Consider the following 144,179-nt stretch of genomic DNA (forward strand, 5'->3'; position numbering starts at 1 on the left):
TATTGGATTTGTTAGGTCACCTTTCAAACCACACCAGCCACACCTACCGAGGACGAGACAGGGTGTTAGTAGATTCGGATGAAGGTGGATGTGAGTGGATTTAAACTAGTTTATAGTGGATGTAAGTGGATATAAACCTTTGACTATTACTGTGTATATCTTAGCTATAGTACACGTGTAACGGTGCAGTGGGAGTGAACGCCGTTATCGGGAACAGCCTGAATTGTTACGGGAAGCATTGGAAGACGCACTGCTCGCTCGCAGTTCGCTCGATTCACGACGGATTTAACCTCATATTTTCATCCGATACCCGACATAAGTTCGCATACAGCTGACCAGTAGCAGGGACCGCTGTACTGACCGATACAGGAGTCTATCGTGAGTTTCTGAAAGGCGGTAGACCAGGTAAGTTGAATTTGGTGTTTCACCTCACAAGTGTAATGTGAATCACACGCACTACACACTAGCTGTCTATGTCTATGTACACTGTTTCTATGCGTACAATATGAGAAACTCTACACGCATTTTACTAATCGTTTCGATATTTAGGTCATCGTTTAAATAAATACCGAATACTTTACCCTGCCTCACCGGGTGTTTTAGAGTTCACATTTTATACCTGGTTTCTAACAGTTGAACTTCAAATATTTTTTCAACATCAGACATAAGTTAATCCTTTGATTTGAATAATTATCCGGATTAGGGCTAGTTGCTGGTCTAAAATCTTAAACGCTATCATACCGGCATGTAGGGGCTTCAATTGCTCAGCTATGAATGATTCAAGTCAGGAATGAATCTTTTGTGGCAACTTTCTCCAGAAAGTTTTTAAAAATTACAAACATAAAGGGTTGTAAATCAGTTTGATTTTTCATGAACAGTCCCTTTGTAATGTGATATGTTCAGGTGTTTATTGAGAATATCTTTTCGTGTGAATATAAAGGAATGGTTTTAGTTGGAACTCGTTGTGGTCAGACACACTACATACAGCATAGTGAACTCATTCAGTAGGCCTACACTGCATAGATTATATACATCGCAGGTTTTTGTAAAGACGACCCAAGACATAGTTTATAATCTGTCTAATGTCTATAATAAAGACATAGTTTATAATCTTATTCATTCTAAATGTGTCAAAAGTTTTGAATAAACAGGATATGTTTAATTATCGACTAGGCGTATGATACTAAGGGCTGTCAGTTCTATTGAAAAATTAGATGCATTTAGGTTGAAATTAGCAATGAAAATTTGTTCAAAACTTCACCGTTTTATAAACAAAAGTTTTAGGGAGAATATTCTAAGGTCATCACTCCCCCTGGATCTGCCATTGTTACTAAAGTCATCTCTATTTTTTAGTCCCAATCTATATTTCTTAACTAAGTGTAAGCCATTATTTGGATAAGTTGTCACATTACTGAAGTCATCTCTATTTTTGAGTCTCAATTTGTGTTTCTAATTCAATTTACTAAGTGTGTAAGTCATCATTTGGATAAGTCGTCACATTACTGAAGTCATCTCTATTTTTGAGTCTCAATTTGTATTTCTAATTCAATTTACTAAGTGTGTAAGTCATCATTTGGATAAGTCGTCACATTTCTGAAGTCATCTCTATTTTTGAGTCTCAATTTGTATTTCTAATTCAATTTACTAAGTGTAAGTCATCATTTAGATAAGTTTCACTGTAGTTCTTGTTTTTGTAAAGACAAGGAGAGACAATGATTTGAGTAAATGATTTCTTTCAAGAACTCAAGAGTTCCCTGAATGACAGTATTCATTGGTAAAACGTATATAATCAAACAATAGTTCTCGTGAAAGTAAATTCTAGATTTTAGGTCAAAAAGCAGCAATTGAGATTTGATAATGGGGAGAGGGGTCGACTTCACTTTGAATTGAACAAATATAATTAACCCAGATAATACAAGTACGTATTATCAATAACTGTTCTTTGATTCTTTAAAGCTTATCTCTGTTACTTATCAAATAGATCTTATCCTATATATTTTGTGTGTGCGTGAATTTTTTTTCCAAAAAATCAGTTTTCAGTTGTAAACAAACTCTGGAATATATAGTAAGTGAATAGAATAAAATTGGCTTAGTTTCAAATGTCATTTGCGTAGTTATGTTATGGCTCAGGTTTAGAACATTTAAGTTCTTGTCAATCTCACAACATAAGACCAGTCTTAAGATTTACCGTAAGACCACTATCGGACTTTGTAAGTCACGACTGTCCAGTTGTTATTTCAAGTATTGTCTAACTCATATCTCAAGAAGTGAACAGTAATTTTTGATAATATGTGATGGTTGTTAGGTTACAGAATTTCACTTAATTTGGCACAGTCTCAAAAGTTGTTATATCAAATTACCCGGTATTGTCAATGACTATGACATGTCTAAATTCAGATCAAAAGGGAATTAATTTAGGACACGGTATGATGATCACCGGCCGTGATTGAACCACCAGGTCCCAGACTCCCAGTTGCCAGGTCTGCACCTACTTCAGGGACCGTAAAGAAAAAATTGAAAAATTGATATTAATTTCATATGGAATAAGTCATTCTGTCTGAAATGCTGCCTGTATTATTAGACATGGCATCATTCTCTTGTTTCAATCGATAAAAGGAGAATCTTATTTACGCTGACTGTGGCATGTGAGTAGTCCGTACACCTGGGAAGAGATCAGTCTCTTATTCTCGCTCGCTATCTTGTCCAGGTCGCCATGGAAACTGGTATTAACTCTCGCGGATCTGTCGTTGTCGACGGCGACGCAGTGAGAGAGCAGACGTATGAAGGTGTTGAAGATGAGTTGAGGAGGAAACTGAGGCAGACGGCAACGCGGGGGGGGGGGGGAGGCTGCTGTTTAACCTGGCTGGATCAGAGACAGGTTCCATAATCGAGACCTAATTCTGAAATTGGTCTTAAATCTTTAGATTGTGTTAGACTTGTCTTTATTGTAAGCCATGTCTATAGAATCGAACGGAGGACTTAGATTTAAGTCTAACTTCACTTGATCGACAGTCATTCGGAACAGTTATATGTTTTAAGGTGATTCAGAGACTAAGTCTGAGTCCTGGGCCCGGTTGCACAATCTTAAATCTTGAGACTGGTCTTAAGATTGGCTATAGAACTAAGTTGGTTTTAGACTGGTCTTAAATCTAAGCCATAACTATGCAACCAGCCCCTGGGGCAGTTTGGCCGGTTTCATAGTCATGACTCAAGTCAAAAAGTGGTCTTGTTAGATCGGTTTTAGACTAGTCTTAAATGGAAGCTCTGCGTAGTGCAAGTTTTCCTATGAATGCATACCGTAATGTTTCTATTGACAAAGTTGATGAGGATTTCCACCGGTCTTATATCATATCACTCTCTAAATACCGGTAATTGTTTTTAGTGAGAAGGCGGAAAGCAAATAAAATGTTTAAAAATAAAAACAAACAGACTATTGAATGAAGTGTCGAATATGTTGAATTAATCATGTTTTTTTTACCGGAGCTGTCCTATTTTTATTATCACCGCACAAAAAAACTGATTCCAGGTACTAGATTTTTCAGGTAAAATTTGCTACAACGCGTGGTTTTGTTTGTACCGGTAGTCGTCGATGTCACGTGTGAATTAGAAACCAGTTATACACACGCACATATAGACCTAATGATTACTGAATAATGAATAGGTTTTAAAACGAAATGTATTTCTATTAGAATTCAATTGAACAACGTTGAACCTAAATTGAAGGAAATAAAGATATGATGTATTAATGATTGAAACATGTCTTATATTAAAAACGGCATGTCGGGACGTATGCACGGGTGGTACGTACGGGACGTATGGACGGGTGGTACGTCAGGGACGTACACTCTGGTTTATACAGCCATGCTATAAACTTAGGGAAATATTTAATTAAACTGTTAAACATTTGATGAAACACTCCCTGAGTCTGTTGTGTAACGATGATATAAAATCCCTGCACACTAAGAAGTAAATAAGAGTCTGAAATGTTTCCTTTGAGCTTGTGTCATTTATTCAACGTTTTCACTATATCCTACATCTTCAGAAATACTGTAATAATAAAAAAACTATTATCCGTTTAAACAAAGAGATTTTATGAAGATGTGATTCAAACTAGGAGGTAATATGCATGATTAAACTTATCATATCTAACATCAGTCGCTCGGTTGTAGATATATATCTCTATTATTTGTTAACACAGTATTTGGTTGTGCTTAGTAGATTCTAAATAGAACAGGGGTTCCCAGGAGTCCGGTGACTCTCAAAGCTGAAACTTTGTGGTTTAGAGTCTTTATATTTATGCAAGCAAGAGAGTCTATGAGTTAATAACATTTCGAAGGAAAAAGGACAAGCACCTTCCGTATAAAGGCACCCTATCCCACACCTCGCCCCTCCCCTTACTATTGTAAGACAGTTAACCGACTTTAAAGAATGAAATTGGTTTAGTTTGGTCGCAATATTCAAATAACAGTCGTATGTGACTGTGCAAAAACCTGTCAAACGGTAAATAATCAAATTTCCTAGAATCGAATTCATATCAGACACTGAAACAGATAGCAGATAAGAATATCTTGTAATTGACTTATTATTTCGATAAAGTAAAGAAGATTTCGAGACTAAAAATGTGTGTTGAGGATTATTGTGGGTTTGGCAATTGTCCACGCTGGTGCAGTGCTGCGTAATGTCTCATTCATTCAGCTCAGATCGGAACTATCCAGCGCCGAGTACTGACATACACAACACTCTCTCGGATTATTATAGTTTACTCATTGATCATAACGCTTTATTCTGCTTAAAAGGTAAAATAATGATATGAAAATTTAAACTTTCTAAACAAATCTATTTTCATATTGATGATTTTCAGCAGATCATTGACTTGAGTCATGAGTAAATTGATCGCAATTTTTGTTTTAAATCTTTTCTCTATTTAATAAACATAAAGCGCAAAGATTATTACACTTAAAATATTACGCTTTATAACAAAATGCTTCGTAACTTTTTTCATAAACTTTAAAGTTTTCAATGATTTCCATTTGTTTCGGTGAAGCAAGAAGGAATTTGTCAACACATTTAGATGATCGAGCTTAAAAATGTTGCGCTACATAAGAAAATGATTCATTACTTTTTTCATGTTAAGAGTTTTTGAAAAACGATATATCAAAGCAAGAAATCAACAGTATTTTGTATTTTGTAAATACGAATCACCCGGGCACCACCTTTGTTTTACAAACTATTTTCTTTACGCCTGTTTTGTGTTGGAGATTTTCAATTATTTCACTTTATTGATGTCTGAAATCTCAAAGAAATGTCAGGAGCTAAGATTTCAGTTGTGGGATTTTTATAAAGTTTTTTTAGTTTACTTATATCAAGTGTCAAAGATTTTTATCGATTTCACTTAATTTGATAATAATAATAATAATAGTAATGAAAATAATTTATTATCTAAAAATCTCAAAGAAATATTTCTGAAATGTAATGTTTTAGTTGCGAAAGCTTCGATCTCAAATCTCTTTACAAAATATGTATATATTTCCTAAAAAGGGAGTTCATCATGCACCTGTATTTAAACACACTCACATTGTATATATATATATATATATATATATATTTTCAGTGATGATATCGCAACAATGGCGAAGTTAGCATCTGTTTATCTATTGTTATTACTGGGACCGTTACCGTGGATACTGTGTGATCAGCAGCATCAACTCGGCGGTCAAACGATTGGTTCCGACGGTCAACCGCGACCGAGAACCATCGAGGAAGAGGAACAATACTTTTTGAAGTTGATCTTCGAGAAATACGGCCACGGCGGAAAAATCAGCTTCGAGGGATTCGAACATTTACTGGAGAGTTTAGGACTGGCGCGATTACTGATCGACGATCACGATATTCACGATCATAAACAGGACGGACGATTTAAAGAGTTTCATCCGACTCATTCTCATTCCTCGCAACTTAATAAAACCGCCGACGATAACAATACCGTTACCACGACTACTGATAATAACGATCATCACGATCACCACGACGACGATCATGATCATAAAACTACTCCGATCGTTGATCACAACAACGATGATCATGATCATAAAACTCCGATAGTTGATCACCACGACGAATCGCGACACGAGGATGATCACGATCATAAAACTACTCCGATCGTAGATCACCACGACGACAAATCGCGACACGTTGATGATCACGATCACGCGGGTAATCACGAGATGGATAAGCCTGTCGCGGCGCCGGACTTAAACTCGGACCCGGTGCGAGTTAAAGACGATTCAAAACGCGAAAATGAGAATGAAAACGAAGATGAAACGTTAGAGGAATCGAGTATTGTGGAGCCGTCATCGTCGTCGGCGGCGACCAACGATTCCGATCGCTCGGAAACGACGTCGCATAAAAAACGACATCGAGATCATCGGAAAAATAAGAGCAAAAATAAGAAAAAAAAGAAAAAGAAGAAAAAAACGACGACGACGCAGAAGAAGAAAACGGACTTAAAATCGGAACAGACGCCGAATAGTGATCGTAACAGGCACAAGAGGGCACTTCCGCTAGAACAACCTAAAATGGTAAGTGTGAATTTAGAAGCTATAAACTGGTGCTGAGACGGTCCCCGGTTAATTGCTGCAGCGTAATGATTATGAGATGTCCCCGTGTAATTAATGATTAATGTGTTTGATAAGTGAAGTTTGACCCTCTCTCTCCTCCGACCCGTCGCCTGACGACCCCTTGAGAGCGGTTTATACAATTATAAAGTGATGCGTAATTTGAGTAATTAGTGGAATTAGTTCTGAATGCGGGGGAGGCTCGTATCCCTCCCCCTCCCATAGGGGGAGCTGTATACCACTCATCCCCTCCCATAGGGGGAGCTGTATACCACTCATCCCCCCGTCCCATAGGGGGAGCTGAATACCACTCATCCCCTCCCATAGGGGGAGCTGTATACCACTCATCCCCCGTCCCACAGGGGGAGCTGAATACCACTCATCCCCTTCCACAGGGGGAGCTGAATACCACTCATCCCCTCCACAGGGGAGCTATACACCACTCACCCGTTCTCCCCATCCACAGGGAGGACTGTAGGGACTCTCACTGTCTTCCCCTCATTCCTCTCTCTCTCTCTCACTCAACTCTCATCCTGTTTGATATTTCCTTTCTCAGAATTAGCGAATATCAAATTCTTGGAATGAAAAACAAAGTTAAAATCAGTGGTTTTATTTGAAGTGTTAGAGCTCCTACTGTGAATAGCTTCCACCCCTCAGTAAATAGTAACGTGATCCGATCGGTTTAGGTTACTTCGACAGACCACCGAGGTTTTTAAGAGGTTTTTAAGAGGTATATCTAGTTGTAAGGAGGTTAAGAGTCGTATTGAATTGTATTATTTTATCAGTAGAGATTAGATGTTTAATGAGGTGTGTATAAGAATCATTCAGAGATTACCCTTATTCAACTCATATTACTACTAGATACTTCACTTCTGAAAATAAGCTCACCTGTTATAGGACTCTCGCTATATCACGTGTATATCGTTAGGACTCTCGCTATATCACGTGTATATCGTTAGGACTCTCGCTATATCACGTGTATATCGTTAGGACTCTCGCTATATCACGTGTATATCGTTAGGACTCTCGCTATATCACGTGTATATCGTTAGGACTCTCGCTATATCACGTGTATATCGTTAGGACTCTCGCTATATCGTATATATGTCATTTAGGGCTCTTGATATATCATGTGTAGGTTTTGAATTATTCATCATTCGTAGAATTTGTGAAATTATGGATAGATTTTAACTGAATCTGACAAGAAATCTGAAATAGTGCCACCTGGTATTTGAAATGCAGGAAATGTATTTGTTTTTATCAATGATAGTGATACATACGGGTGTGTAGGTGATGGGGGGAGGGGGAGTGGGGTGCAGCTGATATTGATATATTTATAATTATGTTTTCTGTCCAGGGGTTTGAGAACCGAAACAAGTGACTGAGAAACTCAATCACTAAAACCTCTCCCTAAGATATAGTTCACTAAGTTCATTGATATCGAGTTGATATTTATTATTTATCGTCCATTTATTTAGGAATATTTTCTTTTTTCAATATCAGGATTGAATGAAGGCTGATATTTCATTTTGATGTTAGAATTGAACCTATTAATAATATATTGAAACTAGCTGTGACTGGTGTAAGCAGCGCCTGTGAGACCAGTGTATTATCAGTTACCTGAAATATAACTGTGATCTCATCTCTCTCTCACTCACTCTCTCTCACTCACTCTCACTCACTCACTCTCTCCCTCCCTCTCTCTCTCTCTCTCTCCCTCCCTCTCTCTCTCTCTCTCACTCACTTTTTCTATATCTCTTGATAATCTAAAAATCAATAGAGAATTCTCGAAATCACGTCAGCATTGACAACAGTAAAGTCGTTACCACGGCGACACTTCTAGTATTGTTGATTGAATCTGGTGGGAATGACTGCCGTAGGTGGGGGGGATGTTAGAGGGATGACAAGGGAGAGGGAGGACGTCTGGTATGGTGAGGACGTAATTTGTTCTGTGAATTGCGAATCAGTGCCAGCCCGTTGAATTATCTAGTCTGGTTCTCAATGAGGGATTTTTTTGTTCAGTTTTTTTTGTGGTTGCCTTGTATTAACAACTTGCTTAGGAAATGTTATTGACTATGAATGAAAGGACTGTGATATATAATGCGAGCCCGACAGACGGCCCGACCGACCGCCCGACTGACAGACGGCCCGCCCGACCGCATGATTGAGTTCTATGTAAAACTATGTTCATTTTCACCTTTCCACAAAAGAACAATTTAACCAGAAAATTAGCGCTAGATTAGAATGAGAACTATTATCAGTGTATTCAGGAATCTCTGTCTAACGCTGTTTATTGTGCTGGAATTCATTTGTGAATATTAACTACCTGGAACTAAAGCAACTTTAAACACAACACCCTGTTTGACTGTTTAAATACCGGTAGTTCTAGTGACATTTCATACTTCATACACCAGTTTAGATTGTGGATAATATATTCAGTAGATTCATGAGGGCATAGACTTATTGGCTCTTGAGTGCTTCACAACGTGGTTATAACTATGGGGCTATAGACCCAGGGCTTACTGTTAGAAACTGCGGTACTAGGCCCAGGGTATCAGGACTGGGCTCACTATTAGAAACTGCGGTACTAGGCCCGGGGTATCGGGACTGGGCTCACTGTTAGAAACTGCGGTACTAGGCCCAGGGTATCGGGACTGCGCTCACTGTTAGAAACTGCGGTACTAGGCCCAGGGTATCAGGACTGGGCTCACTGTTAGAAACTGCGGTCCTAGGCCCAGGGTATCAGGACTGGGCTCACTGTTAGAAACTGCGGTACTAGGCCCAGGGTATCAGGACTGGGCTCACTGTTAGAAACTGCGATACTAGGCCCAGGGTATCAGGACTGGGCTCACTGTTAGAAACTGCGGTACTAGGCCCAGGGTATCGGGACTGGGCTCACTGTTAGAAACTGCGGTACTAGGCCCAGGGTATCGGGACTGGGCTCACTGTTAGAAACTGCGGTACTAGGCCCAGGGTATCAGGACTGCGCTCACTGTTAGAAACTGCGGTACTAGGCCCAGGGTATCAGGACTGGGCTCACTGTTAGAAACTGCGGTCCTAGGCCCAGAGTATCAGGACTGCGCTCACTGTTAGAAACTGCGGTACTAGGCCCAGGGTATCGGGACTGGGCTCACTGTTAGAAACTGCGGTACTAGGCCCAGGGTATCGGGACTGGGCTCACTGTTAGAAACTGCGGTACTAGGCCCAGGGTATCGGGACTGGGCTCACTGTTAGAAACTGCGGTCCTAGGCCCAGGGTATCGGGACTGGGCTCACTGTTAGAAACTGCGGTACTAGGCCCAGGGTATCGGGACTGGGCTCACTGTTAGAAACTGCGGTACTAGGCCCAGGGTATCGGGACTGGGCTCACTGTTAGAAACTGCGGTACTAGGCCCAGGGTATCGGGACTGGGCTCACTGTTAGAAACTGCGGTACTAGGCCCAGGGTATCGGGACTGGGCTCACTGTTAGAAACTGCGGTACTAGGCCCAGGGTATCGGGACTGGGCTCACTGTTAGAAACTGCGGTACTAGGCCCAGGGTATCGGGACTGGGCTCACTGTTAGAAACTGCGGTACTAGGCCCAGGGTATCGGGACTGGGCTCACTGTTAGAAACTGCGGTACTAGGCCCAGGGTATCGGGACTGGGCTCACTGTTAGAAACTGCGGTACTAGGCCCAGGGTATCGGGACTGGGCTCACTGTTAGAAACTGCGGTACTAGGCCCAGGGTATCGGGACTGGGCTCACTGTTAGAAACTGCGGTACTAGGCCCAGGGTATCGGGACTGGGCTCACTGTTAGAAACTGCGGTACTAGGCCCAGGGTATCGGGACTGGGCTCACTGTTAGAAACTGCGATACTAGGCCCAGGGTATCGGGACTGGGCTCACTGTTAGAAACTGCGGTACTAGGCCCAGGGTATTGGGACTGGGCTCACTGTTAGAAACTGCGGTACTAGGCCCAGGGTATCGGGACTGGGCTCACTGTTAGAAACTGCGGTACTAGGCCCAGGGTATTGGGACTGGGCTCACTATTAGAAACTGCGGTACTAGGCCCAGGGTATCGGGACTGGGCTCACTGTTAGAAACTGCGGTACTAGGCCCAGGGTATCAGGACTGCGCTCACTGTTAGAAACTGCGGTACTAGGCCCAGGGTATCAGGACTGGGCTCACTGTTAGAAACTGCGGTACTAGGCCCAGGGTATCAGGACTGGGCTCACTGTTAGAAACTGCGGTACTAGGCCCAGGGTATCGGGACTAGGCTCACTGTTAGAAACTGCGATACTAGGCCCAGGGTATCAGGACTGGGCTCACTGTTAGAAACTGCGGTACTAGGCCCATGGTATCAGGACTGGGCTCACTGTTAGAAATTGCGGTACTAGGCCCAGGGTATCGGGACTGGGCTCACTGTTAGAAACTGCGATACTAGGCCCAGGGTATCGGGACTGGGCTCACTGTTAGAAACTGCGGTACTAGGCCCAGGGTATCAGGACTGGGCTCACTGTTAGATACTGCGGTACTAGGCCCAATTGAGAATGCAGTCAGGCAGCGACGTACAGTCAGGGGAAGGCGCACACTAGCAAACGGCGGTGAAGAAATTAGTCACGCTGCGTTGTTCATTTGGCGGCAAATGTTAGAAATTTGACGTGGTTGCCGTCGACGACGGTGATTGATTCACTGATGAATTATTCATGAACCAGTTGAGAATATTAGCCAATAAATCTGCTCTATCTATCACAGTCTACGCATACTAATCACCGGCCGCCGCCACCGATACAGTCCGTTTATACTATAAACATTGATCACTTTTTATTTCACTGCTAGACAACTATTAACATTATGTGTGAATTTATTTCTAAACGGAGTATAGTATAGTTTGACTATTGATTTCATTGATAATAATATATCATGTCTGATGTACTTTTAACTTGTCCTCCTTCCCCTTATCATCTTTCCTCCTGTCTCCTTCCTCCGTCGTTCTCCCTTTCCCTTTCCTCTCTCCCACTTCTCTCTTTTCTCTTTTTCTCCCTATTTTCCTGTCTCTCTCCTCTCTCCTTGTTCTCCTCTCTCCCTCATCTCTCCCTCCTCTCTCCCTCCTCTCTCCCTCATCTCTCCTCTGAGATAATATAAATCATGTCTGATGTACTTTTAACTTGCCCCATCCCCCTTATCCTCTCCCTTTCCTCTATCTCTCCTCTCTCTCCTCTCCCCCTCTCAGCACTCTCCCCCTCTCAGCACTCTCCCCCTCTCAGCTCCCCCTCTCCCTTATCTCCCCCTCTCCCCTCTCCCTTATCTCCCCCTCTCAGTTTTCTCCCCCTCCCCTCTCCTCTCAACTCTCTCCCTCTCTTAGGTCTCTCTCAGCTCTCCCGCTCCCCTCTCTCTCCCCCTCCCCTCTCTCCCCCTTCTCTCTCTCTCTGAGATACCTTTCCGTGCTTGAAACACTAAATTCTTTGCGACAAAACAAATAATACGATAGAGAGAGTAGCGTGTCTCCGTAGCAACGAGTAATTCTCTCTCGGGATTCTGCGGAACAATATCGTGACGGCGACGACGACCGACCCGACACTTCTGACAAAAACACATGATATTTTGATCACGTTTATTGTAGCAGTGAATGGAAGGTCCCTCGAGCCTCCACTGCTGCTGCTGCTGCTGCTGCTGCCGCTGCTGCCGCTGCTGCTGCCGCTGCTGCTGCTGCCGATGCCGATGCTGCTGCTGCAGCCGATGCTGTCAGTCATTATGTGGCATCGTTAGGAATTTCAAATACGTTTGAAATATGAATTCTATTGAGAATATCAAAACGTGAAAATTCTCTTCGATATATCGGTCATTAGTAAAAATGGGTTCAGTTAAACGTACTTTGGTTCTGTAAAATCCACAATTACCTATCGGAGGGTTCGTATATATATTTCCGATGAATATGTTCTGATACTAAGAGATTATTTACGGAAATACTATGAGACGTTTTCAAAATTTAGGTTGTGGGTTTTGGTACTTGTAAACCGCTGGAGTTGGACCCAGGGCATTTGTTAACTACTGCAGTCGTGTCCAAAAGTGGTCTTAAATTTCAAGACTGGTCTTAAGTTGTTAGATTGGCTATAGAACTAAGTTGGTCTTAGACGGGTCTTAAGTCTAAGCCATGACTATGCAACCGGCCCCTGGAGTTTGTACAGGGCATTTGTAAACTACTGGAGGTATATGGAACTTGTACTGGAGATATAATACCCGATCCCTCAGTACTCTGAGGAGTTAATGTCAGATCATGAGATAAGAATACTAATCATGTTTTTTACTGTGACTGTCAAATAGTTAACACAATCACATTAATGTGTCTGCGCTGCTGCTGCTGCTGCTGCTGCTGCTGCTGCTGCTGCTGCTGCTGCTGCTGCTGCTGCTGCTGCTGCTGCTGCTGCTGCTGCTGCTGCTGCTGCTGCTGCTGCTGCTGCTGCTGCTGCTGCTGCTGCTGCTGCTGCTGCTGCTGCTGCTGCTGCTGCTGCTGCTGCTGCTGCTGCTGCTGCTGCTGCTGCTGCTGCTGCTGCTGCTGCTGCTGCTGCTGCTGCTGCTGCTGCTGCTGCTGCTGCTGCTGCTGCTGCTGCTGCTGCTGCTGCTGCTGCTGCTGCTGCTGCTGCTGCTGCTGCTGCTGCTGCTGCTGCTGCTGCTGCTGCTGCTGCTGCTGCTGCTGCTGCTGCTGCTGCTGCTCATGGATGCTGTAATCCTCTTACAGACATTACATCTCATTGTCTCATCAGTTGTAAGAGCACATTTTACTAAATAGTAGCTTCATTACCCGTTTAATTAACTTCTATTGATCATTAGTATCGATAAAGCTGAACTAATTGAACTTCAATTGCGGCTTTCGTGACTGTGAAATTATTTCACCTTTAATTTTATTTTGATTGTTGATTATCAATAGAATTTGAGTAGTTTGTTATGAGATTTCACAAATTTTCACGTAGGGAAAATGGAATAGGCTTAGTTTCTGAGAATTCTCACAATAAACGTTTACATAGATGATTGAAACCTGTAAATCATTTGAAAAATGTCCCCCCCCCCACAAATGATGAGAAACTAAGAGATTAGTGACGTTTATACTCATTTCTATCAGACATCAATAATAATAAATAGCCATTTTCAAAACTAAGAGAGTAGTGACCTGTTTAGACTCAATTCTATGAGACATTTTCAAAAACTAAGAGAGTAGTGACGTTTAGACTCAATTCTATGAGACATTTTCAAAAACTAAGAGAGTAGTGACGTTTAGACTCAATTCGATGAACCATTTTCAAAAACTAAGGGAGTAGTGACGTTTAGACTCAATTCTATGAGACATTTTCAAAAACTAAGAGAGTAGTGACGTTTAGACTCAATTCTTTGAGACATTTTCAGAAACTAAGAGAGTAGTGACGTTTAGACTCAATTCTATGAGACATTTTCAGGAAGGCTCCTTCAATTCAGTGTAAACGTCACAACTGTATATATTAGATATGTATAATGCAGGGTTGTTTATGTTTTATTTCATGCGGTGCTGATATAATAATAATATGTCATTAATAGGTGACACATATTTAAATATGTGCGGTTATTGTTGATAGTGTCAAACGATATAGAAAGAGAGTTCTATTGCTTGGAAAAATACCAGTAGAACTAGCAGCGGACGGTCGCCGGGTCGAGCTGTGCGTGAGTGATCACACATTCCACATAACCCGTCCGTCCGTCCGTCGTGTGCAGACAACTTCATAAACTGTGCGCAAACTTCAACTTGTTTTCGATGTTTTTAAAGAAGCCAATTAGATATCAATAGAAGAGAATTAACCGTGAATATAGTCGTAATGAGTTTGATTCAAGTTCGAGGACAATAGTCTGAATGAGGTTACGACACGGAACAACTCCCAGTGCAAACATAGACCCCCTTTATTTCTAACCGGGGTTAGACAAATAGATCTGATATTTATGTTTTCTCAAAGGCAAAAATCTAATTTTGATTAGCTGAAATATTCGGTCAATTTCAGCTAATCATCACGTGTATATTGTTTGTGTCGTCGGAGGTCGTATACTATGTTTGTAGATTCTGTATTTAAGTCAGGATCTTATTATCTCAGGGATCTATTAGTTGAAACATGTTTTCCCCGACCCGGCGAGGGCGGATCTGGACGAAAGCACCAGCAGCGTGGCCGAGTTCTTCTTGCAATTTTCGCTTGCCCTTTCGAAAAACAGATGGAATTTTCACAGGGAACTGTTTACGATAATTCCGATGACAATCCTGAAAATTCTGATAATAATTCTGATAGTACTGATGATAATTCTGATAATAATCCTATCGATAATTTCGATGATAATTCTAATGATAATTGTAAATGATAATGAATGTTTTGCAGGGTTTTGATGCAAGTGCCGAGGTATGTTTAAACACACCTCTCTCTCTCTTTCTCTTTCTCTATTTGTCCGTGTATTTATTGTGTTTAAGTCAGTTGTTTCTGCAGCCTTTAGTCACCGTGTTCATTCATTCGTTCGTTTGTTCGCTAAGAAGTTGCTGATTATTTTGTGAATTAGCTTAGATTTTGTTAGTATCTTTGTTGTGTTCTTATTGACCCCCACCTCCCTGCTCCTACCTCCCCACGCCTCCAGTAGTTCTCAGCCCGGGGGGATCAGTCACTGTAGAAATTATTTTTTTATGTTTGCATGATGGATATTTCCGATAGGTTCCTCAGATCCCCTTGAACCCCCCCCCCCTCACTTCATTAGCTCCTACCCCCACCTCTCAGTAAAAAACGTTTTTTTTAGTTCCTTTCTAGTCAGTAGATGTGTAGATTGATGGGGGGAGGGGAAGGGGAGGGGGATGAACTCCCCTTCTCCTGTTCTCTCAATACGCCCACTCCCACTGTCTTTGTTTTGGCTGATGTTAGATTATTTAATGCTGTACTGCAGTAATCTATAGTTATCAATGACAAATAACATTGTAGATAATATGTATGTAATTGTGACAGTGTTATGAATATGAGTGGAATGTGAGAGTGTTTATTGCTGCTGTAGCTGTAGCTGTTAGTTCTATAAACAGTTGTGTCTTAATTCAACTGATTTATAGCTATTATATACATTCATTCTCTTCGTGAATGTCATTTCACTCATTTATCAACATTTTTCTAAAGTCTAAAGTCATAGGTTAAAATCACACAGTGTATCCATGTGTTGTACTGATAAATACAGCTGGCTAGTCTCCAGGTCACATGACCTAGAGCTCGGGCTTTGATTGGCTGTGATATCACATGTTAGGGCTATGAATATTGATAGACCATCCACTGGTCACATGACCTAGGGTTGGTGACTAGTGCCCAGGTCACATGACCTAGAAGTAAGGTTCTAATTGGTTGTGGCCTAGAGCAGGCTGGTACACCTATATTCCAGCAGGGTGGCCGCTGACCTTGAAATAGGTTCTGGAGGGATTCAAATATATCATGAAAACTCTGGAAATTTGATAAATTTCCCCTAAATCCTGAAAACCTCAGGGAATTTGGATAAGGCTATTGTAGTAAAGGAGCTTATGTTCTGAATGTTGGTCACATATTTCTTCATAAATACGTGATTTGTGAGAAATGAATAAATTGTAAGAATTTAGACCAAAAAAATTCTCCATCCACCTTCTAAATACTGTTGTGATTTTTCAAAACGGGGGCTTAAAGCTTCACACAAAATTAGTGACCCTTATTATTAGTTTGATAAGTTTAAATAGTCAGATAGGCTTAAATATCAACTGTGTGGGTAGTTATTATAGCATTGTGTTAATCGGAAAATATTGAGCCAATTTCTGGAAACAATTTACATATTGTTTACATGTCCATTTATTCATGGTTTTATATTTAATCTAATTAAGACAAGCCGCGCCGCAAAGAATGATTTCATCGATAACCGAATTCTGATTTATTATGACATAAAAATCATGTGTCGATCCATTTAAACTATCGACAACAGAACGTTGGAAATGTTAGAAATTTAATGATCTGCCTTTAATAAATGAGGGCTCCACCCTTACATTATACCCCTGTACATACACTGTATGTACACTGTATAGTGTACACCTGTGTGTGTGTGTACAGTGTATTGATTGTCATTTATAAAGCACAGTTTCACATATTGTGTTCGTTTCCCATGTCATATATACATATATATATATATATATATATATATATATATATATATATATTAACCCTGTGTTTGTCAGTACGCAGCATGCTGGCTTCATGTGTATGTATGTTACTGAGAATGTTCACTGCTGTTGCTTCATCAAGATTTCGTTCATACGTTTTTTTGTGCCTATAAATCGAATCATAGCTTTCAATAATAGATATCTTAGGGTTACCCCTAGAACAGCGTGAATATCTGGAGGTAACTAGTTACTGTATGCAGAGGTAACTGGTTGCTGTATCTGACGATAACTGGACACTGTATCTGGGGGTAATGGGTTACTGTATCTGAAGATAACTGGCTACTGTATCTGAAGATAACTGGTTACTGTATCTGAAGATAACTGGCTACTGTATCTGAAGATAACTGGCTACTATATCTGAAGATAACTGGCTACTGTATCTGAAGATAACTGGTTACTGTATCTGAAGATAACTGGTTACTGTATCTAAAGATAATTGGTTACTGTATCTGAAGATAACTGGTTACTGTATCTGAAGATAACTGGTTACTGTATCTAAAGATAATTGGTTACTGTATCTAAAGATAATTGGTTACTGTATCTGAAGATAACTGGTTACTGTATCTAAAGATAATTGGTTACTGTATCTAAAGATAATTGGTTACTGTATCTGAAGATAACTGGTTACTGTATCTGAAGATAACTGGTTACTGTATCTAAAGATAATTGGTTACTGTATCTGAAGATAATTGGTTACTGTATCTGAAGATAATTGGTTACTGTATCTGAAGATAACTGGTTACTGTATCTGAAGATAACTGGTTACTGTATCTGAAGATAACTGGTTACTGTATCTGAAGATAACTGGTTACCGTATCCGGAGGTAATCATTATGTCACTGATTATTCCAGCAATTGCCACTTCCTGTCAGTAACAGACAGGGAGGTTAATAGAATCTCAGCTCCCGTGTCGCGCCACGGTGCCGCAGGCTGTCTGATAATCCAATCCTCGTATCGTTATCGGTTACCAGAACCGCTGTGACAACAATGACAATACAGGACGGCTGTGAGCGGTGAAATCACAGCTATTACTATGACAACAGTCTTATCAGCTGTGATAACGACATCAAACACCGACAACAATCAGTCTCGACGCGTCGCTATAGGAATTGTGAATTTTGATAGTTAGAATAAACGTAGATATTTTTGTATATTTTCAGTGTTTGACTCCTCTGCAGTTACTATCAGCGTATCATCTGAAATTTCAAAAAGGTCTCAGTCAATACGAGTTTCTGAAACTGTGTCCAGCTATCGTATATCAACTCGATATTCACGTGTGCAATGAAAGGTATTACTATCAGGTATGTATCAAATCCATTAATGATATCTCTGATATATCACATCCCCCCCTTCTCTCTCGAGATTTCGACTCCATCACCGATGATTATTCCTGTAGTAACTCTCATCTCATTGTTTATTCAAATCGAGATAAATCTCACAGAATTGTTGCCGCTAATATTCGTTGTGTTTTTATTTTTAAGGATTGTTTTCATCAGAAACAAATCGAACATTTGAAATTATTTCACAAACATCGAAATTCAAGTCAGTCGTCGGATCATCACAATCATAACCATGGCGACGATGATGACGATGACGGGCATCATGGGAAACCGATTGCTGTACCGTTTGATATTTCTAAAATCCCGGCTCGAGGTTTGTGCATCGATTCGATTAGTTCGTATTTCTGCCCGTAGATGTCACCGGTAATCGCATGTTTTCTATTTATAGTTTGGGGATTTGCGTCGCTAGCCGTAACAGTGATCAGTCTTGTCGGGTTGCTAGGCGTCGCAATTGTGCCGATTATGCAGAAAGTTTTCTACAATCATCTGATAATGTTCTTGGTGGCGCTAGCGGTCGGCTCGTTAACCGGGGACGCCATGTTACATCTATTACCTCATGTAAGTTATAATTTAACTATCTTTAACTGTTTTCGTGCTGACCCTAAAGTGTTGATGTAATTTGAAAATGTTCTTTAAATTCCAGCCCAGTTTGTTGAAATACAGGCATACCACTATTATTTGTGTACACCGCGGTGCGGTGTAGGTGCGGTGTATCATTATTTTCCAATATTCCGCTGTTTGACGGGTGGTGCCATCTTTCAATGTAGAATAAAAACTATTAACATCGATACACCGCGATGCGGTGTACTAACAAACTACATCTCTGATTAATACATTGCACTGCGGTGTAGATTCACTGAAAGGGTTAGGAAAAATGAAACTCAGATTCGCGGCCTAGTTTAACAGTTGTCAGTTGAAATTTGACTCTTAGATTTAAACTAATTCGAAACAAACTTAAGTCAAACTTTAACAAAGAACTGTAAAACCGAGTTTTATGATAACATTCAAGCTTAAGACAGCCTCCCGTTAAATAAAATGATAAATATGATTTTATCTTTACACCACGCAGGCGATCGCGACTGCGTCTGAAAATCACAGCCACGATTCAGAAGGTGAAGGTCATAGTAAGGACGGCGTATATAAAGGATTAGTCGTTCTGTCGGGAATTTATTTCTTCTTCCTCGCCGAGAGATTTATGAATATAATATCTGATAAAAGACGCAGGAAAAAAACAACAAAGGTTTGTACCAAAAAAACAGGCCTCACTTCGAAAACTGTCACCCTCAGTTCTCAAACTGTCACCCTCACTTCGAAAACTGGACCCAGTTTCCTGACTAAGTTAAGTTATGTCTAACTAAATTTCCCGCAATTTTTTCAGTTTTCAAACTATTTCAAAATTTCTAATTTAAGTATGATTTTTAAGTTAAAATTAGTTCATTTACCAATTTTTTCCAATGTTAGCTGAAGACTTTGGAACTGGGTCCAGTAACTGTGGAACAGGGTCTAGAACTTTTAGAACTGGGTTCAGAATTGTGGAACTGGGTACAGTTATTTAGGAACAGGGTCCAAAATTGTCGAACTGGATCTTAATCTTTTTTAGTAGATTCACTTTGGAATCATAACGCTTGAGAAGAGTCTCCCGATATTTAAACAATAATAGCAGAATCATCATTTCGATTTTAAACAGATTCTTCGAAATCAACGATGAAATGAATATTTTACCTGATTATAGTGAAACACAGTTTTTAAAATGTGTTTTTTTTTTTTCAGAAACGTAAAATTCGCGTCAAAGATCGAAACGGAATCGGAAAGAAACTCTCAGAATACGGATCTGAATTACAATCCAGCGAGAACGTCGTCATGGTTCTTAATCCATCTAAAGGTACGTTTGAACCCCTCGTAAACCCGGTCTGGATTTAACACCTGATTCGAGCGATTCAATCATAATCTTCGTTTCTGCGTTTTGATAGAACAAAATCACGACGAACTTCATCCGATCACCGAGGAACACGAACTAGACGATCACCATCACCACGACAACCATCATCATCACCACGACAACGACGTCGAGAGCCATCATCACCATCACCACGGCGATGGTAGTGTGAATAACTTGAAAGGTCACGGTCACAGTCACCACGGAGGAGAGATCCCGACGTCTATCGCGTCTGTTGCGTATATGGTTATAATGGGAGATGGTTTACACAATTTCAGCGATGGTTTAGCAATAGGAGCAGCGTTTGCTAACGGTATTACCGGTGGACTCAGTACGTCTATAGCAGTATTCTGTCATGAGCTTCCACATGAATTAGGTTCGTATACATCCCCTCCTCGCCTCCTCGCAACCCCCTGAGTTCACACGGGCTGCTGTTGCCCGTCTAGAGAACTACCCCTCTCGCCATCGCCCTCTCTGGGAATACCGTAAACTATCAATCTGGACTCTGAGTTTCAGAGTTACCAGTTAAACTTTTCAGTGCTGATTAGTTAATTCCCGAAAGTAATTGAAATAATTCAGGGCATCTACACCGCAGTGCAGTGTATCAGTGTGGACAGGTTTTGCCATATTTCAATAGTGATAAAAACTATCTACTTATAACATCGCAGTGGGGTGAACTAGCAAATTCCATCAGGGATTTATACACCGCACTGCAGTGTATAGGCAATCAATAAATTACGACTTGACTCCAGGGGCTAGTTGCACAGTCGTGACTTAAGTCAAAAAGTGGTCTTAAATCTTGAGACTGGTCTTAAGTTGTTAGATTAGCTATAGAACTAAGTTGGTCTTAGACCAGTCTTAAATCTAAGCCGTGACTATGCAACCGGCCCCAGAATCGTAAACACTGGAACTTACTCGGAGTCGCAACTGTTGAACTGGATCGTGTAGCCTCGACCTTGTACCCTTCAAATATCCAATACTCTTTACCCATTCTTCCAATACATTTCACATAATATCTCTACATTGTATATGATGTTGCAGGTGATTTTGCGATGTTATTGAAAGCAGGGATGACAGTAAAACAAGCGTTATTCTACAATATAGTATCATCGGTTCTATGTTTTGTTGGTATGATTATCGGTATAGCGGTCGGTAATATCAGCACCGCTAGTTTGTGGATATTTGCTATAGCTGGAGGAATGTTTGTATATATTGCACTTGTTGATATGGTAAGTTTTAAACGGGATGGGGTTCCCTCGGAAAAATACCCATATACTACTATACCCAGCATCAGGGCTCCCTTGGAAAATACCCTTATACTACTATACCCAGCATCAGGGCCTCCCCCTTGAAAATACCCATATACTACTATACCCAGCATCAGGGCCTCCCCCTGGAAAATACCCAAATACTACTATACCCAGCATCAGGGCTCCCCCTGGAAAATACCCTTATACTACTATACCCAGCATCAGGGCTCCCCCTGGAAAATACCCATATACTACTATACCCAGCATCAGGGCTCCCCCTGGAAAATACCCAAATACTACTATACCCAGCATCAGGGCTCCCCCTGGAAAATACCCTTATACTACTATACCCAGCATCAGGGCTCCCCCTGGAAAATACCCAAATACTACTATACCCAGCATCAGGGCCTCCCCCTGGAAAATACCCATATACTACTATACCCAGCATCGGGGCCTCCCCCTGGAAAATACCCAAATACTACTATACCCAGCATCAGGGCCTCCCCCTGGAAAATACCCATATACTACTATACCCAGCATCAGGGCTCCCCCTGGAAAATACCCATATACTACTATACCCAGCATCAGGGCTCCCCCTGGAAAATACCCATATACTACTATACCCAGCATCAGGGCCTCCCCCTGGAAAATACCCATATACTACTATACCCAGCATCAGGGCCTCCCCCTGGAAAATACCCATATACTACTATACCCAGCATCAGGGCCTCCCCCTGGAAAATACCCAAATACTACTATACCCAGCATCAGGGCCTCCCCCTGGAAAATACCCATATACTACTATACCCAGCATCAGGGCTCCCCCTGGAAAATACCCATATACTACTATACCCAGCATCAGGGCTTCCCCCCACAAATCTAATTCACTCATTTCTCTGATGAAGCTTCTACACGTTTGTATCGAGAGCTCATGAATTCTAATATAATCAGGTCACATTTTTACCTGTTTATGTTTTTACATCTATTCATCTAGATTTACGTAAAACCGGATACATATAATTGATTTGAGAGCTATTTTCATTGAAATATCATTTGATACATCAATGATATCGTATCAAGATATTCTATTTGATATCTGAGTAAATCAAGTAAATTATCATTTGTTTTTGTATTTTTTCAGCTGTATAGTTTATAGGGATATCATTTGTTTGATATATTTTATTGAGATATCATTTCGAGATATTTAATTATTGATATATCTAGTGAATCGATATTTTATATTTTCAGCTTCCAGAGATCTCATTAACGGAACACGGTGACCACGGTAACCTCGGTCATCTGTTGATACAGAGTATCGGGATACTGCTCGGTACCGGTATCATGTTACTCATAGCTCTATACGAGGATCAGATACGAGTTGTAGTCGAGGAACCTTGACAATCGTATCCGTAACTATAACAACAACTCAACAATCGCAGCAATGACAACGACTCCGCGTACCTCGCGTGTTACCGTAGTAACAATTTCCTTTTCGTATTCGGAGCTGGCGTGTTGCCAAAAATAGTGCGAATTGCTCAACTTTTACCCAAAAAGAGAAGAAAAGAGTAGAGATAGGAGAGAGGAGAGAGAGGAGGAGAGAGAGGATTGTAAATTACTCGTCATCCACACTCAGCAAGCATATCACACACTCACATACAACAAACAGAGTAAAATCAAAGAATCGATGAAAGATGTACATATCAAATATCGCATCATTCCTTAACGTTTACTGGAAATACAGAGATATCAGATACACATCATTGATATATCCCTATCGGATACACGTCATTGATATATCCCTATCAGATACACGTCATTGATATATCCCTATCGGATACACGTCATTGATATATCCCTATCAGATACACGTCATTGATATATCCCTATCGGATACACGTCATTGATATATCCCTATCGGATACACGTCATTGATATATCCCTATCAGATACATGTCATTGATATATCCCTATCGGATACACATCATTGATATATCCCTATCGGATACACATCATTGATATATCCCTATCGGATACACATCATTGATATATCCCTATCGGATACACATCATTGATATATCCCTATCAGATACACATCATTGATATATCCCTATCAGATACACATCATTGATATATCCCTATCGGATACACGTCATTGATATATCCCTATCGGATACACATGATTGATATATCCCTATCAGATACACATCATTGATATATCCCTATCAGATACACATGATTGATATATCCCTATCAGATACACATCATTGATATATCCCTATCAGATACACGTCATTGATATATCCCTATCAGATACACGTCATTGATATATCCCTATCGGATACACGTCATTGATATATCCCTATCAGATACACGTCATTGATATATCCCTATCGGATACACGTCATTGATATATCCCTATCGGATACACGTCATTGAAAGTTACTTCAAGATAGGATGGATGTGGCTGATAAACCGATGTATTCTTAGTGATTGAGGTAATAAATATTGATGATATCTCAAAGTTTATTCATCTGAAAGTTTAGAGATTTATGTAAATCTCATCTTCAGGGAAACAGTAAATATGTAACGGTTGTTATTCATTATAGCAAGGGATGTTGAGATTCAATGATAGAACAAAAGATATCTGATTGTGAGATCTCATCGAGATATCTTTGATCTAAATCTCAGATCAGATATTCAGAAATACTATATGAGATATCAGAATTTATAATTGAATATTTGTGATATTTTTTTATGTTAAACTATTTTTCGTGGTCATCATATTGTCTTCCATTCTTTAAATGTATAAATGAATTAATTAATTCCTGTTATTAATTCTTTATTCTTTTTGATTCTGATTATGAAAGTTTTATTATTAGTTTTTAGTCGATCGATTAATTTGAAATGATTTTGTCGTTATGATTTGTAGAAAATCTATATCGGCAGGGATTCGAACTTGATGGTGTTGTGAGGCAGCCATGGCATGGAATGCGAGTGCATGTATGACTTAGCCTTTGCACCCGTGCAACTGGGACTAATCTCGCTGGTCTTCCTACTATGACAGTCTCAGAATTCCATCAGTTTCAAATCCCTGGCAAAGGAGGATGATATCGTGTTCGCTGCTACATCGCAGCGCCACCTAATTGGATTTCAAGGAACTATATTCATTGTACTCTCAAGTGCCACCTGCTGGGATTTCAATAAACCGTTGTATTTTATAGAATCTATCACTGGCTCATTACTGATTATAACGATTCTGCATTCAACATTTATTAATGGAAAGAGATTTGAGCGGGTGGGTGGAAGGTGATATTCCCCCTCATTGGGTGAAATATCTCTTATCTGAAAATACCTAATGACTGATCAGAAGTGCTTTAAATGCCTTTCTTTCAATGTTTGTGAAATTGAATATCAATTCAGGTATCGAGAGAGATTGTATACTCATACTCAGATAGATACATTTAATTAGTTAATGCAATATTTTGTTTGTATAATGCAGATATTTCTTTAAATTCATGTAACACTTGTTTATTTAACGTAACTGTGATAAGTGATGTATTCCGGTAATATCTTCTCTGTTCATGGACACATAATCAAAATATTTCAAATGTAACAATCTTGGTTATGGTGTAACAACCTTGGTAATGGTGTAACAACCTTGGTTATGGCGTAACAACCTTGGTTATGATGTTACAATCTTGGTTACGGCGTAACAACTTTGGTTACTATGTTACAATCTTGGTTATAGTGTAACTATCTTGGTTACAGTGTAACAATCTTATGATGTAACAATCTTAGTTACAATGTAACAATTAATCACATGTCTGTAAGATCAATGAGATACCTTACATTTCGAACAACTTATAGAATAGAAAATAGAAAATTTTGGTCTTAAATGAATCTCTCAGAATTTTCTGTAGTAATGATTCCTTCTCTGTTGGTGACAGCATCCGATTATTTCTTAGAACATGGTTGATAATGATGAAATATAATGTAACTTGTATTTGGATGGGGGGGGGGGGTTATAGAGGTAGTTATTGGGAGGTCAGTTGGGAGGGCGGTTTCACCTCACTCATTACGTGCTTATGTTTTGCTAGTTATAATGTGTTTTCTAGTATTTTGTTGTGTAATATCAATGCATTTAGTTTCTATATACAATAATGTTAATGATAACCAGAGAATAAACAACCGGGTTTTCTACTTAACTTCAATTATTATTAGATATATATATATATATTAATATTAATATTAATATTGTATTTTTTGATTGTAAATATTAACGTGTGTATCGTGTAAATGTTTGTGTCCGATTGGATGAATTTAAAACGTTTTAAATGAAAATCTTCGCAAATATTAGAATATTATCTCCAGATATTTTCGAGACTTTCATGACTCAATTCGTTTTTGTGAAATAGTAATGTTTGAAAATGATTTGATTGTTTATTGCTCAGCCTGCGAAATGCTCATAATAGAAAAAAAACAGCCTCGATTTATTTTGTGATTCAATTTAATTGTAGCGTTTATTTTTTACATTGTAACCATTTCTAAACAGTAGTTACAACTAAATGAATTAGTTACAATGTATTATGAAATCCCACATTAAGAATACTTGAAATGTCTCTTTGGAAATGTCTCTTTGAGCTAATATTTAATTAAACTTTTCAACTATATCCTAATAATCATTTTCAGGGATACTGATGTTGTCCTCATTATAACCATTGATGAAACATTCTGAGTTTGTGTTGTGAAGATAATATAAAATTCCTGCATACTAAGAGTTTATACGAGAAATATTTCCATGAACTCAATGTTTATTCCATGTTTCGACTTAAACCCGATAGTCATCTTCAGGAATACTGACCAGACTAAATTATGTTTTTTTCGAATAGACCACCGTTTCATGGACAATTATCCGACTTAATTTTTCTTTCTTACTGTGCAGAGATTTTATTATATAGTTTCAAACAGAAACTCAAGAGTTTTTCACTTACAATTCAACCAATAGTTCGAAATGTAATTAATATTGATAACTAATTGGTTTATTTCGTGTAAATATTGTGAAAATTGAAACAAGTTTTAATTAATGTTGATATATCAATACATATCAATATATAGATATATTTTACTGGCATAATTTCAGATATATCGAAAATCAATAATACACGAGCATAATTCAAATCAATAATATCAGTGCTTCCAGTGTATTGGTCGTCATATCAACAACGATCGTCATTGTTAATTCAGGTCCAGTAGTAGATTATAACAACGCCTACCACCGGGTGGCGTTAGCGTAGTAATTGATTGTCAAATGTCAAATTCTAGTCGAAAAACATGTGATAACAAAAAATGAAAATGAATGATTATGTAAGAAAGTATAATTTGCGATGACAAAATTGGTATATTGTGTATAAAGGAATGATAATTGTAGTGTTTGATAGTGTTGTAAGTGTTTCCCAACCCCCCGGTTCCAGCCACCCCCCTGATCGAGTCGACCCCCTTTTCTCTTTTCAATTTGCTCCTTGTATATACAATACGTAACATTGACAGTAATAATGTATCATTGTAATCTAATGAACTGATAAAAATCGTGTCATATTTGCATAATATAAAGTTATATATAGTACTGACTCTGTGGGGTGTGTCGTGGGGTGAAGGTCAACATGGGGTTTGGAGAACTTTAGGGGATCTGAATAGACTAGGGGTAGGGCGAGTGAGGGATTGACAAGACAAATAGGGTTACGGGGTATCAAGGTTATAGGGAGTAAGTAGGGCTATATGGGGATTGTACCTGGGCATGATGGGTTAGTAATGGGGTTCTATGGGGTTCCCAGGTTAAAGGCCTGGGATTTAAATATATATTGTATATATTGATAGGTGCTATTCAACCAGTGAATAAACAATGAATAAATGAAAACGAATTTCTTCTTCTTGTTTTTGAATTTTCTTATGAAGTAATCGTGAATAATTGTCGTTGGTGGTTTTAGACTTTATCAAAGAATTTTAGGTATTTGAAAGAAAATCTATATTACTCGCGTGCCATAGTTAGATGCAATATCACACTCCGTCAAGTGCTGCCCCTTTACAAATCGTTAGCGGTGAATCTGAGAACTAAATTTGTACTCGCATGCCACAACAGGAATATCGAACTATTTCAGTTTTCGACCGTCGGATGCTGCCCCTATATTAACGATTAGTGGCAAAACTGTGAACTAACTTATAGCTCGCGTGCCGCAGTAGAATCATACCGAGTTCATTTAAATCTTGACCGTTTGGTGCTGCCGCTACGATAATAAGTAGTGGTGAATCTGTGAACTAACTACTTGCGTGCCACAGTTGGAATATCGAGATAAGCTCGTTATGCAGCTGTGACGCAGAATCTAGTTTCAGATCAAACATTGAATAAAAAAGCCACTAAATCATAGTTTAATGACACTGGGTGATTCGTGGGTATCAAAATATATATGCCATGAATTATATTGAATACGGTTTAGTAGTTGGATTTCTGGTGACGGTAGTTACTTCAAGCTGTTACGCGCGCTTAAAGTAATCCCAATTAAAACGTATTTAAGTTAAATAGTCTATAGTTTTCGTACATGCACCGCAGGGGACTGAGTGATATCTGCTGACATACAGCACCCCCAGGACGTTCTTCTTTAGTGTTCTTACAGTATTTGACTACAAGGGACAGTACACAGAAACCCCGGATCTAACTTAAGTTACCTCACGGTACTAGCCGTTCCATAGTCAAGACCAAAGGTGGTCTTGAATCTTAAGACTGGTCTTAAGCTGTTAGATCAGCTATAGGACTAAGTTGGTTTTAGAACGGTCTTAAGTCTATGCCCTGACTATGGAACCAGCCCCTGGAGCCCACGACGTAACTCATGTTACCCCGAAGCAGTAAACTACCCACAGTAGCTCTAGACGAACTTATACAGCTCCTCAGTATCCTAGTGGCGCGTTGTCATAGTATCATTACATCCAGGTTTCCTAAGCTACCTTTTAGTGCAACAAGTCACTGACAGTCGCCAGGCCGACCTACGCCCGGATACAGAGCCTGGGTAAGATTCATAGAACTGGGCCCCTCGCTGAAGATTTGTAAATAGAAAAATGATTCTTTTTTCTCATTCTTCCAGTTATAAAAACAATCACATCGAATAGTCCAGCCGGATTTTAGGCCTATATCAATGCGGGAAATTTTGATAATGTTTTTTCATAGTGATTTATGTAATTTTTCATAAATAATTCAGGAATCATTACATCAACATGTGACAAGACTTATATACAATACAAACACTAAACAGCTCTTTGCCACTGAGCCGCGCGCGCGCACGTCATAATGCCAGATGTTTAAAATCGATAATTTACCGATCCGATATTCTCTATATAGAAACTCTGTTCTTCATAAACGGCTTTAGTTCGAATGAAAATTTGATTGGTTTTTCTGCAGTTGTTACTGTGTGCATGTTGTTGTTGTTTTGTGAGGTCCGCGCGTGACACTTCGTCATCAGCACTGTGATACTCTGGTGATACTCTGGTGATACTCTGGTGATACTCTGGTGATACTCTGGTGATACTCTGTGAGACTCTGTGAGACTCTGGTGATACTCTGGTGATACTCTGGTGATACTCTGTGAGACTCTGTGAGACTCTGTGATACTCTGGTGATACTCTGGTGATACTCTGTGAGACTCTGTGATACTCCGTGATACTCTGTGATACTCTATGAGATACGTATATGACTGAATCAGCACAGTTTGATTTCAGGTTAGTAGTTCTATAGGTAGTTTAAGATGTAGTGTGGTTTGAAAGGGTTAGGTTGAGGGCGGTAATTTGAGGAGGGAGGGGGGGTGTAGTTTGAAAGGGGTAGTTTGAGACTCAATTTCAGCTGAGTAAGCCATCGGGTTAAAGTAAGTACCGGTCTATAAATCTCGTCCCATGAAAATCAACTTGGAATTGAACTCAGTTCAGTAAATTCTGACACCCCTGATTTGCATATCTAATGCAAAGCAGACCTGAAAATTGAACTTGAAATTGAACTCTAAAACTCTCTAAAATTAGATTTCACTGTTACATAGGTAAAAATATAGGGGGTCTATGGCGAAGGGGTTCGTGATTAGACCGACAAAATACCAATTTAGTAAATTCTGACTCTCCTAATTTGCATATCTTATGCAAATAAGTTCTGAAAATCAACTTGAAATTGAAGCTGTGTATTCGGTTTCACTGTTACAAACACACATCAATGTGTCATATTGATTGTTTATTTAACGTGTCACTGGTTTCTCTCTCTCTCTCTCTCTCTCTCTCTCTCTCTCTCTCTCTCTCTCTCTCTCTCTCATTTCCCGCGCTCACCAGAATGACAGATGGTAAAATATGGATGAACAAAGGATACGATATATTCAAAGATGTGAAAGGTTTAAAAGCTTTCGAGGATTTACAGAAAATACAATTCAAAGTAAGCGCAAAACCTTCTTAAGTATAAACGCTCCATTTTTATATTGTTTTACTGTGTAGTAACGTGTGCAGGCCCTCTTCCATACATGGCTTGGTATTTACGGATTGAAACGTATTCATACGTCACAACAATCCTGCAATCCATGTATGGAGTGTTGACGTACCTACACACGTCACAATAACCTAGAAATATCTTTTGCACTCATCGGAGCTCATGGCCGCACTATATTAGTCCTACGTAGACACATACGTCACTTCCAGACTTATTCATTTACATTACTTCTATTTATTGTTTATGTATGACGTTCGCATCGCAAAGTTTTCAGGTTTTCATTCTTGTATTTCGTTGTAGAAAGCCGGATGTGGCGGTGGGTCTGTCGGGTTGTGTTTGGAAACGTTTAAATTTAAAACTATTTTCGGCGTCGCTGCCCATAAACAAGGACTGAGACCGAGCCACCCGACAGGAGTTGGAGGTCTGGGATTCGCTGAAATTTTAGAGAACGATCAAATTCCAGAAAATGATTTTTTTATACCCGGTAGAAGGTGAGTACATAGACCCTAAAATGTCCAAAAAACATAATTTTACTTGTTTGGTTAATGGGGGTCGAAATCTTACTCTTGGTCAAAAGACATTCGAACCTAGAGTATTTAACTAAAAGCAACTGCGGTACTGGGTCCTGAAGCCCTCACTCACCAGCGACTCGAATATGATAGCATCTCTCCTCGTCTAAATACCAGTCGTTGTTAGGGTTCCCTACAACGTCTGACGCCAAACTGTCATAAAAAGGTTAACTCCTGTTTATTGCAATGGAACAACTGATTTTAGTGTCAAATCAAACCTTTGTACTCAAATAGATTAAATAGTTACTCCCTGTATTTTGGCGATGTCGTCACGTTCCTATCCCTATTGAGCTTGACTCAACCGTAACCGTTGCCGAAATCGCTTCATTCACAGATTGATTTAACATAGAACATTTTCATTGAAGCCTCGCTATAGTATTGCCACGTGTAGTTCTGCGTAAGGAATCGCTGTTCTTCCCGAGATATCCTCAACATATGTAGTATTTTGTCGGTGTTGATACCAAAATGATGTTACCACATCTTTTCAAGAGACACAGTGAATCAGGTTCGAACCCCGCTAACGCTTTGAATTCTCATAGTTTCACTAGAAGAATCAGCTCTGCGCGAAATGACCTCAAATTCACGATATATATGAAAAAATTAACAGCACTATTTGCGATCATTAAAACACCCCCGATAAGGTGCGTCAAATGATTTATTTGAGTTGGTAAATACTTCATTTTGTCAGTCGCATAGCTAAACAAGTTGATTACAGTATTTGGTGCGTTAAACACGAAAAAGGCTACGATTATGCAAATTAGATTGCGTACGCATCTTCGTTGCTGTTCGGAAATGTTCGTCTTCGTGAACTGGACATCTCGTCTGACAAACTGAATAGCGATAAGAACTGTAGAAAATATAAAACCAATCCAAGGAATTATTGTCATCATTGAGAAATTATAAATTGCAAGTATTTGCTCAATAATTCTTGAAAAGGTTTTCAACTGGCAGTTTTTTAAGCCATGCCCAATTGTTCTAATGTGGAAAGTAACACCCAAAGCAGCTTCCGTTACGGCGTAGTATAGAAAAATTGACGAAACAAGATTCCGGCGTCGAGCCCGGGTCACCAGTCTCCCGATGCGCAAAGGAACCAGTACCGCTATACTGCGCTCCACGGCAAAACACAACAGAATCCACGTAGAGATTTCAATACTGATATTGATGAGCACCATTCCCAGTTTACACGTGACTTCATTAACGGCGTAGAACACGTAGCGGCCATGAGCCTCGGTGCCGGCCACTATATGAATTCGTTCCAGACACTTCAACGAAAAAGTGACGACAAAACTCGTATCAGAAAAAGCTAGCGGTATCAGATACTGGAAGGTGCACGCGTCTATCGTACGACGCAGACGGAACAAAACGACTACAGACAGTAAACCCCCCGTAACACCGGTCACCATCCAGAAATAGATGTAAATATTAAACGCATACCAAACTGCGTTCTGCCACGCACCGGAACGTAGAAACGCGTAACTAACCGTAACGGTGTCGTCTGTTGAGTTTGTCATCGGTGACATCATCCTATCTCAATTTGATATTTGTTAATGGCCATTTGGTATTCATGTATTTACTACACTTTGATCTTAGCCAATAGGCCGAGAAGCCTATTGGCTAAGTTGGTGAAACACTCACACACTGTCAGTCCATTAAAAGCTCTCAATTCTAAATACTTTTAAAACCAAAGCAAACTAGAATGAGCTGTTAATGCGTATTTAGGACCAAATCGTAAAGTCAGGAATGATTCGAACGTTAAGATGAATTTACACCAAAGTTATTGATCTATTTCATTTAGAAATACACTGTAGCAAATTTGAAATGTGAAAACTTCAAGCAACAAAATAAAGATGCGTTAATTTCACCAGTCAACAGAGGCTTGTAATTAATTAACAATTTGCTCAAACGACGCCTAGTGAGATATTCCCAGTACCGGTAGTTGCAATTCAAATGCAAAATCTTTCTCCCGTGCCCAAATTTAGGTCGGGTCTGGTCCGACTTTTTGGTCGGGCCAAATTTAGCCTATGACCAATGATATACTTATTATCTACAAGTATTGTGGTTATTTACAGATTTCGAGTTCGAATTCGTCACGGTAATTTCAACCTCGATGACGACGCTGGTTTAGACGGACGATCAGCATCCATTAAGTTTATCGATGCGGAAGATGGAGGTCCATTGGATCTGGTAATGAATACCGGTCATATCAATTTCTTCCACAATCTCGTATCGTTCGGCGAATTCACCGAATCGTTCATACTCGATAATATCAACGGATTTAGAGATTGGCTTTTCAAATATCCGATCAAGTAAGTTCTCTTTTTCAAATTCATCCCTGTTTTGAGAACTTGCTTTGATATATCATTTATAGTTTATCATCTAAACGAGTCCAAATAGCAGGCGAGTCTTGAGAACAGATTTCACAAAAAAAAATATTCAATGAATTTATATTTATAAGTGAGATTACATCGTAATTATCAACTGCAGTAGGAATGCCTATCTCTATCGGATTTCGACCGTCAAGTGCTGCCCCTATATAAATCATTAACGGCGAATCTGTGAACTAACTTGTTTTAGAATAAGTTTTTTCCACTCATGAACCTGTTTATATTCATCAAACTATTTCATGTTCCTGTAGCACAGAGGAAACCTCAGTCTAGGGACCAGTTAATCAGCAAACAATACGTAGGTCCTCTTTATATTCTAGTATCTACACCGTAATCGAATTGATGAGACGAGCCCCGGATTCCTATTGTAATATGACGTATTATTGCCACGCAACGGAAATATTCTACGCCAAAGATGGAAAACGGCGATACGCGAGGTTCCGTTTGGTGCCGCGTGATGGCGTTGCTGACCAAGATTCCGGATTGCCCGATGAGCAGGATCAAAGGGAACTGTGGTAAGTGAGGGATAACGGAAAATACTGAAGTACAAAATATTTGAGTTGAATTTCGACGAAAAATGAAGTTTTCATTGAAAAAGTTTTTTACTTCATTTTCAACGAAGAGAAATGTTATTTTCGGTGATTTTAATTTCGTCAAGGAAAAGAGGCAGACGCGAAAATATCGATCTTCCGAAAAACTATCTGCGTCAAGAATTTAAAACGAGGCTCCGTTCCGGTCAGACTGCCAACTATGTCCTACAAATACAGCTCCACCTGGTGACGGATACTGACACCCATGAGATATTCAACTCGAGCGTCGCCTGGAATGAGAAGACCCATCCGTGGTTATCGGCAGTAGCCGTTACTATAACAACCGCCATGGCAGACGACGCCATGGAACGGACGAAAACTAATCTACGTCATCACCCGAAAATGTTGGCCTTTCCGGAAGCGAGAAATCAGTACGATTACAACTCGCTGGCGCATGCGCGGATAAAAGTCTACCCGGTGTCGCAGGCGGTGAGATTGCGGCGGCTGGCTCCGACAACTGAACCGCAAACTGAGTATGTAATAGTGGTAAAAACGAGTAATAAAGAGAAGGCGGGAACCGATGGAAGCATCTATATCACTCTTATCGGTAAGATATCATAATCGATCTTTGTCACTCATTATTTTTGATTACCTAGTTGATCCTGTTTACTCTAGTTATAGTGTCATTCTGCCTATAAATATTGTTAGTGTTTTCTCCATTTACTCATTTACCCGATGAAGCTACTACGATGCACTAGCGAAAGTTCGTACTTAGAATAAGTCTCCTTAACCTTCAAAGTATGCCTTAACGTTAAAACTTCCTGGGGCCAGTTGCACAGTCGCGACTTAAGTCCAAAAGTGTCTTAAATCTTAACACTGGTCTTAAATTGTTGGATTGGCTATAGAACTAAGTTGGTCTTAGACTGGTCTTAAGTCTAAGCCATGACTATGCAACCGGCCCCCTGTGGCAGTTGCATAGTCATGGCTTAAGACTTAAGACCAGTCTAAGCTCAGTCTTGAGATACTTAAGACCACTATTCGACTCGGGAATTAGCGACTGATTCCTGCAGGTATAAAATCAGTTTATCATTTTCTATCTATTTCTGTTAATCAGGCTCGTTGTCCTCGACTCAACCGATTCTACTCGATCACGAGTTAAAAGATGATTTCCAGCGCGACTCGTTATTGGCCTATGAAGTTTACAGCGTGGACGTCGGAGAGATTCTTGCTATAAAGGTTTTTGTACAGTGTTTTTTTTTTATTTCCCTTAATCAGTCGTCAGATTAAATATGAATCATGAATGCTTCATTCTCTCTGATAAGAAATAATTAATAAACAAATACAATTTGAAAAATAATTTAAACACGATTTAATCGTAATTTGCTACTAACCTCTATTTTAATCTAATTCAGTAGATTCCGCCTGATAGCGGTACGTCAGGTCTATTCGCTAAACCGATAGAATAATGGAACTAATTCCTGTCCCCACTGTTTATCAGTGTGAAAAAAAAATCCGAATATTTGCACCAGAATTTTTTGTCTGTACCGGCGGTAAAATCGTTATTTTGGTCGAGTCCACTGTGTATTCATTTTAATTGCATTCGGTTCTTCATTTCGAATTAATGATATTTCAAAACTCAAAAACTCTCAACGAACGTAAGCCTCATACATTGCGATACTATAGGTGCTACCAAAACATGTGTCATCACAGCTCCAGACAGCAGTAGCATTCAGAGTTGGTCAGGGGCAGTGGTTGACAGTAAATCACGAGTATTCAAAGGTTTTTCTTAGAGTGAATAATTTTTCATATTTTTCTCTGTTTTTCAGATGGAATTAAAGACCGGTTTTAAAGATTATGTTTGTTTAGATTATGTTCTAGTGTTTCATACAGAGATGAAATATCACACTGAATTCCCGTGTTATATGTGGTTGAAAGATGTACTGTATTTACCTAGAGGACATGGTACGTGGATCGACGCACGAGGCGAGCTGAGCCAACTCTCAAAATTATGTTACTCAATTCCATTATAAAATGTGAATTAGCTCTGTTGAATTCAGTACCGTAGTTTCTTCTATTGAATAAAATTCCAAATCATAACTGACGATTTATAGCTGCTATTGTTTGAATACATAGAAAGATCAACTTATCTGTGTCTGACACAACTCATTAGTTGAATTTGACACTACAGTAAAACAGTTAAAGTTAGTTCATTTTCAATTAGTTGCTTTTTAGAATACAATTTCTAAGCTTCCAACTGGCTGTTTATATTCGCGAAATGGTGGGGGGGGGGACAACTATCCCTTAAAATCGGGTCACAGGTAATAGTTGGTTCCAAATCTGATAACTGTTGTTCAATGTTTAAGCAAATTGTGACACATGGTTCGCGGGTTAAAACTTTGAAGAGTGTTAAAAATATGGTTCGTTGTTTTGGGCAAAACTTGATAACTTTCCGTGTAAATTTTAATTTATTCATTTTCTATCTATCCTTGTTTTTAGCGTCGATATCTGAAGATGAAAATTCGTTTCTGAGAGAAAATCGAAAAATAGAAATCGCTGAGCGACGATCGAGGTTTGATTGGAGAGAGAGGGATGGATTACCTAGCGGTTTATCAGTGATCGATCAGTTACCCATAGAAACCCAGCATCCGCACATCGATACCAGCTGTAACCACGTTAAACCCTTTTCAAACGATATCTCAATCGATACAGAATTGAGATATCAATTCTGTGAGAATCTCAAAAACGATGTTGAGTTCGGACGCGATTTCGTAAACGGCGGTAACATGTATAACTTGAAGAGATGCAGTAGTATGCCTCCTTGTCTATCGGCAGTCGATATATCACAAACACTTGATATTCAAATCCAAGATGAAATGAAGGTACAATTACAGAAATTAAAATTACAGAAAATACAATTACAGAAATTACAATTACCGAAATTACAATTACATAAAGTTTGACTGGGTTTCTTATAAACAGTAAATACGTAATAACCTATACTAAATGACGACCTAATCATTCTCAATAAACTTCAACGATTCAGCAAAATTATGATTTGTTACCATAGTTACGACCTTCCGACTCTCCTCAATCAATTCAGTAAAATTATGATTGTTTTCTCTGCTGCGTATAATGATCTAAATTGAATAACAGAATCATGTTTATTCGTGAAGAATGAAATGTTTTGTGTAACTATTCTCCGACAGGCTGGCAGAATCTACCTGGCGCAATACCCGCAGTTGAGGGCGCTGTTAGAAGGAACCAGTACAGATAAATACGTCTCATCTCCGGTCGCCTTATTCCACGTGACATCCGACAAAACCGTTCTTCCGATCGCGATCCGACTTTATCCGGAAAACGGCGAAGATAATCCAATATGGCTGCCGACTGACGATCCCGTTGATTGGTGGAACGCGAAACTCTGGTTGAAATGTGCCGACATTCAACAACAGATTCTCGACGTTCATCTGTTCAGATCTCATTTCGTTGTTGAACCTTTCCTTGTCGCCTGTTACCGGAACCTATCGTCTGCCAATCCCGTTTATAAATTGATTACGTCATACACACGTGGTCTATTGGCGCGTAATCTGATTGGCTGGTCGCAGGCGGAACGGCGACATCCGGGTCCCGTATCTTACTTGTCTAATTTAGCGTTCAAATTCGACGCGAACGATTTATTTTTGAAGAAGGTACTGGCTAAAAACGGTTTGGCGGATTCGGACAAGTTGCCGGACTATCGACTGAGAGAAGATGGAAGTCGTATGTGGGATACGATCGAGGAATTCGTACAGAATATCGTCAACGCATCGTACACAGACGATCAACAGTTGATCGACGATCGGGAGCTTGAGAATTGGATCAACGATGTAAAATTGAACGGATTTCCGAAAGGTTCGATTTCTGAGGTGATTCCAGATAAATTCACAAGTCTTCAACTATTAGTCGAATGGTTAACGATGATTGTGTTCACGGCTACTTGTGTTCATTGTCGCAGTAAAATCACAAAACAAACCGATTGTGCCGGGTAAGCTTAACATATACCAGGGACGGCCAGTCAGAGCTTACACTTTAAGACCAGTTTAAGCTCATTTTGGTTCTATAACCAATCTAACAACTTAAGATCAGTCTAACCTCATTTTTGTTCTATAGCTAACAAATAAAGACCAGTCTAAGACCACCTGGTTTCTAGAGGGCTCAGCCGTGACTTAAATCCAGTAGCCTTGAATCTTATAAGATTAGTCTTAAGTCGTAGGAGAACGGTCTTAAATGTGAGACATAACTGTGAAGCTGGTTCCTGGCACGGATTTAGGCGGTATTTCCGAGTTCTGGACCCAGCCTTCAACTGAGGCTACTCCTGACATTTTTACGTTGGTGGCACACGAGTTTTAATTGCATGTGTAATTTCAGCGCTGTTTTGGACTGGTTGCCGTTTATGCGTCAGTCTCCTCCCACTGCGAAAGGAACGACAACACCGGAAGACATCTACAATGCGTTACCAATAGCAACCGATAGTTTAGTGAAACGTGTGACTGAACCGAGCAGCAAACACGAGAAAAAGGTGAATATTAGCTCGAAATCATAAGGTGGTTTGGAAAGACTGGTCCAGTATTTGAGGGTAAAACTTTTGCTAGAAATATTTTGTGAAAGATTTTTATGTTTCGGCGATACGTTTTGTTTTGCCGCGTGACCATTCTCAAGACCACAGTTTCGGTACAAGTTTGCGTGGGCGATTTGCGTTGCGAGACCATTTATGATGAAAATCAGTTTCTTTAAGTGAATAAGGTCCTTGGGTCCAGATTCACCAAAAGTTTAAGATTTTGAAAACGTGAAATTGCACATAAAGCAACTAAACCAAAGATTTTGGTTTAACCTTGGAATTTGGACCTGACGAAATTGATTATATTTCAGGTGAAATTGGCTCAGTTCCTGCCGTGTTCATTCACTGACGAATGTTACAAAAAAATCATTCATAAATTACGCGACAATTTGACAGATCTACCCGACTTCAAATGGTCGTATTGTTGTTAGTGTTGTCGCTCGGGGCGACGGTCGACCATGGTGGCACACGAGGTCAAGGTCAAATCTCGAATTCAATCTGTTCTATATACGTTACAAAAATAAGGCCTGGTGAATTCACGAATATGTACGGGTGCCTCCCCCTAGTGTTGAACAAACATGTTAATTTCTAATGCATTTCCTCATGTGGGTTTAGAATTTAACCAGTGATAAAATAGTTTACCTGAAATCTAATACGTCTGACTCATTTTCAAACTTAATATTATCATTTTATCTTGATTCTAAATGCGGAAATGTTTCATCAATCGTCAAAATATCTTGAGAATCCGCAAGAAATATTGTTAAACTTTATTCGTGAAGATGACTATTAGGATATCGGCTAAACGTTGGAATAAACTACACTAGCTCAAGGAAACCTTTCCAGATTTCATATCATTTTTTTTGTTATTTTTGATCTAGAAATAGGGATTGGTCCTGTCATTTATTTGATTTGTAGATTTCGTTTGATTTGTTGTGGGATTATCGTCAGCACGGATGATAGTGTTTTATCAATCGGGTTATAATGCTGTATCAGAATTTTGTTATTTGATTCAAAAGATTTCATTTCTCTATTCATATCGTCTGTTAACAGTTTACAAATTCTTATTCTCTTCGGTAATAAAATGTTCTAAGAACTCGTTGAAAAAAAATCATTTGTGTCTCTTTGTATTGTAATATTCGTCGTCGTTTGAGTCATCGCTTGCCACAGTCGCAATCCATTTTTTACCGTCGAGTGCTGCCCTCCTGTAAATCAACAGCGGCAAATCTGTGAACTAATTCATACCTCGCTAGCCACGGTTAGATACCGATTTTAGATCATAATGTTGACCGTCAAGTGCTGCCAATCATTGGCGGTGAATATGTGAACTAATAGATTACTCGCATGCCACAGTAAGACACAGCTAGAGTGTAGGAAATAAATTACTGCCAGGTATCTCAGAATTCAGAGGGTTCTCAGAATCGATCTCCAGGCACTGTTCTCTCACGATTCTAAGAAAATAAGAATTTCAGCGAGACCTTGACAGAATAATTCTGTCAAGTTCCTGTCGTGTAAATGAAGGACAACTCATGAACAAGACCACTGTAATGATTCGCAAAATTTAGAATCAAAAGAAATAAGAAAATTGATGCGACTTTTAAGATTTATCATAATAGATATTCATCATGTTTGCACCAACAAATATCAAGGAATGTCTTTCAATGATTTTTTGAGCTGAAATTTCAGGGAGTTTTCAAGATATTTGTCGATATTTCTAATGCGTTGTTGGCTGAAAGCACTCTAATCTATATATCTGACTGAGCTTATTTCAAAATCAGATCATTTGAAATAAGTTAATTCTCAAATTGAATATTTTCTCCACGCAACTGCGGAGAGCTGGATTTTCTCCTATACCCAACAATCATTGAATCGCGATAGGAAGTTTGTAAAAGTCGTTAGTTATTTCCTAGAAACCGATGCGGCCTGTCTTTGTTACGTCGAATTGTAAAGAATGAACGGAACGCGTTTTGAAAGTTTTTTTTTTCAAATAGTCGAAAAGTAATTCAATTTCTTGGAAAAGTCATTGAGCAAAGTTTCTTTGATTATTTTCGCGGAAAACCTAACCGACCGTACGACAATCCAACCCTCCCCTACTACACTTCCACAGTTCTCGGTTTAGTGGACCCAGTCCCGCTTTCCCAGACTCCACTTCCACAGTTCTCGGTTCAGTGGACCCAGTCCCACTGTCCCAGACTCCATTTGCACAGTTCTCGGTTTAGTGGACCCAGTCCCACTTTCCCAGACTCCACTTCCACAGTTCTCGGTTCAGTGGACCCAGTCCCACTGTCCCAGACTCCATTTCCACAGTTCTCGGTTTAGTGGACCCAGTCCCACTTTCCCAGACTCCACATCCACAGTTCTCGGGTCAGTGGACCCAGTCCCACTGTCCCGGACTCCACTTCCACAGTTCTCGGTTCAGTGGACCCAGTCCCACTGTCCCGGACTCCACTTCCACAGTTCGCGGCTCAGTGGACCCAGTCCTACTGTCCCAGACTCCACTTCCACAGTTCTCGGTTCAGTGGACCCAGTCCCACTGTCCCAGACTCCACTTCCACAGTTCTCGGTTCAGTGGACCCAGTCCCACTGTCCCGGACTCCACTTCCACAGTTCGCGGCTCAGTGGACCCAGTCCCACTGTCCCGGACTCCACTTCCACAGTTCGCGGTTCAGTGGACCCAGTCCCACTGTCCCAGACTCCACTTCCACAGTTCGCGGTTCAGTGGACCCAGTCCTACTGTCCCAGACTCCATTTCCACAGTTCTCGGTTCAGTGGACCCAGTCCCACTGTCCCCAGACTCCGCTTCCACAGGAAAATGCCCTTTCTCTTGAAATAGAACTGTCCATCAAAACAGCTCGGTACGGACCTGATAATTCACTATGCGGCCTGGAATTTATTTAGGAAGAAAAGAAAAGACTCATAAATTGCATGAATGAAATTCATTCCAAGAAGTCAATTGCTGTTTCAGTCATAAATTACCGTCATTGAAATCAACTTGGAGTTTTTTTTACGATTGGGAACATTCGTGTTTTGGGCGGCACTAACAGCGGTCGGGCTCAGTGTGTACGACGCGTACACACCGCTTAGATCTGTGTTGACTTCATTCTTTCTAACACGGGTCAATAGACAAACCTACCGTCTCCCTATCTAAACAAGCGAGTTTCTTTTTGCGTGTGTAAAATCGAGTTGATTTCACTTGACGGAATGTTCGAAGCTCGTCAGTATAGTTCGCAGCTGTGGTCTGTATGTAAGAGTAATGCAGCTCTGTTAACGGCCGGATTAAACAGTGGTCGCGTCATGTTGTTAGTTAAAATAGGTAAATTAAGTACGGTGATTAAAACTAAGGCAGGAATTGTAATGATATCGCCGTGGACGGCTTTACTATTACCAGTAGTACCTATTATGATTGTGGCTACAGTTGCTTATATCAGAAAGGTGAGATGTGAATTCGTCTGAGAATGCTTGCATTCAGATCATAACCATTGATGCTTAAACAATCGTTGCTGTAAAGATAATATAAAATCCCTGCACACTAAGAATAAAAAGAGTTTGAAATGTTTCATTGAGCTAGTGTAGTTTATTCAATGTTTCAACTATATCCTAATAGTCATCTTCAGGAATACTGTATTCCTTGAGCTAGTGTTGTTTATTCAACGTTTTGACTTTATCCTAATAGTCATCTTCAGGAATACTGTATTCCTTGAGCTAGTGTAGTTTATTCAACGTTTCGACTTTATCCTAATAGTCATCTTCAGGAATACTGTATTCCTTGAGCTAGTGTAGTTTATTCAACGTTTTGACTTTATCCTAATAGTCATCTTCAGGAATACTGTATTCCTTGAGCTAGTGTAGTTTATTCAACGTTTCGACTTTATCCTAATAGTCATCTTCAGGAATACTGTATTCCTTGAGCTAGTGTAGTTTATTCAACGTTTCGACTTTATCCTAATAGTCATCTTCAGGAATACTGTATTCCTTGAGCTAGTGTAGTTTATTCAACGTTTCGACTTTATCCTAATAGCCATCTTCAGGAATACTGTATTCCTTGAGCTAGTGTAGTTTATTCAACGTTTCAACTTTATCCTAATAGTCATCTTCAGGAATACTGTATTCCTTGAGCTAGTGTAGTTTATTCAACGTTTCGACTTTATCCTAATAGTCATCTTCAGGAATACTGTATTCCTTGAGCTAGTGTAGTTTATTCAACGTTTCTACTTTATCCTAATAGTCATCTTCAGGAATACTGTATCCTTGGCCTAGAAGTTTATTCAACGTTTCGACTATATCCTAATAGTCATCTTCAGAAATACTGTATTCCTTGAGCTAGTGTAGTTTATTCAACGTTTCGACTTTATCCTAATAGCCATCTTCAGGAATACTGTATTCCTTGAGCTAGTGTAGTTTATTCAACGTTTCGACTTTATCCTAATAGTCATCTTCAGGAATACTGATGTTGTCCTCATTATAACCTTGATTATTAAAAATCAGAGTCCGTGATTTTATATAATCTCACAACATGGACTCAGGGTGTTTCATCAATGGTTATAATGAGGACAACATCAGTATTCCTGAAGATGGCTATTGGGATAAATTACTAGTTCATGGAAACATTTCGAAGCTAGTAATTCTACTCAATATCCTAAATGTCATCTTAAGGAATATATAGTATTTTCCCGACCATTAAGAAGCAGTCAAAACGTAAAACAATAAAATCTCTTTATTCTAGTCAAAGAAACTGAAACCATTGACAGGACTTTCGCCGACTCATTCACAAAAAGGAAACATCCCTGAGATAAAAGCGGCCCGAAGTTTCCATGCATTCCTGGCTGATCTGCACGATAATTACGGCCCTGTGGCCACGTTCTGGTACGGCAGGCGTAAATGTTGCAGTATCAATTCGCCTGAACATTATCAGCAAATAGAGACTTTATTCGACAGACCAGGTGCGTGCTACTATCTCCTAGTAATCCTCCCCACCCCTTACACCAGAGCACAGCTGTACTGCACGAAAGTGGTCTGAACTCATAAACTTGATAAAGTTGTTAGATTCCTTATAGAACAAATATAAGCTTACATGGTCTTAAATTGTTAGATTGGAAATAGAACCAATATGTGCTTAGAGATTGAACTTGATTTGTTAGATTTGTTTACTAACATAACTTAGACCGGTCTTTAATTGTTATATTGCCGATAGACCTAAAATGAGCTCAAACTGAATTAAATTTGTTGTATTAGCTATAGAACTAAAATGGCACCTCAGAATTATACATGCTAATGGAAGAACGAGTGTTGGGCCGGTTTTATAGACTGGTATTTATTCAAACCTTAGGGCTGACTCAATTCATTTCCTATTTCCTATAACCCCAAGGGTAAAGTTGATACCAGTCTATAGAATCAACCCCTGGGCAATATTTCAATATTATCAATTATTCTTTTTGAGATAATTTCAATTTGTTAAATCTTTCATCGACAGTAACACTGTTCCGGTACAGTGATATTCTATATGGCGAACAGTCGGTTATGTTTACTAACGGAACGGACGGTAGGCGGCGCCACAAGTTGTATGCTAATGCGTTTAGCCATCGCGCGGTGGCGCCACTGTACCAAACACTGCAGCAGGTGAGAGATCAGTAAAAAGTTATAGCTATCAGTCCAATAATTTTTTAATGAATATATATATATTGATATTATATCAAATTTTTTTTGTTTCATAGTTGGCAGACGATGTCGCTGACGCCTGGGAGAAACTGCCCCCTGGTGATAAGATTCCCGTCATGGCGACAATGTTCGATTACGTCATACGATGTGTGACGCAATCGATTTTCGGGGACGCCTTTAAAGACGAAGCTAAGATTAACAAACTCGTGGAATCCTACGATTACGTAAGTATCTTATATTTCAACATTATTGCACTGTAGAATATCGAGAATTAATCATTTTAACCATCTCGCTAGGCTGGGATTCGAACCTGATGGCATCGGGACATATGCAAATTTATGCTAATTCCGTGCGGTAGTAGAGTTTCGATGTTATCAGGTTCGAGTCCCGGTCTAGGCAAGATGCTGGTTCGAAGGGTTTCGATTTTTTTAAGGTAAGAAACAATATGGAAAAGGTGTCGCTAGGAGGCGGAGATGCGGAGCAGATGGAGAAAGGTCTGAAAAATTTAAATAATGGAACATTTTAATTGTCACTTATGAAATCATAGGCTCGCAATAGAAACGTTTTACATCAATTCAACATAGCAAAAATTGATATCAGATATCAGATATTTCTTTTCTTATGTCATCGTTTTTAGTTGCTAAGGAGATTGTTGCTATTTTGGATGATGTAATAAAAATGCGTCGCCATAGAAACGACGATGATTCCGATAATTACGTGTTGTTTATCGAGGTATTGTTGGGTGCCGGATTGAAGGATGACGTTTTACGCGATGACGCTAGGACGTTTTTATCGAACGCTTTGGATAAAACAACCAGCGGTAAGCGATATTGCAATATCACATCTCAACCCTCCTTCATTGAGATATACTCGTTCCAGCTATTGTGATGATGAATTGAATCACAAAATGCATTATAATTAATTGTTTAAAAAATGACATGGTCGTCATTTTAGTTACTAATTATAATTTTACAGTTTACAGAATCATTGAAGCTATAGATTTTAGATTTATTAAGACTAGTCTTCTTTGTTCTGTATTGCGAATCTTAAAATTTTAGACCATTTTAAGCTCATTTGTATTTTATAACCGAAAAAAATTATTTTCAAACCAGTATTACGAATAGTTTAGATTTACGGTAAGGTGTGGCGTTGACAGTGATCCCTGATTTGGTTTTTGTTGTATCTGTAGCTGCGGCGTGGGTTTTGTACTATTTAGCTGAGAATCCGTCTGTACAGGAAAAATGTTACGCGGAAATAGACACAGTGTTAGCAGCTGATGAGATTTTACAGACGACCCACATCGGCCAATTGAGGTAAATTCCTACTAATACAGAGTCTTCTTGCTTTAGACATTATATTTCATTTTCCAGAAATAAGTTATTGAAAAGACAAAATGATATATAGTTTTACGACGTCGATTGTAACGAATTTCAATTTTGAAAATAATGATAATAATAAATATAGCTGCAAAGCAGCGATATCGGGTTTCTGCGTTGCTGGTTTAAATGTCGCACTGGGGAAGCGTACAGAGAATTTATCGAAATAATTCAAATCAGTTATTATTGATATGATATTTACAGATATTTAAGGCAGGTGATGTGTGAAGCGCTCAGATGTTCATCCATCGTATCGTTTACGGCAAGATTCAATCCGTATTCTGATACTACTATAGGACAGTACAGTATTCCTAAAGGGGTAAATAAATATCTATGCTCAGAATACACCAGAAAATTGTATCATTGGTTTCAAGTTCAACTAAATTCATGGCTTCAATTTCTAAATTCTTAAATTCAGGTTGTCAATGAGGACAACTATTCAATTTTAAGAATCTGGGGCCGATTACAAAGTCAGACCAGTTTAAGACAATCTAATTACTATAGTCAATCTAGCGACTTAAGATTCAAGACCACTTTCGAACTTAAGTCTCAATTATGGAACTTGCCCCAGGGCACAGTCATGACTTAAACCCTTAAATGGTCGTTAATCTTAAGGCGGGTCTTATAGAGGTCTTAGATTAAAGCCTTTGTTGCAACTGGTCCTGGGCCCTGATCTGAGCTGTTGGTGTCAAATCATTGTTCCTTGTTTTCAGATGCCGATCGTTTCAGCTATCGGGTCGACCAATCAGAACGAGGAATTATTCCCGAACCCGAAACAGTAAGTAAGAACCGTCACGTGACTTTGATCGCACTTCCGGGCCTGTCTAAGCTCATGCTGGTGAATCGGAGCAGTCTTCAGTTTTAAGACAATTTTAATCTTAGTTTTGACTGCGGGACAGTTCCACAGTAGATCCACAGTAGGATTAAGACTCACTAGCAGAAGTCAATTCATTTTGAATAACTCTGAGTCAATCTAAACTCACGACTGTGTAAACTGAATCCGGCCGTTACTAATAAACCTATTCCCAACTCACTGTTTGATTTTCTCAAATATAAGATAAACATGTATATATTTTATCAATGATTCCCTTTTTCAGATTTGACCCCGCGCGATTCGACCCTGAACACGTCACACTTAACGGTCACCATTGTTTCGAACCTTTCGGATTCGCCGGCAACCGGAAGTGCCCGGGATTTAGATTCGCGCACGCGCAAATATTCACGTTGCTCGTGACGTTGTTGCAGAGATTCCGATTGAGACTGGTTCCCGGCCAGAACGTGCGCAAACGATACGGAATCGTAACCAGTCCAAACAAGGAATTTTACATTACTGTTGAAAAACGATTATAGAATCAAAGCTTCAAAGCAGGAATAACGGGTTTTCTGCGCTACTGGTGTCGATGTACTGAAAAATGCAGTGAATGGAGTTCCATTAATTTAGCGTCATTGTGGAGGATGAACAACTTTTTTTAACGTATTTTTAACTTTTTAAAGTTGAAATCACAAAGATCAAATTCTTTCCAGCAAAGTATAAGTTTCAAGGCTAATCACTTTTTCAATATCGGAATTTCAATGTCTGTGATTTACGATTGTGGTTTGTCCTGCATTTGGACGCAGCAATTGATGACAAACAGTAAATTCTTTTCGAGACGAAAAAAACGAACAGATACTCCGTGACCAGCACCTTCAAGAAACCGTGTCTGCCATAAATACTTATCCGATATACACACTAACTTTAGGCAATGTAAAAATGATATTAGGCTAGAGAAGAATATAATAGAACTTGATGATGACTTAGTAACTAGTTTATTTGAATTTATGATCGGGTCCTATATTCTACCTGTGAAGAAATTTTCAAACCTTCATCGAGACAGAGTTGATAGAATTGTAATACTTTAGGTGATGAATCTCATTTCCTGTTTGACTGTACCTTACTTAATGAACCCCGCAAAAACTATTTGAATTTTAATACCTTTAATAATAAATACTGATTCAGAGTGGTCCAGATGCTGATTTGAGGATGTACAGGGTTGTGCCGGGTTCGAACCCAGTAATTACTCTTACAGGACATTGAAATCGACGTGATGCCATTTTACACCGTCCGGTGCTGCCGCTATGCTCAACATTAGCGGATTTTTCATGCACTAACGTCAATCGACTCTGGCAATCAAGGAGAGTCTACTGCCAGAGTCAGTTCGTGTTAGTTTATGCAAAATCCGCTAATGTCGATCATAGCGGCAGCACCGTACAGCACTGTTTACTGACACCAATTCAGAGCGGTATCATCTTCACCAGTCATGGGATTCGAACCCACTACGCTAAAGCTGTTCCTCGGACTGGTGGAAGCGATGATGGAGCGGTACTGATACTAAATTGCTGTAAACTAAGGTAATTTTTCGCGTAGCAACGGTAAGTTCATAATGCCACTGCTGTAACTCGTCACCAGCAACAACAAGACACCAATCAATCCATTCAGATATCCTCCGATTTTTCCAGACACACGGAATTCCCTCTTGATTTTGTAATAACCGTTGAATATCTTGTTTTCACTGTGAAGGAAAACTAAAATAAGACTAAACAAAATTCCAAGTGACAGAAACTTTTTTACTGTATATATTTTACTAAATGCTTTTCAACAAAATTGTTTCCAATTTTTGACAAAGAATGAATATTATCTGTATTTCACACATAGTAGCTGTAGTCTTTTTTTTGTAAATTCTAATTATAATTTCGTACAATCACCTCACAATCAAACAATCAATTGTTACTTCATATTATCATCGTAATATTGATTCAGTAAAATGTGCTTAGGTTGGATCTAACCCTTAAACTCCAGAGACACCTACACCACCTGGGGCTGCAGGTGTTCAAGAGTTGTTGAGAGATAACCAGTTGATGTAGTGACTTAGTGACAATTCAAATTGCATTGTAACAACGGTATTTAACCACCAGTTACCTCTAACTAACAACTGCTGCCCCGGTTCAGAGGTAACTGAATACCTCAAGAGATAACTGTTTAACTCAGAGATAACTGTTTAACTCAGAGATAACTGTTTAACTCAGAGATAACTGTTTAACTCAAGAGATAACTGTTTAACTCAAGAGATAACCGTTATAAGTCATAGATCCAACTCGAGCAGAGTGTACTGCATTCACTACACTGGGAAGAGGTTTGAATGATCGCGTCAGGAGTTCAGGAGTTCAGGAGGGCAACAGCAAATAAAACAAAGATCTTACATAGAAATTGGTATCGTTACAACAATGCTTTAGTGTGTGTCATATATATATATACATAAATATATATATATATATTTACAGAATGATTAAAAAAAAATTGTTAGACTTTGCGCACCTCTCTAACAACACTCCTCTGTTTAACCTCAAAGCGGTCTTCAGCGGTTCAGATAATTTCTTAAAACTCAGTATTTGATCAAAACCCAATCTACACTTGTTCATATGAATTCAGTTTTTAAATTATTCGCACTTTTTAGCTTCATTCGTCATTGTTACATTGTTATCACTTGTCGGGGATCGTTTTTCTGAAATATTTCAAACCGATCCGATGATATCTAATTATTATAATATAAAGCCGTTATTCCTCGTCTGATATTTACACTATATACACTGCACATTGTAGCATACACTAATACAGGGATCATCCATTTATCACATAGGTACAATATATCTATATTACACATTAGTTTTACCCCCCCCCCCCCTTGAACACTATGTACATGATACAAACCCTTTGTATACCTTCCACCCCCTTATACAATAATGGACAATCCCTATTTATTTCACAAACCCATTATCATGAATAATAGATTTTTTTAACGATAGCAAGGTTTTTAACTTTTTTTGGATTGAGAGATTTTTTAAAACCTCGCTTTAATAATAGCAATAATAATAATAATATTTTTAAGAAGTTGCGGTGTTCTATGTACAAAGACCGAGATACAAGCGCGCACTATGACACCACCACGCCACTTAGTATTCATAAGAATTAACATTTTTGTGGATGAACATGTGTCTGGAATTATACAACACACGCTTAAACCTAACTGAGGTCGCGCACGAGATCCGACCCGATCATCGGATCGTAAGGAAACCGACAGCCAGTCGTGAATTTTCAGTCAGGAAACTTTTGCGACATCAGCGTTCTACAGACCGGATCAGATCTTAGTGCAACCTTAACTTCAATCAGGGATCATTCATTTATTACGAACATATTAGGGTAGGGGGAGAGGGTCAGTGCAATTGTGTACTGTAATGCTTTATGTATAATAGGTTGAAAAATTCAAATTTTATGCGTACGTAATAATGAATGATCCCCAAGATAACGCCATTAATCCGAAATAATTTGTCTTCATTCCATAAAACGATTTCTTAATTCAAAAATATACTGAATCGATTGTAAAACATGTCACTGCTCTATCAAACCGTGCTTCATAAATGTACATTGAATCAATTGTAAAACATGTAAAAACATGTATGTGATCTATGAAATCAGACACAGAATCGTGAGGTTCCGTTACTAGAGGTAGCTATACACGGCACGGTTAACACTAATAACAGTTCATACAACGGACTGTATTCGGTATAAATAATAATAATAATCATATCGTTTTTTCTTCTGTTCGTTTGTTCATTCGGAGGTTCTCCGAAGAAAAAAATAATAATAATCATAATAAACCCCAATCATTTCGAAAAAACAATAATAAAGACATTACGATAAAATAATAATAATAATAATAATCAAAATTACAATTGTAATAAAGCACGAACCTATTGATAGGTTAAACACTACCAAAGGGTAAATCCCCCTTCCCCTAACAGTAACAGGGTTTCAGTATTGCGCAAGGGCAGAGGGATTCAGAAGACCCCGTTTCCCAAGGGAGGGTATTCAGAATTCCCTGTTTCCCAAGGGAGGGGATTCAGAAACCCCTGTTTCCCGGGGGGAGGGGGATTGATTAGTATTTGTAGTAAACACACTTCAGAAATAGTTGAAATCAGTTTCATCTTCGGTGAAGTCTCATCACTAGATTACCACCGCTACCAGCAGCAGCAGCAGCAGCTGCCGTACCTGCAGTAACTGTGTATTCATCATTCTGCTCATCTTCTCTTTCATCTAATATCGTCCACTCAGGGTCGTAAGGATCGTCAGTAACCGATGATGTTGATGATGTTGAAGGTAACGGTGATCCCGGGTTACTGCTCGCCGGTGTCCCTAATTTCAATTTATCCATCGTTCTCGTCGTCATGACTACCGGCATCACGTCGTCATCGGTAACCGATTTCATTTTCGTCAACTCGTCCTCCGATATCGGGAAAGTTCTAGGTTGCCACGGTAACACTTCCTCTTCGTAGAATTCGTCGTCGTTATCGGCGGCGATGAATATGGATTGTTGTCGTCCCTCGCTGGAGACGGAGCGATCGCGTCTCGGAGCTGGAGGAATCAGACCGGAGAATGAACTGCTCCGGCGACGAGTATCGTCTTTAAAAGTGAATCCGATAGACGGAGTTTGTGGTGGCGGAGGAGACGCGACCGCGGCCGGCGTCTCAACGAAACAATCGGGCGATAACGGATCGGGGGTCGCCGTGCCGCTGTCCGTACGTGAACTACGCGCTCGCCGCAGCAAGTTCGTTTTGTACGTCATGAATCGGCGTTTCTCTTGTATTTCACAACGTAGGTGGCGCTCCGCGAACTCGATATCCGACAAATTCTCGATCTATAGAAAAATATAGAAGATATCGCGTTAAATTACAACCAGAGAAAAAAGGAATCAGGGCTTAGGCTTAAGACCAGTCTAAGACCAACTTAGTTCTATAGCTAATCTAACAACTTAAGACCGATCTTAAGATTTAAGACCACTTTTGGACTTAAGTCTCGACTATGGAACCGGCCCCAGGGTTCCAAAGTCCCTCAAGATATCCTCAGTGAGGGCTGTTTTTTTTAAGAGGTTCCTCGCACCAAAATTCAAATTCCCTGATTTTCTAGATGAGGGTCAGTTATTTCTCCGATCTATAAGAAGAAACCTTTGGAACTAGCTATAAACCGTAATGCGGACTTGTTTTTGGATACTTACGTCCTCGGTTTCCTCGATGAGTTTTTTGACGATTATTTGAGGCGTTGGTGGATTATGATTTTGAGGTTTCGGTTCGTCGTTATCAGACGTATGAACTGATTGTATCAGATTCACTTCGTCCGATGACGGTTCATCGCGTGTCAAATCTCTCCATCTAGAAATATAAATCATATTCAAATGTTACAATTCATTCATCATTTTTACATGTTGCAGACCAGCTTAGAGGCAAAAGTGAATCGAAGAAGTCGGTCGCAAGTTGATAATTTCTTTTTTAATTAGACCAGTCAAAGACCTGTATCATCTACCCAATCGCCAAATCCCATAATTCCCCAAATTTCTTAAAACTTCGATTTCAAATTTGCAATTCCACATAAGCTATTCCCAGAAATTCTACATTTTCCAAAACTCCTGGGCCCGGTTTTATAGTCTGGTATTAACTTTAACCTAGGGGCTTACTCTATTGAAATGCATCAAGTTGACCCCCGGGTTAAAATTGATGCCAGTCTATAAAACCGTGCCCAGAGTTTTACAGGATTTTGGTGAAATTTTAATTACAATCTTTTTTTAGCTTATTATCTATATTGTCACATCTGAATGTGGCTATTCTTCTGATATCTTAGGGTAAGATATCGATATATGTGATCATAGATTGATATAGCTGATTATAGATTATTTATATATCTGATCATAAATTATTTATATATCTGACCCTATAATATTGATATATCTGATAGTAACATTATCACAATATCTGAAGACAGTAAAATGGTGAATAAAACATTGATTTAGTTAGATAGTGAAATATTTGAGATGACGATATCGATGTATCTAAATGAATTGATATACTGAGATTGATTTATGAAACTTACTTCGGCGTTACGATTTCTTTATATTCTAGTTTAGTAACTCTAGTTGCCGCGGCGATGCTGTACGGTATAACGATATTGTTGATGTCGTAATCGCTCTCTAGGCGGCGCTTACGCATTAAATCTTTCATTTCACGCAGCATTCCGTGCGGACAGCTCTGAGACATACCGCCGCCGCCACCAGGGGGCGGTGTATCTCGAGGACTGGTTAATGTAGAACTAGACGGTGTACGTTCACGGTCGAATCGGTTGTAAGGGAATGAGAGACTGCTTCGACGTTTCTTCAGAGCTATAAATATACAATCACAACTTCAGTAATTCATCAACTTCACACGTTAAATCTGACTGTCTCGACCCTACACCCCTCTCAGTCGGACCCTGCGTCCCCCTCAGCCTGAACCCTTCTCAGCCTGGACCCAGAACCCCTCTCAGCCTAGACCCAGAACCCCTCTCAGCCTGGACCCAACAACCCTCTCAGCCTGAACCCCTCTCAGCCTGGACCCAACACATACGTACTCTCATCCCCCAACTCAGATATCTGATACTTCATCCCCAATCTACACCATTTGTTGATCCTGGGCTCAGTCATGGCCCAAGTGCAAAATTGATCTTAGATTTTTAGACTAGTCTCAAGTTGTTTGATTGACAATCAATTTTGATTAAATATAACTTAGGTCTTAGATCTGTGTGGCCCCAGTCTGTTCAAGGATGCAGATTTTTGTACTCGAGTGGTTCCAGTTAGCTGATTGACACAGTCTCATTTCTGTAAGATGTTCAGAACGCAGTATATAATATCTACCTGCGAGACGCGCTGCACGTTTTTTGCGTATCTCAGATCGAGATAGTTGAGATTTCTCTATTTTAGGCGATGATAACGGTCGGCCGCGTTTCCTCACTTTCCCGTCTTTATTATACTTTGTTCTGTATTTATGAGTAAGTAATGACGCAGCTGATCTCGCCGATAGTTTACCCTTAGACGTCTGGTGGTTCTTCATTTTATCATTACCGTCCGGTAATTTGTGTTTCCTACAATTGTAAATCAGTTTAATTCTTGATTCAGTTGCCGTCTCCGGATATCTCTGATTTTTCTACAACATGACAGTTATTTTGACATTAAAAAAATAACTATATTATTAAAATACAGTGGAACCTTAAACTCTGTTCTTTATAACTGATAGTTTTCTATACTAGTGAAACCATGTTACCACAAACTCCTGGGCCCGATTCCATAGTCAAGACTTACGACCTAAAGTGGTCTTAAATCTTAAGACTGGTCTTAAGTTGTTAGATTGGCTATAGAACTAAGTTGGTTTTAGACTGGTCTTAAGTCTAAGCCCTCACTATGGAACCAGCCCCTGGAGTCCGATAGTTCATTACATTCAGTGGCAAGTTAATAAAGATGTCATATTTGGGATGAAATTTTAGTAGTGACTTGTGGATAAAAGTGATTCTCAAGGGAACTCGCTGAATCAAGTTGCCCTTTGCAAATGCAACATGTGAAATCTAAATGAATTTTCCAAATATTTCCCCGATGTTAGGAAAATTTCCCAAATATTTCCAAACTGGGAATCATTGTTTCAAAATTCCCAAGATTTCCCCGAATTCCCTGTTCAGTGGGGGAACCATGTAATGAAGTTTTAAATTACCTGTATTTTCGTTTTGGACAGTTAATTTTGATAGCGGCGCCAGCCGCGGCTGATTTCGAGATGGAATTGTGTCGGTTTTGCCATTGACCAGTTTTCATCAATGATTCCAAGTGAACACGCAACGGAATATCTAAAAACAAATTTGTCGATTAATTATCATCAGCTCGAAGGAAACTTTTCAGATTCGGGTCATTCATTTATTACGTACACATTAGGGGAGGGGGGAGGGGGGAGGGGTCAGTGCTATTACGTACTGCATTGCTTTATGTATATGAAAAAATGGCCGATTTTTAGTACAGAGAGAAGGGAGGGGGAGTTGAACAAGCTCTGCTCACTTAGGAAGACCATTTATTTATTACGTACGCATTAGGGGAGGGGGAGGGGTCAGTGCAATTGCGTACTGTAATGCTTAATGTATATCAAAAAATGGCCGATTTCAAATTCAAATTCTATGCGTACGTAATAAATGAATAATCCGAATTCCACTTTTCTCTTTGAATTAGCGTCGGGAGACAATGTTCTAATTCTGTGAAACAGGATTTCTGATGCCTGAACACATTTTATATTAATCCAAAATCTCTTGATTAATGAGAATTTAAGGAATCAAGTCACATGAAAAAACTTCAAACGTACCTTGAGGGAATGATAGCACACGATGGAAGGAATTATCAAGCAGCGAAACTTTCTCCGCGATCGACATTGTTTCTGTATCCATAGCGACGGTATTATTATAACGTCCGCCGCACATGACGCACGGTGCCGACAGCGGCGGGTAACAATGACATTTCACCGTTGACAACCGCGCCGATTTCACGTTCATCTCGTGTAAACCGAACGTCCGCAATAATTTACGTTTGCGATAATTAGAAATCGGACGACATCTAGCTGCCTGTTGCCACGACGACGATGAATCCATTGTTGTCTGTTCGGGATGAGTCGTAACCAGTCCGTTAACCTGATGATGATGATGGGAGTGGTTACTGATTTTCGGACTATTTACAGGTGTCAGTAACGCCGGTAACGAATGGATCTGTTTCGACTGGTTATCTATATTGTTTAATATCGTTGCTAGGTGACACGGAGATGAGTCGGTCGGGTCGGTCTCCGTGCCCGCTGCTCTACCGGTCAGCGAGGTCAGTATCTGCGACGCCGACGGCCGCACCTGGTCCCCTAGCGTTATTGCGCCTTTAGAACTGCGGATATGTCGGTATATATCGGTTTGTTGACGAATAAGATATTCGAGATCGGATACTTGCGCTTGTAACCAAGTCCAACGAGCAGCGACGCTCGATCTCTGCTGTTCCCATTTATATTCAGCTCTATTAGACCTAAATTATAAAACAAATCACTCAAATACAATATCAAATACAGTAAACTTAGTTGGGACTGCTGTAAATATTTCACCGAGTTGAGAATCAGGGAACTCGGTAGCGTTTTGGGACTGCTGGAAATATTTCACCGAGTTGACAATGAGGGAACTAGATAGATTTAACTCAAATTCAAACACGCCAACACTTCGGTCTTCTGCATCAGATTTAATAACTGACAGTATTGTTGTCGTAGTTATCGTACCCTTCCCGGAAGGCATCGTGTTACGAATTAATATCATAACGAACTAATTAATTAAACATCCTTTCATTGTGATGCATTCATATATACAGCACAGTCACTCAGTCAGAACAGGCTGTATGACGAATACTGAATGTCGAGTATATAGTCAACTATTGATTGAACTTTATTCATATATAACACTGTACACTGTACGTGATCAACTGTTCTACTTTCAATACTGAGTGATATATGTCTGAAAACTAGATTTCATTAATATACGTATTATAGCAATAAAGGCTCCTGGGGGGGGGGGGGGAAGGGGGGTTTGTATTAAATAACTTATTCAATTTATTCCGCTTATATTTCAAACGCAAAATCGTAAATTCTGGTCTAAATATGGAAACTATTTCATTGTCAAAACAATAAAGGCATAAAATGGGACATAGTCGTAAAATATAAATATTTAAAATATTTTCCAACCCTGCACTACTTGTGGTTCCCCCCTCGCGCATAAGGAGACAGTTAACTGCGTTATTCGTAAGGCTTCGCAGATGTTACGATCAATAATCTAGGAACGCAGTATAATTCATTACGATCAACTGTTCAATATCGTCAAACAGTTGCGAAAAGACCCCAGCGATGTTTTTTAAGGGGGTATTTTAAGGGGGACTTACTCGACCCGTTTCTCAACCCAACTCGAATCGCACACTAACAGACAGCAGTGTTCTAGAACAGTCTGATGTTATATAAGTACAATGATATTCTAATGACCTTCAGCATTAGTACGCTAAGTATTGCGAGTGAATAGTAATACACTGTATAGTACAAACTCTAATAGTGCAGCTGGAACTGTCTCAATTCTTATCTGCTACTAATTCCATTCACTACAAGGCCTTTCTAACAGTAACTGTGGCTCCTTGAGGTCATTTATCAAGTAGGCTACACACTTAAGCAGATGGTTGGTTCCATAGTCGAGACTTACGTCCAAAAGTGGTCTTAAATCTTAAGACTGGTCTTAAGCTGTAAGATCAGCTATAGAACTCAGATAGTCTTAGACTGGTCTTAAGTCTAAGCCATGACTATGGAACCGGCCACTGTTGCTTAGTCATGGCTTAGACTTAAGACCAGTCAAAGACCAACTTAGTTCTATAGCCAATCTAACAAGTTAAGACTGATCTTAAGATTTAAGACCACTTTTGGACATAAGTCACGACTGTGCAACTGACCGATGAGGATTAAGTATAAACTAACCTATGAAGGGGGGAGGGGTGAAAATTGGCCACTTTTGACAAGAAAAGGTTTCAAGGTGCAAGAAAGACAATGAGTGCGACGCCCCCTATTAACACACGCTGATACTTACAACGAGCGATATTTCAACTGTTCGTTTTCAGCCGTGAATCTGGAGGGGATTTCCCCACTGGCGGCGGCCATGACGGGTGAATCATTGATTGAATCCTCGTCACAACTCTCTCCGCCTGAACTACTCTCGGTCGCGTCCGAATCAAATCTCGTCTCTACGCATGAGATTTTACGTTCCAGATGAAACGCTTTACGATCGATCTCCGTACGAGTCGCCGCGTCCAGATGGATAACACTATTAGGCGGCGTCGACGGACCGGTACCGGCGAGACGTTGTTTTAAAGAGATCGCGCGGACTGCGGCAGAATTCGTCGTACGGACCGCGGCGGGCGTAGAAGTCTGTAGTTTACGAACTAAATTCACGAGCGAAGCAGTCGACATGTTTTTAATATCGTCGCTATGCAACAATTCCGCTTTCAGCTCCGGTAAACGCTCGTTGTTGATAGATGTCGCCACCGTCGTTTCTAAGTTTCTCATTTGATCGTGAACGAACGCAGTCATCTGATTGGTCGAATGATCGTGAACGCGACACGCTTGTAACCGGCGTAAACGTCTCAGTAAATATTGCGATCGTTTTTCCTGTTGTTTCTGACGTCGCGTCACTTCGCCTAAACGATCCTCCTGCGGCGAGCGAGGACGAGACGCCGGCGGAGGTATACGCACCGCGCGTACGCCCGAACGCTCGGTATCCACGGTAACGCGAGAACCGCCGGCGACGTCGTCGTCGGCCGCGGCGGGAATCGAACCGGAATCGCATGGATTACGATTCGAACCGTCCGATTCACTTTCCTCGTCGTCGAGTCCCGTCGTCTGTTCGAGGTTGACGACCATTTTGTTTTCCGTATCGTGATTCGCTTCCGTTTTTTCTTCCGGCAATTTTGACGTTTGGTTTCGATGTTGATTCATACTATCGGCGTACTCACCAGGGGGCGTTGTTTGTTCGTCACCGGCGACGACCACAGCGTCCGGGAATTTCCGCACCGATTCAATATTCAACAGCGACAGCGGAGATTTCAACAATTGACCCGCGTGGTCGCTATGACGATGATGTAAAAATCCGTTGTTACGCGATAAAGAAAGTAATGTAGTTTTTGACAGCGTGCAGAGCTTTTGCATCGGAAAACACGATGTCAGCGAACGATCGTCTAGCTCACCGGTCGACTGCGCCGGGGTCGACTGAGCTGCGATCCTCTGAGAATGAGTAGCGGCCTCCGTAAGTGCTGGAGCCATATTGGCCCGACAACATAGCCTCAATGGCAAAGGAGTGTACATAAATTCTGTGTTTCACAAATTTTGATCGTTGAGAACATTATAACTCGATCCTGTTCGGGGTTGAGCCCTGCAGGTGCTGCTGGCTCACTGCCCAAAACTCTTCTCACCGCTGTCCGATCAAACTGTCTGAAAATCCAATAATTACACATCAATCAACTATTCAAGACTTAAAGCGACAAACTGTTAATTAGGGTGTTGTTAATTGGTCATAATTAGACTCGGGGTCGGGTTTAATTGTAAAGGGTCACAGGTCAAAATCGTCAAAACAAATCGTTGTTTTACACAACACAACAGCGTTTACACTTCAACTATAACACGTGATTCTTTCTGTGATGAATCGGAATGAACTTTTAACCGATCTTACAGTTTATAAAACGACCATACATCATAACAACCCTAGTTAAATATAGATCGGGTCCGTACCGGCGAAATACACCCTTCAGATAACCCGGACAGAGTTCGACAGTCGGAGAAATACGCCCCATAAATGAAATACACCGACTCGATACACATACAACATGAGCTCATCATTAATACCACGTGATTACAGACTGAGAGAGGCCACGTCTAGACTATGAATACAGTCAACATTTCAAACGCATATTTACCCCTTTATTCTCGAAGCAAAGCGCCCGAAATTGTAGCGTCGCAAACTTCACGAATAGCGATCGCCCTTGCTTTAGGTTTTAGATCCATCGGTGGGCTAATAATCCGTAAATATAGCGCTGAAACGGCAGTCAAATCGACGGCGTCATTTCTGACACAAACACATAGAATTGCGTCAATACTCGATATCCCCCTCTACGAACTATTGCCTGATTGGTCGAACGCGCTCGGCTTCTAGTCGATCAGTTCAGCGGACACCGCCCCGCTCGAATTCCAGGTTATTCCTACGCGATTAAGCATTAAACCATCGACAGATTTCGCAGAAATCGGGATCTTATTAACGACGTTTAAAACCTTGTTTTATGAAAATGTAATTGTGACTTTTGCCCGCGGCGATTCACGAACGCGGACGCTTCGATTGATCAATGCGAGGAGGGAGGGTACTCGCTCATCGAATGCGTCGAACTAATTCGTCGGCTTATAATTATGACAGTATATGTAACATATTTCCTCTTTGTTAAATATTTCCCAAAGGACGATTAACCGTTTTTGTTCTCGTAGATATTCAAATTCACCTGTTGGTGCGGACATATATTCAAAATTCTCAATAATTGGTGAAAATATGACAAAGAAAATGAAATTGATAAAATCTTTCGATATTAAAATTATAATAGTTTTATAAATAATCTTGGAAATTCTTATTTCATCATTTCGTTTGAATCTAAAATGATGAAATGATTCAGATGAAAAAAAACTAAAAGAAAAACTATCGACAATATCTTCGACCACGCCCAGTGTCGCGCGCACCGAGCCTTGGAGACGGTGGATTCAAATTAATTAAAACGGCGTGAATTTCCGTTATTTGTGGTGATGATCGAACAGCTATAGCCTAGATACCACTTAGATTTGACTCAGAGTTAAAATCAGTAGATAACTTTAGCGGGAATCTGGCATTTCATTTTCAACTGGGATTCGCGCACTTCAGCGAGGAGAATAACAAAACTCAAAGACTAAATAGCCTTCCAGAACCGTCATTTGAATTTAGGGGGGGGGGGGGCAAAGAAATAACAACGATATTTGCAAAAGGGCGCTTAATTTTCCAACATTTGTACGCCCTGTTTCAAAAAATCAATTATTAAGATGTCTCATCAAGCTTGCAGCTAGTAGATTTTTTCAAGACAATTTAGAAGGTTGCTGAATTATTGGAAAGCATTTCGCTCGAGTACCTACACCTAATCACGGACGTTTAAACCACATTGTCCATGACCTGATGAGTAGTGAAAGCTGCGTACTTCGAATAAATTAAGTTAACCTTACAATCTATAAGCTTCACGTGTTTAAGCCAGTGAAAGTTTAAGGATAGACCCACTGCGCGCCTGTAGGGCCGGATTATAAATCTATCACAATAGCGTTAAATCGATGTATTTATTTCTAGTTTAGATAGTATTGTTTTTCTAAGGTAATTTTCGGTAATTGGTCGAAACACGCGAAAACCTATATAGCGGATTTCAGTGTGAGAGAGTATGTACACAGAACCAGTACTAGCCCTGAGAGTTGATCATACCTATATATGTGTGCCTTATCGTCGTATTTAGATGGGAATTCATGATGTCTGGCTACTAAATGGTAAGGATATACATATTGAATGTGTCTTTTTGCATTGGCTAAATCGTTAATGTAATGTAAAATTCCACAATTGTTGAAAGACTAAAATGTTTATTTAAACATACCAGAAATATTTCGGGTGGTTCATCAACGATCTTCTTTCGTAGACTTTTTAGACCGAAGAATGGGCCCGAGAAGGGTTGAGGTATTTTTTAGTATTTCTAGATAGATTTTTTTTCGACAGTGTTTCAATAATTTACAAAGTAATTCTTTCATCGCGGTGGATATTGTGATTTATTGATAAATCATGAATTGTTCGGAAATTCTCTGAACACTTGAAATGTAACAACGGCGGCCTCGATCGCGAAGCGAAGCGCAAACATTTACCAAAACTTCGGCAAATATAAACATTAAATCGAGGAATAGTATACTAAAATCAACACCACGAAATTGTATAATCTCTGAAACCCCTAAGTTATCTATGTCGGTACGTGTCCACACTACAGCCCGAGTGTCCACACTACAGCCCGAGTGTCCACACTACAGCCCGAGTGTCATACCAGCTGAAATTCTGAAATGTAAAAGGATTAAATACTTTCTGACGACAGACGCCAATCAGGTAAAACAGTTTCATCTCAGAAAATATCATAAACGTGAATCGAATTATTCAATGATCCTGAATAAGGGATTGTCCCTAATTATTTATTTGATTGGTAGATTTCGGTTGATTTTTGTTTTGATTCGGTGTCCCTTACAAACCAACCACACCTGCAGGGAGCGAAACAGGGCTGGTTTGATTTTGAAATCGGAAATCGAAGTATATATTGTCGGTGGTCGAAATTACAGATTTTTTTGTTTAAATCAAATTATTTCCATTAAACTTATATGACCAATCCCTCTCCGTCTGCCGGGGAGCATGTTCAATGCAGGCAGGGAGGGAGGCTCCGTGTGCCAGGAGGGAGGCTCCGTGTGCCAGGAGGGAGGCTTTCTCAGACTGGGAAATATCTTTATCAACGCCGCACTTAATCAACGCATGTCGCGACTCGCAACTCATGTATTTGAAGTGTGTGTTTAATCTTATCTGTTAACATGTGCCACGTCGGGTCATTGGACCAATTGCACAGATAGTGTCGGGGGGGGGGGGGGGGTGACAATATCTGGTGGTGGTTATTGAGTGATCGGTGTCTTCGGTATTTGTCGAAACGTCGAATAAATCATTAACAAATGTTTCAGACTCTTAATCTATTTAATTGTCGGATTCTATCGAATCTGCTACAAGGAAGGACTCGGAGTGTTTCATTACTGGTTATTTAGCAAAATAATTTTATTCATCTCGGGTGGGGGGGGGGGGCTGATTTTCGAATTATGCGCCCAAAAAATTCCATATGCAATATCGGTGCCTTTTATCTTCGCAGATGGATGGCTACCCGATGAGTTGTTTGATGGATCTGTGCTTCATGCAACAACAAACTAGAAATATGTTTCATCAGTCGTATTCGAATCCGGATTTAGGGAACGAAAGCACGCTTACGCCACCTATATCGCTAGATGAACGACCCGGCGCAGACGGCTGGGATAGTGACGATTCCGATGTCACGAAGGTCAAACTGGAATCGAATACGCCGTCCTATACGCGAGCGGCGCGGGCTGTAGAGGCCTTCTTACAACTGTGGCCCCCAGCAGCGCCGACACCGGTCTCCAGATCGCATAGCGCTCACGCAATCCAGTCCCGTGACTGTCAGCCATTGCTACTGAATCCCAGACCACACAGTAGCGGTAACCTCAATCCACGGGCATCGGGCAGGTATACCGTCACAGGACCTGCTCAGCAAATTACAGAACAATTCTTATGTAAACAATCCAGCCTCCCGTGGCAGAATGGCAGCGCCGCTGCCGAAGATCTGGATCGTACCACCGAGCAGAGACGGAGCGCGTTCGTGCGGGTCCCAGCGCGTAGCCGGCGAAACGATAAACCCAGCAGCAGCGGCAACGCCACGCGCGGCCCAACCTCGGGCCCAGCCCAACGCAACAAGGGGAACCCGCTCACCACCTTCGAAGCCGGTCCTGGTAAACAGGGGCTTCCTAGGGTAATGATAACGGCGCCTGTCGCTGCTGGCGAGGATAGCGGTAAAACCGGCGCGGTGAAATCAGCACCGACAGTGAGAAAACCGTTCGTCACGCCGAGTGAAGACGCAAATATTAGTGAAGATTCAGAACATCAGGTATAATTCATTTTTATTTCTGCACCTTCCTCGACTCTTTATCACTGCTGCTTAGCTATAAGCAGTGGCACAAGGCCCTATTAACTTTTGCCCGTGCCTTGTGCCGGACCCGTGATTCAAGCATTAAATAATCTTATTTTTATGAGGCTGCAGTGAGTTTGCCGTGTACCTCATGTCAGCAATTCACAGAATAAATTATTACCTGCACAGCCTGAGATGTGCAGCCTTTGATGAATTCCATATATGAAATTCTCTCATTTTTTAAAGAATAGTTAATCGTCGGATTCCGGCCCGCTAACTTCCGTCATTTCAGTCATTTACAATTCAATAGTTTTTCGCTTTAAGATTTATCTTGCTAAACATGGCGTAACACTATCTAACGCTTTACATCCGCATTGCCGAGAATCCTCGCTCTTGAACGGATACTCGAGCACGCATAATACAACCGTTAGACACTAGGCGCCGTATTGAGCACTCTGACGCTAATACTTACTTGAACACAAACCTCTTGACGAAATATCAGCTTCATAGGTGGCGCTCCTAACGCGGAAGTAAATCTAGCTGTCAAAATTAATTTTTTCTCGCTTAAAAAATGTTTTCGCCGTAAAAACCCTCGTGGTTTGAGAGTTGGATTATAAAAAGTTCTTCGGAGGAGATACGTTTACAACTGTTTAAGTGTTCAGGCGTTTGGTCTGACCACCAAAAATATCAAAGATTCTATTTGAGAATAAAAAAAGAATCGATTTGAATCGTCGACTTCATCTCTGATCCACTCTTGACTGAGTCTCCGTGTGCGTGTTTGTCAGTTTGTGTGGATCCTACAGTCACACTGATCTCAATAATACTTTAAACTAATGGATGTGCAGGTAGGATTCGCTCTAATTAATTATTCATATCAATTTGAAATGAATTGGAAACTATTCGAGCTATCACAATGAATTCTGTTGATGATATATAGATTAGACTCTTTTAGGTTTTTGTATTTTGTTATTTTATTGATCATAAATCAATAATGCGTACCTTGTTAGATATTTTATTATTAGATGGATTTTGTTTATGGTCTGGATACATGTGATGTGCCAAGGCCCAAGGGCTAGTAATATTCGAACACGGGGTCCGAACTAAAAAGAAAGGGCATTTCTTGGATCAGCCACTCTGAAGGAGGCTACAAGTGGGTTCTAACATCAGGGTTCGATCTGTTTGAAAAATTCCATCAGAAAAGATGCATTTTCCGAGAGATTGAGTGTAAAATCTATAGAGAAACGTTCAACTTCAACGAGAAGGCCAAAGTACCCTAGAACCCCCTCTTAGATTCACCCGTAATTTAGACCTAACTTCTAAGATACACTCATGAGTTGAAACCCTTAGATTCGGATCAGTTTCCGGACACATTTTACCCTCATCAAAAAACCATAAGTTTTTTTTAACACCCTCAACCCGCTACGCGCCAGGTAGGGCATAATAAGCGGGTTTGATATCTCTTTTCCCAATGGGGGAGAGACCAGAGAAGAACCTTCGACCAAAAAACTCTGTCGCCACCAGGGTTTGAACCCATAAACCCTTGATTGACGAGACCAGTGACCGGCGGCTTAAACCAACTCGGCCACTGCGCCTCTCGAAACCATAAGTGTTAATGGTTTGAACGGTAGTAGGTCCACCCCCAACAATCACCCTTATTCACTCTCTAGTAATGTAGAAAAAATGCGCCCTAAAAAAGCATTCAAATTTTTATGGGTAAACAGGATATTTAAGAATTGTTAAGAATTTTTTAGATCCGGGGCTGACTACTCCTGAGCTAATAGGCTATAGTCGTTAGAATGTAGAATGCATTTTTGGTATTGATTGAAATAAAAACAGTTATTCCTGGTCTATTCATTACCTGTATACAATAGTCTCAATGTACAGCCAGGGCTCTGTATGAAATTCAAGACACTCTCTTGTTTATTCAACTATTCAACTATTATTATCAACTGATTTATAGTAATCTTCGTAAAATACCTTTGGAGATTGAAATATAAACAATAATAACTACAGCGGAATTGAGTTGTTTTGATTTGATAAATTAAGCAGATTTCACGGTCTGTCGATTACTAGTTTCACTAATATCACCGTATAAACAATCTCTCAATATTGTGTAGTTTTTGTTGGATTCTTTGCAACAAGTTTTATGATTGTGAAACGGTGATTTTTGTATTTATTGAAAACATAAAAGTCACCAGAATTATATGTTTCAAGTATCAACTGAACCTTTCAGCATCCAGTATCCTGAAAAGGTTTTACTATCAAATCATTTCTAATATCTTCCTTAATTCTCTCTATCAGAAATTGATTAAGGAGTTTATCTGTTTGTTTTGAGGAGCTGGTTAATGGGCTAGTATTCAAATTGGTCCTAGGGCCAGTTGGCGGTAAATATAGGCCCATTAGCTAAAATTACGCAAGCAAAAATTCCAATTCAGCAACCAGCATCACGTGAGGTTTTACTATCAAATCGATTTAATTCTCTCTATCAGAAATTGATTAGGGAGTTAATCCTGTGTGTGGAGCTGGTTTTTGGGCTGTGTTCAAATTGGTCCTGGGGCCAATTGCCGGTGAATGTTGGTTAAAATTCTTCAGCTAGAATTACTTGAGATATAAATTCCATTTCTTCAAAGTAAGCAAATATCCCTCATTGATTTATGAATTGAATGAAGGATCATTCATTTTCTACTGTTTTAGGATAGAAATATCGAGTATCCAGATTCATTACACATTTCTAGTTGATTATTGAAACCCCTGATGGCCTTCATTCTGTTATTATTAGACCCTGCGTCAGAGAGGATCAGTATGGAAACTCCAGTGATATGTCGCTGTGTTCTCGGGAGACGAGGCCATTTACATCTTGTAACATATTTCTATTTCTGTCAGTGATTCATCTGTCTGGTGATTATAATCAATAATACTTGTCGCTTAGTAACCATTCATTCATTCAGTCTTTATTTCGTTTTTGGTAAAATAAACAACATAGATATTCAAATGTTCAAATATTCATGTCTGGATTCATGTCTAGAACTACATTATTCATGTTTATTTTGCATATTTTTTTTAGAAAAAAATGATAGTGCATGACAAAATGTACAGGTTTTGAACATATTTCCCCAGTCAGAAGCACATGTAGCCGATACCTCCAGTCTGAGCTGCATTCAGACAATCGCTAGTTAGTCCACTCTAATTAGGCCCCTACCAGGAATGGACCAATTTGGAACAGACCAACTTAGTAAGATAAAATCCCACTATTTAAAGATTAAAGAATTTAAAAACCAGAATTTATTTATTAAATCTAAAATATATAAAAGACACGACGTTTCGATCTCACCCTAGAGATCATCGTCAGGTGTGAGATTAAGATTAAAAACGGGGGGGGGGGGGGGGGGTATATATACAGAGGTGGACAGGTTAATTGAGTAAATTGGTGAGTGAGTAAATAATTAGTGTTTGGCAAGGCATGAAGTAATATACTTAGAAAGAAGGGAATTATGTGGAGAAAAGGCATTATTAACTTAGTGCATTCACTGCTAGATGTAATTAATACTGTGATGGACTGGTAATTGAAGCATAATTTCTAGAAATGGTCCGTTGTAAAATTATGTAGAATGATCTGTCTTAACTTTGACCGTTTGGTCTGGTCTAAATTGGAATAGACCAAAAAAAGTTTTTTGAGTAAATTGATTCATTATTTTGATTGATTGATTTTTCCAGTGATTGAATATTTAAATCTCGTTCTGAATTGCGATGAAGACAAGTTTTAATCAGATAAATAGACGTAACAGTGAATTCTCCACTGGTTGGACGGTAATTTTAAGATTCCGCTATTCAGCCTGTATTGCTGCTGCTGCTGCCGCTGCCGCTGCTGATGCCACTACCTCTGCTGTTGCTGCTGCTGCTGCTGCTGCTGCTGCCGCTGCTGCTGCTGCTTGTGTTAAGATTAAAACCCACGAAAGATTGAAAAATGAAATTATTTAATCAATGATTAAAATCAAAATTTAAAAGACACAATATTTCAGGCTCCCTAGGGACCATCGTCAGAAGAGAGAATCCGAAATTTGATTTTAATTCTTGATAAATACGTTTTGGACAATAACCCGGTTCTCGTGTGTTTTCAAATCTAAATTTAATTTTTTTTCAAATTTTGCTTTTAAATTTGTACATATTGTAGGTTTCATGTGTATGGATAAATTTCATTATTTATGGGTTTTAATCTTATTATTTTCTCTACGCGTCTGAGTGTCCAGCGAGGCTTTGCTACAATTGCTTGTCTTTTTATGCAGTTTTTCATCACTTGCTTTTCATCGCTATCAAAGATAGATTTTATTGAATATAATGAATTCACATCGATAAGATGTGGATGATTTTTCACTCGCTGATCAGTGTGTGTTGGCATGTCAATTTATGGTTATATATTTACTGTGTTTTATATCAAAGATTTAGATGATCATAGACCCCATCCTGACTCTATGTAATAGATAGAAGATAATCCCTTTTTCTTGCGTAGCTTGAAGACAAATAAAGGTCTGTGAGATCAAGTCCTCCGTGGTTTAGATATGAGTCTTAAGTGTTCACAGCCTTGGACATGTAAAGATAATATGCCGTTGAAATTAAAGATATATATTTATTGTCGCTTTGCTCTTTTCACCGGAACTGAAATTACTAAATAAACACCTCTCAATTTTATGTAGGGTGCTTTGTAATTTAGTTTTAAGAATGCTTCCAGTTTTCTAGTGTAAACACTTAATGAATCAATTGACTGATTTGAATGCTGCTTGTCTCACTTATTCTCCACATTTCAAAAAAAGTTTTACGGCACTTGTCTTCAGTGTAGATGCATGCTTAAAAGTAGGGGTTCGGCAAGAAGTGATGAATTAATGATTACTAGCTTTAAGGCTTAGCTTTTTTCGCAAAGTTATTATATTTTTGGAAAATTTCACGGGAGTATTCTATCACACCGATGAATTCTTGAAGTCCAAAAATAGTCGAATGACTGTCCACAGATTTGCTAGACAAGTAAGATGGTCTTATTAACCTTGACTAAGCCGCTGGCCCTTTTGAGTTTTATATCTGGGCCACTGTCATAAATAGTATGTATGTATAAGCAAGCATAACGTATGCCTGATAAAAAACTAATAAAACTGTTATCTTAGTCATGTATTACATATAGCACTAACCTATGTATATTATGGTATACAGTTGTACCGGAACTTAGGCCCCTATGACGTGTCATTACTGAAACCTTGACCTTAATCTTCGAAAAAACATCAAAACTTATCAGACGCAAATTTAATCATAAAAACTCTGTTCAAGTCGTCTCATTACTCAAAAATGTTTAATCTGTAAAAAAAGGAAAAGATAGTTCTTTATAGGTTTAATAACTAGTTTATTTATGATGCGAGCTTTTGCTACTAATGCAGTAACTTCATGGGTTCTAGACTCATTTACCCGATGAAGCCATAACTATATTAGTAGCTAAAACTTGCACTCTAAGTACTATTTGATTCTACGTTTGACTAATTCCACACCAGGGCCTGGTTTCTTAGACTGAGTATCAAAGTTATCCGTATAGGTAAATCCTCAATCTGGGTAACAACCATTGAAGTAATAATGAGAAACCATGGATATAACTGACATATTTCAAAATATTCCTTTGAACCATTTTGCTTTCACATCTATGAAACCCAGTCTTGGTTAACACAGGTCCTCTACAAAAAACTGTTTTCAAAAATTTTGCCCGACATTTTAAACGTCCATCTTACAGGAATATTTCATTTGATTACTGATAAAAAAGTGTTGATGACATTTTTGTTTGATTATTTTTTACAGCAACAGTTACAAGCCTATGTAGCATGGACGAATTCACAGTTAAAACGATTGAGTTCGGGATCCTATCGAGTCGTCGATGATCTTAGACATGATTTACAAGATGGAGTTACGTTAGTTCAATTAGTAGAGGTACTATGTAAGTATCCTGATAACATTGCCGACAAAAATCAAATCATCTTAATGAATTGTTATTTAACCCTTTCAGTGCTGACTAATCAATACCCTAAAGTGCTGGAGATAATTTGAAAATTTTTAGAAATTCCACCCTAGTGTGTTGAATAACGGGAATACCACTATAGTGCGTCTACACCGCGGCGCGGTGTATCGTTAGTTACTAATATTTCACTATGTTTGACACGTGCTGCCATTTTTCAAGAGAGATAATTACTAATGACTTATTACATCAATACACCGCAGTGTGGTGTACTAGCAAAATCCATCACTGATTTATACACTGCACTGCGGTGTAAACGCACTGTAAACTAACTTTAAGGAGCAAAACCCATGGTTGATGATTTAACAGTTTATTCTGACAATTTCTTTGACTAGAAAAAATTTTGAAACTATCAGCGTAAACTGTTGAACCATCAACTGTCGGTTTTGCTCGTAAGGTATGAAGTTATTTATGTAATGTTGCTGTATGTTGTTTGTATTTGAAGCTGGTGAACAGTTAGAAGGTGTTTGTAGAACTCCACACGCCCTCACTCAGATGAAACAGAATGTGGAAAAAGTGTTAGAATTTATGTCTAATAATCAAATTAGAATGCATCATACAACAGCGAAAGGTTTGTGTTAAAACTACAAAGTTCCATGGTTCCCTGAGTTTGACTCAGAATCGTTTTCAATGCTTTCACGCTTGAGTTATATCTTAATCAACGAATCCTGGATCCACATCCACAGTGATGACATTTAAAAAATTTTTTTTCCTAGATTCTAAAAACTCTGACCAAATTTCTTCAATTTAGCTACGGTTATCAAAACGTTTTGAATTTCAAGAAATTTATTTTTTCGGATTTTATGAATTTTCAAATATTTCACTCATTTTCCTATTTGTTTAAATGAGAAAATTTTGTAAAAAAGTAAATATTGTGTTTTTTCTGACTATTATTGTAGATATCGTTGAGGGCAATCTGAAATCGATAATGAGATTAATTCTAGCTTTAGCCGTTCATTATAAACCGAGCAGCGTAAAACTATCAGCGCAAAAACAGATGCAACGAGCTGGAGCTAAACAATCAACAGGGACTACTCAGGTTAGTCATACTAGTGCTTAACTATTAACAATGACTTCTCAGGTTAGTCATATTACTACTTAACTATTAACAATGACTTCTCAGGTTAGTCATACTACAACAGGGACTACTCCACAAATGCAAACATTCTAGGGGCTGATTAAGGGAAAAAGTAGTCCCTGTAGGCAGGTATGATATCTGAGAGGATGAGGTCAAATTTGCAGGTTTTAATGATCTCTGTCTTGATGATAAGGACATTTCAGTGGGAAAGGAAGGGACCAGATGCTGTTAACAACCCCTTTGTCTCCCCGGCCATTCTCCTCATGAACATCAATAGAATTTTACTAAACATTTTGAATGAAGATGAAAGAACAAAAAATTGTTTTTTTTTATTTCAGGGTTTACAGAACGCTGCAGTAGCAATAGCTGAAGCCAAACGTGAAGCGGTTACTAGTAATATTCATAAACTACATAAACCAGTAGAATATCAACAACATGTTGTTTCTAATAGGTACGTTTACAACTAACAAACTACACGCGTGCTCGTCTCGGAGCTTAGATATGTATCCAAATTGAGAGTGATATCAGAATTCAGATTTCAACTTGGGAGCGATATCAGAATTCAGATTTCAACTTGAGAGTGATATCAGAATTCAGATTTCAACTTGAGAGTGATATCAGAATTCAGATTTCAACTTGAGAGGGATATCAGAATTCAGATTTCAACTTGAGAGTGATATCAGAATTCAGATTTCAACTTGAGAGTGATATCAGAATTCAGATTTCAACTTGAGAGCGATATCAGAATTCAGATTTCAACTTGAGAGCGATATCAGAATTCAGATTTCAACTTGAGAGTGATATCAGAATTCAGATTTCAACTTGAGAGCGATATCAGAATTCAGATTTCAACTTGAGAGCGATATCAGAATTCAGATTTCAACTTGAGAGCGATATCAGAATTCAGATTTCAACTTGAGAGCGATATCAGAATTCAGATTTCAACTTGAGAGCGATATCAGAATTCAGATTTCAACTTGAGAGTGATATCAGAATTCAGATTTCAACTTGAGAGTGATATCAGAATTCAGATTTCAACTTGAGAGCGATATCAGAATTCAGATTTCAACTTGAGAGCGATATCAGAATTCAGATTTCAACTTGAGAGTGATATCAGAATTCAGATTTCAACTTGAGAGTGATATCAGAATTCAGATTTCAACTTGAGAGTGATATCAGAATTCAGATTTCAACTTGAGAGTGATATCAGAATTCAGATTTCAACTTGAGAGTGATATCAGAATTCAGATTTCAACTTGGGAGCGATATCAGAATTCAGATTTCAACTTGAAAGTGATGATATCAGAGTTACGATTTTTCAAAACGATTACTTGTTAAACAATGTTTGAACTGTTAGTTTCCATTGACAAAATTCAATTGAAGAAAAACCCACCATCACGAAATAAAACTGAGGGAGAAAAATCAAAGCTGTTTTGAAAATATCTCAAAGAATTGAATTTGATTCATCGAATCATTAAACTCTTTGAAAAGTTTTTAAAGGTTTTTCTCTTCAAGAGAAATCTCATGCTGTACAAGCAGACATGTTACATGCACATGTGTGAAAACTACATGTACATGTTGGTTGAAGAAATCACCTATAAATATGAATAGAATTATCTTCATAATTTTCAGGCCACAAGACAGAGAACATCGATTCAGTTATTTCAAACCACCACCGATCACTACAGCGGTCGTAAATAACACCAGGTTCGAAGAGTCATCAGATCACGCCAGTAGTTGTAATAGTCCGTTGGGAAGTATCTCAGTTAGTCCGACATCCAGTATTAGAGTATCTAGTCCAACGAGTAGCGAAGACATACAAACAACTAGTAAATCATCGTCATCACAACCTAAACAACAACGAGGTAGAAATTATCTTAAACATTACATTTCAACTCAACCTCCCCTCCCTTTCTGTTCCCCCCTCCATTACTCTCCCTCCCTCCCTCTCCCCTCCCTATTTATTCCCTCGCCCCCTCCCTCCCTCCCTTTCTGTTCCCCTCCCTCCCATCCTCTCCGGCCCTCTACCCTTCCACCATGTACACAATCTAAAGTAGGCAATTTTTTTCCCTCTCCCTCCCTCTCTCTGTACCCCTTCCCCCTCCCCTCCCTTCCTCTCCGGCGCTCTCCCATGTGTGCATACCTATCAATGCCCCTGTAGTACAATCCCTCTCCTTTATCCCCTCTTTCCCTCTATATTCTCTCTCCTCTCTCCTCTCTTCTCATTTCCTCTCTCTCTCTCTCTCTGATATGGAATAAGAGAGAGTTAGTTCACTCTTACTGTGATTGTTTTTAACACTTGGTAAATCTCTGTCAGATCAATGAAAGTATGAATGAATTTAGTTTATAGCGAGATTCACTGTAGTTCACACGTGGACTGTATCGCTCATATCACCACAGTTCAATAGTTCGCCATTTTGATTTCCCAGATTGATGATCGTTTTGTGAAATGGTTTGTGGATTTTTCTGTTCGTTGTGTTTTGTAGCCGATAATTCTCCAGACGTCGACGAATCGGAATCAATTGAAATTTACAATCAACTTCTCTCGCAACACAACGACATCGAAATCGATATCTCGGATACTAAACAAACTCTCATCTCATTACAACAACTTGTAAGTATTACACATCACAAGGGTTAGTTGCACTGTAAAGGCTTAAATTTAGGGCCAGTCTAAACACTTTTTGGTTCTATAGCCAATCTAACAACTTAAGACCAGTCTAAACTCATTTTAGTTCTATAACCAATCTAACAACTTGAAACCCGTCTAAGCTCGTTTTGGTTCTATAACCAATCTAACAACTTAAGACCAGTCTAAGCTCATTTTGGTTCTGTAACCAATCTAACAACTTAAGACCAGTCTAAGCTCATTTTGGTTCTATAACCAATCTAACAACTTGAAACCAGTCTAAGCTCATTTTGGTTCTATGACCTATCTAACAACTTAAGACCAGTCTTACGATTTAAAACCACATTTGGATTTAGGTCATAATTGGCTCCTGAATCCATGAGTCTATGATTCAGGACCCAGTTCCATAGTTCTGGACCACATTGTGAAATTAGGTCGAGTTCTATAGTTCAAGTTGGTTTAGATTTTGTCTTTGGTCTCAAGATACAGCAATCACTGAAACTTAATTCATAACAGACCGTCCTCGCTTACCAGGGCTCGTTTTCTGAGCTGATCAGTTGTATTATGTTGTATTGTAGTTGTTGCACGATCAGCCACCAGATGGCGCGGAGGAAGCTCCGATATTCGAAGGATCGTCTGCCGAGGAACAAATCGTACGTGATTATAAAATCCGTCTGCCGTCGTCTGTCAACAACAATGTAAACCGTTATTTTTAAAATGTCATTCATTATATTGATTTTAAAGGTTATATTCAAGAGTAAATTACAATTAACGGAACAACAATTACACGAGTGTCACAACGAATTATCAAAAGTAAGGAGCGAATGTATGCAACTACAAGGTACTAAAGTAAGTAGCCCATATTGCACTAACATTATTAGTCATTTCTAGTCACTTTGATTCGGGACCCAGTTTAGTTTGAAATGTACATTTGTGCCATATTTTATTAGTTATGATTGGTGCTATAGTGACAAATTTAATTCATTTCCAGAGCCAACAATTCATTCAAAACCAACTGTTCCTGATTTTCAGTATTTGTGACTATTTTAAACGAGAAATACTGATTTAATTTGTTCGATACATTTGCAGAAATATGAAAGGGTCTTCCTGTTGATTACTGATTAATTTGCACAGAAGTATGAAAGATGTTACTGTGGTTCTTACTGTTGATTACTGATTAATTTGAACAGAAATATGAAACATGTTACTGAGGGTCTTTCTGTTGATTACTGATTGATTTGAACATTTTCTCTCATATTATCAATGAAATGTTACGGAAAAAAATTCAATTTGTTACTGATAGCAGTTTTCAGAGGTTGGCAGCCAATGTTTTGAATCTATAGAGTATAATTTCAACTCTCCTAGAGCCGTATTTATACAAAGGATTGTGGATGTGAACTGAGGTCGACTGTTGGCATCATAACTTATAATATCTTGTTTTGATTTTTTAGACCGGTCTCCAGCAACGTCTAACCGAACAAGAAAATGCATTTTTACAAATGAAAGCTGAATTTCTGCATAAAGAGATCACGCATCAGAACATAGACAGTGAGAAGGTAAATGAAATAACCCTAAATTGGGGTCAGGGTTGGGGGGGATTGGGGTCAGGGTGGGGGGGATTGGGGTCAGGGTGGGGGGATTGGGGTTAGGGTGGGGGGGATTGGGGTTAGGGTGGGGGGGGGATTGGGGTCAGGGTTGGAGGGGGGGATACCGAGCAGTGAGCATCACAGGTTCTAAAACAGGCTTCCTAAAGATCAGGGAAAATCTGGAAATTCTGACTCTTCTTAGAAATCATGGAAAATTCAGTAACCTCTTGATAAGAAACAGCCCTCACTGAGGATATCTTATAATTTAATCAGAGAATTTGACTGTTTTGGTGTCTTGTTGTTCTTGCTGGTGACGAGTGACACAAGGAACCTCTTGATAAGAAACACTGAGGATCTTGTAATTCAATTAGGGAGTTTATGGTCAAGGGTCCTGGACCCAGTTCCACAGTTGTGAGTTTAGAGTTAACTCTGAGTTAAAATTAGTTCATTTTCAATGAGTTAACTCAGGTTCAAATCTTAACTCTGAACTGTGGAACCGGACCCCGGAAATAGAGAAATATCAAGGTGTGTTTACAAGTGCTCAAGTTTATTTTTTGTCTGCTCTTTTGTTTTTTAGAGTGAATTTCAGAAACGTTTGAATGAAAAAGACAATCAACTTAAAGATCTAAGAGTAAGTATTCAACTGCACTCTCTAGATCCTCAATGTTAGTTACAAAAAATAAATCTGAAAATATTCAATTTCCTGCAGAAGTTGATCATATTTTAATTCCTTAAAAGCGTTTCACATTGTCAAAATATCAAAGTTCTCCTACATAATTTAGAAAATAATTTAGAAATTATCTATCAATCAATTAGAATATTTGAGCTGCCTCTTAAGAAGATATTTAAGGGTGATTATAATTTTCACAATATTTTTGATCGATTTTTCAGAAAGAATCGACGCATAAAGATCGCACAATAAAACAACTGAAGGTTTGTTAGTTTTAAACGCGGATTTCTCACACTGAATTCTCCATTATTTCTGTTACTGACGCGTGATATTTATTTCTAGGAGGAATTAGAACATCAAAGAGAAGAACGAGATGCGTCGGTGCAAGCGCTCAGAACTCATATACAAACACTCAGTGAAAAACTACAGAAAGTTGGTGAAACTGAGGTAGAGTAGGAGTTAACTTTTCTGAGATCAGTTGCTCAAAAATATGATCTGCATGAGTTATGTAGTAACAAACCCTTGTTTCAGTTCCACAGTTCTGAACCCTGGATTCAGTTCCACAGTTCTGAACCCTGGATTCAGTTCCACAGTTCTGAACCCTGGATTCAGTTCCACAGTTCTGAACCCTGGATTCAGTTCCACAGTTCTGAACCCTGGATTCAGTTCCACAGTTCTGAACCCTTGTTTCAGTTCCACAGTTCTAAATCCTGGATTCAGTTCCACAGTTCTAAATCCTGGATTCAGTTCCACAGTTCTGAACCCTGGATTCAGTTTCACAGTTCTAAATCCTGGATTCAGTTCCACAGTTCTGAACCCTGGATTCAGTTCCACAGTTCTGAACCCTGGATTCAGTTTCACAGTTCTGAACCCTGGATTCAGTTTCACAGTTCTGAACCCTGGATTCAGTTCTGCCATTCTGACCTAATTCAACTCCAGTGATAAACTTAGCTGAAAGAACTGATGAACTGAGTCCTGTTGTTAATATAGGAGATTAGATTCTCTGATATTCTAATTTTTGCTGTGTTCAAATTGAAGGCTGCCCTATCGGCTCGCGTGGCGTCTCAGGATCGTAAAATGGCTCGATTAGAAGGCAAAATGAAACAAGAAACTCAGTCTAATTATCAGGGAACGTCTCCAAATAATGTAAGTACAGTGAGAGGACCATCCCCTAATGAAACATCTTGCAGTAGATCCAGTTAAATCCTAATTTATTAGGATTTTTATTTACGGTTAATTTGTTTAAAATGTAACCATTAATGAAAACATTCTGAGTCCATGCTGCGATGATAATATCATAATGTTTCCTTGAGCTAGTGTAGTTTATTTCTACGTGACTATATCCAAATATTCATCTTCAGGAATATTTGATAGCAGTTTGGAGCTGACTATTGGGATATAGTTGAAACGTTGAGTACTAGCTTAAGTAACCATTTTGTATTAAGCTTGTTTGACCGAATCACTATTTGTTTGACTGTATCGCAATAAGACATGAAAGTAGAAACATTGAGTTGTATTTATTATGATAGAACTGTATTCAGGATTTCACCGCTGGTCGAACGGAACAAATAGAAGTTTTACAAGATTCAATCCGTCAACTGCGTTATAATCTACCGCACGATGAACGCAACCAGGTGGCGCTAGATACTCTAGAACATACTCTATCTAATATACTGACTAGATACAGCCATATACAGTCTACACAATCTAAACAAGTAAGTTTTAGAAATACCCTCCCAGTAATTCAGGATCCAGTTCTACAGTTCCACTGTTCAGGGTCCAGTTCCACAGTTCTGGATCCAGTTCCACAGTTCTGAACCAAGTTCCACAGTTCTGGATCCAGTTCCACAGTTCTGAACCCAGTTCCACAGTTCTGAATCCAGTTCCACAGTTCAAGGACTCAGTTCCACAGTTCTGAACACAGTTCCACAGTTCTGGATCCAGTTCCACAGTTCTAAACCCAGTTCCACAGTTCTGAACCCAGTTCCACAGTTCTGAACTCAGTTCCACAGTTCTGGCTCTAGTTCGAAAGCTTTGAATTGTTAATAGTTTTAATATAAGGTAAAACGACTGTTTAACTGGGTTCTGAGTTTCGTCTATATAACTTTCAGTTCAAATAACATTATTGTTACATTATTGATTTTTAGAATAACAGTGGTGACGCCCTCTATAGTAGTAGTAGTGTACTAGATGGAAGGTCGTCGTCTGCAGCTGCGTCTGTGATGTCATCGATGATGTTCGATTACGATCGTTTAGATAATGGGAATAACACGTTAGATCACAATTCCACTAAAATACTCTATTTCTCTGATCACACTGTTACACCATTCATGTGTACAATACCTAAACGGTAAGACTAATCCCACTCTCCACTCCGTATTCTCCACTCCCCCACTCCCCCTCCCTACTCCCCCCCTCGCTGCTGGCAATGTATCCCACCCTGAATTAGCCATTCATGTGTACTGTACCTAAACATTAAGATTGATCCCACTCTCCACTCCTCACTCTCCACTCCATACTCTCCACTCTCCCCTCTCACTGCTGGCAATGTATCCCACCCTGAATTAGCCAATACTCCACTCTGGCAGATCTGGGGGCAAAGCCTTCATCCAGTTGAGCGGTCTTCCGCAAAGTGCTGATGAAAAACTAACCTACTAAATGATTGAAATATTTTATATTTCCAATGTAATTCTCTGACCAGAAATTCCACAGGTATTACATGAAAACGCATCTCAATTTGGTGCCCGCTCGGATCAGTTGCACTTCTCGAAATCAACCTACGGGCCCTCACTTAAAATACGGGTACTATGTCTATCCCCAGGCTCCTATACCTGAATTATGTATTTTGATGTATCTTTTACAGATTAGGTTTGGTAACATTGAAAGATTTCAAACAAATCTACGACAGACAAGGAAATTTTAGATATCATTTCAAATCGTTGGATCCAGAATTTGGAACCGTTAAAGAAGAGGTAATTAATTAACATAAATTAACATAAATTATAGACCATCCAATTATTCAATCCTTGAATAAAGAAGAGGTAATTAATTAACATAAATTATAGACCATCCAATTATTCAATCATTGAATAAAAAAGAGGTAATTAATTAACATAAATTATAGACCATCCAATTACTCAATCATTAAATAAAGAAGAGGTAATTAATTAACATAAATTATAGACCATCCAATTACTCAATCATTAAATAAAGAAGAGGTAATTAATTAACATAAATTATAGACCATCCAATTACTCAATCATTAAATAAAGAAGAGGTAATTAATTAACATAAATTATAGACCATCCAATTACTCAATCATTAAATAAAGAAGAGGTAATTAATTAACATAAATTATAGACCATCCAATTACTCAATCATTAAATAAAGAAGAGGTAATTAATTAACATAAATTATAGACCATCCAATTATTCAATCATTAAATAAAGAAGAGGTAATTAATTAACATAAATTATAGACCATCCAATTATTCAATCATTAAATAAAGAAGAGGTAATTAATTAACATAAATTATAGACCATCCAATTATTCAATCATTGAATAAAAAAGAGGTAATTAATTAACATAAATTATAGACCATCCAATTACTCAATCATTAAATAAAGAAGAGGTAATTAATTAACATAAATTATAGACCATCCAATTATTCAATCATTAAATTAACATAAATTATAAACATCCGATTACTCTCACATTAGTTCAGGATTTAGAAGTTATTGATATATTTTTATAGATCAGCAATGATGATGATATTTTGCCCGGTTGGGAAGGTAAAATCGTCGCGTGGATTGAAGAGGATCACGGTTAGCCGACGGTGACCTGTAACTGATGACATTGTTGTGATATGTTTAAACCGATGCTGTGTTATGCAGCTAGTTCGCTTTGCTCTGAATTCATTCCTATTCAAGAAACTGCGTTAACGCGATGAGTTTGAGAGTTGAGTTTGAGAGAGTTCATGTCAGCTCTACTAGTAGTTAACATGACTGATAGAGATACTGATATTAATCTCAGTATTACAAAGTTATTGATCAAAAGCCACAGTTCATGATAAACAGTTTATTTTGATAGTTTCTTTCCTTTTCTTTGATGATGAAGTTTTACACTCAAAACTATCAGAATAAACTGTTAAATCATCAACTGTAGATTTTGCTCGATCTACTAAGAAGAGTTTGCGAGTTTTCTAACGAGATTTTCGTCAGTTCTCTAGGAGTTTAAGACGAGTTTTCTTGGATGTCTGATGTGCCAAATATAATGTACTTACAGTCTACATGCAAAAAACATAAACATAATATTGCAAGGCGTTGTTGCGCAATGCTTGTGGATTTATTGATCGATGTTATATCGAATTGATTAAACGTAAAATCCTTCCTCGTTCTAAATAATTCATTCCAATGTAAATAATATTCACTGAATATCAATATGTCTCGATGTTTTTGTTTTGAACTGTTATTGATCGCTGTATGATTCTATAATTGAGATTTTAACTTAAAAAATTCTTGTTCGCTAGGTGTAAATATGTGGAGAATGTGTGGGGGTGAGAGAGGGGGAGGAGGGGGTGACAGAGGGGAAGGAGGGGGCTTTGAGATTGAGGGAGGGATGAAAGGGGGCTTTTTAAATCAATTTATTTTTTTAGTTTATTCATGAATGCCTTGATTGTATGAATTTAGTTTTACCGGTTTAAAATATCATCAATCTGTTCAGAGTTTGGGTTTAAGTAAAATGCGCATGTCTTTTTATTGTTTCAACTTGAAAATTATTTTTATCATATATAAATATGATGATTGTATTGAGGCTGTATTTGCAAAAAGATTTTTGTTTTCGAATAAATGTTTAATACAATGTATTTAACAGTGTGGTTGTTCCTTTTTGTTACCGCTAGGGGGATCTGACCTTGTATAGCTGCTGCCCCCTACTGGCATCTATAGAAACAAGAATGACTTGTATATCCGGCTGCTGATCCGGGTAGCGATGGCGAGTACTGCTTAGATATGAATATATTTATTGTAACTATTGCCATGCACCGCAGCCATGGATCACTTGAGGGCGCAGTCTTGGGGGGGGGGGGTCCACCGCCGCCCCCAGAGAGATGTTTGAATATAATACACATTACATGAATGTGTTTTCATTCCATGGCCCAGCGACAACAGAAATACTCTAAACCAATCCCCCATTCGACAAAAAGATGATCGGATTCCTTGGTCACTTTAAATCACCGGTGTAGACTCGTCAGCATGTTGCGCGTTCTCAACACGTGCAGTGCATCAGCGAAACTGTCATCATTGGAAAGATTAATATGGGAGATGCGTAAAATAATTCTAACATATAGCCACACACTGACGTGGAGAACAACTAATAAGTTTAAAACCCACTACACGACGATGATCTCGAGTGAGAGTTCGACGTTGTGTACGTACTTTGATTTTAATTCTTAATGATTAAAATTCGCCTTCAATCTCTTAAATTCTGAATATAGTCGGTTTTAAACTTATAATTTGAACAAATATAATTGGACATCGATACAACGACACGTGTTGGAACATGACACTGAAAGTTGTTGCACAAAATCACGGTAATGACACTCTGGGAAGCTCGTTTTAGAATCTAGAACATTTTAATGATGGATCAGATGTCGCTTGTCACAAATAATTGGTGGTTGAAAAATGTTGAATTCTAGAATTGCTGGAGGAAAGCAAATGATACAAATCATAAACGTTAGTTTAATCTCTCCACACTGAGTAGGGAAGGAATTCCGTTCGTTGCATTTTGGTGAAGATTGCATCGTGATGTTGTAGTCCGGTAGAATGGAACAGCGACTGAGAGCGTGGTTTATAGCGTCGCTGATCGTCTGTCAAGTTCGCATCGCACACGCTGATCGCGCGGACTCAACCGAGGAATCGTCTGTGATGGTTACTTCGTCTTGTAACAATACTTGGTACCCGGTCGATTCTAAGTCCGGTTACATCGTTTCACCGAATTATCCGTTGTTAACGCGCGGTGTTGACTGTGGTTGGTTCATCAACTGCTCTTTACCGGGAACTTTTCACGTCCAAGTTTACTTCAATATTGAGCCGTCAATATTCTGTAGTGATAACTACCTTCTCGTCGGTGAGTCCGATAACAGATTCTGCGGCGATGGAAAACATGAAATCAGTCGCAAAGATTCGATCTCGTTGATGTTTAGGACTAAGGTCGATGGTGCGCGGGATAGTCGAGTTTATATCATATATCGCCATGAACGAAGCCGATTGAAAATTAGTCACAAATGCAGCAATTATTATGTCCAATTGACTAAATTGCCAACATCGTGGGGATACAAATACAACATAGGCCTGCTAAGGAATTGCCGGCTGTTCTTGGAATGGGTCGGGATGCCAGATGATTTTGGTTTTAATTTGACTTTCACGGAAGTAGATTTCAGGGAACGCTCAATTTCGGTGACGGCAGCTAAAATCTACGACGGATGGAACAGCAGCAGTGAACCTATAGGTCTTATACGAGAACAAACCGGACATCCACCTTCATCATTCTATACTAAAACGAATAAAGCCATTTTATCTTCGACAAATCCTCAACAGTATCTTCGATCAGTGCTGTTAATTCAGATGTATAAAATATCAGATTGGAACGTCTCTAATCCGTTAATTCAAATCTCTAATAATCAGTCTGGAGTGCTCATTCCTGATGACAACAGTTTACACGTAATAACTCGATCAAAACACTTACACTGCTGGTCTATCACAGTGCAAGTGTTACAGTACGTCGTCTTCAACTGGACACGTGATCTCAGCACATCCGGTGATGTCATTGGTATATATAAACTAGAAGGGTTACGCGTTGTAGGAACTGATATTTTACTCGGTTACAACCACCTGGAATCACTGAGTGTCAAATCTGAAGGCTTTCTCGTCGTACTGTGCGTTCTTTTAAGAGATGAAGTTATTATGTCGATCGTAGAAATATTTTACAAAGTAAATTCGCTATCGATAGATGATTTGGATGTTTCCAAATCGACGGTAAGTATTTCATAAGTTATCAAAAGATTTCAGATAGTTATTTCCATGAATTAAATTGCGTTAAAAGAATTGACTTCTATGATCAAAATGAAAATAGAATTTCTAATATAGGTAGCTATAACGTAGGTTATAAATGTTGAATTTCTAAAAGCTATGCTCCAATTCAAACTGTTGTTGATATTCATACTTACAAATAAATACAACGAGACAAGTAGTACTTTATAAGTGTAACTAGTTTAGCACGAACTTGCGCTACTATAGCTTCATCAGGCGAATGAGTGAATGAGATGTGACGTGTTTGACAGAGAGTGAGCACAAACCTGAACACAGACACTATAGTAGCAGCTTCATCGGGAAAATGAGTCGAGTTCATGTAGAAACAATGCAGTATTTCAAAGGGCATTCCGTCCTGTGTTTCTCCAATGAATTTACTCATTCGCCTGATCAAGCTACCCTATATTAGTAACGAAAGCTCGTGCGTCTAATAAACTAGTCACACCTATAAATTACTATCCATCTCGTTGTTTCTATTCTACACCCGGTTAACACCAGGCTACTTTAAGAATGTATTTCAATATGAATGTTTATAATGTGATAATTGACGATGGAATTATTACAGATCCAGATCCCCAATGAATGCAGGTACTCATACGCACTATTGCCGTTGCTGAATAGAAAAACGTTCACGTATCGGGTGACTACACATCGGTTGAAATGGCGAGTGGATATCACCGAAAAACAATTCGAACTTACCGTCTTATCAGGAAACTGTGAGCGAGCTGGATTTTACATATACGACGGTGGTAATTTCACAGCTAGACGTTACGGTCCGTATTGTCCAGGTTTGAACAGATACGACCGCAACATCGTCAGTCTGATTACATCAGGTGGACCGGTTACTGTGTTAGCATACGCTTATAACTGGGACGGTCAGTTAACAATCCATAAGAAACTTTCGCAATGTATCATGTTTCAACCTACTGACTGTGACGGGTATGTTTTGAAGGAGGGAGAAAGTCAGATCAATATGACGTCACACTGTGTCGTGATAACACCTGAAAACCGGCGCCTTCCTTTGAGAAAAATTTATATATTATCAGAACACGAATATCAAATTGCCGAATGTCTCCCGGAACATGTAACCTATTTATCGTGCAATATGGATATCAGAGCGAGCCTTATCAAAGGTGATACAATCAAGAGAAATTTAGTATTAAACGAGGTTACATTAAAAAGTTCTTATTCATTTTTGGGTAATCCCCTAATACTGAAACTGAGACAAAAGTGCCTGGAAGTTAAAAAGAAGCCTGACAGGGCAAACGACTTGTGTGGACTGATACAGTCACCGAACTACCCGGCACCCGCGGGTTCCACTGTTCAGACTAAATACTATGCGGTTTATTATAAATATGATTATAGACGATTTCGTTACTACAGATTCATGATAAAATACTTTGAACCGATTGAATGCGTTAAAAGATCCCGACTTGATAAAGATCCAGTCTTGTTCGTAGAACGTATGAAAGATGTCGAACACACTCTAACAATCTGTGGACGTCACTCGGGGCATACGCTTTTTAGTCTTTCGAGTTATGAACATAATTTCCGAGTGAAAGACAGAATCCCAACGTTTCAAATACAATATGTTCTTGAGGAATCGTTACCAATAAAAGAGTCCGACAATGAGTGTGAAGTTGCTTTTCTAGATTCGGGAATTTCCTGCATAAAATATATCAGAGATAAACGTCTGAATTGGGAGAACGCTGAATTGTATTGTAGACAGAAGTACGCGGGGCATCTACTCAGTATCAACTCAGAACAGGAGATGATTTCTATTAAAACATTATTCGCTACGAAACTACTTCTTGATGCATATTCACAGGAAGCGCTTATAATGATGATTGGATTGAAACTACAGGTAAATTATATCAAATAAGGATGTAAAATGCAGGTTTCGTTATATATGATATAAATCGACGACACATTACCTACACTTTCAAAATTCTGGACCCAGCTCCGCAGATGTGAGTTAAGATTTGGTTCAGAGTTTACACATTGAAAATGAACTGATTTTAAATCAGAGCTTACTCACAACTGTGGAACTGATCTGAGAATTTATAACTAAGGATCCCATGATTTTCGATATCACGATTTCACAATATTGTTTGTACTTATTATATTATGTTCTATTCTAGTTGAAAACTGGTAATTATTTATGGTCTGACGGGAAACCGATGAGTTATACAGAGTGGTATATACCTACAAATAACGACACGATACCAGAAGTTATTCAAGGATTGATATCTCCTTTAAGAAAACAACCAGTGAGTAACGTTAATATGCCGTGTACGGCGATGATACTGAATAATCCACGAGGATCAGCGAACTGGATTAGATTTCCCTGCGGAATCGAAGAGGTTCACACGAGTTTCATTTGTGAATCGGAAATAGTTGACAATAAAACTCGAAGGAAACTAGAAGTTGAGACATCAAATTCTACAAATCAAGACAAACTTTTTCCACGGGAAACTGCATTTAAAACCACAAGTTTCGATGACTCGAGTTGTACGATTGGTTGGGTAAGCATGAATAAACGATGCATTCAAATATTGACGGACTGGAACAAACATCGCTCATTAGATATAGATAGTGCGACAGAAATGTGTCGTGGCATCCGTGGTGAAATAGGCGCAATAGTAAGTCACACTGATATAGAAATTATAAACTTAATACAAACATTTCACTATCAACATCAATATGGCTCAATACTGGCGATGGCTGCTAATGGTGGACTGCTGGTTATAAATCCAATAATCACTAGAGATGAAATTACTCATGTTCAATCAGTTAAATGGACGATTAATCGGTTTGAAAATGTAACAGATACAGCGCATTCTGTTTTGTGTTCTTACAATGTAACTGGTGAAGAGTTAGCTTCTATAAGCGGTTGTAAATCGTGGCAGTTTAAATGTAACGATCAAAGATGTATCAGCGACCATCGCGTATGTGACACCAGAAATGACTGTCAACACGGTGAAGATGAACTTAATTGCTCGGACATCAATTTACATAGTCAGTTTCACTGCTCTGATGGTCAGGTTATATCAATCAGTGGTTTCTGTGATTTCATTCAGGACTGCGTGGATGGTTCTGATGAGAACTCGTGTTTTCATTCCGCATGTTTGTCCGAACAATTTCGCTGTAGCAGTGGTCAATGTGTGAGTAGGTTTAAAAGATGTGACGGAGTTACGAATTGTAAGGACGGCTCCGATGAGAAGGAATGCGCCGCTGAACTGTGTCAGGGATTTCTGTGTAACAGTGGAGACTGTATCAGTGTTCAGTTGTATCAGGATGGTGTCGTGGATTGCAGTGGAAGCCTAGAAGAGGATGAGTTAGTAACTATTGTTACAGTGAATCCTATGGTTCTTTGCAACGATGGAAACCAATGTTCGACTAACTTCACAAATCTCTGCATAGAATCTGATGAACAAAGGTGTTCTTTCGATTCTCCTCATTGTTATTCAAGACGTCACAGATGTATTCTAGAAAGAATGACGAATGGTTACCCAGTTTGTAGAAATCTTGAGCATGTATTGAGATGTGAAGAATTTGAATGTCCAGCTGGTACTGTGAAATGTCCAGCATCGTACTGTATACCAATCGGGCAGGTGTGCGATGGTCAATCAGATTGCCCTAATTCAGAAGATGAGCAAAACTGCGAGACATTTTCATGTCCAGGAATGTTTAAATGTGGTCAGGAAAATCGATGTATTCCACAATCCGAAGTTTGTGATGGTGTCGTAAATTGTAAACATACAATCGATGACGAGGCTTTCTGTAACGTCGCGTGTCCTAGAGGCTGTCAATGTCAAGGTCATCGGATTGATTGTGGAAATACTGGTTTATCAAATATAACTCGACTTTTCTCGGCATCAACTCGAGTTTTAATTTTGTCCGATAACCACATTTTCGTGGATAAGTTGACGTTTGTTTCATACGGCTATCTGCGTATCCTCAACATCTCCTCAAATGAATTAACTTTTATTCTACCAGAGTCGTTCAAAAATCTGCATAATCTACATACATTAGACCTTACACATAACAATATAACATTATTATCCGCGGATACATTCAACGGTTTGCATAGATTAAAAGAGTTATTCATAACTGAAAATCCAATTCGTTACTTGCAACCAGACAGTTTCCGAGGTTTGAGGTCACTCGAAATGTTGGATCTTCATGGACTTCTGATATTGATGCTTTCTAAACATGTTTTTATGGGTTTATCTTCATTACAAACGTTGAATATCAGCAGTAACAGAATCAACTATATTTCACTTTACGCATTTTCTGGCTTAACTTCACTTGTAAGTCTTGATATGATGCACAATTATAAAGTTATTTCTGCCAACAGAAATCTTTTCGACAATCTGACATCGTTGGTCTCCCTGGCATCCGATGCTTACAAATTTTGCTGCATGGCTCCGAATGTTGACCAGTGCCTTCCCGAAGCTGATCAATTTTCCTCCTGTTCTGATCTGATGGGTAACACAGTCCTCAGAGCTATCATCTGGGTGATCGCTTCATTCAGTTTTTTCGCTAACGGAATCGTCATTTCTCTTCGTGTTCGAGCGATTCGATTCTCCTCCTCAAATCCATCCTCAGACATCATCATCATCAATGTTGCTGTGTGTGATTTTATGATGTCTATATATTTGTTTCTGATCGCTGGAACCGATTACATTTATAAAGGTAACTACTTTCTCCATTCTGAATCATGGACGGACAGTTTGTTTTGTCGTCTTGCTGGAATCGTGGTGTCTATTTCTTGCGAAGGATCATTGACATTTTTGCTCGTCATGACGCGTCATAGATTTTCAAACATTGTTAATCCATTTTCTGGAAGTCCAATAACATCTCCGAGACATGTGTCCGTTATATGCTGTCTATGTTGGATTTACTTGTGCACTATTGCTACACTACCTCTTGTCCCTCTCCCTTATTTTGGACGTAACTTCTACGGAACTACAGGAGTTTGTTTACCTATGAATTTAATTTCAATTGATGTCAATGCCTGGCAATATTCATTCGTGATTTTTGCTGTATTTAACTCAGTCCTACTTGGTACAATAATGGCAACTTACGCGCAAATGTACAGACTCGTTTCTGGAAGCAGGTCCGGTTCGGGCAGAGCTGATCCGACCGAACTGATTTTAGCACGCAGGAGTTTGGTGATAAATCTTTGTAATCTATTTTGCTGGATGCCGTTAATTACCGTTCAGGTTTGCGCAGTTTTCCGGGTAGAAATACCGAATCAAGTGGCGGCTTGGCTGGCGGTACTGTTCCTACCGATCAACTCGTCACTGAATCCCCTGCTTTACACAATACTGACTATCGATATGAAATCCATACTAGCTAAAACTAAACGCAGGCAACATAGGAAATAATGAATGAATATCTTCATCTTTTAATTAATTAATTTTTTATTAGGTTCAACTGTTAGAGGTATATGAAGAGCTTGAAATCACTGGTTATTTTTGAGTGAATTTCTGCAGCGGATTTTCATACAGAAATATTCACGAATTTCTCGTCCCAGTAAAAGATATATGTAGAAATTTATCACATAGTTCCACATTTGAATTTGATTGAAAATGTCGAACAGAAATTCACTCTGTTCTGGTGGGATTGGTAACAATGAATTAATAGTGTTTGGAAGTGTAAATATTGCAAATGCGAGTGAGACTGTAACGAGCATTATTGTTGTACGTTTTGATTTCGTAGTTTTCTGATCGGACGATACCATTTTTGAACTTCTGAATAACTGAATTATTATAATTACGTTTGATGTTAGGATCAAAGATAAAGGCAGAACGAAAACGTGAATGACGAATAAGGCAAAATATATTCTTTGGTCAGATAATTCGTAGAAACACCCAAAAGACTGGTCAGTAAAATGTATCGAAAAAATAGGGCTTAGATATAGAATCAGTACATTAACTGCAATAATTATGAATATAACAAATCTAGCGAATTTCGGGGTGCATATCAAACGAGATGTGAACGGGAAGAGAACAACTGCCGCACGTTCTAGAGATATCGCTACTATTAACCACGAACTATTCCAGCCGGAAAGTGCTATTGCAAATTCATAGATTTGACAACTGATCAGTGAATTCATCAGGTATATTGGACCATCTTTAACGTGCAAGAGAACAAACTGTAAAGCAGGCATCAGAGTATAATTGATGTGATACATCGAATCGCTGAGAGATAAAACTATCAGATAGTTAGCGTAAGATAAACTGCGGAATCTACGACTTATCATTATCAGGAAAGTAGCCGAATTTCCAAACACTCCAAACAAGAACAATGTAGGCAGAATGACCAGTGACACTGTGAGATAAATTCCAGATCTGTTCACTACGGACATTAGAGCGATGTAACTGCTGTACGTTCGACCAATTGGCATCTGAGTAGAATTCATGATTTACGATAACGACCTGTTTTAGGTGTGAACTGACTCTATATCAATAGAATGATGCAAATTAAAGCCATCTCATATTTATCAGAGCTCATTGTTCGCATCAAATGAAAAATCAATTCTTAGAAAGAATTTATACAGATTTTGTGAAATTTTGATATCTATGTAAATATGAACGTAACTAAATTAGACGTCAATATTCGTTGTACAACAATTCATTGTAAATGTTGAAATATGTTACAGTTGAAAATCTGAACAGGGTGGAAAATGTTTGCACAATATCAATTCGTTCTGCGAGGACAGAATGAAATCACAATGAATGTCATACCTGTAAGCAGGACAATAACACACCCGTGGCTCGATGGGGTTGAACAATGATGATTTCATATAGCATCCGTACTTCTCTGAATCAGTGTCACTTATTACTGGGTTCGAACCTGGGACACCCCTGTACATCATCTATTCAGCATCAGGACCACTCTGAATCAGTGTCAGTAATTACTGGGTTCGAACCTGGGACACCACTGTACATCTTCTATACAGCATCAGGGCCACTCTGAATCAGTGTCAGTAATTGCTGGATTCGAACCCGGGACACCCCTGTTCATCCTCTATTCAGCATCAGTACCACTGCTGAATCGCTCTGAATCTGTGTACATTCTGATGGGACATTCGTTTATCATCACATTTGAGAATACGCATCGATTTGGAAAATCCTGAAAACGGCGTCAATCTCAGTGTGTAATTGGGAAATTTCCCATCGGATGAGCCACTATTTAGTTCATAAAAATTCCGCTGCCGTTTTTTTGTAGCGGCAGCACCGAACGGTTGAGACATATTGCACTTGTTCAATTCTACTGTGGCATGTGAGGAACACTAATAAGTCGAATTCGACCCCATCTATCAAAACTTAATGTTTGAAATAAATAATTTTATCAACGCAATGCCTTTATTTTTTATTGATATGATTTTAAAATCAAATGTCAAGCCATTTTTTGTAGAACTCTTTCCTCAGCGAATGTATTAGTATTCGGTAAAGCGGCAGCGTAGTGATGAGTCACATGCCACAGGAAGAATTTAAAGCAAATTAAATTTTATTTTCAGATGATTTACAAAAATTTAATAATCGATATTTCACTAAGACACTACTTAAGTAACCTGTTATCGATCAGATGAACAGCTCTCGCAACTAGAATGCTCACCACAGGTCACCCAATGTGACCAAAAATAGATCAATCGTTTCAAAGATAACTTAACGGTTGGTGCCGCACAGTCACCAGTGTGTAGTACGGTGGTTGAGTGGTTAGAGTTCTAGCCTATTCGGCATTAGGTACAGAGTTCGGAGCCGGGACTATCGTCGATTTTTTAACAAAAAATGTGCTGAACGTTATTCGTTATTTCATAAAATTATTAATAATTTTAATATAATCGTCATTTCAATATATTTGATAAATGATTTTTGCCCTTAATGATTACTCCTTCTAATGGACCGCCTGCTGTGCACTAAAGTCTCACGACGATCCAATATTAAAAACCGTTAGACCGTTAATTCAAACTTTTGAATAACGTCACAGTTTCAAATCGATATATGAATAAGTACAACGTTGATTGAAAATTCTATCGAAAGCAGACGGGGAATAGAATGCGCATGAAACAGTAGTTGATTTATCGGCGCTGTCCGTCTGCTCCAACGCTTCAAACTGTCAAAAAATGCGGAACAAAAGAATACATTAATCATCACCTAGTAACCGAATAAAACAACAGTGATCATCGTAATGTATCGCACGTTTCTCCACCAGTAGGTTTCCATGGTAACCGTAGCTGCTCAGTGATGCTGATGAGGCTGGAGAGGGATGCTATGTACTAACTGGGTTTATCACGACTGATCATACTGTGTGTTTCTTTGTTATTGGTTTTTTCTAATTCCGGTGGTTGTGGATGGCAAACACTTCCGACATGGCTTAATGTCATTCTGTTTCTGAAGGTGAGAACCGCGCGCAACAGACTGTGGATGCTGCTGCACTTAGTCTCTTGTGGTAACAATGATAACCGCCTCGCCCGGATAAACCGAGGCTTGGCCAGACGGCGAGGAGCACCAATATCCACCCAAAACAGCAGTGTAACAGGCCCCACAGAATGCCTAGGTCTCAGTTCTTCCACAGTTAGAGTTGGAGTTAACTCGGAACTCAGGATCCAGTTCCAGAGCTGTGAGTTAGAGAGAGAGAGGGAGAGGTGAGAGGGAGTGAGAGGAGGGAGACAAGGAGAGAAATCGTGAGAGAAAAAAGAGAGGTAGAGAGAGACAGAGGGAGAGAGGAGATGGGGAGAGAGGGGAGGGGAGGGGAGGGGGAGAGGGAGAGGTGGGAGACAAGGAGAGAAATGGGGAGAGACAAAAAAGAGAGGGAGACAGAGGGAGAGAGGAGAGGGAGGGAGAGAGGAGACGGAGAGAAAGGGAGGGAGAGAGGAGAGAGGAAAGTGAAAAGAGAGATAGAATGACTTCTGTGTAGGGGTTCATCAGTAAATCTAAACTGATCATTACTGCACTGTGTCTGGCGCCACTTCTAAGTGCTTCTCCTTATCATTTTACAATTAAGTCTCAGATATAAAAGTGGTTTCTCAAATTTAGCCGTCTTTCAGATGGTCACTTGATCTCAGACAGATTAATGTTAATGAAACGTGACGCGACACTGTCGACGATCCGCGGGCGGTTGGGATTTGTTAAGGCGTCCTCGATTAGTTTTAGACCGATTTTTGCCTCCAGAAATAACGACCGAATAATATTCTAATGATTACACTGAGCGATGGCCTATTTGAATTGAAAGGTTCTTAGGCTTACTATATCAAATATAGACCCCCAAAATACCATTTAGGGATCTTAGGTTTAGTGACACCTATATGATATACTAAGCCTAAAAACCACAAACCTAAGACCTTCAGATATCTCGTGACACCCTGAGTGATGATATGCTTTTGAGTACGGTACCGTGGGCCTACGCTAGCTGGGCTCGTCACTCGTCAATTGAATCTGAGATGAAAAATATCGGAAATGGAATGATTTAAAATCTAAATTCAAACTTGATTGATTTTATTGGAATTTGGTCAGCAGCGTCTCGCCGTAAATTGGGATTCGAACTCTCCAGGACACAGATTCGACCTAATAAGTCCATAGGTGACTTAGAATAAGTAGCTAACCTCAATCGATTGCCGCAGTAGGCTTTTTTTTATTCCTAGGTGTATTTAGACAGTGAACTCGTTTCCTAGGACAGAAAAGGTTTCCGACCTACCCTCACTACCCGGGGTCCCCTAATTCACCCCAGTCCTGCTAATTGACCACATCTACTATCCCCGGTTGCCAGGGTACAGCTCTCATACATATATCAGATTAACTGATAATTCAAGCTAATCTCACATTCTGAAACTGATATTAGTGAGATTTTTAAAAATCACCATGGCAACACTATTAAAAAAACCGTACATCAATCATTAACAGTTCTTTTCATTTCAGTGATAAAATCTGTTGCTGCTGCTGCAGCTGCTGCAGCTACTGCACCTACTGCTGCTGCTGCTGCTACTGCAGCTACTGCAGCTACTGCTGCTGCTGCTGGTTCTAATGCCAGTTTGTAGTGATCAATTACTTTTACATAATGCAGTATTAAGTGTAATGAAATTCAAAGATGCTCTGGTTACAAGCATGCTTCAGTTTCTGATCGGACCATGCCATCTCTCTTTTTATGACTGGATGCATTTTTAGAAACTTTACGGCATTAATTTGAATGAATAGATAGTTTACGGTAAACAGTTCAGCGGCTGTGATTAATACAAGTCTCAAGTCACCGTCTATTGTTAACTTTATTGCTACTTATAATTTACGAATCATCGACACGCGAGACATAAGCATACCAGAAACAGCGATGTGTCGGTGCAGAGAATACAGTACCCCACCAGGAGAACCCAGCCTTTAGTCGTCGGACCACAGGAAAACTGCGGGCAGAAATTGGTCTTCAGTCTTCGAACTGCTGGAGTTGTTTTCAGTGAAAGTATACACACAGAAAGTGAGCCAATCAGACTGTCGCCACCCGCCACACACTAAACTGTATAACTATTAGTCTAGTATTGAATATCACCACATGGGGGCGCTTTCTCGTAAGTTGTGGGGGTGTGGATTAATTAACCGAGATTAGAATTAAGTGCCGGAGTAAATATGGAGTAAATATGGATTATTCATCGTCGAGTCAATAAAGTATGAATCATTTAATAATTAAAAATGTACTCGCATTTCATAGAGAGTAACAATGAGTGGTTGCTAAGGTTGCCTGTATGCTGGTTGCTAGGTATAAGTGGCTGTTATATAGCGGATATACTCTCTCATGTTCTCGTGTAGCGTAAGAGTGACACTTCAATTGATCAGCATTCAACAAAAAACCTGCGCCATAAAAAACAAGATTCCGATCGTGGCGTAGAGCTTCACCACAAACATGTCATTCCTCTTTTACACAACATAAATACATTTCACAATTATTTACTTCGATTTAAGCAAAAAAATCTGTAAACTCGACCGCCGATCACACAACTATATCTGCACTTCGATTTCCAGTTTCAAAATCAAAGGAAATCTACCAATTAAACAAATAACACGGTCAATCCGTATACCTAAAACACTCAAACTGCATTCGAAATTTATATCTGAAAATTATTTTATTATTATCATTTATTTATTGTATACAAAATGTTGCTTTTTCAAATGAACGAATGAAATTCAAGGTTAAATTAAATTAAATCAACACAATGTAAGACAAATACTAGAAAACAAAATATCAAAATTGCGACATAATTTACGAGTGAAAATTCATTATCGATATCATATTTTTCCTATTATCATTATTTCTACATTTCTATAATGACATAAAGTTTAAGCATCAATGAATTAAATACATTTTGAGAAGAAAATTTTTTAAATCCTAATTCATTTTTTTTACACAAAGTTGACATGAATATAAAAAATTAATTTAATTACATTTTCATTATTAGTATCTAATTATAATTATGATAATGATGCATAGACTGAAAAACTGGGTTTAGCTGAAAAAGTCATAATTTATCGAAACATTTGTACACAGGTTTTTGTTTTTTAAATATTAGTAACAAACATGACACAGAAATCTGTGGTAGGCTTTAGTTTGACACATTGAAATCATGATTACAGATACTAAATGTTAGTTTATGTTATATTGTAACATCAAGAGAATATTTTTACACTTTGTTTTGAACATTATTTGAGAATTTGATGAATCCAGTTCCATGGGGGTGAATCCAGTTCCACAGTTGTGAATCTAGTTCCACAGTTCTGGGTTCCACTATTTTGAACCCCTTTCCATAATGACATTCAGTTAAGTTCAATTCGACAGAGTTGTAAATTCTAACAGAGCTGTCGGTTCAACGGTGAGTTCATTTCAAAATACAAATTTACTGTTAAGTGAAATTCTACCCCAGGGGACGGTTCCATAGTCATGGCTTAGACTTAAGACCAGTCTAAGTCCAACTCAGTTATATAGATAATCTAACAACTTAAGACCGGTCTTAAGATGTAAGATCACTTTTGGACTTAAGTCTCGACTATGGAACCGGCCCCAGAACTGTGGAACTGAATTGCGATTGAACCGGTAAACGTTAGTCCCGACCTGTTCATTCCACTTCAGATGGTCTATTGTAAACTCAGCTAATGACCTCAGCGGTAAACAGTACGATAAAATATACATATGCAGATATATATCTATATATATATATATATATTTATATTCATAATGTACAACATTCAGCAGTCAATTATAATTATAATCAATAAAGTGAAGAAAGGACGTAGTAGTAGTTGGATAATAAAGGGTTAATATGTACACTGATATATACACAACCGGGTGGCCCGTAACCCGGTCACCCTCGGGGCGCCCGTAACCCGGTTACCCTCGGGGCTCCCTGTTACCCGGTCACCCTCGGAGCGCCCCGTTCATAACCGGAACAACCTCACTGAATCATAAACAGCTCCGGATTACTCCAGCTAATTCAACGGGTAATATATCCGTGATCCATGGGAGGGGAGGGTTATAATATCGTCATCCAATTATTTAGGTAAATGCTTTTTGATGAATTGCAAACATCTGGGGGCAGAGGTTGAAACTTAGTTGAAATTTGCAGCAGCCCGTTCTTATTGGACAACAATGGACTAAAACACCTATTGATGCGTATCCAAGGATACACGATCTTCATCCAAAAAAATGATCACTGAGTGACCATTTAAAAACAGCCAAACACTCTCTGAGTCCGGGTTGTAAAGATAATATAAAATCCCTGCACACTAAGAATAAAAACAGTTAGAAATGTTTCTTTGAGCTAGTGTAGTTTATTCAACGTTTCGACTAAATCCTAATAGTCATCTTCAGGAATACTGTATTCCTTGAGCTAGTGTAGTTTATTCAACGTTTCGACTTTATCCTAATAGTCATCTTCAGGAGTACTGTATTCCCTGAGCTAATGTTGAATAAACTACACTAGCTCAAGGAATACAGTATTCCTGAAGATGACTATTAGGATAAAGTCGAAACATTGAATAAACTACACTAGCTCAAGGAATACAGTATTCCTGAAGGTGACTATTAGGATAAAGTCGAAACATTGAATAAACTACACTAGCTCAAGGAATACAGTATTCCTGAAGATGACTATTAGGATATAGTCGAAACGTTGAATAAACTACACTAGCTCAAGGAATACAGTATTCCTAAAGATGACTATTAGGATAAAGTCGAAACGTTGAATAAACTACACTAGCTCAAGGAATACAGTATTCCTAAAGATGACTATTAGGATATAGTCGAAACGTTGAATGAACATTAGCTCAAGGACTATTTGTAGAAACAAATTACGAGCTCATTGAAACATCTCTGGCGACTGTATTTTTTTATTCTCAGCTGCGACAGGAGGGATTTTATACGATGATCGTTGACTCGAGATGTATGTGTCATATATAGAGAGAGAGTGAGTGAGAGAGAGAGAGAGAGAGAGAGAGAGAGAGAGAGAGAGAGAGAGAGAGAGAGAGAGAGAGAGAGAGAGAGAGAGAGAGAGAGAGAGAGAGTGAGAGAGAGAGTGAGAGAGAGAGAGAGAGAGAGAGTGAGTGAGAGACTGGTGGTGAATGAGGTGTAAACACTAAAATGACTCATTCTCTTGCTGCTCTTACCACTCGATACACAGATACACGATACACAGTTACTGGATACAGGTGAATGTATTGATCCGATACACGATACACCTGGTAGTGTCATCGCAGACGGCAATGACACATTCATCAACAATTCCACCTGAAATCCTCCGTTCACCCAACTATTGATCCATTCAAATAATGAAATTGTTTTTCCTGTTGAATACAGATAGCCGGGCTGGTATCAACTCCTTAAAGACCTCCCCCTCCCCTCCCTCCCTCCCCTCCTCCCTGTATGGGGCATTCTATCACACATATTTATTGGTACCATACAAAGCCTGAATAGACATATGTATATATACACACACATTAAATACATTTCATAGATAGAAAACTTATTTACAAATAAATCCTTGAGATTATATAGAACTTAAGTGAACTTTAGCTCCCTCGGCATCAGAGAGCTTAAACACTCCCCCTACGACCCCCTCCCTCCCTCCCCAGGAGATTTATACTCCCCGTTCCTCCCTAGCAGAGATTCCTACAGATTCCCCTTCTACAGTGACACACACAGCAGACCCAGCCCTCCCGACCATGAATTTCCCTGCCCGAAATCCACCCTGCCTGACTCCACCCTGCCAGACTCCACCCTGCCTGACTCCACCCTGCCTGACTCCACCCTGCCAGACTCCACCCTGCCCGACACCCTGCCAGACTCCACCCTGCCCGGCACCCTGCCTGATATTCTACTGATTGTTGATATTGTTTCTCAATGATATGAACCGACAAACAACGACTATCATTATCATTATTATATATCGATATCGATGAAATAGCACATGAGATATAATAGTGTTTTTGATATATCGAGAAACATGGAAGGCATTCTTATAAACGACAAGTTACTCTGAATTTTGGTAGAAATATAGAATTAATTTGTTTAACTGAGTTGTTTTTAATGTGAAGCGAGAAGAGAAGCCATTATTGTTTATTACACTAGATATGTTTATATATATATATATACAGACCATGACTAAACCATCTCTGCTGATCCGTGACTGAACCATTTCTGCTGAACCAACTGAACTGACCAAGCAAAAGAGAACAGCGCGCTATTGTTTTTTTTCCTAGGTTGTAATGATACATAGAGACAACAGTTAACAACAATAACTCCCGGTGACCTCCAGTACGGGGAGGACCCGTGTGACACCGATGTAGGGAGTACTCCCGCGTAATTCCGGTTCTAGTACAGCGGATAATTCCACCAGTATGGGGAAAACTCCACAACTCTGATAAGGATAGGACTACAGCGATGTGACTCCATTATGGGGAGAACTCGGCCCGCGTGAGGTACTCCAGTCTCATACGGGGGTCGATGTGACTCCGTTATGGGGAGGACTCCCGCGTCAGGTACTCCAGTCTCATACAGGGGTCGATGTGACTCCGTTATGGGGAGGTCTCGGCCCGTGTGAGATACTCCAGTCTCATACGGAAGTTTCCGAATTTAATCGTAACACAAATTTGTTCGTTTTCGGATCGATGACCTCCTCGGTGAGACTATAATGCGGTATCTTACGTAACGTGCACAGTAGCGCCACCTCTCCTTGACGCAGTTGAAAAATGCAGCCGTCCTCGACGGCACGACTGAGTAAAGTATCGCAGATTAAAACCCACGGTTGAGTTCGCCTGTATTCGCGATCGCTCAGGATTACCGGACCTTGGGTAATGTATTTCTCGAGGAAAGCTTTCGGCGACATATCGTAACTAATACACGTCGCTAGGTGTTGCATTATTGACTCCATCGTGTAACGAGGCTGTTGCCGTGTGATACGTAGGTATTTTTGTAACGCACGAGCCATGGATGGGAAAATAGACTGAGCAGCTTCCTGCGGGTCCATCGGTATAGCAGGACCTGAAAATATAAAACAACATTCTTAATTACATCAGTTTGATTATTACATGTTAGGAGAGGAACAGAACAGAGGGGGAGTAGGGGGGGGGGGGGGCAGAACAGAGGGGAGGGGACAGAACAGAGGGGGAGTAGTGGGATGGGAGGGGACAGAACAGAGGGGAGTAGGGGGGGCAGACCAGAGGGGAGTAGGGTGAGGGGCAGAACAGAGGGGGAGTAGTGGGAGGGGAGGGGACAGAACAGAGGGGAGGGGATAGAACAGAGGGGGAGTAGTGGGAGGGGAGGGGACAGAACAGATGGGGAGTAGGGGGGGGGGCAGACCAGAGGGGAGTGGAGGACATATCCATTGTAACAATTTAAGAACAGTCTCTCATTTTTGGCTCAGTAACTGGTCTAAGCTTGTTTTAGTGCTATAACCGAATTAAGTCTTGATCAAGGAACTGGGCCCGGATCATAAAATCTAAAAAATCCTAACTCCCGCATGGCCATCTGGGACCTTTGACCAACTGGGATGAAAACGAACACGTTCTGTTCGACGGTGTTTACTGTTACTGGCTCCTACTGCAAACTAGATGTGGTTTATGGATTAAAGGGTTAAAACACTTCATACAAATAGTGAATATTCATTCACTGGATGAAGAATGTGTTGAAATAAAAACTGAGTCAAGTGAAAATCGATTTAATGTTCATTTAAACAAATAGCATTTCATAGCGAACAAGAGCAGAGGTATAAAACACAGTATCAGGTGAGCTTCATGGAATGTCATAGAGAATACTCCATCAACACTACCAACACTACCCTGCCATAGGGGAAATAATGATTGTTCATCCTAGCAAAATGCAGGGCAGTATTAGCAGGTACCCCTCAACCGACCACTGAGCGGCGCCACTCACGGCTGTACCAATCGTCTCCACTTTGAACTAACAGGATGAACTACACATGGATTGATGAGAGACCAGTGAAAGACTGACTGACTGCTACCACTTGGATTCAAACACATGAATCCTGGATTGATGAGAGACCAGTGAAAGACTGACTGACTGCTACCACTTGGATTCAAACACATAAACCCTGGATTGACTTATTGTGTGATGGTTGACGAAGATCTGTCCATCATTAGTAAAACACTGTTTTCTAATTCAATGTTTGGTCTACGCTCACAGTGTCCTCTGCTGCCGAGCTCTGAATCAGTTCATCATTGAATAATCAATGCTACTTTTAATTGCTGCAGATTCTGATTGGACAATAATTAAACTAATCATTTACAAGAGAAGCAACACATCCCCTGAACCCCTCAGAGAGTTTGCCACATCTCCCCGCGATGTTCAGCATGACTCATAATGAAATCAACAAGCCGATATTCAACAGCGGCGGCGGCAGCAGCAGCAGCAGCAGCAGCAGCAGCAGTGCCAGAAGCAATCTCTCTTAGACAAGTTTTAAAGTTCAACATGTTGAAGATGTTTCATAGAATTGAATCCTCATTAGACACAAATTCAAACTGTGAAATACATGAGCAGCTTTTGAAAAAAATCCACCCTCGATGAATTCCGACTACTTAATCAGAGAATAGATCGACCTCGCGAGACTCTTCATTTTGGTCCAAATACCGTGGATGAATGCCAACAACTACTTAAGATTTCTAAATCACATTGCTGTAGCACACATGGGTGAAATCTATTTATATTCCACCGGGAGAGCAGAGTTTCTGAGATCTGTTCTCAATCTCTCTCTCAGAAATATCTCAGGTAAATTCCACACTTTATAGAGATAAAATCAACCACAGAAACATCAGTGGAACACTGTGAATTACTGAGAATCTATAAACCACAGGTAGCTGTTACACCTCACACTAACCCTTACATCACAGGTAGCTGTTACACCTCACACTAACCCTGACACCACAGGTAGCTGTTACACCTCACACTAACCCTTATACCACAGGTAGCAGTTACACCTCATACTAACCCTGACACCACAGGTAGCAGTTACACCTCATACTAACCCTGACATACAAAGATCACTGGAATCTCCATCGAGAAATCTTTAACCCATGATGTGTATGCGTGTAGATCTTTAGAGCTTTTCACAATTTTCTTATTAATCGTTTATTAGTTATTCATTCTAACCAACATATAACTAGGTCATGGATCTATGATATATGACCTTGGCATGTAACTAGGTCATGGATCTATGATGTATGACCTAGGCATAAGTTTAAATGCTTAATTATCAAAAAATATCTTTGAAATTTTGGAAGTGGGGGGTTAGGAGAGATGGTGGCAGGGGTGTTAGGGAGGATGGGGACAGGGGGCATTAGGGAGGATGGGGACAGGGGGCGTTAGGGAGGATGGGGACAGGGGGCGTTAGGGAGGATGGGGACAGGGGGCGTTAGGAGAGATGGTGGCAGGGGTGTTAGGGAGGATGGGGACAGGGGGCATTAGGGAGGATGGGGACAGGGGGCGTTAGGAGAGATGGTGGCAGGGGTGTTAGGGAGGATGGGGACAGGGGGCATTAGGGAGGATGGGGACAGGGGGCATTAGGGAGGATGGGGACAGGGGGCGTTAGGAGAGATGGTGGCAGGGGTGTAAGGGAGGATGGGGACAGGGGGCATTAGGGAGGATGGTGGCTGGGGCGTTAGGGAGGATGGGGACAGGGGGCGTTAGGGAGGATGGGGACAGGGGGCGTTAGGGAGGATGGGGACAGGGGGCGTTAGGGAGGATGGGGACAGGGGGCGTTAGGGAGGATGGGGACAGGGGGCGTTAGGGAGGATGGGGACAGGGGGCGTTAGGGAGGATGGGGACATGAGGTGTTAGGGAGGTATTTTAAAATCTCAATATATTTTTACCTTTCATAGAATCGTCAGTGAAACGTTTAATATGAGTAAAAGCTTCTTCGGCCGCCGTTAAAAGTCTCGCTTTACGTTTCTTCACACGTCTGCGATATTCCTCCTCCTCGTAGAATCGATCGTTATGACTACTGTCTCGTTTACGAGCGGCGGCCGCGAATATCGCTCGACTCGTTCTCTGAGGTTGAGCCGCCGGTTGACCGGTAACGCCGTCTACGTCGTAGATTTTAAATCCGGTCATGTTTTTGTTGGCGTTACGTCTCGGCGCCGCGTCCAAATACGGATTATACGCGTCGAAATCCATGAAGTATTTTTCTAAGCACCAAACGGCCGCGCGTTGTATCGACAGCTGACCGATGTTATAATATCGCGTTTCTCCGTCCGGTGACCGCACGACCTTGACGCAGTATTGCGGTTGAAGTTGCCGGATTTCGATGAGAATTATCGCGAGATAATGAATAAATAAAAGAGCGTCGACGAGACTGACGCTGAACAGCAGGATGCTGTGATAGTCGCGAACTTTCTTATCGAAAATACGCACGCCATAAAATAACCAGAACGCAAACGTCAACAGAAACACGAGAAACAACAATAGAGCGCGGAAAATAAATATACGCGGCATCGTCGCCTTCGGGCGTCGGAAGAATACCGCTCCGGTACCGATTAATAATATCAATAGTTTAAACGCGAAACTGATCAATAATCCTTCGCATTTCGGGCCGCATTCGTCCTGTTTCCAACCGTTTATTTCTAATTTCGGCATTATGACCATCGCTACGGGCGACAGGAACGCGACGGTCGATAGGACCGCGGCGAGGATCGTACCCGCGTATCGCATACAATCGAAATCTACGCTTTCTTCCATATCTTTAGTCATACGAGTCATATCCTCGACGGAGAACCCGGTCTCGCTGGTCGCCCCGGTGATAGCCGTCGTATTGTCGCCCCAGTTATCGTCCTGCGGTAGAATCTGAACCTCGATTCGTTCCTCGTCACGACGAGGTATCTCATCGCCACCAGGGGGCAGCGGCGGTCGATTCATCTGTTCTCGACTGCCCGAGTGCCGACTACGCCGATGATGACGATGACCCATGTGACCGCTACCATGACTACGATACGAGCGCTCGGATCGACCGTCGCTGTATCCCGACCTCACTGACTCCACATCCATTACTCCTGATTATAACTTACTCCTCCTGTCGGTTAATCCTTGATTATCATCTTCATCATCTAAAAATATAAAATATAGATATTGAATTTAAACATGTCTTCTGAATTGTATAAGGTTATTGATTAACTTTCTGGAGATATGACTGCACCATTACACCCATCCCCCTCCCCTATTCTCCTTCCCACTCCCTTTGTACTCCCTCAACCCTCCCTATATACTCAGTCACCCCTTCCTATATACTCAGTCACCCCGGCCCTAGCCATGTAATCAGTCTTCCATACCTATGTACTGAGTCACCCCTACCCATGTACTCAGTTACCCCTCATCAGGAATTATATCAGATAATTCGGTTTATAACTCAAGCAAACATAGGTTTTATAACTATCAAACACTTGAGAAGAGACAAGAGATATAGAGAGTGGAGAGAGAGGGAGAGAGGGGAGAGGAGAGTGGGGGAGGGGAGAGAGTGGGGAAGGGAGAGAGGTGGTTCAGCAATTCATGTCTCTCATGTAACAATGTTGTAATTATCGCTATAAAACATTGATGTCCGATGTTTCATTAATGTGTGAAATGTGATAATAAAACAGTGATCCTATAAAACAGAGGTCCGTCGCTTACAGCTGTCGTCATAGAACAACCGAACAGTCGAGCTGCAGTTTTTCTATATCAAATACTCATTTATGTTATCGGTAAGAAAACAGTGCCTGCTGCAGTAAGACTTATCAACCGCAGTAAGACTGATCACCCGCAGTAACACTGATCAACCGCCGAGAAGAACGTGATATATCAAATTATTGATCAACGACAGAAATTCAATTCTCACAACGGGAAAAAACAAGGAACAAATCAATAACAGCTAAAACACAGTTACACAACCAGTACGAGAGATAATCCACGGATCTGAAAATCCATGAGATAATCCTCAGCAGATCTGATAATCCATGAGATAATCCATAGAATAGATAATGTATGTAAGAGATAATCTAAACACACAAATCATGTTAATAGGAGATTTATAAAACACTTTTACGCACAGTTAGGAAGAGAGAGGAATACAGATGAGAAGGGCTTCAACGGCTCTGAACAGAGATACTCATCATACCTCACCTCAACTCACTGGTTCTCAGAAATCATATCAATACAGTGGTAGATTATCAATATCTGTAGCTCACACCCAGCACTCACAGACCCTCACTTGGAGGAAGCAACAACAGATGACAGTACTTTAACACAGGTACAATATGAGGGGCTTAGACCGGTCGTGAACAGATCCTGAACAAAATAATGTACACCTCACCTCACCTCACCTCAACACACCTCACCTCACCTCATCTCAACACACCTCACAGATTGATTCTCAGAAATCAAACTGCCCAATAGAGAGGTAAATATCTGTATCTCAACCCTCACCTCACCACTCAAGCCGATAACTGCATGCAACAGATGACAATCAGTCAGTATCAGTCAGAGAGTTCCGATGAAAGCTGGAGATCATCAGATTCTGTCTTTTCCGGTGTCTAGAGACAACACAGTAGATTCTACTCACGTTCCTCTCTCTCTCCTCTCTCTCCTCTCTCCTCTCTCCTCTCTCCTGACTGACTGTTGAATAATTCAATCTTCCACTAGTGACATTTCTACTTAAATAGAAATGACAACACGCAGGCTGATCTACTGAGGATTGTGGGGGGGGGGGAGGACTCCTGGTGTTGACAATAGACACAAACTTGATAGACAGATAAATAATAGTCAATAATGAGCACTAATTAATCCGTAAATAAACATTATTAATTAATTACAGCTTGTAATTAAATCATTATAAACACCATGAGTCAATGTAAACATGTATGTCATATGGGGCTACAGGGGTTCAATATACACAATATAAATCCATACTAATCCATCACCTGTTAATCCTCAATAATCCTATATCATTTATCTATAAGTGCCCACAATTATTATTGTAGATATTCCATTAAAATGCCTTCCAGGTTGGTTCTTATTGCGCAAGTTGATTCATTTATATTGAATCCGAGCCGATTTTCAGGGTATCCGAACCCCAACATGCTTACAATTTCAACCATTCGTCCGTAGCCAAAATGTTGCTTTTAATCAAGATCTATCTTAATCAAGGTCTTTAACTGAAGCAGAATCGTCGGATTTCTTTCGCATTTATCTTACACGTCAGATATTGTTATGTATCTTCTCCAAATTCTGATAGAATAAATAACCAGCCAAGTAGTTTTCGATATTTAAGGCAAAACTATTTATTTGACGCACACGAGCTGACTGGGAGTTACTGATAAAATTTTAGTAATTAGTATTAAGCACAGAGGGAAATTATGACGGAGCACTGACTGCGAGCACTGACTGCAGTAACATTTTGGAAACAACAACTTTCTAACGTTTCAATCTCATTGAGATTATTTAGATCAATTCTCTATTAATCATTCATCGCATTTTAATGATCCCCGAAACTAAAAACACAGAGAAAATAAATTCAAACACAACATTGAATGGAACAATACCGGAAATTGTGGCATCGTGATTTACCACAGTTGCGGTTCAGTCGAGGTCCGTCTGTCAAATAATGCCTCAATGCTTCAGTCATTGTTTACTATTAATCAGATTGAGACAATAAATCACACGCAATAATCAAACATCAGCGTTAATTAACCCTTTACCAGTCAGAGTGGACAGTAATTATCATTAATTCAGGGGTAGAGAAAGTAAAGGCGCGATCACACGGAGACAATTTCGCCCGGATCCGAGTCAAATTTCTAACAGATCAGGCCCGTAACATCATTTGGCACAAATGTGAATAGTTGTTCCAGGACAAAAATGCTAATGCGATCACTGCTAGTAAATTTCAAAACCTCCCGTGACACTTATGTGGGCTATGTTCATTTTGAACAGAGTTTTTGTGTAATAGTTTGAAATGAGACCGCTGCGACTAGAGGGGGGTCTCTATATTGTAAAACACTTGATCTATTTATACGGGCAGCTTATATTAGTTCAATAGACTGTTTAAAAACACTTACATGGTTGAATACTAAAAACTGTTTAATACTATGGTCTAATATACTGTATTCTATACCTAACATTGTTAGATTTGATGAATAAATGAAATATTATAGATCGGAGTCAGTATTTGGAGCAGTAAAGATGAACTATTAATATCCTAGAATCTAGTTCCACATCTACAAGTAAACAAGAGATCCACGGATCTTTATATCTCGGGCGCTATAAATAAGTCAAATGAAAAAAAAAAACTGGCGGATTTAGGTGGGGTCTGGACCATGGCCTTGTCCACTGAAGTTGCTGACCGACCTAACACCGATTCTCTCAGAAATTGTCTCAGATAGATTTCTAACTCCTGATAGCGCGTCCCCGCTTGAGGAATAACCTTCTTTTTCTATTAAGACCTGTGCCTTCCAATTTTCACAGAACCGCCCCTTGTAATTTAGTTCATTTCAAATGTTTCATCTCCACAGTCAAATTTACACATTTTTGCGCCTGATACTGGAGTATTTGACGGGGGAAGCTCTATTGATGGATAATTGTGTCGAGAGATACATGAATAGGTTCTTATACCATAAACACCTGACCTCAACTTATCATGTTTCTAGCAGAACAGTAAAAAATAAACAGTTTGAGTTACATCTCACTCAGTGAGAGCTGAAACTCTAGCAGGGATCAGTGAAATCATGTATGAAAGGAGTTTCACAGGGATGAAATCTAAACCTGTTTATATAAATGAGATTAGATGAAGAAATTAACACTTCTTTATCCAGTTTGAATGGTTGACTCCGGTTAAAATCAGTTCCTTTATCAATATGTTAACATAATCTCAGTAAAAATACAATCAGCTAAAAAAGAGGAACAAATCAAATCTAAACTGATAATGCGCACCTCCCTACGGAATTCAAAGGAAAAATGAAAAATATCAAATACAGAATATCGACTGATACTTAAACATTCTAATTCATAAACATGTTCTCTTCCAGAAATGAGGTTATGTTTTCCCTTGTAAATGCTCTATTTTGTGAATGCAGCCCTCCCTGACTCTGCCTCTGAAATTAGCTCGAATTTTCAATGTTTTTTAACCATCATTCAAGTCAAATTCAAACTGAGAATCGCGCGGAATTGCCGACGAGAAAATATGAACATAACCTCAAATTGTTACGTACAGGTAGCAGATTATAAAGTGGTTCTTTTCAAAAAAAGATACCTAAAGATTTCGCTTAATGCTTAAATATTAGACGGATTCTAGAGAATAATATTCTTAATAAGTTCGTACATAAAACTCATTCTTTCGCGACTATCAAAGGTTATTTGTTCGTTTCATAGAAAACTGTTTATATTTCTCGAGAGTTTCATGAGAGTCTCACGAGGGATTAAAATACAGACCTTCTAATTTAACGCATGAATTAACATTTCACTATCAGTAATAAATAATACTACTGCTCGTGAATAATTAAATTATTCCAACTGTCCAAAATATCTCAATAAATTCAAGTATGAGATATAATCGGGTGCCTTGAAAATCTTTAACGTCAATATTTGAATATTTACACTAGAAAATTAACCTCACTTATATAGATGGCCAATTTTGTCGAATTTTTTTTTTTGGGGTAAAAGATAAACATGAACACAGAATATTTCTGATTCAGGATCGATTTTCACGTTTTCGTAATAACAATGATTTTTCAACGCGAAAATTAAAAAAATTTCACTCCAGTTTTAAAAATTACCCACTCATAACAACTGTGGAACTGAATCCCAGTATCCGCGATTAGCCTTCCACCCACAGCGCTCTCCAAAATCGAAATTCAACTATTACTGTCATTATTTTACTTCTCTGAATTCAAAGACAGACAAGAATCGAGCAGTTTGTAAAACATTCACGAAAAATGTCTTTCTCATTAAATATTATAATGAATTCCTGTGAATCGGCAATAAATGAATCAACACGGAATCTCAAACATGAATCGGGGGACAGTTTAATTATAGGTGTCAATATCTCGACACTGTGGTGCGTGCGTCAAACTGTTATATGAACAATCAATAGAAAAACACGTCTTATACTTTTAATATTTGATCTATGTTTCCAATTCAATCACATGATCTCCTCGCTGAGGCTATCCAGATATCTAAAGGGAGCGTTTATACATGTGGAGGTACAATCTAGCTGATATCTTCCTAGTTTCCCAGCTCCACCTTATCAGACAAGAGTAGAACGCTCATTACTTCTATCCCAATTTCAATAGTTTTTATAATTGTACAGTATATAGAACCATTGGTTATAACGGAAAGATTTTCTGGTCTCCTGAAGTTCGCTGTAATGAGGTTCTGCTGTAGAGAAACTGCAAACTTTCCTCCTACCCCCCCCCCCCCTATAGACTGTTCTTAAATCCACACATCAAATACACCCCTGATTTTATCACGCATATACCATAAAACTAACACCAGCAAACCTTTAATCTCTTTACAGTGATAATTCATGTGAGTTCCAGGAACTAATACAGTTATACAGCAGACCAAACCATTTTATTCCTCCCCTGAGAGAGAGATGCAGGGTGGAAATAGCACAGTACAGTACACACCTCTTCTGAATACAGTGTGACTAATCATTCTCCCTCTCACCTCTATCCATATATCACCAAATATTCAGTCTATATCAGCTTCGAGACAGAGACTCGTTCCACAGGTCCAGAGCGTGAAAATTCAGTAAATTTTCGTTTAAATTTCAGTACACAGAATTTCAATACAGTACCATCAAACTGAAAGAGTTCGGTTTGATTCAGAGATAACTGTTTGACTCAGATGTTTGTTGAAATATTTTCCTGACCCTACATTGAGGTATTAACTTGCATATTGCTCTTAAGTCAAGCAAACTTTCAGGATCCAAAACGATCAGACCTCGGAGGAGTATGTCAGATCAGTATATGTCCCTCTCACTCCCCCCCCCCCCCCCGGTGAACTCACATAAGCAGGAATCGAAGACCTTTGTTTAATGTATTAATTTAGTCATTGTCACCCATTATTATTATCAATATATAAACACTTTATCCAAACCCATAAAACATGTAAAAGCTTTTCATAAAGTAAACATTAAAACAAATATAAGTCATATCTAATAAGCAATATTACATAGACATATATGGAAATATGACTTGTCGAAGGGGTCCTAGTTTTTAAAGTAACGTGTCAATAAAATGACAGGCAAAATATATAGGTTGATTTCGATGAGAATGTACTGAGCTAATACAACAGGTTTGACTGCAAAAACAACTCATTGTCTACGGTTTATATTCACACAGCTGCTGAGTTTTTACGTTCGATTTGATGTCAATAATATTGAATTACACCGACTCACAGTGTATTATATTGTATATAAACTACTGAGAAATCAAGAAATGAATTCATTCAATTCGAAGCTACTTTTGTGATATATCTGAAATAAAACCACTGCGACAAATTAGGATGACTTAATTTTGATAAAATGATAGATTTACATTAAGAATGGCACACCCTCCACCATCCGCCCGCCACACTCCACCCTCTGCCCGCCACACTCCACCATCCACCCTCTGCCCGCCACCATCCACCCTCTGCCTGCCACACTCCACCCTCTGCCCGCCACCATCCACCCTCCGCCCGCCACACTCCACCCTCTGCCTGCCACACTCCACCACCTTAAAATTATCAGTATTACATAAAATGGACAATCTTGACCACATTTATACAGTTAGAAGCATCACCTGCATGAAAGACTATACAAATCTATACGTGACAACTTCGCTATTGTTGAAGATGACTTTGAAATGTCGAATAAACTTTTAGCTCGAGGACACATTCGCGATTTTTACTTCACTCGAATGTAGGATTCTTCCGAAGATAGGAACGGCCTCTAATAAATCTCTTCGGGCGATTGAGACAAACATCTCAGTTTGTTAGAGTTGTCTGTAAAACATGATATCAGTAACACGAAGTACTGTGAGCCTACAGTATCAGCAGTGTAGACAGTCACAGCCTGAGCTGAGTACTGTGAGCCTACAGTATCAGCAGTGTAGTCAGTCACAGCCTGAGCTGAGTACTGTGAGCCTACAGTATCAGCAGTGTAGTCAGTCACAGCCTGAGCTGAGTACTGTGAGCCTACAGTATCAGCAGTGTAGTCAGTCACAGCCTGAGCTGAGTACTATGAGCCTACAGTATCAGCAGTGTAGACAGTCACAGCCTGAGCTGAGTACTGTGAGCCTACAGTATCAGCAGTGTAGACAGTCACAGCCTGAGCTGAGTACTGTGAGACTACAGTATCAGCAGTGTAGACAGTCACAGCCTGAGCTGAGTACTGTGAGCCTACAGTATCAGCAGTGTAGTCAGTCACAGCCTGAGCTGAGTACTGTGAGCCTACAGTATCAGCAGTGTAGTCAGTCACAGCCTGAGCTGAGTACTGTGAGCCTACAGTATCAGCTGTGTAGTCAGTCACAGCCTGAGCTGAGTACTGTGAGCCTACAGTATCAGCAGTGTAGACAGTCACAGCCTGAGCTGAGTACTGTGAGCCTACAGTATCAGCAGTGTAGTCAGTCACAGCCTGAGCTGAGTACTGTGAGCCTACAGTATCAGCAGTGTAGTCAGTCACAGCCTGAGCTGAGTACTGTGAGCCTACAGTATCAGCAGTGTAGACAGTCACAGCCTGAGCTGAGTACTGTGAGCCTACAGTATCAGCAGTGTAGACAGTCACAGCCTGAGCTGAGTACTGTGAGCCTACAGTATCAGCAGTGTAGACAGTCACAGCCTGAGCTGAGTACTGTGAGCCTACAGTATCAGCAGTGTAGACAGTCACAGTCTGAGCTGAGTACTGTGAGCCTACAGTATCAGCAGTGTAGACAGTCACAGCCTGAGCTGAGTACTGTGAGACTACAGTATCAGCAGTGTAGACAGTCACAGCCTGAGCTGAGTACTGTGAGCCTACAGTATCAGCAGTGTAGACAGTCACAGCCTGAGCTGAGTACTGTGAGCCTACAGTATCAGCAGTGTAGACAGTCACAGTCTGAGCTGAGTACTGTGAGCCTACAGTATCAGCAGTGTAGACAGTCACAGCCTGAGCTGAGTACTGTGAGCCTACAGTATCAGCAGTGTAGTCAGTCACAGCCTGAGCTGAGTACTGTGAGACTACAGTATCAGCAGTGTAGACAGTCACAGCCTGAGCTGAGTACTGTGAGCCTACAGTATCAGCAGTGTAGTCAGTCACAGCCTGAGCTGAGTACTGTGAGCCTACAGTATCAGCAGTGTAGACAGTCACAGCCTGAGCTGAGTACTGTGAGCCTACAGTATCAGCAGTGTAGACAGTCACAGCCTGAGCTGAGTACTGTGAGCCTACAGTATCAGCAGTGTAGACAGTCACAGCCTGAGCTGAGTACTGTGAGCCTACAGTATCAGCAGTGTAGTCAGTCACAGCCTGAGCTGAGTACTGTGAGCCTACAGTAACAGCAGTGTAGACAGTCACAGCCTGAGCTGAGTACGTGTGACTTTATAATCATTGACAACACAATGACAATTAGTCACCAGTCTCTCCCAGTCTCTCTCTCTCCCTTCCTTCATCAATCAAACTTATACATGACATCAAATACGCTTCAACTCCTTCTCGTGTTGTGTATAAACGAATAAAAACAAACATCCATTAATCATCAACCTCAATATAATCTCTGATATAATTATCAAACTCCTCCTTCCAGCGGATGATGTAAAACATCATACATCCATAACGATAGTTATTTATGATCTATGTAAAACATCATTACAACTAAGGAATTTCATACGGAAATTATAATGAATCAGAGCTGAATTTATGAGAATTTGTTCATTCAAGGTAAACATTGACAGCTTAAAAACCTATGTACCCCCCCCCCCCCCTGCCCGCCAATTACCAGTCAGTCAGCCTGTCAGCTAGGCTGCAAGTCAACCAGTCAGTCAGCAAACCAGCCAGCTAGGCTGCAAGTCAACCAGTCAATTGGCCTGCGAGTCATCCAGACAATCAGCTAGCCACCGATACCTGCAGCATTCAGCTACAGTCTTATAAACCCGAGCACTAATCTCGACTCAACATCAACTTACAAATTTAAGCCAATTTACAATAAGGTCCATCATCACACTCCAGATTAGAATAATAGAACTTTGTTATAGGATGACCTCAGATAGGCCTATATCATTCTTCTTCTTCTTTAGAGTAATGTGGAGGACCCGTAGTTGGGCATTGTCCCACAGCGTCTTTTTTTTTTAATCAGTGAGTCGACGAACACTGATATGTGTCCTGCCTGAATGCATGGTTTCACTAGGATTCGAACCCTCAACCTCTCAGTTGTGAGTCAAACACCTTATCCACCATGCCACAGGACAGGACTCATTTTTTACAACCCTAGAATTTTATCCCAAATAAGACAATTGTGATTGTCAATTTTGATAATTTCATACTGAATATATTGTCAATTTTGATAATTTCATACTGAATATAACAACAAACTATCGATTATTGAGAAAAATATTATCTGGTACCTTGAAGTTCACGAGCTTATCAAAGGTACATTGAACTTTCGATATTAAGCAGGTTTGAGATGTAGAAGGTCGAGGTGGATAGAATCAAATGAAGCAGGTTTCATCCAAGATAGAAACATGTGGTAAATATAAAACATCTGTCTACGCTAACTGATACTACCTGAGGAACTGGAGATAGGGAGGGAAGCACCACAGCAAACAGGCTTTGAATGAGAGCATCCTACAGCAACATCATCAGCGCATCTCTTAATACTCCAAGAGCTGGCGTACCCCGAGCAAAACCTAGATCAGCTCAGAATTACCCAACCCCACTGCTTACACAAATATAACCTTCTCTTCATTATCAAATATTTCCATCCCAAATCAAATCTACCGAAATATAAGGATGCTCAATAAATTCTCTTTTGATTTTGTCATTGGATTGAATTTGGTTTAAGAAACTCGTCCTAAATTTGACGTTTTATAGCGATGTAGATAGAACGAATAGGAGATATTTTAAGCAATAAACAAGAATAGATTAAAACTTACCGGGTCTCAATAATCCTATACTATTAACAGGTACGTTCTTTTCGTTAAAAACGATCCTAAAACGAAGACCGCATCATCCACCATAATCCTGAACACTGAATTGATTGATTGATGGAATAGCTCCGCCCATCTCCTCCCTCCGAATATACTTCAAACCTCGATCAAAACCGAGTTTTCAGCGAATTCTATAGAATTCAAATAATTACCCTGATTAGATACTAACTATTTATATTTTATTTCAGTATTTTGGGGTAAATCTGATGGCGGTTTGTGATCCAAGAGAACGGATTCAGCTTGACTAAATCGGGCAGAACAGCCCATATACCGGGTTCGGCAGTGTTCGGAATTTACCTGAACTCGGGGATTTCCGCCAGCCGAGTGTTCGGGTATCTCCGTAAACCGAGTTCGGAGGTGTTCGGGTAGGGTTAGGGTTAGATGGCAAGGATTCTAGTTTAGACTGGTTGCCTGTTCCATTCAATTAGACTGGTTGCCGGTCTCTATCTTCAATTGAATGGGACAGGCAACCAGTCTAGTTTTCTAAACGATGTATTTATTACTCGCGATCTCCACCGTCGCGTGCTGCCTTTACATAAACAATAAGCGGTAAATCTGTGAACTAATTTCTAACCTCACTTGCCACAGTAAGACACCGATCGGCAGCCGACGAAGTTAATCCCAGTCCAGTGACTAAATCGCAAATTTAGCACCAGAGGCTGAAAGTTGTTGGGAATGCGTGGCTGTAAATCATAAATAAAATATATATTAAACTAAAAGTATGTGTTTATGTTGATGGTTGAGTTTTTGTCAAGGTGTGGAATGCGCGTTTGTGCCGATCATACAGCAACTTATGATTGTTTGTACATCAGCCAGAACCCAGGTCCACTCATTAGGATCCAGTTCCACAGATCAGGATCCAGCTCCTAGGATCCAGTTCCACAGATCAGGATCCAGCTCCTAGGATCCAGTTCCACAGATCAGGATCCAGCTCACAGAATCCAGTTGCATATAGTTTGATCCAAGGTTAGACTTAGTAATATGTTCATTTCCACAGTGTTAGTTTTGACTTTAATTTTGAGCATACAAAAACATCTCGATTCAACGGACGGCTAATTACGATTCAAGAGAGGCTTCTAGGTATAATGTGAACAAATGTTTTAAATGAAGTTAAATGATTTAATGTAGATAGTTTAAAGTCGGTGAGCCTCTGATTTTAATCTATACATGTTCACGGATTTGTCCCATTATAACCTATTTCTTATAATCACAGGTCAGCGGTCGCCATTGTGTCCGGATTCAGGTTGAATTTTGATCGACTTTTTTCACAATGGAATCGGTGCGCATTCCTTTACCGGATATCGATCGTATGGTATTGTTATAGATAATCGCTTGGATGGACCGCAACTCTTCCGATCCATTTTACCTGACCAGCACCTTCCTTTCGACCACTGGACACCAGACAGCGAACACCTCCTGTGAAAATTCTCCCGGAACCCGAACGTGTTTGGTAAGTGTTAACATTTGACATAACCATTAGAAATTTATTCGTAAGAAACTTTATGAACTTGTTTCATTTCCGCTTATGTTTTCCGCACCCAGTTGAACAGTTTAAGAATGATTTTGACTCTTTAAAAGTTAAATTTTTTGACGATGAAATAAATTACTCTTACTAAACAATTCATTTCAAATGTGGCTGACTCTTGACTGGTTAAACTCAATTAGATTGACTTTAAGCCCGGGTTAATATTGATACTGCTCTATTAAACCAGCCCCTGTTCTCAATTTTTTAGTTTTATTGCCAACAATTCGTACTTAACCGTTTTTAGCTTAATGTTCTCACAAACTCGCTAGGCCATGGTGGCAAATTTTAATTTCATTGAAGTTTGTACTGTTTAATACATGTCATCAAAATCAAAATAATTTGAAGTGTTCAATGTGTTGTCCTCTTTTGTAGGATAGCGAAAACACACTGTTCGAAATAACTGAAGTCTGAACAAATCGTTGAGAAGCGCAATTCTTTTTGGTGAGTAAGTATATATCGCTTTCTTTCATCATTTTCATTCTTTTACAACTCCCAGTCTTAAATGTATCAATCAGTTTCCCTCAGGCCAGGTACCCATCTTGGGTGGAGCAGGGAGGTCACCTCCCTGAGTGTCGTGCGGAATTCGAACACGCGAGTTGGCTTCCCAGATTCGAACGCGACAACCACGGCTCGCCCGCCGCTGTTAAATCTTTCGTAATTTTTTAGGAGTCCTAAAACCATTTTTAGTCTGAAAAAATTGTATTCAAAACTTCTGAAAAAAACTTTACTTATTGAGATAATACGCAAATTCATTTCTGAAATCCCTTTTGTCGAACCGGGTGATTTATCTCATCGCTATATCTGCGGCGAAAAAACCGATATGCGCGAGCAGTTCTGAACGGTGGGGAATCCCCGTAACGTTCTCCGCAGCAAAGCCACGTGACACGACTAACTTGTACGTGCGTGCTCCGTATTAGTGAAGACCCTGTTACTGGGGTCATCATTCTAAAACAAGGTTATTCACGAGATGCTGGTGCAGAGATCGCCGCCAGTACTCTTAGACTAGTTGAGGTCACACTCGAGAGGAGCGAGATTTATAAAATAGATACCGCGCTCTTTGAATTGATGTCAGTATTCTTTAGATCTCTCAAACCGGCTGAGTAACTTTTGAATTTTATGTTTTCTAGCATTTGCTGGTGAGTCATCGATCCACACCGGGGACCTCACCCTAGGAGCAGCAAGTAGGAGCATCCACAGGGACCACACCTAGAAGCAGCAAGTAGGAGCATCCACAGGGACCACACCTAGAAGCAGCCACAGGGACCACACCTAGGAGCAGCCACAGGGACCGCACCTAGGAGCAGCAAGTAGGAGCATCCACAGGGACCACACCTAGGAGCAGCCACAGGGACCGCACCTAGGAGCAGCAAGTAGGAGCATCCACAGGGACCACACCTAGGAGCAGCCACAGGGACCACACCTAGGAGCAGCCACAGGGACCACACCTAGGAGCAGCCACTGGGACCACACCTAGGAGCAGCCACAGGAGGGACTGACCTGAATTGGGAATCACTGAATGGAAAAGATAAGTAGAGATATATTTATTATTAAACTACAATATTTTTGGAGTACAGGTCTTGAGATGTTTTCAAACTTCCCATCATCTCTTCAGGTGTTTCTGTTGTAGTATGTGGTTATTTTTCTGTTCAGGTGTCGCCCCCATATTTTTCTGATTGCTAGCAAAAAACAGGGTTAAATTGCTGTATCAAGCATATTACGATGTTAGATTAATTTGTTCTTGTTGTTCAGGCATTTCTGCAGTTTTTGAATGTTTTGATGTAAAGTCCATCACCGATTTACACACCGCATTCAGGTATTCTCTATCGTGATAAATTGTGAATCAAAAACTTACATATTTAGACTTAATTAGAAATTCATTGGTTCAAAAGGTTTTCATTTATAAAAAAATGTTAAAATTGATTGAAAATAATTACATTGTTGTAATGGGAGTGATTTTTCGACCCTAATTAACATCGAAAAAGTTAAACAGAAAATTTAGTAAAAAATTATTAAATAAATAATAAAATAGATAAGTAAATCTAGTCCTGCTTTCACAAAAAAGTTTTGTTCAGACTTTTTGGGAAACTGGATATATATATATAACTTATATTTATTTTAATCATCAGGTATAATATAGCAATTGACTTGAAATGAATATCATACTAGTATTTATAAACATACAAATCTTCATTAACAAACTAGGGCAAAACATCCCAAAAACGTTAGTTAAAGATATATCATAATTCATTTACTCATTTCAAAATGAGATTTACCATATTTACATATATCATATCATATATCGTTATCTCAATTTTTATGGTTATTCAACTACCTCAATTCTGGGATTTATTAAATAGCAACAATTGTGCAAAATCTTAGTATTTTCACTGGTGTCACTTTCTTCTTTTTGCCGCTGCTTTTATTTAAAGAAAACACGTTGGCCTTCGTCAATTTGATAATAATAATTGTCTTATTTGGAAAGAAATTCTTGGATTCAGAAAATATAGCACTTGTATCTGAATTCTTGGAAATATTCATTGAATCATCAATCGAAGTGACAAAAATTAGACAAAAAATACTTTTAGTGGATAAATGGTGGTTGTAAGCGGGATTGTTAGACGGAGAGGGGAGATAGAGGAACCGCTCGTCTTTTCTTCTGATGCTGTCCTGTCTTGCATTCTGTGACACAGATTGTAGTTGGATAAACACAGCTGATATCTCATTATCATCGTAATTGAAATGTATGTTGTACCTCTGAATCTGCATTCTTTTTTGGCGGCCGAGGTCCACTTGTTCCCTCACTACAACTGCTGTCCGATCCTTTTCTCTTTCTCGAGGTTTTGGAATTAAAATTAAAAGTTCCGTCCATCAGCTCTTAGCCGTTGAGAAGTACTGCGTGAAAATGAGCAAAACTAGTAATCATAGCTTGACCTGGTTTCTCAATAATGATGTCACTGGGAAAGCCTTTTGGAATAGTTGAAAGGCTTGATGTTAATACTTGATCTGGATGGGTCCGCGCCCCTTCTATAGTGTCAAAAATATATAAATTGTGAAATTTTCCAATTTGGATGCTGTTCTTGGAAATGAAAGGATAATTTCACTCTGTTTTTATCATTTGGTTTTAACGGATAATTCTTGCTGGAAACTACCGTCTTGTGTCTGAACACTCGATATATCGATTTCACTGGTGTGTGTGTCATTAGCATGTTTTGCTTGAAATGTGACTTTTGCTCAAACTATTGACAGCATATTACAGTTTGATTCCTTATTATCACCAGTAGTCATTGCACGCTTTAATCTAACATTGCTAAGGTAATTTTAGGTAATTGCCCTCCCATTCTCTATCTGGTGTGCAGCTATCTGATAGGCCGCTGCTGAGGCGTATTAATCCGATTTTGGGGAGGGGCAGCAGCGGGCGACAAAGGATTAACCGGTGGTGGTAATATCCTATCGGGAACCAAGTTTCTTTTAAATTCCTCCACCAAGTCCCCAAACGGGCAGTCTTGTAAAATGTCCAAAACTGTAAAATAAAAATAGAGAGAAATACATTAAACAACAAGTCGAATGGTTTTGATGCTACGGTTAAGAATTCTGGTACTCGGCGAGGTTAAACATTCATTTCTTAAACTTTACAATCGATTGTCACATTGATGGCACCATCTATCCTTTCTAAAAACAACTATAGGATTTCAATTGCACAATGTTAATACTACGGATCAACAGTTATTATTAGATTTTGATTATCAGTGACATACGTCACACTAAATGATATTGTATGAAAATAGTTAAACTACTTACACTCCGGTAGAAATAAACGTACAAACTCCTCCCACCGGAACGCACGACGAATTCGAAAAGTTAGTGTTCCTGCTTGACAAAACTAGTTTGAATAAGAGCTGTTTGTTTTAATGAGATGAACTGAATCCATAGAATTATGTAACTGAACCTAAGTGTGTCCAGTTCCCAAATAAGGATTTGTGTTTTTCTAACCCATTTACGTAAGATATCAACAGACAGGGTTCATTCAGAGGTCAATCCTAAATGTCCCTCCCTTGAGAAAAGTGGCGTTTCAGGTGATCAACAGATAAAAATTCATTTAAAATCTGAATCTTTGGCTTTTCTATAAACAGATTGCAGATTGCATTGGCTTGAAACCTGCTTTTGGCATCTAGAAAAATAAGTAAAAATCATTTGAAAAAACATTTTATAATGAGTCCGTCAAACAGTTCAATGCTTTCTTACACTTATTCTTAACAAAGTATGAATAAATTAGCATGAAAACAGTAAATTTGTAATTGCAGCAGCTTAGCCGCTTGAAGTCGAAGGGTCTGCCCCCCGTGTTTTTCTCTGAGCTTTCGGCATCTAGTAAGATAACTATGATATAATGATATTAATAGAAAAATTTAAAGTAAAAGTATTAAATAAATTGAAGATACATCATATAATCGAGCCAGTCAAACAGTTCAGTACTTTCTAACAACTATTCTTAATCATGAATAAATTAGCATGGAAACAGTAAATGTGTACTTACAGTAGCATACGGGCTGGAACTTGAGGGGCCCGCGGCCCAGGTTTTTCTAATTGCTTTAGGCATTGTTGTAATGCATGGTATGAATAATTAGCATGGAAGCAGTACATTTGTAATTGCAGCAGCTTATGGGCTGGAGGTCGGGCTGGAAGTTGAAGCTTCTGCGCCCCCTGTTTTTCTCTGAGCTTTCGGCATCTAGTAAAATAACTATGATATAATGATATTAATAGAAAAATTTAAAGTAAAAGTATTAAATAAATTGAAGATACATCATATAATCGAGGCAGTCAAACAGTTCAGTACTTTCTTACAACTATTCTTAAGCATGGTATGAATAAATAAGCATGGAAACAGTAAATTTGTACTTACTTTATTATAGGGGCTCGATGTTGAGGGCCCCGCGCCCCGTGTTTTTCTAACAGCTTTTGGCATCTTCTAGAAAAACAAGTAAAAATATTAAATCATTTGAAAATATATCAGTCTTATTCTGGTTCAGTGAACTAATTCTTTATATGGTGCATGTAGGGGTCCAGGGACACCACATCCACTAATTCTCTATATGGTGCATGTAGGGGTCCAGGGACACCACATCCACTAATTCTCTATATGGTGCATGTAGGGGTCCAGGGACACCACATCCACTAATTCTCTATATGGTGCATGTAGGGGTCCAGGGACACCACATCCACTAATTCTCTATATGGTGCATGTAGGGGTCCAGGGACACCACATCCACTAATTCTCTATATGGTGCATGTAGGGGTCCAGGGACACCACATCCACTAATTCTCTATATGATGCATCCACTAATTCTCTATATGGTGCATGTAGGGGTCCACTCTATATGGTGCATGTAGGGGTCCAGGGACACGTATTGTTAAAAAGAGGCAGTTTAACGTCGTACCACAGGACAAATAGATAAAAATCACTGATAAAATGTATGGATAAAACGTATTGTTAAAATGAGGCAGTTTAACGTCGTACCACAGGACAAACAGATAAAAATCACTGATAAAATGTATGGATAAAACGTATTGTTAAAATGAGGCAGTTTAACGTCGTACCACAGGACAAATAGATAAAAATCACTGATAAAATGTATGGATAAAACGTATTGTTAAAAAGAGGCAGTTTAACGTCGTACCACAGGACAAACAGATAAAAATCACTGATAAAATGTATGGATAAAACGTATTGTTAAAAAGAGGCAGTTTAACGTCATACCACAGGACAAACAGATAAAAATCACTGATAAAATGTATGGATAAAACGTATTGTTAAAAAGAGGCAGTTTAACGTCATACCACAGGACAAACAGATAAAAATCACTGATAAAATGTATGGATAAAACGTATTGTTAAAAAGAGGCAGTTTAACGTCGTACCACAGGACAAACAGAGTGCAATAATCAATGATTTTAATCCAAATAAGATCTTTTTAGTTGTGACTGTTTGAATTGAGAGGCGGCGATCTCGCTAGTGAGCCAAAAGACAGACACTTGAAATGAAAATAATATAAATAGTCAATTTCATTCGACATTTTTATTATGACGTTCATTAATTAAAAAATTAGCATGAAAGCAAAGAATTTATAATTACAGGAGCATATGGGCTTGATGTTGAGGGACGCCCTTGTCCGCTGGGTGCCTTTTTCGTGGCTTTTGATATCTAAAAAAATTAGTAATAATATTAAATAAATTGAAAATATATCATATATCGAGCGAGTCAAACAGTTCAGTACTTTCTAACAACTATTCTTAATCATGAATAAATTAGCATGGAAACAGTAAATTTGTACTAACAGTAGGATACGGGCTTGATGTTGAGGGCCCGCACCCCACGTTTTTTTCACTGCTTTCGGCATTATCTAGAAAAATAAGTAAAACTATAAAATCATTTGAAAATACATAATATATCAGATTGTGGTAATCATGGTAATCATGGTATGAATAAATTAGCATGGACGCAGTAAATTTGTTCTAGCACCATTTGTACTGGACGTGAGGGTGCCCTCGCCCGCTGGGCGTTTTTGCAGCTTTAGGCATATAGAAAAAGTAAAAACATTAAATCATTTGAAAATATATCTAGCCTCTCATACAGTTAAGTACTTTTACTTGCCTTATTCTTAAGCATGATATAAATGAATTATGCTGGGCGTGAGACAGAAACGGAAAGAAAACAGGCCGGCCCAATTCCCGGCCACCTTCATACCGAATGTTGAGTCAAAAAGGTGCTTTGGGCTTTAAAGAATTGAAGACACTATTGTAAGCCGAAATAATTGTGGAATTGGACTAAAATTAAATCAAAAAATATGTGGTACATGTTATAGTTGATTTTTTTTCAGTGAAGGCATATTAGGCGCACATGAACGACTCATGCGTTCAAGGCATATCCCTTCACTTATGAATATTTTTAAGATCAGTTAATAAATCCGGAATTGTCCCCGAACGAAGCCGCTCCTCCAATAGGAATCTCCCAGAGGCAATTTAATTGATGGGCACATTTTCAAAATTTGTTTTGGTTAGCGGGCCCCCGACACAGAGTTATGAAAACTGGTCACAACTTTTAACTACATACAAAAAAATTGAATGCATTGAAATTGTATTTGGAGACTGAACTTACTTGGTGCTTGAAAGTCGGGAGGCGTCTCTGGAGGGGTGCTACTGCTGCTGCTGCTGCTGCTGCTGCTGTTGCTGTTGTTGTTATTTGACAGATTAGAAACAGGCGTCTCCGGAGGGGTGCGCTGCTGCTGCTGCTGCTGCTGCTGTTGTGATTCACCGACTGTAAATGGAAATAATATAAAAATAAATGCAACAGAAAATGAACACAACAGGCACTTATTACACGGTAGTTCAGTAGAATGAAGGGGTCTGGGTAGAAAAACGTGTATTCTAAGATTATCAGTATATTTTTCTGTGAGGAATTTCATAAAAACCGGCACGTACGAGGGAAGTGAGGCATGTGAGATTGAGGGCGTCACTGATACTTACATTTAGCAGCGGTGACCTTCGCTGCGAGGCAAACTGACGCTAGAAATGAAAATAATATAAATACATTAGTCAAATTCATTAACGTTGCTAAGTTCAAGTTGCTGGTTTTTTAAACAATTTTAATAAGAAAAAAATATTCAGGTATAGCTAGCACTATATCAGGAACGTAGCTTGAGGCGGTTCGGGGGGGTTCGAAAATTCAGTTCCTCGCAAAGAAAAATTAAAAACAGAAATGTTAAACTTACAAATATTGAAATTTGTTCATTTAATCAAAACCTTCGTTATATCAATAGAAATCTCCCAGAGGCAATTTAATTGATGGGCACATTTTCAAAATTTGTTTTGGTTAGCGGCCCCCGACACAGAGTTATGAAAACTGGTCACAACTTTAACCGTTTTAGCTCCATACAAAAAATTGAATGCGTTGAAATTGTATTTGAAGACTGAACTTACTTCGCGCTTGGAAGTCAGGAGGCGTCTCTGGCGGAAGGGATGCGCTTCTGCTGCTGCTGTTGTTGTTATCCGAATTCAGAGGTGGCGATCGGCCTGGCGACCCAAAGTAGAGACGCTAGAAATTAAAAAATAATATAAATATATTAGTCAATTTTATTAAAGTTTAAATTTTCAACATTTTTATTGTAACGTTCATTAGTTAATAAATTAGCATGAAGCGATGAATTTGTACTCACAGGTGCATATGGACTTGATGTAGAGGGACCCCCTTGTCCGCTGGGTGCCTTTTTGGTGGCTTTTGACATCTAAAAACATTAGTTATAATATTAAATAATATGAAAATATATAATATATCGAGCCAGTCAAACAGTTCAGTACTTTCTAACAACTATTCTTAATCATGAATAAATTGAAAATATATCATATATCAACCAGTCAAACAGTTCAGTACTTTCTAACAACTATTCTTAATCATGAATAAATTGAAAATATATCATATATCGAGCCAGTCAAACAGTTCAGTACTTTCTAACAACTATTCTTAATCATGAATAAATTGAAAATATATCATATATCAACCAGTCAAACAGTTCAGTACTTTCTAACAACTATTCTTAATCATGAATAAATTGAAAATATATCATATATCGAGCCAGTCAAACAGTTCAGTACTTTCTTACAACTATTCTTAATCATGAATAAATTAGCATGGAAACAGTAAATTTGTACTAACAGTAGGATACGGGCTTGATGTTGAGGGCCCGCACCCCACGTTTTTTTCACTGCTTTCGGCATTATCTAGAAAAATAAGTAAAACTATAAAATCATTTGAAAATAAATTATATATCAGATTGTCAAACGGTTCAATACTTTCTTAATCATGGTATGAATAAATTAGCATGGACGCAGTAAATTTGTACTAGCACCATCGTTTGTACTGAGGGTGCCCTCGCTCATTGAAATTCCCTTTTGTTTACCATGAGGTAACATTTCAGATGGAGCCACTTTGACTATAATAAACGGTTGTAGTTCTACAGTTCACTGCTTCAGGTTTTCTATTGCAATATGTCACTATTGAACAAGAAACAAGAAATCAATCGAAGTTTGTCCGAACTGGTTTTTCAGTTTTTCTCCACTCGTCTATAACGGGCTATCAATCAATATGGTCGAATGTGCAGAATGTTCCAGCTGATAAAAACTGGGTTCCAAAATAATCAGCCCTTTGCATGTGATGATGCGAACGATCTGCCTGGGTGCACCCTGGTATAGATTTGACGATGCAGTAATGTATGACGGACATTACCTGTCAGTAGCAGAAGCAGGGTTTAATATTCTATAATATAAATTTCGGTTTCAAGCTCAAGAATGATGACTTCAAACAGGCGTTTACGATAACTTACGTCAATTCCGGACATCGAAATATTAAACCGTCATTGTTGTTGTTGTTGTTGTTGTTGTTGTTCGGTTCTTTTTGCATACGGGCTTGATGTACTTGGACCCGCGCCCTGTGTTTTTTTTCATTGCTTTAGGCATAATCTAGAAAAACAAGTAAAAATATTAAATCGATTTAGGCGTTAATCCTTTTTGTGAAACTGGACCCAAGGGTATAAAATACTAAGTAAGGGATGAATAAATAAGCATGGAAGCAGTAAATTTGTACTTACTTTATTATAGGGGCTTGAATGTGAGGGGCCCGCGCCCCGTGTTTTTTTTACAGCTTTTGGCATTATCTAGAAAAACAAGTAAAAATATTAAATCGTTTGAAAATATATCAGTCAGTCTTATTCTGGTTCAGTGAAATAATTCTTTATATGGTGCATGTAGGGGTCCAGGGACACCACATCCACTAATTCTCTATATGATGCATGTAGGGGTCCAGGGACACCACATCCACTAATTCTCTATATGGTGCATGTAGGGGTCCAGGGACACCACATCCACTAATTCTCTATATGGTGCATGTAGGGGTCCAGGGACACCACATCCACTAATTCTCTATATGGTGCATGTAGGGGTCCAGGGACACCACATCCACTAATTCTCTATATGATGCATGTAGGGGTCCAGGGACACCACATCCACTAATTCTCTATATGGTGCATGTAGGGGTCCAGGGACACCACATCCACTAATTCTTTATATGGTGCATGTAGGGGTCCAGGGACACCACATCCACTAATTCTCTATATGGTGCATGTAGGGGTCCAGGGACACGACATCCACTAATTCTCTATATGGTGCATGTAGGGGTCCAGGGACACCACATCCACTAATTCTCTATATGATGCATGTAGGGGTCCAGGGACACCACATCCACTAATTCTCTATATGGTGCATGTAGGGGTCCAGGGACACCACATCCACTAATTCTCTATATGGTGCATGTAGGGGTCCAGGGACACCACATCCACTAATTCTCTATATGGTGCATGTAGGGGTCCAGGGACACCACATCCACTAATTCTCTATATGGTGCATGTAGGGGTCCAGGGACACCACATCCACTAATTCTCTATATGGTGCATGTAGGGGTCCAGGGACACCACATCCACTAATTCTCTATATGGTGCATGTAGGGGTCCAGGGACACCACATCCACTAATTCTCTATATGGTGCATGTAGGGGTCCAGGGACACCACATCCACTAATTCTCTATATGGTGCATGTAGGGGTCCAGGGACACCACATCCACTTAGTTGTTGGGCCCGGGCGCTTTCACCCTTCTTGCTGAAAATCAACTGATATCCTGAATTCTGACTAATTACAGATTGAAAACTGTAATTCACAAGTGCATAATCAATTATTTCAATCCAAATAAGATTTTCTTAGCTACAGTTTAAATCATCTTAGTTTAATGAAATATGAAAACAAATAAAGATTCTTACCTCCGTCAGATCTCCTTCAAACAGCCGTCCCCGGACTCTGTCTGACGAACGAGTGGCGGCCGGGGGCGGCTGTCTGACAGGCCGCTGCTGAGGCGAATTTAATGGACGTGGGGGAGGGGCAGCAGCGGGCGACATAGGATTAACCGGTGGTGGTATCCTATCGGGAACCAAGTTTCTTTTGAATTCCCCCACCAAGTCCCCAAACGGACATTCTTCTAAAATGTTCATCACTGTAAAATAAAAATAGAGAGAAATACATTAAACAACAAGTCGAATGGTTTTGATGCTACGGCTATGAATATTATTCCAACAGGGGGCGCCTGATGTTACTGAAGTATGATTTCAATGTAACTTCAGTAATTAAAATTATTTTTATTCAGCAGTTAAATTGTACAATTATTCGTTATCTATGATTTCCTGATGAGATTTACTGTTTGAGCATCCAGAGATTCCAAACTTTGTCGTTTAACCAATAATTGGTTTAACGATATCACACGGCACCTGCTGAACTCTTTGTTACGTGTATCAGTCTTATATATGTATTTATTACTTATATTTGTGTAAGGATTGTGTGATGTGACAGTGAATAATTAGCATAATTAATGCAAACTGGATTTCGTCTACGGACGGATGAAAAGTGAACGCAATAACTATAGTCCCAAGTGAGATAAAAAAAATTAATTAGTTTGAACTTGAAATAGATATCGCTGTCGTGCTGGATTGGTGAAAAAACCTGTAAAAATAAAATAAAACAAATTATTAGATGGATATTCATGGATGGAAATGACAACTGTAGAGATAGCATCATTGATATATAGCATCATTGATATATTACTTCTACGATGATGATACTTAATTGAATTTGAATTTATTCCTAATTAGCGTAATTTATGCAAAACAGCTACTACCCTCTATTTTCAAATTACAAATTGAAATAAGCGTGATTTATTAGAAAAAAGTTATCACTTACCGGCGTAGTAGGCGGTAAACTGGTGGCAGTGGCGGTAAACCGCTGGACGGCGTTGTCGGCAAAAACTGAAAATACAATCGAAGACAATGTTAAAATCCTGATCTGATTTGTATAGTGTAAGTGAATGGTTTTGGGGTTCGGACTGTCTGCCCACACGAGAACACCCGACCCTCGCGCTACTGCTGCATATGACTGCTCGGTGCGTCTGAGGAGCCTTGATGGACACTTACCGGCGTAGTAGGCGATAAACCGGTGTCGAAACCCCGCTGGGCGGCGTTTTTGGCAAAAACTGAAAATACAATCAAAGACAATGTTAAAAACCTGATCTGATTTGTATAGTGTAAGTGAATGGTTTTGGGGTTCGGACCGTCTGCCCACACGAGAACACCCGACCCTCGCGCTACTGCTGCATTTGACTGCTCGGTGCGTCTGAGGAGCCTTGATGGACAGAACACACCATTGATGGAATAATGGTCAATTCAGTCTAACCTCGTTAAAACTCTGTAAATGTGAGTTAAACTCATTGAAATTCCCTTTTGTTTACCATGAGGTAACATTTCAGATGGAGCCACTTTGACTATAATAAACGGTTGTAGTTCTACTGTTCACTGCTTCAGGTTTTCTATTGCAATATGTCACTATTGAACAAGAAACAAGAAATCAATCGAAGTTTGTCCGAACTGGTTTTTCAGTTTTTCTCCACTCGTCTATAACGGGCTATCAATCAATATGGTCGAATGTGCAGAATGTTCCAGCTGATAAAAACTGGGTTCCAAAATAATCAGCCCTTTGCATGTGATGATGCGAACGATCTGCCTGGGTGCACCCTGGTATAGATTTGACGATGCAGTAATGTATGACGGACATTACCTGTCAGTAGCAGAAGCAGGGTTTAATATTCTATATATATATATATATATAAATTTCGGTTTCAAGCTCAAGAATGATGACTTCAAACAGGCGTTTACGATAACTTACGTCAATTCCGGACATCCAAATATTAAACCGTCGTTGTTGTTGTTGTTGTTGTTGTTGTTGTTGTTGTTGTTCGGTTCTTTTTGCATACGGGCTTGATGTACTTGGACCCGCGCCCTGTGTTTTTTTTCATTGCTTTAGGCATAATCTAGAAAAACAAGTAAAAATATTAAATCGCTTTAGGCGTTAATCCTTTTTGTGAAACTGGACCCAGGGGTACAAAATACTAAGTATGGGATGAATAAATAAGCATGGAAGCAGTAAATTTGTACTTACTTTATTATAGGGGCTTGAGGTTGAGGGCCCCGCGCCCCGTGTTTTTTTTGTTGCTTTTGGCATTATCTAGAAAAACAAGTAAAAGTATTAAATCATTTGAAAATATATCAGTCGGTCTTATTCTGGTTCAGTGAACTAATTCTTTATATGGTGCATGTAGGGGTCCAGGGACACCACATCCACTAATTCTCTATATGGTGCATGTAGGGGTCCAGGAACACCACATCCACTAATTCTCTATATGGTGCATGTAGGGGTCCAGGGACACCACATCCACTTAGTTGTTGGGCCCGGGCGCTTTCACCCTTCTTGCTGAAAATCAACTGATATCCTGAATTCTGACTAATTACAGATTGAAAACTGTAATTCACAAGTGCATAATCAATTATTTCAATCCAAATAAGATTTTCTTAGCTACAGTTTAAATCATCTTAGTTTAATGAAATATGAAAACAAATAAAGATTCTTACCTCCGTCAGATCTCCTTCAAACACCCGCCCACGGACTCTTTCTGACCATCTTTTGGCACCCGGGGGCGGCTGGCTGAGGCGAATTTATTGGGCGTGGGGGAGGGGCAGCAGCGGGCGACAAAGGATTAAGCGGTGGTGGTATCCTATCGGGAACCAAGTTTCTTTTAAACTCCCTCACCAAGTCCCCAAATGGGCAGTCGTCTAAAATGTTGATCACTGTAAAATAAAAATAGAGAGAAATACATTAAACAACAAGTCGAATGGTTTTGATGCTACGGCTATGAATATTATTCCAACAGGGGGCGCCTGATGTTACTGAAGTATGATTTCAATGTAACTTCAGTAATTGAAATTATTTTTATTCAGCAGTTAAATTGTACAATTATTCGTTATCTATGATTTCCTGATGAGATTTACTGTTTGAGCATCCAGAGATTCCAAACTTTGTCGTTTAACCAATAATTGGTTTAACGATATCACACGGCACCTGCTGAACTCTTTGTTACGTGTATCAGTCTTATATATGTATTTATTACTTATATTTGTGTAAGGATTGTGTGACGTGACAGTGAATAATTAGCATAATTAATGCAAACTGGATTTCGTCTACGGACGGATGAAAAGTGAACGCAATAACTATAGTCCCAAGTGAGATAAAAAAAATTAATTAGTTTGAACTTGAAATAGATATCGCTGTCGTGCTGGATTGGTGAAAAAACCTGTAAAAATAAAATAAAACAAATTATTAGATGGATATTCATGGATGGAAATGACAACTGTAGAGATAGCATCATTGATATATAGCATCATTGATATATTACTTCTACGATGATGATACTTAATTGAATTTGAATTTATTCCTAATTAGCGTAATTTATGCAAAACAGCTACTACCCTCTATTTTCAAATTACAAATTGAAATAAGCGTGATTTATTAGAAAAAAGTTATCACTTACCGGCGTAGTAGGCGGTAAACTGGTGGCAGTGGCGGTAAACCGCTGGACGGCGTTGTCGGCAAAAACTGAAAATACAATCGAAGACAATGTTAAAATCCTGATCTGATTTGTATAGTGTAAGTGAATGGTTTTGGGGTTCGGACTGTCTGCCCACACGAGAACACCCGACCCTCGCGCTACTGCTGCATATGACTGCTCGGTGCGTCTGAGGAGCCTTGATGGACACTTACCGGCGTAGTAGGCGATAAACCGGTGTCGAAACCCCGCTGGGCGGCGTTTTTGGCAAAAACTGAAAATACAATCAAAGACAATGTTAAAAACCTGATCTGATTTGTATAGTGTAAGTGAATGGTTTTGGGGTTCGGACCGTCTGCCCACACGAGAACACCCGACCCTCGCGCTACTGCTGCATTTGACTGCTCGGTGCGTCTGAGGAGCCTTGATGGACAGAACACACCATTGATGGAATAATGGTCAATTCAGTCTAACCTCGTTAAAACTCTGTAAATGTGAGTTAAACTCATTGAAATTCCCTTTTGTTTACCATGAGGTAACATTTCAGATGGAGCCACTTTGACTATAATAAACGGTTGTAGTTCTACTGTTCACTGCTTCAGGTTTTCTATTGCAATATGTCACTATTGAACAAGAAACAAGAAATCAATCGAAGTTTGTCCGAACTGGTTTTTCAGTTTTTCTCCACTCGTCTATAACGGGCTATCAATCAATATGGTCGAATGTGCAGAATGTTCCAGCTGATAAAAACTGGGTTCCAAAATAATCAGCCCTTTGCATGTGATGATGCGAACGATCTGCCTGGGTGCACCCTGGTATAGATTTGACGATGCAGTAATGTATGACGGACATTACCTGTCAGTAGCAGAAGCAGGGTTTAATATTCTATATATATATATATATATAAATTTCGGTTTCAAGCTCAAGAATGATGACTTCAAACAGGCGTTTACGATAACTTACGTCAATTCCGGACATCCAAATATTAAACCGTCGTTGTTGTTGTTGTTGTTGTTGTTGTTGTTGTTGTTGTTGTTCGGTTCTTTTTGCATACGGGCTTGATGTACTTGGACCCGCGCCCTGTGTTTTTTTTCATTGCTTTAGGCATAATCTAGAAAAACAAGTAAAAATATTAAATCGCTTTAGGCGTTAATCCTTTTTGTGAAACTGGACCCAGGGGTACAAAATACTAAGTATGGGATGAATAAATAAGCATGGAAGCAGTAAATTTGTACTTACTTTATTATAGGGGCTTGAGGTTGAGGGCCCCGCGCCCCGTGTTTTTTTTGTTGCTTTTGGCATTATCTAGAAAAACAAGTAAAAGTATTAAATCATTTGAAAATATATCAGTCGGTCTTATTCTGGTTCAGTGAACTAATTCTTTATATGGTGCATGTAGGGGTCCAGGGACACCACATCCACTAATTCTCTATATGGTGCATGTAGGGGTCCAGGAACACCACATCCACTAATTCTCTATATGGTGCATGTAGGGGTCCAGGGACACCACATCCACTTAGTTGTTGGGCCCGGGCGCTTTCACCCTTCTTGCTGAAAATCAACTGATATCCTGAATTCTGACTAATTACAGATTGAAAACTGTAATTCACAAGTGCATAATCAATGATTTCAATCCAAATAAGATTTTCTTAGCTACAGTTTAAATCATCTTAGTTTAATGAAATATGAAAACAAATAAAGATTCTTACCTCCGTCAGATCTCCTTCAAACACCCGCCCACGGACTCTTTCTGACCATCTTTTGGCACCCGGGGGCGGCTGGCTGAGGCGAATTTATTGGGCGTGGGGGAGGGGCAGCAGCGGGCGACAAAGGATTAAGCGGTGGTGGTATCCTATCGGGAACCAAGTTTCTTTTAAACTCCCTCACCAAGTCCCCAAATGGGCAGTTGTCTAAAATGTTGATCACTGTAAAATAAAAATAGAGAGAAATACATTAAACAACAAGTCGAATGGTTTTGATGCTACGGCTATGAATATTATTCCAACAGGGGGCGCCTGATGTTACTGAAGTATGATTTCAATGTAACTTCAGTAATTGAAATTATTTTTATTCAGCAGTTAAATTGTACAATTATTCGTTATCTATGATTTCCTGATGAGATTTACTGTTTGAGCATCCAGAGATTCCAAACTTTGTCGTCTAACCAATAATTGGTTTAACGATATCACACGGCACCTGCTGAACTCTTTGTTACGTGTATCAGTCTTATATATGTATTTATTACTTATATTTGTGTAAGGATTGTGTGATGTGACAGTGAATAATTAGCATAATTAATGCAAACTGGATTTCGTCTAGGGACGGATGAAAAGTGAACGCAATAACTATAGTCCCAAGTGAGATTAAAAAAATTAATTAGTTTGAACTTGAAATAGATATAGCTGTCGTGCTGGATTGGTGAAAAAACCTGTAAAAATAAAATAAAACAAATTATTAGATCGATATTCATGAATGGAAATGACAACTGTAGAGATAGCATCATTGATATATTACTTCTACGATGATGATACTTAATCGAATTTGAATTTATTCCTAATTAGCATAATTTATGCATAACAGCTACTACCCTCTATTTTCAAATTACAAATTGAAATAAGCGTGATTTATTAGAAAATAGTTATCACTTACCGGTGTAGAAGGCGGTACACCACTCGGTGGCGTTGTCGGCAAAAACTGAAAATACAATCAAAGACAATGTTAAAAACCTGATCTGATTTGTATAGTGTAAGTAAATGGTTTTGGGGTTCGGACCGTCTGCCCACACGAGAACACCCGACCCTCGCGCTACTGCTGCATATGACTGCTCGGTGCGTCTGAGGAGCCTTGATGGACAGAACACACCATTGATGGAATAATGGTTAATTCAGTCTAACCTTGTTAAAACTCTGTAAATGTGAGTTAAACTCATTGAAATTCCCTTTTGTTTACCATGAGGTAACATTTCAGATGGAGCCACTTTGACTATAATAAACGGTTGTAGTTCTACTGTTCACTGCTTCACGTTTTCTATTGCAATATGTCACTATTGAACAAGAAACAAGAAATCAATCGAAGTTTGTCCGAACTGGTTTTTCAGTTTTTCTCCACTCGTCTATAACGGGCTATCAATCAATATGGTCGAATGTGCAGAATGTTCCAGCTGATAAAAACTGGGTTCCAAAATAATCAGCCCTTTGCATGTGATGATGCGAACGATCTGCCTGGGTGCACCCTGGTATAGATTTGACGATGCAGTAATGTATGACGGACATTACCTGTCAGTAGCAGAAGCAGGGTTTAATATTCTATAATATAAATTTCGGTTTCAAGCTCAAGAATGATGACTTCAAACAGGCGTTTACGATAACTTACGTAAATTCCGGACATTGAAATATCAAACAGTCGATGTTGTTGTTGATGTTGTTGTTGTTGTTGTTGTTGTTGTTGTTGTGTTCTAGTAGCGTACGGGCTTGACGTTGAGGGCCCCGCGCCCCGGGTTTTTTTTGTCGCTTTTGGCATTATCTAGAAAAACAAGTAAAAATATTAAATCATTTGAAAATATATCAGTCAGTCTTATTCTGGTTCAGTGAACTAATTCTCTATATGGTGCATGTAGGGGTCCAGGAACACCACATCCACTAATTCTCTATATGGTGCATGTAGGGGTCCAGGGACACCACATCCACTAATTCTCTATATGGTGCATGTAGGGGTCCAGGGACACCACATCCACTAATTCTCTATATGGTGCATGTAGGGGTCCAGGGACACCACATCCACTAATTCTCTATATGGTGCATGTAGGGGTCCAGGGACACCACATCCACTAATTCTCTATATGGTGCATGTAGGGGTCCAGGGACACCACATCCACTAATTCTATATATGATGCATGTAGGGGTCCAGGGACACCGCATCCACTAATTCTCTATATGATGCATGTAGGGGTCCAGGGACACCGCATCCACTAATTCTCTATATGGTGCATGTAGGGGTCCAGGGACACCACATCCACTAATTCTCTATATGGTGCATGTAGGGGTCCAGGGACACCACATCCACTAATTCTCTATATGATGCATGTAGGGGTCCAGGGACACCACATCCACTAATTCTCTATATGGTGCATGTAGGGGTCCAGGGACACCACATCCACTAATTCTCTATATGATGCATGTAGGGGTCCAGGGACACCACATCCACTAATTCTCTATATGATGCATGTAGGGGTCCAGGGACACCACATCCACTAATTCTCTATATGGTGCATGTAGGGGTCCAGGGACACCACATCCACTTAGTTGTTGGGCCCGGGCGCTTTCACCCTTCTTGCTGAAAATCAACTGATATCCTGAATTCTGACTAATTACAGATTGAAAACTGTGATTCACAAGTGCAATAATCAATGATTTCAATCCAAATAAGATTTTCTTAGCTACAGTTTAATCATTACCAAGTGGAGCTAGGAGCTGATCTAATGTGTTTTTCATCAGCTAATCATTCATATTTAGGCCTCTATCTAATACATCTGTATGATACTTACGATGATTTTAAACGAATCTGACTGTCCAATACGACGTCTGTGAAACGAATGATTCGATCAGCTGACCGCTGGTCACTGTTCAGTAGTGTTCGCTATAAAAGAGAAAACATATTCATACAATGACAACCAATTCATATATATAGGAGTATAATATAATGATAATAATAGAAAAACTATCAGATTAAGAAATAAAGAATATCATAATATCAAATAAATTGAAAATCCATCATATATCGTGCCACAGTTCAGTACTTTCCTTACAACTATCCTTAATCATGGTATGAATCAATTAGCATGAAAGCAGTAAATTTGTACTTACAGCAGCATACGGGCTTGATGTTGAGGGGCCCGCGCCCCGTGTTTTTTTCATAGCTTTTGGCATAATTCGTAATGTGGATGGGCTGGCGTCCCATGTTTTTTGTTTGCTTTTAGCATACTTGAATGGTTAATGCTTGACATCTCTCCCAGATTGTATTGGCTTGAAACCTGCCTTATTGGTATCTAGAAAAATATGTATAACTATTTAATCATTTGAAAATACATTTTATAATTAGTCAGTCATACAGTTCAGTACTTTCTTACACTTATTCTTAAGCATAGTATGAATAAATTAGCATGAAAAGAGTAAATTTGTAGTTAGCAGCATACGGGCTGGGAGTAGAGGGGCCGGCGCCCCACATTTTTTCATGGCTTTTGGCATTGTTTTCTTTGTTTGTGGCAGCAACTATGGGTCGGTCTGTCTTGAGTTTGTTGGTTGTTGCAGCAGCTATGGGTCTGTCTTGAGTTTGTTGATTGTTGCAGCAGCTGGGTCAGTCTTGAGTTTGTTGGTTGTTTCAGCAGCTATGGGTCAGTCTTGAGTTTGTTGGTTGTTTCAGCAGCAGCAGCTATGGGTCAGTCTTGAGTTTGTTGGTTGTCTTGATTTTTTTCTATAGGAATTCAAGAACAAAGTAGTCGCATGTAGGTAGACACATTCATGAATCACTCAGTGTCTTCCTGTCCCACCATAACTTCCTTGATCCTCATTACTCGGATTTATTCTCTGAACCACTTTTCCATGTTTGTTGTGGTTTGTTTGTTTTGATTTGCTGGTGGTTTAAGCATGCATGTAGAGGGAGCTCTATCAATCCAGGAACAGTCAGCTCACAAGCAGCCCCTGCCCCAAAAGGTTTTGACATATTTTCAAAAGCTCTTGTTCTGTAGAACCGAGAGCGGAGCTCTGACTTGTTCCCCTCACTGCTGAGGTCTACTTTCTCTGATTCGCTGATTGGCTTCTCTTTGGTACATATTGGATGATCAAAAACTAGAAACTGTCATGCGTTTATTCATTTTGGTATATGTTAAAATTCTTTTACAATAATGGCATATTAGGCACATCAAAACAAATCCGGAATTGTCCCCGAACGAAGTGGCTCCCTCCACTCTCCATCAGTATGCCGGGCCACCACCTCTACCTCTCGGGCCACTCGATCACTCGCCAGCTTTTTGGCGAGTGAACGAGTGACCGCCCGAGATACGGATGGAGGAGCAGGACCCGCACCTGCCCCAGCCCCACCATCATCCCTCCTCGGCCTCTTCCTATTAATTCTTACCCCTTCCTCCTGATTGCCTTGATCAGCTGCGCCATCCGCAGGGGCAACTCTTGCCTCCCCTCCCTGAGGAGCCACGACGACCGCAACTTTTCTTTTTCGTTTGGTTCTTGTTTTTTTTGGCGGTGGTCGTGTCTGTAAAGAGAAAAAATGAACAATAAGTATTTAGTATAATACACCTATGTGCGTATAATACACCTATGTGAGTCCTTCGCTATTAAACACATAGAACTGTGGAACTGGATCCCGAGGCTAATCTAAATGCGCGCAACTGAGTCCAAGTGCAACTAAAGCACACAACTGCGGATCAGATAAATCATTGGTAGATTCACTTGTAAAATATCTCGCTAAGAACAAACTAAAAACTGTAGAATGTTGTTGAAACTGTTGTGTGTTATTCATTTGGGTATATGTTATATTTGAATTTTTTTCAATGAAGGCATATTAGGCGCACATGAACGTCTCATGCGTTCAAGGCATATCCCTTCACTGAAAGAATATTCTTTAGATCAGTTAACAAATCCGGAATTGGCCCCGAACGAAGTGGCACCCTCCACTCTCCATCAGTATGCCGGGCCACCACCTCTACCTCTCGGGCCACTCGATCACTCGCCAGCTTTTTGACGAGTGACCGCCCAAGATACGGATGGAGGAGCAGGAGGAGCAGGACCCGCACCATCTCAAGCCCCACCACCATCCCTCCTCGGCCGCTTCCTATTTATCCCCTCCCCTTCCTCCCGATTACCTTCGTCAGCCGCACCATCCGCCGGGACCACTCTTGCTCCTCCTCCCTGCGGAGCCACGACGACCGCAACTGGTACTTTTCGGTTTCTCTTGGTTTCCCACCATCTTTCAAAAGAGAACTATCGATATATCATTAGCTACAAGGAAACTTTTCAGAAACTTTTTCAGGTCATTCTTTCTTGTATTATTAGCATTTGATTCTCTATATATCGTCAGAACATGGACTCAGAGTGTTTCTTTAATGGTTAAGAATGTCTCTTTAACCAACATCCCCCTAGCCTGCTTCCTACATATCCCTTCCCTTTCCTCCTGATTACCTTTGATCCCCACTGCCTAGCAGCTAACAGCTGCTGCTATTTTATCTGGTTTACATGTTTTGCAGATAGTGTCTGTTATGCTATAGTTGTTCTTTTAATCGTTTAACTTCTTCATCTGAAATTTCATTATTCTAATTTCAGTTTCACGCAGGAAATGGTTCATGAAAATCTGCATTGAGACTGGGACGAAATGTGCATTGAGACGGATGAAATCTGCATGAACAGAGATATACTTTAAGATCCCCATTTTATCCATCGGAGTGAATGTACATCCACTACTCACAGGTAGCAAACCTACAAACGCTAAACACTCATCCCTGGGCCCTGATTCAAAAATAAAAATAAAAGATTAAATTAAGAATTAACATTTTTATGAATCAGTGATCAGTTTCATAAAATAAGTCCTAAATTAATTTTAGGGGTTTATTATTTCAGATTGAAATGAATTCTTCATGTTTATGCAATTCTCATTATCTTTCATTGCAGCATTTATATATTCAATTTTAATCATACATGTGAAATATATAATGTATTTTCAGGGAAACGTAAACAAGAAAGGAAGGGAAGAAAGAGAAAGGAAGGGAAGAAACAGAAGGGAAGGGAAGAAAGAGAAGGGAAGAAAGAGTTGGATGATTAATGCGCAATTATTCTCCATTCCGAATTCCTGTATTCGACTCTAGGTGATCATCATACGAACGAGATATAGAAAAAAAACATTACTGAAGTCATCTCTATTTTTTAGTCTCAATTTGTATTTCTAATTCAATTTACTAAGTGTGTAAGTCATCATTTGGAAGTGTAAGTCATCATTTGGATAAATCGTCACATTACTGAAGTCATCTCTATTTTTTAGTCTCAATTTGTATTTCTAATTCAATTTACCAAGTGTAAGTCATAATTTGGATAAATCGTCACATTACTGAAGTCATCTCTATTTTTTAGTCTCAATTTGTATTTCTAATTCAATTCACTAAGTGTGTAAGTCATCATTTGGATAAGTCGTCACATTATTGAAGTCATCTCTATTTTGAAGTCTCAATTAGTATTCAATTTACTTCAGATAACGTAATTTGGTTTAATCACGAGTCGTCAACATTATAATCAATGTAACTACAGTGACTACATTATTGTCCTTTTATTGAGAAATTTATGTTAATTTTTGATTTCTGGGATAAATCAAAATTCAAATGTTATCATTTTTTGTATCAAAAATTGTAAAAAATTGAATAATTTGTGTGCTATTGAAACATTCAGTTATGGGGAGTTTTAAGCTCAGAAAACTTTGAGCCTGTTTATACAAGTGTTGTAACAAGTGTTGAACAATTCAAAGATCATGTTGTTTATACTTTGTCATGTTAGAAAAAATGTTTTCTAATATATTGATGTTTCTAAAAAAACATATGATTCAACTTTAAAAGGCCAACAAGCCTTCTAATAAAACTAGTTTGTCATATATATATATATATTACTTGGTCATTGTCAAGTTTTTAAAAAAATATTTTGGTTTTCTCAGCTTTCTCTGGTGGAAATTTCTTCGTGGAATTCCTCTTCTATACAAGTTCCTCCTCAGACTTTTTTTATGCGAGAGTTTATAACAACCGGATCCTCAGAAAATGGTCGGAGTGCCAAGTCTTCGATTTAAGATCACCAGTCTTATCTGAGACCATAAGTTCACTAGCAAGTTTCACTAGCGATTCCAACAGCTATAGGATGGAACAGTATTATTATATAGGTCACCACTGTGCAATTGAGCCCAGATCATCAGAAAAAGATAAAAGTGAAGATATGTGATGGGATTCATTGAAAATTTTGCATATATAATTAATTCATTGAACTACTTAATTTGTATGATTTATTTTTTGGGAATTTTCGAATTTGTCATCAATAACTAGTATATATTTCTTTTCAAGTTGTGAGCGATCTAGTTCTCTGTCGACCCATTGAAAATGAATCGACTCTGAACTGTAGAACTGGACCCAGGGAGCTGAATCTCGCGTGCCACAGCAAGATACAGAGCTCTTCAATGTCTTAACCGTCAGGTGCTGCCCGTAAACAAATCAATAGCGGTAAATCTGTGAACTAACTTATAGCTCGCTTGCCAGAGTAGAATCATAGCGAGCTGTCTAAAATCTTGAACCGTCTAGTGCTGCCCCTTAATCGATATGTATCGGAAAAGTGAATTTATTACTCGCATGCCACAGTAGTTGAGTAGTTGGAACATCATGATAGACTCGTTTTTCTGTGCAGCTATAACGGGAACTATTTCAGATCTGATAATGAATATAAACTCAGTCACAGTTCGATAACAAACGCCGCTGGGTGAAATTGATGTAAACAAATAATCGTGTTGAAATTGAATTTAGTTTAAGATATATTTTCGTGGTAGTTTTTATTTTCAAGCTGTTTACGTTCACTTCAAATGATGAAACGATGAAACCATATTAAATACATCCCTGTTTTAGTGGGGATTTTGAGTTTTGGTCCTTTCCGTATCTTCTAGAAACATCAAGTAGAAAGGCATTAACTGAACCCTATGTCTTTAACTTCAGGAGTCTATATGGAGTTTTCGGATGCCTCTTTTCCTCACTTCTTGCATTCGTCACTATTAGAAATCCGGACAAACTGAATTCAGTTCGACGAGGCCGAAGAACAGAAGACCAAAGAGTGATCTGCACTAGCCGCAGGGTTCGTGTTGGCTTGGACCGGTGGGAGGCAATCAAACCCCGACACGTGAAGATGTATCCTCAAAAATGGATACCGGAACGCTTCTCTGGTTTACGATGATCAGTCTGCAGGGATAACTCTTTGGCGGGGCGTGATCGCGTGAATAGCCCAAACTAAACCTTCAGAGTTCACTGTACTACAGCATACAACATCTGATAACTTGCATAATAAAGCGCGGCGTGCATGAAAAGAATTGTATAAATGCGGGCAAGATTCCGTGCCCTGGCAATCGAACGCCGGAGTGGAGGTATTCCATACACTGGTAGGTGAGTCGGAGTAGACTGGTTGCTTGTCCCATAGAGACCGGTAACCAGTCTAGCCACCTCACGATCAGTCTACATTGAAAAACCATTACTGAAATATGGTTGACGGAAATATTCATTTTATATCAGATTCTAAAATATTTTCTCGTATTGAATACAAAATTTTTATTATCTTAATAAGATAAATCTGCCAAAGCTCAACAATTTGAATTAGTGAAAACCGATGTGCGAAGTCGTCAATTCAGTAGCCGGATAGAGCCCGGTAACCAGTCTAACAGTCAATGTTCATTGCGCGGGAATGAACGGGCAACCAATCTACGATGAAAAATCATTTCTGAAAAATTATGAACGGAGATATTCATTTTACTTTGAATTTTGAATTATCTTTTAAAACTGACAGCCATATTAACCAAAGTATTAATAGTAAATCTGATAAAATCTAATACCGGTTTTAGAATAGGTGAAAACTGATTTATGTGATGCCGTCGGTTCAGAAGACTGATCCGTAGAATCGTTCGCCACTTTCTTCCGGTCCACTTACTTCCGCGTTTGTGATTTGCATACAAGTAGTTTGAATGTTAAATGTATTAAGCCGCGTGTTGATTGGTTGAGGTCAGTGCGGTTTACTGAACGATGACCAGCTGTCAGCTGATCGAATCATTCGTTTCACAGACATTACGACGTAAGTATATTTTACATCTTTGATCAAAAATTGATCAAAAATTGTAGTGTAAAAAAACTCAAAACTGAGGCCTCTATAAATGATCGATTGACTTTAAATGATTACTTTAGCACAGCTCTTGTAGACAATGATTAGGTGTCATAGTAGTTTAGCTCGAAAGTGCACATATAAGGTTAATTTTCATCCCTTATTTAGAGACCGAGGTATTGAGCGTCCATTTCAGCCCTTAAAACATCATCAACCTACCTCAAACTGACTGTTTTTAAATCCAACAATAGTTACCTAACTATTGACTCATCATGGATTCGATTCAAAAACAATTTTTGATGATCATAGTGATTCGAAACGTTTGAATTTTTGAAAAACACGAATGCTAAACGACGGATCCGGACTTCGATTGCGGCCCAATGGCAGAGTTGATTTTCTTATTTGGAATTTGAAGATATAAATCACTGAAATCAATTGGTTTTCTCAACCAAAATTAAAATTAAGAAGAATTTAGGATGGAGATGTTTGATTTTCATTTTGTCTAAAATGCCGACTTAAAAATTAATTCAATTGAATCAAATTAATGAATTCATCATTTCACGATATTATAGATAATCAAAATGTGAATATGAAATCACCTTTTCAATCGCTGTTTTTGGGTAAGATCGCAGTTTTTAGGTAAGATCGCAGTTTTTAGGTTAGATCGCTGTTTTGAGGTTAGATCACCGTTTTTGGTTAGATTGCTGTTTTGTGTTAGATCACTTTTTGTGTTAGATCACAGTTTTTGTGTTAGATCGCTGTTTTTGGGTTAGATCGCTGTTTTGTGTTAGATCGCTGTTTTAGGTTAGATCGCAGTTTTTAGGTTACATTGCAGTATTTTGGTTAGACCGCAGTTTTTTGTTAGATCGCAGTTTTTAAGTTAGATCGCTGTTTTGGGTTAGATCACAGTTTTTAAGTTAGATCGCTGTTTTGGGTTAGATCACAGTTTTTGTGTTAGATCGCTGTTTTAGGTTAGATCGCAGTTTTTAAGGTAGATCGCAGTTTTTGGGTTAGATCGCTGTTTTAGGTTAGATCGCAGTTTTTAAGTTAGATCGCTGTTTTGGGTTAGATCACAGTTTTTGTGTTAGATCGCTGTTTTAGGTTAGATCGCAGTTTTTAAGTTAGATCGCTGTTTTGGGTTAGATCACAGTTTTTGTGTTAGATCGCTGTTTTAGGTTAGATCGCAGTTTTTAAGTTAGATCGCAGTTTTTGTGTTAGATCGCTGTTTTAGGTTAGATCGCTGTTTTTAAGTTAGATCGCTGTTTTGGGTTAGATCACAGTTTTTGTGTTAGATCGCTGTTTTTAGGTTAGATCGCAGTTTTTAGGTTACATTGCAGTATTTGGGTTAGACCGCAGTTTTTTTGTTAGATCGCAGTTTTTAAGTTAGATCGCTGTTTTGGGTTAGATCACAGCTTTTGTGTTAGATCACAGTTTTTGGGTTAGACCACAGTTTTTTTGTTAGATCGCAGTTTTTAAGTTAGATCGCTGTTTTGGGTTAGATCACAGTTTTTGTGTTAGATCGCTGTTTTTAGGTTAGATCGCAGTTTTTAGGTTAGATCGCAGTTTTTGTGTTAGATCACTGGTTTTTTGTTAGATTGCAGTTTTTAGGTTAGATCGCTGTTTTGTGTTAGATCGCCGTTTTTAGGTTAGATTGCTGTTTTTAGGTTAGATCGCTGTTTTGTGTTAGATCGCTGTTTTTAGGTTATATCGCAGTTTTTGTGTTAGATCACTGTTTTTGTGTTAGATCACTGTTTTTGTGTTAGATCACAGTTTTTGGTTAGATCCCTGTTTTTAGGTTAGATTGCTGTTTTTAGGTTAGATCGCTGTTTTTAGGTTATATCGCAGTTTTTGTGTTCGATCACTGTTTTTGTGTTAGATCACAGTTTTTGTGTTAGATCACAGCTTTTAGGTTAGATAGCAGTTTTTAGGTTAGATTGCTGTTTTTAGGTTATATCACAGTTTTTGTGTTAGATCACAGCTTTTAGGTTAGATAGCAGTTTTTAGGTTAGATTGCTGTTTTTAGGTTATATCGCAGTTTTTGTGTTAGATCACTGTTTTTGTGTTAGATAGCAGTTTTTAGGTTAGATCGCTGTTTTTGAGTTAAATCGCCTTTTTGGGTTAGATCACAGTTTTTGTGTTAGATCACAGCTTTTAGGTTAGATGGCTGTTTTTAGGTTAGATCCCTTTTTTCTCTTAGATCGCAGTATTTAGGTTAGATCTCTTTTTTTTTGGATTAGATCGCTGTTTTTGGGTTAGATCGCAGTTATTGTGTTAGATCGCAGTTTTTTGTTAGATCGCTGTTTTTGGGTTAGACCGCAGTGTTTAGGTTAGATTGCAGTTTTTAGGTTAGAACACTGTTTTTCTGTTAGATCGCAGTTTTTTGTTAGATCGCTGTTTTAGGTTGGATTGCTGTTTTAGGTTAGATCGCAGTTTTTTGTTAGGTCGCTGTTTTTGGGTTAGAAAGCTGTTTTTGTGTTAGATTGGTGTTTTTAGGTTAGATCGCTATTTTTGTGTAAGATCGCTGTTTTTGGGTTAGATCGCTGTTTTTGGGTTAGATCACTGTTTTTGTGTTTTTGTCAATCATCATATCAAGATTTGCAATCCCAGTTGCCTTCAAGTTTCATATAGAGAATTAGTGGATGTGGTGTCCCTGGACCCCTACATGCACCATATAGAGAATTAGTGGATGTGGTGTCCCTGGACCCCTACATGCACCATATAGAGAATTAGTGGATGTCGTGTCCCTGGACCCCTACATGCACCATATAGAGAATTAGTGGATGTGGTGTCCCTGGACCCCTACATGCATCATATAGAGAATTAGTGGATGTGGTGTCCCTGGACCCCTACATGTACCATATAGAGAATTAGTGGATGTGGTGTTCCTGGACCCCTACATGCACCATATAGAGAATTAGTGGATGTGGTGTCCCTGGACCCCTACATGCACCATATAGAGAATTAGTGGATGTGGTGTCCCTGGACCCCTACATGTACCATATAGAGAATTAGTGGATGTGGTGTTCCTGGACCCCTACATGCACCATATAGAGAATTAGTGGATGTGGTGTCCCTGGACCCCTACATGCACCATATAGAGAATTAGTGGATGTGGTGTCCCTGGACCCCTACATGCACCATATAGAGAATTAGTGGATGTGGTGTCCCTGGACCCCTACATGCACCATATAGAGAATTAGTGGATGTGGTGTCCCTGGACCCCTACATGCACCATATAGAGAATTAGTGGATGTGGTGTCCCTGGACCCCTACATGCACCATATAGAGAATTAGTTCACTGAACCAGAATAAGACCGACTGATATATTTTCAAATGATTTAATATTTTTACTTGTTTTTCTAGATGCCAAAAGCCACAAAGAAAACCCGGGGCGCGGGGCCCTCAACATCTAGCCCCTATAATAAAGTAAGTACAAATTTACTGCTTCCATGCTTATTTATTCATACTTAGTATTTTGTACCCCTGGGTCCAGTTTCACAAAAAGGATAAACGCCTTAATCGATTTAAGATAAACTGAATTAATGAAGAAATTAAATCGATTTAAGAGTTAAACCTGTTTGTGAAACTAGGCCCTGAATTGCATCTAGAATGAAAAAAAAGAAAAAAAAATATTGAAAATAACGTTGGTGAAATATTTCTGGATCTTTCTGGATTTCTGCTCAATGCATCGTTTAGTAAAATATCGATATTCTCTAAAAGTAAAGATATAAGAATAAAAATATTGTATTGAATCGTGATTAGTTACTGTATGCGCTGCTAGTTGTTGCCCAACCCATAGCCTCATTTCTCTCCATTCTAAATTTGCATTGTTTAACATTGTCTGGTCGCTATGGAAACTATTTATTTAAGTTTCTTTGTTGTATCCATGGCAACAGTAACGTTTAGGTAGTGGCACCAATTATGGGTCCCAACGTTCCCATGGCGATACATGAGAACATTTATCCTATTTTTGACCTTCATGACGTAAGATGGTAGTGAGTCGATGACGTCATTTTCGTCTCACCACTAATGAAAAAAAAAATGAAATGAAAAAAAAGGAAAAAATCGTTAGAATTACGTTTATGAAATTTTTCTGGATCGGCTAAATGTATTGTTCCATTAAATATCGACATTCTCTAAAATTATAGGCATCAATATCAAAATGATGATACAGCAGACTCCGCTTAACTCTGTTCTATTTGGACCATTAATTAACCGAATACCAACTTTTTAAAATTTTAGGATTTTAACTTTAAGGATCAGAAAATGTGTATGCAATTTCAACCGGGTACCGAGTAGGGTGGCCGAGTCTACTGTAGTCTGCTGCCACCTCGAATCCATTACCTTATTATCTCTCAATTTGCATTGTTTGACCTCGTCTGGTTGCTATGGAAACTATTTAGTTATATCAGGAACGGTTTTTTCGAGGTAACCAGTGGCAACATTTAACAGGCGTGTCCGTCCTAGAGATAAACTGTCTGATTTCACAGCCACATCCGTCCTAGAGATAAACTGTTAGATAAACTCTGATTTCGCGTCTGTCCTATTTCTTGTCATTGTATGAATATGTTTTCTCTTTTATAGGGTACAGCGCAGCAACAACAACAACAACAACAACAACAGCAACAGCAACAACAACAACAAAAATTTAATATTTCTATGTCGGGAATAGACGTAAGTTATCGTAAACGCCTGTTTGAAGTCATCATTCTTGAGCTTGAAACCGAAATTTATATTATAGAATATTAAACCCTGCTTCTGCTACTGACAGGTAATGTCCGTCATACATTACTGCATCGTCAAATCTATACCAGGGTGCACCCAGGCAGATCGTTCGCATCATCACATGCAAAGGGCTGATTATTTTGGAACCCAGTTTTTATCAGCTGGAACATTCTGCACATTCGACCATATTGATTGATAGCCCGTTATAGACGAGTGGAGAAAAGCTGAAAAACCAGTTCGGAAAAACTTCGATTGATTTCACTCACATTTACAGAAATTTGGTCCGACCCCAAAACCATTTACTTACACTATACAAATCAGATCAGGTTTTTAACATTGTCCTTGATTGTATTTTCAGTTTTTGCCGACAACGCCACCGAGTGGTGTACCGCCTTCTACACCGGTAAGTGATAACTATTTTCTAATAAATCACGCTTATTTCAATCTGTAATTTGAAAATAGAGGGTAGTAGCTGTTATGTATAAATTATGCTAATTAGGAATAAATTCAAATTCGATTAAGTCTCATCATCGTAGAAGTCATATATTAATGATGCTAAAGTTGTCATTTAAATTAAGTGTTATATTTACTACTTCATTTGCTTCATGACCCAAAAACCTCTACTATATAACTACTGGTTTTGTTCTAATCTTGGAGAATTTGCTGCAAAATTTACTTATCATTTGTTAAACAGTTTTTATTGAAAACCTGAATCAGTGATACATGCATTCATGAATATCCATCTAATATTTTGTTTTATTTTATCTTTACAGGATTTATCACCGATACAGCACGTGGACGTAAGAGATTAAACATTGATCTTGAATTTTAAGTTCAAACTAATTTATTTTTTATCTCACTCGGGACTATAGTTATTGCGTTCACTTTGCGTCCAGTTGTCTCGGCTAGTTTTTGATTTATCGTGTTGATAATTGGTTTATATACTCAAACTCAAAATATCGGCGCAATTGGAATTAAGATGGCGCACTTGTATGTCCATTTTTTTCCCCGGCAAAATTAGCACTTTAGCAGATTTTAAGGATCAATTCTGTTGTTATATTACATTGAAATCAGAGTTTAATATATATCGGTATAGAGCAGGTTTTTGCTCTAGTTATAAATAAAGTTATAAATAATCTCATGACATGTTCTGTATATGTGTAGTGAGTTTCAATGTCTTTGGTTCCTTTTAAACCAGGGGGAGTTAAATTTGAAAATGTCAGATCGTCGAGCATTTCAGACCACTTCCAAAGTGGGTCCCTGCACCCCTAGTTATACCGTTAATATTTTAATAATATATTGATATACCATACATTGATATCAGTCTTGTAATTGGATCAACAACCATGAGATCAAAACACAGCAAATATGAACCTGCTGTGAATCAATAGATTTGTGATAAATGTAATGAAATTGTTATTTTTCATATTGACTTTTTGAGTTAAGGGTCTGTTGTATAAGAGTATTTGGTATCGCGTGTCAATGTATGATATCAATCTGTATTTCCTCGTTCCAATGTTTAAAAGGTGTTCGTCACCTTATATTAATAAACTACTTTTACCGTTAGATGGC

At 39.3% G+C, this 144,179-nt stretch overlaps 6 protein-coding genes across 7 annotated transcripts; 4 read left to right on the forward strand and 2 right to left on the reverse strand.

Annotated features, from left to right (window-relative positions):
* Nucleotides 1-246: 246 nt before the first annotated feature.
* On the forward strand, nt 247-23,197 carry LOC141907128 (zinc transporter ZIP10-like). Its single transcript, XM_074796700.1, has 10 exons — nt 247-405; nt 5,612-6,578; nt 17,970-18,110; nt 18,291-18,462; nt 18,538-18,707; nt 19,219-19,389; nt 19,920-20,031; nt 20,120-20,461; nt 21,127-21,314; nt 22,584-23,197. The coding sequence occupies exons 2-10, from the start codon at nt 5,628-5,630 to the stop codon at nt 22,731-22,733; spliced, it is 2,397 nt and encodes a 798-aa protein (XP_074652801.1). The 5' UTR covers nt 247-405; nt 5,612-5,627; the 3' UTR covers nt 22,734-23,197.
* Nucleotides 23,198-28,767: 5,570 nt separating this feature from the next.
* On the forward strand, nt 28,768-38,893 carry LOC141906996 (allene oxide synthase-lipoxygenase protein-like). The gene is made up of 12 exons (XM_074796520.1): nt 28,768-29,099; nt 29,691-29,790; nt 30,142-30,332; nt 32,480-32,716; nt 33,115-33,309; nt 33,453-33,931; nt 34,439-34,560; nt 35,151-35,286; nt 35,821-36,203; nt 36,531-37,348; nt 37,732-37,882; nt 38,233-38,893. Exons 1-12 carry the CDS (start codon nt 29,071-29,073, stop codon nt 38,350-38,352), a joined length of 2,961 nt encoding a protein of 986 aa, XP_074652621.1. The 5' UTR covers nt 28,768-29,070; the 3' UTR covers nt 38,353-38,893.
* Nucleotides 38,894-40,965: 2,072 nt separating this feature from the next.
* LOC141907404 (cytochrome P450 20A1-like) lies at nt 40,966-46,791 on the forward strand. Its single transcript, XM_074797031.1, has 10 exons — nt 40,966-41,350; nt 42,642-42,858; nt 43,389-43,534; nt 43,630-43,797; nt 44,007-44,067; nt 44,211-44,393; nt 44,763-44,886; nt 45,154-45,268; nt 45,663-45,727; nt 46,047-46,791. Exons 1-10 carry the CDS (start codon nt 41,120-41,122, stop codon nt 46,297-46,299), a joined length of 1,563 nt encoding a protein of 520 aa, XP_074653132.1. The 5' UTR covers nt 40,966-41,119; the 3' UTR covers nt 46,300-46,791.
* A 768-nt stretch (nt 46,792-47,559) lies between these two features.
* LOC141907033 (KAT8 regulatory NSL complex subunit 1-like) lies at nt 47,560-58,467 on the reverse strand. 2 transcript variants are annotated; one of them, XM_074796577.1, is made up of 8 exons: nt 58,338-58,467; nt 56,459-57,855; nt 54,181-54,875; nt 53,548-53,677; nt 52,701-52,927; nt 51,905-52,190; nt 51,036-51,189; nt 47,560-50,678 (listed from the first exon to the last, which is right to left on the reverse strand). In XM_074796577.1, the coding sequence occupies exons 2-8, from the start codon at nt 57,727-57,729 to the stop codon at nt 49,965-49,967; spliced, it is 3,477 nt and encodes a 1,158-aa protein (XP_074652678.1). In that variant the 5' UTR covers nt 57,730-57,855; nt 58,338-58,467; the 3' UTR covers nt 47,560-49,964. The 2 variants fall into 2 exon arrangements, with proteins under 2 accessions (XP_074652678.1, XP_074652679.1); XM_074796578.1 differs by lacking the exon at nt 58,338-58,467 and adding an exon at nt 58,153-58,209.
* A 2,888-nt stretch (nt 58,468-61,355) lies between these two features.
* On the forward strand, nt 61,356-78,735 carry LOC141907130 (dixin-like). The gene is made up of 18 exons (XM_074796703.1): nt 61,356-62,162; nt 68,013-68,148; nt 68,672-68,797; nt 69,126-69,265; nt 69,643-69,755; nt 70,937-71,169; nt 71,791-71,918; nt 72,512-72,586; nt 72,678-72,782; nt 73,385-73,489; nt 74,097-74,150; nt 74,411-74,452; nt 74,532-74,636; nt 75,228-75,335; nt 75,719-75,904; nt 76,337-76,539; nt 77,053-77,161; nt 77,944-78,735. Exons 1-18 carry the CDS (start codon nt 61,356-61,358, stop codon nt 78,016-78,018), a joined length of 2,850 nt encoding a protein of 949 aa, XP_074652804.1. The 3' UTR covers nt 78,019-78,735.
* A 16,450-nt stretch (nt 78,736-95,185) lies between these two features.
* LOC141907103 (vang-like protein 1) lies at nt 95,186-111,005 on the reverse strand. Its single transcript, XM_074796672.1, has 3 exons — nt 110,900-111,005; nt 99,646-100,875; nt 95,186-96,802 (listed from the first exon to the last, which is right to left on the reverse strand). Exons 2-3 carry the CDS (start codon nt 100,814-100,816, stop codon nt 96,375-96,377), a joined length of 1,599 nt encoding a protein of 532 aa, XP_074652773.1. The 5' UTR covers nt 100,817-100,875; nt 110,900-111,005; the 3' UTR covers nt 95,186-96,374.
* Nucleotides 111,006-144,179: the final 33,174 nt, after the last annotated feature.

The sequence above is a fragment of the Tubulanus polymorphus genome, chromosome 6 (assembly GCF_964204645.1).
Source record: "Tubulanus polymorphus chromosome 6, tnTubPoly1.2, whole genome shotgun sequence".
NCBI lineage: Eukaryota > Metazoa > Nemertea > Palaeonemertea > Tubulaniformes > Tubulanidae > Tubulanus > Tubulanus polymorphus.

Excerpts from the sequence above, each read along its gene's own strand:
- LOC141907128 (XM_074796700.1), top strand. The coding sequence starts at position 5,628 with ATGGCGAAGTTAGCATCTGTTTATCTATTGTTATTACTGGGACCGTTA. Across the intron at positions 6,579-17,969 it reads CGCTAGAACAACCTAAAATG|TGTTTGACTCCTCTGCAGTT; the intron begins GTAAGTGTGAAT and ends GTATATTTTCAG. Across the intron at positions 20,462-21,126 it reads TGAGCTTCCACATGAATTAG|GTGATTTTGCGATGTTATTG; the intron begins GTTCGTATACAT and ends ATGATGTTGCAG.
- LOC141906996 (XM_074796520.1), top strand. The coding sequence starts at position 29,071 with ATGACTGAATCAGCACAGTTTGATTTCAG. Across the intron at positions 29,791-30,141 it reads TACAGAAAATACAATTCAAA|AAAGCCGGATGTGGCGGTGG; the intron begins GTAAGCGCAAAA and ends ATTTCGTTGTAG. Across the intron at positions 33,310-33,452 it reads CAGGATCAAAGGGAACTGTG|GAAAAGAGGCAGACGCGAAA; the intron begins GTAAGTGAGGGA and ends AATTTCGTCAAG.
- LOC141907404 (XM_074797031.1), top strand. The coding sequence starts at position 41,120 with ATGTTCGAAGCTCGTCAGTATAGTTCGCAGCTGTGGTCTGTATGTAAG. Across the intron at positions 42,859-43,388 it reads GACTTTATTCGACAGACCAG|TAACACTGTTCCGGTACAGT; the intron begins GTGCGTGCTACT and ends TTTCATCGACAG. Across the intron at positions 43,535-43,629 it reads TGTACCAAACACTGCAGCAG|TTGGCAGACGATGTCGCTGA; the intron begins GTGAGAGATCAG and ends TTTGTTTCATAG.
- LOC141907033 (XM_074796577.1), bottom strand. The coding sequence starts at position 57,729 with ATGTACACTCCTTTGCCATTGAGGCTATGTTGTCGGGCCAATATGGCT. Across the intron at positions 54,876-56,458 it reads CAGTTGAAATATCGCTCGTT|GTCTAATAGAGCTGAATATA; the intron begins GTAAGTATCAGC and ends TTTATAATTTAG. Across the intron at positions 50,679-51,035 it reads TCATCGAGGAAACCGAGGAC|ATCGAGAATTTGTCGGATAT; the intron begins GTAAGTATCCAA and ends ATTTTTCTATAG.
- LOC141907130 (XM_074796703.1), top strand. The coding sequence starts at position 61,356 with ATGGATGGCTACCCGATGAGTTGTTTGATGGATCTGTGCTTCATGCAA. Across the intron at positions 69,266-69,642 it reads AATCAACAGGGACTACTCAG|GGTTTACAGAACGCTGCAGT; the intron begins GTTAGTCATACT and ends TTTTTATTTCAG. Across the intron at positions 69,756-70,936 it reads CAACATGTTGTTTCTAATAG|GCCACAAGACAGAGAACATC; the intron begins GTACGTTTACAA and ends CATAATTTTCAG.
- LOC141907103 (XM_074796672.1), bottom strand. The coding sequence starts at position 100,816 with ATGGATGTGGAGTCAGTGAGGTCGGGATACAGCGACGGTCGATCCGAG. Across the intron at positions 96,803-99,645 it reads CACTGACGATTCTATGAAAG|GTCCTGCTATACCGATGGAC; the intron begins GTAAAAATATAT and ends TTATATTTTCAG.